Here is a 141,380-nt window from a genome sequence, read left to right as displayed (position 1 = left end):
AACTTTGAAATTGAGCGGTTATTTTCAGTTATTATCAGATATCTGGTTTAGAGTGATTCGACGGTCAGGATTGAGTTAAAATCATTAAACAACAATCTTAGTGGTTAAAGCGTTGGCGCCTCTTCAGAAACTTTTCGAAAAGAGAATCGTGTTGGTGTATAAACTAAACGGTGTATAGTGAAATGACAGATGTACCCCCATAGAGGAATATTCCACGCACGTACCTGAATTTTACTGGTTTACTGCTTTAGTTGGAGAGCTCATTGAAAACCATTAGCTCCTACTCAAGTCAAAGTGTTTAAAGTGGTGTTTGTTTTGTTATGGAAATCCAATTTGAAATCTTACTCGAGCCCTAAAATGACTAGATGATATTTTGGATCTATTGAAGTTTAAAGGTGGGAGAAAAGTCTAGGAGTCTGTTATCAGACATGTACAAACAAGTTGGATGAGGCCTGTGGATGCGCAAACCCAAATAAGTAACACTTGCCTTGCCGAACCATTAAATTTTAGTGGGTGGGCTCGAGTGTTAGAGGTGAAACGGCCCAGGCATAACCTTAGTGCAGCCCAAGACCCTATGATTGAAATATGATTTCCGGGTTTCAAAAAAAAAGATTCCTATGTCCACCTAATTATCACCGCCTACTTGTTCATATTAGGATTTTAACTATTTGAGTCAAAATAATATTCTAAATTGGTCAAACTAATTATAAAGACTAAATTAATCCTTTGGTAACTAATTCTTTTACTTTCTACTAAAATTTTAAATGGATATATTATTGTCACTAGAATCCAATTTCAATAAAACTTATGTAAAAGAATTTTTCATGATGTTTTCTAACAAGATCTACTATTGATACATTTCACTAAAATCAAGATATACAACAAAAGAAAAAAAAAGATCAAGTACTTTTTACTGCTTAACAATTATAGTTATTACAGATAGAAAAAAAAAGGGGGTCGAAATTGAGAGCTTCCTCTTCTAAAACTGAAGAGATATGAGGAAGCTACACAATTAAAGTGCCATTAAGAAGCTCAACTAATAAATGGAAGGATCAAATACAACAGAGATACCCAAAACTATTCATTCACATAACTCAAACTCTATAACGTTACCTTATCGAAATCAAATCTGCCATTGTCTGATACTGTTTTCTCACTTTGCGGAATGGACATGATGATTTGTTGGCGAAGGATTGTTCTTTGGAGGCACTTTCCCGAGCACATTCAGAACTTTCATTCGATGCAACTCTTTTCCTGTGTGACAAAAGACAAGAAAAGGTGACTACTAAAAGAAACGGCAATTCCGATAACATTAGTTTATTGAGTGAGGTTGTGATTTGAATGTGTTTACATGAAGAGGTAAGGCTTTAATGATAAGTAATTACGGTAAATGTGTTCAAAAAGGAATTTGTGCCCTTTTGCAAGTTTCCAGAGCATGGAGTCTATGCGAATAAGTTATAGGACGAGGGGTATGGAGAAGAAGAATACAATTAGCCCTAAAAATCAGGTATCGGCACCCGATGACATGAGTGACGACTACAGAATTATACAGCATCAAGGAGTCAGAGAAAAATAGGAAACACAGTTCTTGTATCTGACATAACCCTCAGATAGTTCGAAGTTTATCAGGTAATGAAGGCTATAAGGATTCAAAATAAAGAACTAAATCACCTGTTTTGTTGACCATGATTTAAACAAAAACATTTACTGTAAGAACAGTTCGGTAGGGACTAAACATAGCCAGGAGAAAGGAGAAAAGACAGGTCGTGGCTCAATTACTGCGGAGTAGCCACCGGTAAAATATGGAACAGTTCTGTTCATGGTCTAATGGGTTTGTGTGTCATATCCAGGCTCAAAAAATACAAGAAACAACAAGCATTATACGATTTTACACCCATAAACCAAGGAATGTGTACATACTTGTACTCTGATCCACTGATAACTTATAAGTTAAATCCAGATTAAATGAAATAGCATAAGATATAATCTAATTTTCCAAAATCATCTGAATTTTTGAAGACATGAATAATCAAATCAAAAAGGTAGAAAGTGCAAAATGGCTAACCTTCGTCCAACAAAAGCTGGATTGCTCTTTTTTCCAATTCAACAGCATGTCTGCTACGACCAGCAGATGATAAAGATTTAAGCACTAGAGAAAAAACAGATACATCAAGATGAGGGTCAGTTCTATTGGAGATGAAGAAACCCAGGCTTGAAACGAGCATATTAAAAATAAGGTTTAGTAAAAAAAAAATTAGAAAACAATTACTCTGGATGTATTCTTCCTGATTTGAGTGATCACAGTTCCTCAAGAAAGTCTGCAAGTGCGGGAAACGTTCTTTCCAATTTCGATTGTTCATCAGTCCCTGAGGATTAACCAGAAGTGCCTCAGAAGTAGCAGTAGGATGATTATTTACTGTTGTTGGCAATACATTAACAAGTTTTCCATGAGAATGAGGAACCGAAGGTCCTACAGAAGAGAGGGTCAACAATGGATTAGCCGCCATAGGTGCAAGTGCTGGGAAAGAAGAAATTTTAGGTCCCTGAACTTGGGAATTTTGTCGGGTCGTCTCCTGTTCCACTTGAATCATTTGCCTATATTGTTGATCATTGACATTTCTATCTGTATTATCACTGCCATTGGTCTTCACTAGTTCATGGTCAGATTTTCTACGAATATACACAAATGTTCCATTACTGCCTGGAGACTGGCGGCACTGAGGACTAGTAGGCCCCTCGGGTGCTGGCCTCTTGGTGCCAGAAACCTTTGTGACTTCTGATGTTGGTACTTTATCCTTTAGAAAAGGAGGGCTTCCAATGGGCTTGGGTACCACGATTTCATTTTGCAGATCTCTCAATGCTGTTTTCTTTGCTGCAATTGAGTGTTGCTTATCACTATTGGGAAAGCCAGTTCCGGTGCTTTCCAACCCATGCTCATTGCACTTGGACTCAATCATTTGTTGCACCGTCAAGAATACTCAACTTCTAGCACAGAAATTGTAAAAGCTTGCCTGGAGATTGACAGATGCAGAAGATAGCTGAGACTGAGAGGCTTTATAAAGGCAGAAAAGTATATCGCTACCTAACATTGTTATGAAATAGACCCAATGTAGGAAGATCCAATTAATTCATATACTGAAAGATCATATTCATTAATCACTAGATATCTCAAGTTCTGAACCACTAACAAGTGGAGAGACACGGAGCCTGAGATGGAAATTATTCGAAGAATATCCATACATTGGCAAGTCAAGTTCATACATATGCCCCTACATTTATACACAAATAAGCCTGATTTAGTTCTCTTCCCGAGTCTTATAGATGAGCCTCTAAGAGTAGTGTAACATTTGTAGCGTCAAACAGCAAAGAGACACCTTTTTGGCCTTCAGGTATATTCTCACTAATATCGCAGTAATTCCACAACAGTACAAGTAAATTCTTTCAGGAAAAAACAAACTTATGCAATATTACTTAACTATATAATTATCGAAAGGGAAAAAGTACATTTCAAAAACATTGATCCAGAAAATGAAATGAATTATTGTTCAAAACAATTACAACTAATAGAAATGATCAAACACGTGATGGACTGAAAGAAGTCCTCAAAAACACCATAAACTAAATATTTAGAACAGAAATTAGGATTGACTGAGAAAGAAACGGCAGAGAGTTCTGATCAATTTACTTAGAAATAGAAAAGGAAAACAAATCCTAGCACTAATCAAATTCTGCAGCTTCTTTTCTTTTTCATATTCTTTTTTGGAAAGCAAGATCCTATCAAATAGGCTACCAAGCAAAGAATGAGGGAAATATCAAGTATCAACAATACAAAGTCATTGTAACGCCCAGAAAAGAAGAACGAACGAGATTCTCACAAGAAGAATTCCAATTTGACAAATGGCATATAGGTCTGAAAATTGAATCCTGCTAGTTCTTTATACATAGACGCTCATATGCAAATAGTATAATAGCCAACGGTCTAACTTTAAAGCCTGCTAGTAATTCAATAACTTTTCTACTCTCACCTTTCCATACCTTAGATCTTTACACTACATCATCAAAATAAACCAAGAAACCCGCTGTAGATCCACAAGCAGACTATAAACCCAGATGTGATCTCCAAGTCTGAGCGCCCAAAGATCATAACGTACAAGACTTTCCAAGCTTGTAGGGTTTTGAAAATTGGAATATTCAATTTTTCGTATTGTTCTTAGTTTAGTATAGTATCTTCTCATTTCCAACTACTTTTGGAAGTTACTGATTTGATAATAATTTCCTACAAGTGTCAACCCCTTCGGCCATATGGCAGTAAGAAGCCCCAATTGGGAGAAGAGTTTCTATTCAACCCCTTTGATGGCTTGATCACCATTGACTTGCTCGCCTAAACGAACCTAGTTGACACCTTTGACAGCATAGAACATGACAAAACTCGTCTCAAGCGTCATTTTTTACAACTAACAAGATAAGAGGTTCTCTTTAAGGCTATCATATGCTAATTGATTTCGAGAATAAACACAAGGTATGAAGATAGTTTCATATGGATAGGTTGACAGCCGCATGATAATTATACATGACAACACCTCATAAGAGGGTAATTTTTCGTGTTTTCATCCCCATCTACATAAAACATTTTCGATTGAACAACGAAATCTGCTCGTACGACCTAATCAACAATAACATAGAGAACCCTAATAATTCCCTAATAATAATGCCATTTTGCCCCATAAAAGTTGTGCGATAAAAAAGTAGGCAAATTTGAATGAAAATTATTGTGTTTCCCGTAACGTTATAATTGATCTCTATATGATGCAAACTAGAACCCTGATTAACTAGTTTCCCAAAAATCAGAAAAAAAACCCTACCAAGATTGAATTGAGGTTTCTCCCACTTAAATTACAATTATTCCGATCAAAGCTTTTAAATACGAACATATGTTCCATCTGAAACTACTTAAGCAAACCCTACTTTCACAGAAGAAAAAAAAAAGTAGAAATCTTCCCTATATATATTCTATTGATTACGCTAACATGAAAATTCATAATTCCAGTGAATTCGCACAATGATTCGAACTCTTCTTATAAGAAAGCCAAGATGAACAACAAGGGAAAGAAACCACGATGAAAGAAAGAAGAACAATCGTTGGTTCAAAATCAAAAATTTCAAATCATAATCAACAGACATGAGATTATATGCATAAGATGAAAGAAAGAGGGATCTTGAATCCAATTAAATTTACCTGGTCGAGCATCGACCTATTGAACTGGTTCTTCAGGTTCTAGAGAGAGAGAGAGAAAGAAAGAAACAATTTTTAGAGAGAGAAGAGGGAAAGTGAAAAATGTTTTGGGATTTGGCTCCAAACGACGAAATTCTTTAATAAATAGTGTACTAAATTTTTGCAGTTTCGTTAATTTGATTCGTTGTTACCGAGCTTATTATTATATACGTGAATTTACTCCTCGATTTCACACTAGCCGTTGACGATGTCTTTGATCGTTGATAATTACGCCCCGTATCTCAAATCCAACGGATCATAACAATTGGATGAATCTGACGATCAGATGGATTCGTTAATACCCACGTGGCGTATTATGGAGATTCAGTAATTTCGATTTCGCGTATTTACCAATTTTACCTGAAGGAATAATGGCGGGAAGGGGAATTTTTAGGTCTTCACCAAATTATTACAAGTCCAGCTCCCGCCACTTCAGCAAGTTTGTGCCTGGTGGCTGGGCTTAGTAACAGTGCCTTTAGAACTTTCTACCTAGAGATCTTGTGTATGATTTTTGATCGGTCCTCGAGATACGAGTAAACAAGCTCAAATATAAAGTGACAGTGAAGATCCTTGGAGCACAACCAACTCAGAGAGATTGGTGAATTCTTAAAAGCTCAATCCATTGGTTTCAACTATCTGTTTTACATAAATTTCAAATGAAACCAATAACCACTTGAAGAATCAAACTGACAAACACATCAAATTATCAACTAAATTTCGGAAACAGTCGAGACAGAAGAACTTCAAAGTTGTATGTACAAAAGATTATAATCTTCTCTAAAACACATGAGAGAGAGAGAGAGAGAGGGCGGGAGAGAGAGAGAGAGACTACAACAAGGTCTCAGCTGTTAAACTATTAAAAACTTATTCATGACCAATATGAAGCTTCTCCTTTTCCTCTCCTTTTTTTTTCCTTAATTCGTTTGCCCTCAGCCTGAACCGCAACCCACTAATTTTATAGATCCATATTGGCGAAAGACGTCACCTTGAAGTCTAGTAAAATAATCTACTGACCGGGGGTTCCTCCTCCCAAAAGCCTTTCTACGGCGGCATGAACATTTCCTGCAGTAGCTCTCAATACACGGATGTTCTCTTGTGTGTCGAAGAACCCCATTTCTTGAAGCTGTGTTAACTGAGTTGCATATAATTCTTCCGGAGGCACTACCAACAAAATAGCAGATAAAAGTAAGTCTATTGATTTGGACAGAGTTTAGATGATATAAATCATACAGATGATCCCACGATATGAGAAAATATTGAGTTTTGTTTTAAGAAAATAACAGATCAACATTTAATAATTACTGAAAAGATAAAGATGGTAAAGAAACCATTAGATGTGTTAGGAGCAGCTAGGCCACCAGCCCCGAGTCCGCTGAACATGTTCATTAACATATCCACTCCCATATTGTTCGGCATTCCTGTTTTTGTGAAAATGTTCAGTGATCTTATATATATACTGTATATATATATATATATATATATATATATATATATATATATATATATATAGAGAGAGAGAGAGAGAGAGAGAGAGAGAGAGGAAAAATAATGGAAACTCTATCAAGTGTGAAACAGAGGGTGTATGTAGTGACTAGTGAGTGTACATTATATAACTAATGGCTCGCAAATTGAACTTGTGAATGTTGACCTCATATTACATACCTGTGGCGCCACCAGTCTGACCTGATTCCCTGTAAGAGACGTACCATCATTATAAGTAAAATTACATCAATGGAATATATCATTATTATGGGTAAGTTTGAAAAAAGAAAATTGTTCTTGCTGTCATTTTTGTCATAGATGGCAGAGAATTGATCAAACAAGTATGTCATTTTCAATCTGGTGCCCTTTGCCCGAGTAACATCTACTATTTGCATCAAGAATTTATTCAAAAGGTAAGTAGCAATGGGTCAGCCAAGTCTATTTGTTGGAGAGAGAAAGAAAGATGCCCCGACTTACTGTGCTGATTGCTGTCCGCCAAGTGACCTAAGTGATTGATTTAAAGCCAACACTTGCTGCAGAAATAAAAGGGCAAAGAATATTCAGTAAAGATACAGGATAAGCATTTTACAGTTCCCTACTTTCATAGTAACATTAGATCGAAAACAAGACAGGATACACTAATCGGTTCAAACGCCGCACAGGGACAAACAAAGTAAGCTGAACCATGTGAAGAGACCATAACCTATAAACCTCAATAGGATAATGTTCTTAAACAAGACTCTAGCACCATTGACAACAAAAACTGTCAACCTAGAATTCCTAAGATGTACACTAGCTACCATCTCCACTACACTTACATCTATTGAAATTTTTTACCTGCATCGTCTCAGGGGAAGTCAACTGGCGCAGCAAATCTGGGTTCTGCATCATTTCTCTAATTTGAGGATTGGAATCCATCATGCTGCGAAGTTGAGGGTTGAGACCAAGAATCTGACAAGTGACAACCAACATTAGAAGCTCCGTTGCTGAAGGTCATGGCTAGATACTGATTAAAAGTAATCATACTTGGTTCATGTATTGAGGGTTCGAGAGTAGGCTCTGCATTATCTGTGAAATAGCAGGATTTTGCATAAACTGGTTCAACTGAGAAGGATCCTGCATGCCACCAAACATCTGTTCCATCCCCGGCAGACCAAGGCCACCTAAGCCAGCAACACCAGGTGCCCTGGCTTCCCCAGTTGGAGATGATCTAGTTGTGGTGTTTGTCTGCCCTCCTACTGCAGTTGGTTTCAGTGTTGGTAAAAATAATTAAGAAGTTTCAAAAGCAAATTAGTGGTCTTGCTACATATGAAAGACCAGGCAGGTTTACATTATTATTAGGGTTCCTTGTACCCATTGTTAGACTAAATATTGGACGAGAGCAGTAGACACCCTCTAGTTAAGCCGCCAATAAACAATAGTTACTATACATGAACTCTCTTTAAATATCTCTGTTCCCTCTATTTTCTAGTCATAGCTCTTCTAATTTAGGTACCTACGCTAGCATTTCTTACATAGTTTGATCAAAAAGAAGAAAATGGAGGAAAAAGCACGGTTAGAAACATAGGCTTGTGAAGCCACAATGTTATCCTGGTAAGCATGAAAGAATAAGACCTTACCACCAGCACCACCCCATGGGTTAGGGAGAGGGTTAGTATTTGGTGCAGGAGATCCAGTTGTCCCTTCGGAAGCAGCAGTTGGAAGGCTAGACGAGCGATTCTCCTGGTTTCCACCTTGATTACCCAAGAGTGCAGCAAATGGGTTAGAACCCAAATTATTTCCAGCATTTGTTGTTGCATTCATAAATGGTTCTTGAACAGTTTCATACATTCGCCTGAGCATGTTAAAACCTTCAGGAGACGATTCAATGTTACTCATAGCCCTGTCAGTATTCCTCATCATCTCTCGCATGAGTTCAGGGTTCCTTGCAGCTTCCAACGTCTGGCGAAGTGTGCTAGGGTCGTTGAGTATATGAGCAAGGTCAGGGTTTCGGTCAATGAGTTCTCGCATTTGAGGATTGCTCATGATCATTTGGCGCATTATTTCAGGATTATTCATTAGATTCTGGACGATAGGCATGTTCATCATCTCCCTCATCATGTTAGGATTCTGAGTCAGCTGCTGTTGGACTTGCTCAATGTCAGAAATGCCAGTTCCTAATAAGCCAGGTAACCCACTGCCACTTAGGCCATTTACTCCAAGTCCAGGAAATACTGATGCCGGACCTTCATTGGAACCAACAACCCTTGCAGAACCTTGAGTGGTGTTTGAACCACCGAGATTGGTCATGCCAGTTGTGTTGTTTGATGAGGCTGGTAAACCACGAACCATGTGAACAGTGTGATCTGCTTCCAAACCTATCAACATTACAAGAATATAATGTCAATATGCTTTTACTGAAATGAGAGAGTTTACTGAACAAACCCAAATGCCCAAGTAGATCATAAGCCCATTAACAAACAAAGAGACACAAGTAGGAAAGCAGAATAATACCAAGTTCAACCATATTTTCTTCCTTCTCACCCAACAGCCGATGTTGTCCACGGGTGGTTTAGCAATCATTAAGAGTGTCAAAATTAAATTTTCGGAACCAAGTAAGAAACTTTCTAAAGTTCAAATCCTTGCCCTACGAAGTCCATTAACGACGAGGTACACCCACATAGAAGTCATACGCTGTGGGGAATATCTATTTCCGTAGAGCCAACAGAAATCAAATTTAGAGGAACTAATTGACACCGCTAACACAACTTGCACAAACACAACCAAGATATAATCTAAGTAAAACTCTAACGAAGATGTTTTTGTAAGCCAAGCATCTTTCTACTGAAAAAGGTACATTTTATATTAGAGCCAACACATCCACCGAAGTGATAGACTCCCTAACGTTGTAGAAGTAGAGTACGATTTCCCACCTATATTTTGTGATGAAATATATAAATGGAAATGCATAAATGGAAAATGTTATACATTAAGTGACAAAAGACTAGCATAACATATTTTACAGAAAAAAAAATATTAGGTTCATTCCCAAACAAAGGTTCCTTTACAGCCCTACTTTGTATTATCAGTTTATGAACTACCAAAATTGGGTTGAGGTCCAGCCACTTAGACTATTGCACAAATTACCTATAACACCATGGATAAACTTACACTACATAAAAGATTGGGATGGTCCAAGCGCCTCGTGCTGAATATATTAACCCCATATAATTTAATCCAAGAAACTATATTCAAGGCAATTGCCTACCACCAGTTCCAACCACTGTATAGTATCCTACAGTTACTACTTTTGTGCTTCCTCGTCATCCATCTTAATTTGCTTTTGTGAACAGCACTTGTTTAAATGCTCCACCACGAAAAAAAAGATTTGGCTTTTGTAATGCATACCCAAATTTAGAAGTTGTTTCCTCAGTCAGTTTCTCCATGTGTTACAACACGTACTGACTTACAGCTTTATAATAATTCAAGTTTGCCTCTGTTTGTCCACGTAGCTCTTATAAATTATTCTCACGTTTCTAAATTTCTGATGAGACGCAAAAACCTAAAGCACGAGCCACGTTGGCAAACCACTAACCTTAATTCTACTCACATTCTTACTGTAATTACTCATTCATTAGGGTTGACTTTCCATTTGCACCCACAAGGACAAACAATCTTCGTAAGTTTAACTAGAATCCTAAAAACTAATTGACATTCTTATGTGCCTAATACAATAGGTTCATTTCTCTTTTTGAACTTTTTAATGTTCTTCCTCAAGAGTTCATTGAATCATTGAGAAAATAAGAAACATTCAATTAACATACGACAAAGTCATGCATTTATTTATCGACACCTCAAGCTCATTAAGATCCCATAAACTCCAGACAACGAACCAAGATTACCTTAAATTCTCATATGTCCGTTAAAAGCCTCTGAATCAACAAATGATCACTGGCAAGCAAAAGAGAATACAATGTTTCTTGCATGAAACGTTTACTATCTATTATCGTTTCACCCATTGAGTGTCACCTTTTTTAGTCTCGTAGAGATTGCATGTCACACTATTGGGATCAATTTCTAATCAGAAATTCTCATTCAATTTAACCATATTTTTTTTTTTCAATCTAACCATATTAAAATATCGCCTTACTGAATAATAGGCGAAACAACTTCAGTGCTTTTGTTCGAGGGCTATAAGTAATAGTAGCAAGAACATTAGTACATGATTACCATTTTGACTAAAGAAGGTGATTTTCAGTCTTAACTTTATCAGATTATTATTATTATTATATTCTAAAATTGATTTTCTGCCATTCATTCCTCCATTTAGTCATCCATTTTTCAACAACATTAGTCTCTTATCTTTCAATAGATTAAGATAATTGATTCAGAATAAGATATCTAAAACCCAAAATGTGTGACCCAAGATCAGAGATAACGTTTCTTCTGTCAATCAATCAATCAGAAGGGGACTTAGAGTTAATTAACAAAACCAAGTCTTTAAAATCGAACTGCAACAAGACTGAGATAGAACAACAAGAAAACAATCATGAAAAATTCATCATTAGAATACTCAAAAGAAAAAGTTTTCACAAGTAGAACTGTATAATTAGAAGAATGGTAGTTGAGATCAGAGTAAAGAAAGTACCATAGCTATCAAGGGTTTGGTCATCTTTCAAGATCCGACCTTTGTAAATCAGTCTTTGTTGTTCAGCAGGAACATCAGAATTCTGTGACACAATAAGTTTGAACTCTGAAACAGTAGATCCAAGGTCAATCTGAACAGAGAATTTTGAACCATTCGAGCACCGGACATGAACGGTAACCTCTGAACCACCGATGGCTGAATCAGTTGTTGTATCTTTGGAATCGCCTTCTCCACCACCACCCATATTTGTTCGTCTCACAGAGATGGGAGGTTTAATTACCAGGTGAATAAGAAGAAATAAACCCTAATTGAACCAAAATCCTCTAATCTGAGATGATGTTCGTTGCGACTGAAGATAGAAAGGGAGTCGACGAGAGAAAAATGGTGAGAGAGAGAGACGTTTTAGGGAGGAAAGGAATAAGAAAAGTATGTAAACACGGTAAGTGTGCTTTTTCTCTTCGGTGATATCATTGAGTTTGAGTGACTACTATAGGAGTTTCAATTCGTAGACGGCTAGGGGTGGGAAAACGGTCCGGGAGGCTGTGACCCCCGAAGGTGACTGCTCAGACCGCCTGGACTACCAAAGGCTCGTGGACAAAATGAGCCCAAGCCGGTCTTACCTGGCTCATCAAGACGGGCTCTAGCAGTCGGGACACGGGTAGAGCCCTTTACCCGAGTCACGACCCGAAAAACAACAATTAGTGACCATAGTCTAAGAACCCCGTCTGACATCTTCATTACCCTTCAACATTATTTACACCAAATAACTTATTTAGGGGTGTGCAAAAATAGACCGAACCAATCAAACCAAACCAATCCAAACCGGTCCAGTCGGTTTTCAAACCAAACCAAACAACGAGTGGTTTGGTACGGTTGTAGATTTCCAAAAACCAACTGGTTTGGTTCGGTAAGTGGATGCACTTTTTAGGAACCATTAAAACCAAACCGAACAAGTCAAGTTCAATTAATATATATAATTATATATTTACATAATTTTTTCTAAAATACATCTATCATATCTCTATAATTTCATACAAATACATATCTTTCATCAAGTTGCTATAAATAAGAATAACTACTACCCATACAAAACAACAACACTACTACAATATAATGTTACTAGCTAGTATTAGATTAAAACAATTCATGTATCATCAATGTTACTAGCTACTATATAATATTTCGGAGGGGGACCTGCACATGTCTTTCATGTTTCAAATGTTTTTCGATGCATTATGTTAGTTTGATTGTTTCTCCAGGTTTTTCAGGAGTGTTGTCTTAATTTTATTCGTCAATGTATGAAGAAAGTAACTCGATTCGCCGATTTTCATGGAGAACAAATTGCGTTTTATGAATGGTTTGGTATCCAGTAGTATCCAAACCGCTTCTGATGGTTTGGTTAGTAACCGAACCAAACTCTGACCGGTTTGGTAACGGTTCGAAAAATCACTAACCAAACCATGAGTGGTTTGGTAACAGATGACACCAAAATACCGGATACCGAACCAACGAAATAACCACAATTTTATAAATTGGGTTGAGCCAATATCTTCAAAAACACTCTGATTTATTTGGGTTAGAGAGAGAGAGAGAGTATTTTAGAGAGAGGAAAAAAATAAGACCAAATAACCACAATTTTTTTTTTTTTTTTGGAAGTCGACTACGATCTACGTATGTCGTTACATTTGGCACTTAATACATCATAGATGTGATAAGCTCGATAACCGCCCACTCAAACACTAACATAACCGGGCCTATAGCCCAACAAGACATGGCCTAAAGCCCAACAACATTATTTACACCCTAATAATCCCAATTCAAATAACCAAAGATTCCACCTTCTCTGGGATTCGAACCTGGGACCTCCAGGGCTTTCTGGAGTTTATGTCAACACCTTGGAACCACTTGGGCTACCAACTGTTGACAACCACAATTTTATTGAGAGATGCAGTTCGCTAATCTCTTACGGGTGTATATGGACGAAAATAAGAAGCAGTAAAGAAAAATCAAAACTAATTCCTTATCTTTTGCTTTCTCTCATTCATTTAGTTTCACCTCTTTTTATTTGGGTTATTTCTCAAATAGCCCCCAACTTTATGACCGGTTTCCTGCCTAGCCCCCTACTTTATCAAAAATACCCAGATGACCCCCTTTTTCAGTTATCGATATGACACCGTTAACTAGTCATCACTCCTCTCTCCTCCATCTCATCACCTCTCTCTGCCACCTTATCTTCTCGCCACCTCATCGTTATGATCCGTCTAATTTGCGGTCAGTAATATCTGCTTCAGCATTTAGTGCCCATGGAAATTCATTGCAAATGGAGCGAGGATTTTATCTGAAATTTCCTACAGCAGAAGAGACGAATATGCCTCTTCCATTGCTACAAAGGGTGCTATGGCAATGAGATCCTAATAAAAATGAATAAGATTGAGTCTTAGTGAAATCAAGATTATATCGCCACCGTCAGCAATTCCTTGATCGATAGCAGCAAGAGCATCTGAAGCATAAAGACCCTTCCAAACTACAGTACCATTTACATATCCAAATTAGTTTGATGCATTTTGGACAGTCTCTGGCAGAATTCATGGTGATTAATTGATCAACCTAAAGGCTCTACCCAAACAATAAAAAGATCCAATCTCGATTTTGAAAAAAAGAAGGGTTGCCCACATTTGTCGTCTTAACTTTCGGTCTGTCGTCTAAAGGGAATAAAAAAAGACTAATGAATTTGAGTAAACCAGCAAAAACACACGGCATTCAGTTGGTTTTGGTTGCGGGGATGGAACTTTAAGAAGTTCCCGTTTTTTATTAATTAGGAAATGGTCTATTCTCACTGAATGTATTTGCACCAATTTTTAGAAGATGTGGCTGCCAATTTATGGTAAAAAGCAATAAGCCTCTAGAAATGAAGTTATGTTTTCATGGGATGTTATTGAGATGTAATGGTCTATTCTCATTGAAGAAGTTAGGTCAAATTTTTCATACTACTGAAAATCAAACCATTGGTGAACACTCTACAAACAACAAATTATGAACAACAAAGAGAGATCTTACATGAATTCTCAAAATGATGACAGGTGATTGAAGGTCCTTTCAAGAATAGAATACCCATAAAAAATGTAATCATCAGAATTTCTTCCAAAAGAGACTTATTTTGGCACTCAAAACGACTCATAAAATGAGAAGCAAGAATCAATTATTCGAAAATTTCAAAACACTGGTTTCAACAAGGAGATGAGCCAAAACCAGTACTTGGGTAGGTAAAACAAGAAAAATAAATACAGCTCCGAGATAAAAGCTCGTCAGGAGTCTCGTAGGCAGATCGAAGAGAGACCAAATAGGAAAAGAGAACTAGGTCGGGAAGTTCAATCCAGAGAAGCAATGACAGCATCGACTACCTCTTGAGTTGTACTGGTTCCTCCAAGATCTTTGGTCCGGTACTTGCCCTCTGAGATTACATGCATAACTGCAGTTTCCAACCTGTCAGCGAAAGAGGGAAACTGGAGATGCCTTAGCATCATGGCAGATGATAGAAGCAAGGCTACTGGGTTTGCTTTCTTTTGCTCAACCAACTTATCGTTTCCAACGTTTCCAGCTGAAGCACCTTGCTCAAAAACAGCATGATCGGCTCCGACATTTCCTGCATATACCATGGGTCAGTGTCTCTTTCTGAGTCGATGGAGTTCGTGTGCGGTAACTGTAAGGAAAACTTATGCGCTCTTGATTGTTAAACATATGAGCACCATTAAGTTTCTTCAGTATTTTATTTGAAAAATACAAGTGGAACTAATATAAATGAAGCCACCTTAAATCGGTCTAACTTGAAATCCCACCGATTCCCACCAAGGCACCAAGTGCCAAATAAAGGTTGTTTAACCACAAGAACCAAAATTCGTTGAATTCCCTTCACCAACAACATAGCAACAGATAGCTAAGACATGATTAAACCTAAGTTTGTGCACGCTTCCAACGCAACGCAATTGGTTGAGTGGGATGTTTAATGGCCCTTAAACTTAGGTTCTAGACTAACTCTGGGCCTGGACTACTCTCAACATGAAATACAGTCCTATGCAATTGGAACTGCTAATGAACTACCAATTGAGCCACAAATGAGCCCAAAAGAAACTGATGAATTTCATGTGCCTTACCTCCTGGCATCACACCAGTGCCTCCAGCGATACCTGCTGCTGTATTTGCCACTAAATTTCCATATAGATTTGGTGTCACCTGCAAAGCATAACCAAGACTTCATAAGCCACAGTAAAATTATCAATTTGCTAGGTGAAATCTGGTCCTACAAGTTCATGAGCTGATTATTGTAAAGGTGCCTTCATTCTGAAATTAGGTAAAAAAAAATTAGGGTACCGTTGTCAGCTAATCAGTTACGTTGACACAGTTCAAAGTGCACAAGAATTGCCATTCGTTAGGCTGTCCGGTCATTTTATTTTCTTTTTTGCTTGCCTACGGAATTTGATTATGCAATTTTACCAAAGATATAACCTGCTTACTCCATTGCTGGTGGGATAGGAAAAATTTTCTTCCATCTATTTTTCCCATTGGCCTTTGTTTATGCAATTTTACCAAAAATATGTTTGTTTCAATTGTTTTTTTGTTTGTTTAATTAAAGTATTTTGCAAGTATGTTACTCAATATTATTCAACCCATATATGCCTACAGAAGTTAAAAAAATTTCATCTTGTCGTAATGTTTAGACAAAAAGTGGTTCGTCCACACGGTATATTTCTACCATAACAGAACTGGACAAATTCGTTCATCCAATTTTCAGACCAATGCAATCAGTAAACAAGTAAAAGCACAAGCAAAAACATGATGAAAATGATAACATACCATGACATCAAACTGTTCAGGCTTTGACACAAGTTGCATGCAGCAATTGTCCACAATAATCTCGTTATATGTTATTCCCGGATATTTTGTGGCAACCTCACGACAAGATTCTAAAAACAGCCCATCTGCAAGCTTCATAATATTAGCCTTGTGCACGGCTGTCACTTTCTTTCGGTTATTAAGATAAGCGTATTCAAAAGCGTACTTCGCAATTCGTTCTGAACAGAACTTTGTAATCACCTAGCAAAATGACTGATTAGAAGCTTATAAACAATTGAAACTAATAATCTGAAAGAAACATCAAACACCTATTAAGAATTTGAGAACGAAAACATGAATTAAGAACAACATCCACCAATAGCATGCTACTTATTTTTCTTCTAATAGATATGAGATATACCACTTAATTCACAATGTTCATTTGATTGTTCATTTCAATTCCAATATCAAAATGTAATTCACTCCATGTTAAGTTTGTGGACAATACATCCAACCCAAAAACCAATTTGGCAATGAGTTGAGAGGACCTAGATAGCATATTCTTGGTTGTAAGAGTACCCTTTGTCCATGTGAGACTATTCTCACACGCCCCCTCACGTGTGACATTCTTCTTCAATCTAAAAAGCGTTCCTTTGGCCTTTGGGACGTGGAGTTGTGGAGCACTTGTGACAGTTAGTTAGGCCTATGATTTATAAGCCTAAGCTATGGTACCATTTTAAGTTTGTAAATGGCTGAAGATTCAACTGATAACAAATTAGCAATGAGAAGAAATTACCTAGATATTATATTCTTGGTTATAGAAGTACCTATGTCCATGTTCGGCTATTCTAACACGGCCCTGAAAGGTGGCATTCCTCTAACCATAGGCCGTGTCTTTTTATGATGTGGATCAGGTGAGGCTGTTGGGTGTATCATGTGTGACCTAGCTATGATACAATGTTAAAGTTTTTTGATATCCAACTACAAACCAATTGGTACTACCGACTACCGAGGGTATATGACCTAGATATTGTATTCAGGGTTACAAGAGTACCCCATTTGTCCATTTTGGACTATTCTCACACTCTATTGATTTAAACCCAAAAAAAGAAAAAACATGCTCTGGATCACAAACAATAGAAAACTCGAAACCCTAGTTCTTGAATTGTACAAACCGAAACCCTAGAAACTCCAATATTTTGTTCTCATATCTCAATTGGATCACATAAAAAAGCAAGAAAAAATAAATAAACAGAAGAGAATGAAAAGGAAGAAGAATACCTTAAGACTTTCAACAACACCAGGAACAACCTCATGTTCAAGACCTGCATATTCACCTTCAGTATTCTCACGAATCACAACAATATCAACATTATCATGTCTCGTAGGCAAACCAGGAAGATTAAAGCAATTAACAAGAGAAGCATAAAGATCAAGTTCTTTCCTCAATTGAACATTCAAAGAACTAACACCACCACCAACTGGTGTCGCTAATCCACCTTTTATACAAACCTTATTCTTCTTAATCGATTCAATTACTTCTTCAGGAACTTTCGTCATATCACCATGAACATCAAACTTTTCAAAATACACAGGTGCGTGCATCGCTTCCATAACTTGTTCAACTGCTCCAGTAACAAGAGGACCGATTCCATCTCCAGGTATTAGGGTTACAGGTCTTGGAGCACCATCACCAGGTCTTGGCATATACGTTACAGATCTTTTAGGTTCATATCGTGAACCTATTCCAAGTATAGGACGATGAATATCGGATGAAAATGAAGTTTCTGATGATCTTCCAAGGATTTGTTTGAGAATCGGAAGGGTTTTTCTAGCCATTGATGAAGATTCCTAGGGTTTACTTTTTTTTTGTTTGAAGAAACGATCGAGGATTTCTAGTTCGAGAAACAGAGAAAAGGTACGAGAGGTGGAAGGAAAAAAGAGAATTTTTCCATTTATGTAAATGATAAGGGAATTTAATGTTTAGCCCTTCACTCTCATGTGAGAATTTGAGGTTGCCCTTTCTTTTGTATCTAATTATCTTTACCTCCCTCAACTAACAGAATCCATGAGCTGGCATTCACGTGTGGTTCGCAAATAGACTAAAATGCCCTGGATGTGCCTCTCTGTGATCCTCAATTACAGTTATTGGATGCCTGAAAAATGGACCATAATCCAGTCGAAATTTGAGTAGACAGATATCGACCCACTTTTCGGACATCTTATTTTGTTTTGTTCTCATGTCTGTCTAGAACCACTGTGAGGATTACAAGCCTCTATCGAGTTTATCAAGTTTATTTTATTTGGTTATCGAATACGGAGTATGAAACTTACCATAGGTTTTCAAGTTAGTCGTAGCTCTCTGAGTAAGATTATAAAAAAAAAAAGGTTAATGCCGTTTTGACCTCCCAATTTGTGACCAACTCACCGTGTTAGTCTTATAAGTGCTAGCAGTTCGATTTGACCCCCAAGGGCAAAAAAAAAATCGACTTTTTCGGAAAAAACCTATGGGGGTCAAAAGAAATTGATTCTCAAAAAATTTAAAACATTAAAGCACCTCATCTCTTCATATTTCCCCTGTTTCATCACCTCTCTCATCCACTTTATCTCTCTCACCGCCTCATTAATCTTCTTCGACGAAAGTCGTCGACCGTCCAAATTTTCCGGCGACCTTCAAACTTAAAACACTTATATATATATATATATATATATTTGTTTTATTTCTCTCTTTTCTTCTTTCTTTTTTCTTTTTTCCCTTTTTTTTCTCTTTCTAAACTCTCCAACGAAAGGGGTTCCCCTTCGCTGCATATGGCAAACCAGATCTAACTAGACCTTTAAAGGTTTAGTTCCTCGCCAAGGATCTTCGAAGGTGTAGTTCGTAGATCTGAACCAAACCTTCGAAGATCTGGTTTTTTTAATCTATTTCACCAGACCTTCGTCAAAGAGTTTTGAGATAGAAAATGGAAAGAAGAAGATGAAGAAAGAAAGAAAGAAAGAAATAAAGAAGAAGAAGAATAAGAAGAAGAAAGAGCAAGAATAAATAAAAAAAAATAGTTTAAAGGTCGCCGAAATAATTGGTCGGTCGGCTACCTTCGTTGGAGAAGATGATGAGGTGACGAAGGGAGATATGAAGTGGAGAAGTGAGGGAGAGATGAGGTGGCTTTAAAGTTTTTGAGAATTATTGGCCTTCAAGGGTACTCCCGGAAAAAGTGAATTTTTTTTTGGAGACTGATCGAACTGTTAGACACTTAAGGGAGCTAAAATAACGAATTAGTCACAAATTATGGACTAAAATGGAATTAACCCAAACAATACAAGCGTTTGTTTTCTTAGTTTTATAGATAGATGAAATTTATATAGTTTTTAATAAAAAAATTATTAGAGAAATATAGCGATGTCATTTCTATCATACAATTTATATTTACATAATTGTTACATAACTGCAGTTTGCTTGAGCAGCGGTTGGCATTTTAAAGTTGTAGATCAAGAATATCGTAGTTAATCGTTTATTGTCAGTATGTCGAACTTGAAAACTCAACCTTATTTAGAATATTATTTAGATGGAGTCATAATTGATTGCTTCTTGTTTGTTTATTGTCGATATTGATGATGATGTAGGTTAAACTTGAATACCAGACATTATTGTGAGGGGAAAACATTATTGAGAGTGGAGTTTGATTTTTGGGAGGAAATTTTCACTTGCCCAATAAAAATGAAAAGCCAATAGTCAACAAAAAGTTTTCATTTCTTTGCTTATGCTGAAGTTTTTTTGTTGAAAGTGCTTATACTCAAGCTAGTATATAATTCTCAACCACACCAAACAATATTAGAAATGAATTAAAAATTACTATGGTTCTTGATACTCTTATGGGTTATTTTCTTATTACCCCCCTAAAGTATGATTAGTTCCCCACGTGGCCTCATAAGTTTGCATAAATGTCGAGATGGCGTCATTTTGTGTGTTTTCTATGCATTGACTCATCAGTCAAACTTGCACACTCCAAAATTGCCCTTCTTTGATTTTTTTTGAATTAATTCCTATATGGCCCCCTACTTTGTGACCAACTTCAAATATGGCCCCCAAAATTCTGTAAATTCAAATATGGCCCCCTTTTTTGATGTAATTGTCCTAACTACTCTTCCTTTAAATCCTTTTTCAAAATTAAAAATAAAAATAAAATCTTAAGTCCACCTCATTTCCCTCTCCACCATACATCTCTCTCCATGTCAACTCTATCTCTCCACATCACCTCTCTTTCCAACTCACCTCTCTCTCTCCAACTCACCTCTCTCTCTCCAACTCACCTTCATCTTCTCCGATTGAAATCGCCAGTCGGAAAATTTTCCGGCCGGCAACCTCAAAAAAAAGAAAAAAAAATTTTCTTTCATCTCTCTCTCTAAAAACTCCGACGAAGGGGGTTTCCCTTCGCCGGACCAAAACTTTTTTTTTTTGAGGTCGCCGGCCGGAAAATTTTCCGGTCGGCGACTTCAATTGGAAAAGATGAAGGTGAGTTGGAGAGAGAGAGGGGTGAGTTGGAGAGAGAGAGGTGAGTTGGAAAGAGAGGTGATGTGGAGAGAGAGAGTTGATATGGAGAGAGATGTGTGGTGGAGAGGGAAATGAGGTGGAACTATGATTTTATTTTTATTTTTAATTTTGAAAAAAGATTTAAAGGAAGGGCAGTTAGGACATTAACTTAAAAATAGGGGGGCATATTTGAATTTACAAAATTTTGGGGGCCATATTTGAAGCTGGTCACAAAGTAGGGGGCCATATAGGAATTAACTCATTTTTTTTTTGTTTTTATTCTTTATGTTGCTCTATCTTTACTTTTAGTCTTGTCTCTTCATATTCATCATCAATTCTCTTCATTATTTTTGTTTTTTTTTCTGCATATTTCACATCTCAATAAAGATATTTTTTTCTTCGTCTCATACTCTCTCTCTCTCTCCTTGAGGATCTCTATTAAAGGAGATCATCTTAACTTAAATAAATATTTTGGAATAACCATGGACCAGATGTTATCTTCTTCATGAAGAAAAAAACCTCGCACAGATCTGGTCCGCTGCGTTTAAAAAAATTAGGATTTTTGCATTTAATTGAGATATTAGAGAGAGAGAGAGAAAGACGAAAAAACATAGAAAAATGAAGAAAGAGACAGAGAAGATAGACCACAAATATAAAGATCGATAATGGAGGTTCTTAAAGAGAAGAAAGGAGATGAAGAATGAAGATGATGAAGGGCTGAGAATAAAAAGACAAGAAATATAAGGGACAAAAATAGAAATTGAGGAAGAAAAAGGCAAAAGGGTTGTATTGGAAAGTTTTTGTTTGACTTTATAGTCAAAGCATGAAAATTAAAAAGAGGGGGTCATCTAAGCATTTAGGTAAACTTAAGGGGTCACGCAAGAAACCGGTCATACTTTAGGGCCCAATCCGGACATTAACCCTAATTTCATTCCCACTACGCCAGATGCTACATCTATGAAACAGCAACTTTGCTGTCTTGAATCTCAAACCGTCTGTCTTACCCGATATTGTTCCCATCTGCGACGTGTCAAAATCCGGTCTTTCTGGGCCGGATATTCCGAGCGTACAGCCAACCTATATAATGAGCTATTCGACCCAGTGAAATCTCCCACAATTTTTCTCGCTCACTATATACTAGTAAGTCGAACTGAAACATTTTTGAGCTAGGGTTTTAGAGAGAGAAAGTGAGGGTTAGAGAAAAAAGAAGAAGCCATGAGTAGGAGTCTTGGAATACCAGTGAAGTTACTACATGAAGCAGCAGGTCATATCGTGACAGTGGAGTTGAAGAGCGGAGAGCTTTACAGAGGAAGCATGATCGAATGTGAAGATAATTGGAATTGTCAACTTGAGAATATTACCTTCACTGCCAAGGTACTCTCTCTTTCTCTCTAACTATTGATGTTGATTCATTTTGGGTTTTTGGCATTTGTTTAACCCTTGGCAAACCCTAAATTATCTTGAACCCTAGTATACTAAAATAACGAATACTTAACATAGGAGAGCTTACAATTAGGGTTATTAAATCCTTTAATTCCTGAAAATCGGTCTTGAACTTGGTTTGAAACTTGGGTAGAACCTAAAAATTATTGGTGGGTCTTCATTTATGACATTTCGAATTTCTGTGAGTTGAGATCATAGTTTAGTCAAAAGGGGGAAAGATATCTTGAAATACTAAGAAACCCTAGTTTTCACGATTTCACATTCATTGTGATTTGAGCAAGAAGATGAAGTAATATTGTTTCTTCTTTTTCCGGTCAGTGATGATTTAAAGAGGATTCCTATACTGTTTTGGGCCTTTGGCTAGTAGTTTGACACTCGTAAGGACGTTCGTCCACCCAACTTCTAAGCAAGACTATTGTTGTACTTGTAGTTACATCTTATTCTTGTCTGTAGGATGGGAAGATCTCGCAACTTGAGCATGTGTTCATCCGAGGGAGCAAAGTGAGGTAACTGCTGCATTTTTCTTCTTCGTGTTTCTATATATGTATATTGTGGAATATATCCTCCAATTGTGCGCTTACGTAAATGATAAATGACAGGTTCATGGTCATACCAGATATGCTTAAGAACGCTCCGATGTTCAAACGTCTCGATGCTAAAGTTAAGGTAAGCCCAAACACATATAAGGTTTATTATATAGTTTATTTTATATATATATATATATATATATATATTAGTTTGAGTTTCTTATATATTTTTGCGCTTTATTGACCTATAGGGTAAGGGTTCATCTCTTGGAGTTGGACGTGGTCGTGCTGTTGCAATGAGAGCCAGAGTAAGTTCTCTTTGCCATTTTCAATTATCACCTCCTTCCCTAACATACATATTAGAGAACCCATAATGAGAAATGAAAATGAACTTCACAATAAACTGAAGCTAGGAATTCGCTTTTACACCATTATTGTCCGGTTTCATACCTATGATCTCTGAATATACTCCGAAGTCCGAATATACTCATACCTATGATCTCTGAATATACTCATCTCCATGTTGCATAGTGTGTGAACAAATGATCAATTCTAAAGCGTATCCTACTCTTCTGTTGGAAAAAAATGAAGCATTCGTAGTTGTTCTGGAAAAAGTTGAAATAAGTAAGCCTGTTTTTCTGCAGGCTCAAGCTACCGGTCGTGGAGGTGCTCCGCCAGGGAGGGGTGCCGCGCCACCTGCCCGTAGGTAGTTATACTTTGAAGAAGCTTCTTTTACAGCTTACTATGACAAATTTTCTAATGGAGTGCATGGGTGCAACCTCCTGTTTTGAGGATCTTTACCTGTGATTTTATGAAGTTGAGGAAGTTAATGCAAGTATATGGTTTTCATTTTGATTGTCTCCTGCTTTTATTAAAACATATACCATCTTTGATGGATTGAAGTTAAGTTGTTGTCTTTCCCAAATCCTTAGACCTTGTATGTTTACATAGTTGGAGCTAATCTATCTTTTGCTTGCGCTACCAAATTTTGGTCTAGGATGTGGTCTTGGCCCTTCGGCTCAACTTTCTTGCAGCAGTACTGATGTGGTTGCATTGTCATAGATGCACCCTTTGGCTCATTTTACAAGTGCTTAAAAGAAGGTTTAATTCCTTTCTGATCCTCTGAGGCATCCTTGGCTCATTTTACAAGTGCTTAGAAGTAGGTTACAGGTATTCAATTGAGTGCAACTTCCTACTGTTTTATTATGTTATATGCCCTTCTTTTGCTTTATCTCTCTAGAGGTTTTAAGTTTTTAACATGGAAAGCAACCCAGAGTAGCTCTAATTCTTTTGTGATTTGTGGTCTAGGGCTCCTAGCCTGATCCCACAAACTAGGTCTCTCTACCTCTCTCTCTTCTCTCTCTCTCTCTCTCTCTCTCTCTCTCTCTCTATATATATATATATATATATATATATATATATATACTCACTTTCTCTCCATCTCATCAAATCCCAACTAATGGGATGGTGGACTCTCCTCCTAGGTGGAGAAATTTTTATTTTCTCACGGAATTGTTCATCTTTTGAAAGAACGAGCCAGTAACTTTGGGTACAAAAAGAAGATGAAACTAGGAATTGGACGGAGCTCTTAAAATAGGGGGGTCAAATTTGAATTTATAAAATACTGAAGGTGAAAGCTGTCTGCCAACTAGGGGCAAAAAACATTAATCTTTAGAAGGGTCACCCAAAATGCACCATTTCAGCCAAGGGCAATGAGCTACTGCCGAAGCTCATTTTTGTCAGAGGATCTTCAACACTTTCATCCTTCCTTAGTAGTAAGTAGTGGTTAATGTCCACTAGTGCAAAATTGAAAAGATCACAAGAGACAGTTATAACGGTTTCGAAATGACAGTCACTGACTGTCTTCTTTATATTAACAACCAAAAAAGCGATTTCCGCACCTTAAGCTAAACATGTTTACACGAAAGCCTTGTAACTTTTAATACTAGAAAGAAGTTGATACAACAAGATAGTTCTTCAGAGTTGCCACAAAAAGTGGAAAGTAAAAGAACAGACACAATTATTCAGCTCAACCTAAACAGTTTAACTTATCACAGATTCATCAAGTAAGCGAAGAGATCTTCAAACCCATTGTCACTAATTGTTCTTGCAACTTATTCAACAACCGACTATTGGGATGAGAGACCAGAGATGATAGAGCCACCATCACACCATGTTTATCGATCAGGCAGGTACCTTATTTAATTCACATGTGAAAATATCCATAAAGTTCTAAGAAACAGATGCAGAGATTCCATGGGTTTGAATCATTTGTCGTTGGCCCAATCAGAATAACTCGGAAAAATCTGAAAGGAAGCAGTGCAGTAGGCCCATATACGGGCCATGACGAGTATTGTCCAGGTTTACACATCGTTTGATCATTCTCATGAACTCTTAAGTTGGTCCAGTTTTTTCCATCCAAAGAACCCTGAAAACATAGGCAAGAAATTTTTCTTATCTGTTCATAGTTATCTTTTCTTTTAGGTTAAATAAAGAAAGGTACTTGCTTTAGCATTACCTGAAGAGCCCAAGATCTTGGGAATGCAGTTGAACCGTCTTGCCTCAATGTGTAATAATTACACATCAGCTGCAATGAAAAAAATGTTTTTCAGCATTCAAGTAGAGTTATGTTCACCAAGTCTGGCCGTCTGGGGCAGTCGTTGAGCTCTCACCGTCCCTAGACCACCCTAACAGACCCTTTTTCCTAGTTTATCTCTTCATTTAACTTTTGTATTGTATATGGAACTTTCGAAACTTAGGTAGTGTTTTCTTTTGTAAGTCATATTTCGAGGTTTGAACCGACTCAAGTCATATTTCATAGCGTTTGGTTTTGTCCTACTCTTGAGTCTGTTTGACTAGTCGGAATGACTGATTCAGGATGATTTTGAGTCCCTTTGAAAAAAAAAAAAACACCACTTCAATTATTAAATTAAGCCCAAGTTATAGAATATGATGCCATAGCGAACATGTGGTTATGTTTTCTTATCAAATATCAAATGTAAACTTATATCTGAACGCTGAAAGTCTAGAGATTAAACCTGATGATCTTGACCAATGTCAACCATCCACCATGAACAATTCTTCCCGTCCTCAACTCTAGGCCCAGCAAAAGAGGTTGCCTAAATATACCAAAATTAGATTCACTAATCACCCATAGAAGATCAACACTCATTTAAAAGGCAGCCTAAGTTCGGTTGTGAGTTTAAATTGCCCAACTCTAAAGTTCCCACCATTACCAAGTGTTGGTGTTCGACGTAATTTCGGTCGGGATGTCTTACCTGGTATGTTCTTGACACGAGAGCCTTCGGATCAGTGTATCTCGAACATGGGCTACTAGCAGTCACAGTAATTTTCTGCAACAAAAGAACTCTCACTGTAAAAAGATGAATCAAGAACCAAAGTCAGTAGGATGCAAACAATTAGGTTGAAAGCTGTACCTTTGACAGAACGGGATTAACCCACTGATGTTGTCCGTATGATGTTCCAGCAAAGTAGAGAACTCCATTGTTGTCCCCGTCACATATGTATTGAAGCTCCTTGAAAGTAGACTGACGATGCTGAAATCTTACACTACAAGAAAGGAAACCGTAAAAATGATAATTGTACCTTTTTATCTTCATTCTTGAAGCAGTACCATATGTACGAGTCAAGAAGTGAGGACGTAAGTGAATTCTTACTTGTGATGATTCTCTGGTTGGGTTATACTAGAGATGGAATATTTAACTGCTTCCTTCACCTGTTACATGACCATGACATCGATCACTTGGACATTCCAATTATAATGTATTTGAACGGAAAGGAGGGAGAAGGGTCAATAATATGTTAAATTCGAAGAGTTTTACTCACAAGATGTTCAAAACCAGACATCAGGCAGAGGTCGCTCTTTTCTAACTGCAAAATTGTCAATATATACAGCATGGTGTTAGTAACTTTCGCTCTTGAAATGCAAAGACACTCTAGTACCCCGTATATTTTAAATACCTTCTCAAGTAAGTTTGAAGGCATTAATCCAAAACGAACTAAAGGCAACAAAATCTCGACTGCTTGAAGCCTCTCTCTGAAAAGGAGGGCGGCCGTTGACTTCTTCAACATTGCATCTATCGCTTCCCAACCATACATCTCGGTGGATTGCATGCCCCATAGTAGTATTGCATCAAGAATTCTTTCCTCAGATGTTACAGTCAAATCTGGATGCTGCAGAAGATCAAAATTGTCATAAATAGTTCTCTCATTATATGGGTGTTGAAGTGCAGAAGCTCAATTCTTGATTTGAATATTTAAGTATTAAGAAACGATTGTGGCCGCATCAATTCAAAAAAACGATTGTGGCCGCATAGTCAAAGTCACTTGGTTAAACTGAGATATCAGGTTTTCAGATAACTCCAACATATTCCTTTCTCCTATGCTAGTCAAAGTCACTTGCCTCTTCTCCTAGGAGTCCTCATGTGGACCGGTCAGCCTATCTTATGTCTCTCAAGTCTGTGTCTCATTTGTAGGGGCCAGTCATCCCTTTAAGAAACACCGACAAGCCCTTACACTATTCTAAACGTCGAATATTTGAATAGAAAGAAATCTACCAGAAGAATATCGTTGAATGATGCCTCATTCAACAATACAAAGTCGGTGCTGAAAGTTGTGCAGTAATCGAAGTGCTTCGAGAATTTCCTTATGCATGTTTCTTCAAGAACTTTACACGAAGGAATTGATGAAGCAACTTGGAGAACTGGGCATACAGAATCCTGCAATAAATATGAAATAGTTAGTTATCTTAACGAGCCAATTACGCCAAATCATCGTCCTTGTCCATAAAACTTTTGCAATAATAGAAATAACTCGTTGACCTTCATCCATACGAACTCCGTTCCTGCATACGTATGTAGATGAGAGTATTAATATTTTCTACGTGTTTAGAATCAAATGATCTCTTCTTTTGTTCGTAGTTGAAGAGAACGAGTCCTCAAGCTCAGCTTCCCGCTTTCAATTGATATACTAACTATCTCGAAATTACGTATTAAATCGACATGGACAGATACAAGTATACGGAAATACCTCAGAGAGACATTCCAGAATAGCATGGCAGCACTCTTGAAGCAGAGGAGCAACTCCAAATTGATCTGCCAACAGAAGAATTTGGAGTAACAAGCTACCCATGTCTGATCTATCTTGAATATCAAGTTCTCCACAGTATAAGAAGTGGAGCATAGCCATAAAAGCTTCTAACGGAGTATCTCTTAAACAGATCTTTGAGGAATTACTCTCGTACATTCCATTTGTGAACATCTACAAAACGAACATCATTTCTCAGCGACCAAACACCCTTAAATGCAGAAATAAGACAGACCTAAACAAAATTTAAGGCTTATAATTCAGCAAGAACTTATGATTCAGGAAGAACCGGTCACTGTCTGAAACTCTCATGAGGCATATCACAAGTTGGTCCAAATCCATAGTCATAACGTTGCCCGGATTGTCCCATTCAATCAATATGTTTGCACTTCGCGATAAAGTACCTCGTTCATACCCAATAAGTGCTGGTTTAATTAAGACGACAAAATCATAAAAGTGAAGTGAGTTAACATAAAAATCTCACCTTTGTAAAAGCAGCACTCCATAAGCTTAAGATCAGTTTATGTGAATGGGCAGCAAGACCATGACCATCGATGTGAATCTCCAAATCGCTAAATTCACCAGTCGAAAGCCAGTCTTTTAGCCTTTGTACATTGACAGGGACTTCAAAGGGGAACGTCATAGAGCGATTCGGCCTGGAACATGGGTGTAAGATTTCCACTTTCGTACCCGAGTCGAACAATTTTTTGTTCGTTTTGAATCGTTCCATGATTTCTTCACATTGCTTAACCAAGGCTATGACTTCGAATTCTAAGCTTAGATCCCTCAAAGAAACAAGTTGAAGCTCCGAAATCTACATCGTGTTAGATAACAATGTCGATAACCAAAATCAATTGATGCATAAAAACGTCGTTGAAGGATTTTAAGAACTTACGAGCACAAGAAACACGAAACTTACTTGTGTCTGGCCCATATAAATGTATTCAAGAAGCGCATGGAGAGTCGGATAGGTTATCTGAGGAAGCCGAATAACGTCTTGATTGGATGAACTAACACAAAAATTGCCCGATGCACCCAAGATAACTTTGTGTGCCGGCACAGCCTTCTCCTCCGCACCAACAATGAATAAGACGTCGGAAAGATCCCAAGATTCAAGAAAATTCTTCAAACCCCATAAATCTTCATCACATTCATATTCACTTTCCGAGTCATCTTCAGTGTCATTGCTTTGTTCATGTTCGCTATAACCGACATGCTTCCACAATGAAATATGATTCTGTGTTGAAGGGAACACATTTACATTTCTATACCCTACATGTTTATCCCAACTGCTTAGCCCGATATATTGAAAGCTGCAATTTGGGTTTGAATCAAGCCATTGAAACACAAGATTCTGAAACGGGTATCTGCCTTTCCCGATACTAATTAACCCATCATAGATACTAATCCAGTAACTCTGAAATGCCAAAGAACAAGAAAGACCAACGCCTAATTCATCAACCACAGTCTTTCCATCTACCTCAATTTTCAACCTTCGATTTCTATGACTACCTAAAATTACAGTATAATTCGGACTATTATCCGTTTTGTAGTGGTAGTGCTGACTACCGACGCGCTCTCTGAAAACCAAAGTGACATCATTGTGAGCGGAAGCTTCGAAAGCAACACAACCTCGTCCAGCCTCCTTGAATCGCAATTCATTTCGCCAAGCACACTTAAAAGGGGCAACAGTTAGAAACTTCTTCTGTTTCTTCGTATCCATTTTCTCTTGCCTAAGTATCAACTGATCGATCACCTGTAATCAATAAACATATCATTTCCACGAAAAACAGCACTAATGTCCAAAATCAAAGAATCAACTAATAATAAATGAAAGGAAAATGAATTCTAAACTACCCTTAATCATCTGATTCTTCATATATATATATATATTATCCCAAATTTGATCACGAAATCGATCATTTCCACGGAAAACAGCACTGGCGGCCCAAATAATTGAATTAACATGGAAATTAATACTAAACTACCCTTAATCATCTGATTCTTCATATAAATATATGACCCAAATTTGATCAAACAGTGCAAAAAAAAAGGGAAGTGGTTCATTTTTCTTTCCGAAAATAACAAGAACACTAATCTCAATCAAGAACAACAATAACATTGAAGCTCTTTAATTATCTGATTTCTTACCTTATCTATATTCAAAGACCCAAATGAGTAATAATTTCAAATCCAGCATAACAGAGATGAAACCTCACCAATTTAGCTAGAACCCTTACTTTCTCTATCTCAAAGTTATTAAAAATAAACAAAGAAATCTATCTTTAAGCCTCAATTCAATCAGAAATCAATATGATTAGATACCACTTACCCAAAAGAAACAAACAAAAATCCAACAAACCAGTGATATAGATTAGGTTGATTAGTAGACTCCACCTTGTATCCTTATCCAACACATCATTTATTTCCAAAATTACACCATCACTTTCATTTCAATTTTCAACAGAGAGAGAGAGAATAATAATATCTACAAAAAAGACAAGAAACCCAAACTTCAACATACAATTAATATAAAGCCCTTCAACTTGTTTTACAGAGAGAGAATATGATGATGATGAAAAAGAAGAATCTGGTTATGGGTGGTGGTACAAACAAGTGTAAGAACAAAATATCAGATTTGGAAGAAAACCCATGGTTGAAATTTGATGTGTAAAAAAGACTAACAAAAGTAAGTAAAAGTGGGTAGATATAAGTTACCTGATTGAGATGGTTATTGTTCGGCCATCTTTGTCAAAGTAAATCTGAATCAAAGAAAAGGACAATGTTGTCAACAAACAGAAATGGATATTTTGAGGAAGGGCCCTGCCACAAATAATTAACGATTATAATAAGGTCCATATGTCTTGCACAGTTGCACATATCACTCTGACTAGTTGCTGTCTGAGTAGGTTTCCTTAAAAAAAAAAAAAAAAAAAAAAAATTACGACTACAACAGTCATTACAACACATTGCTACATTCTGCAGAAATTATTCGAAAAATAAATTAAGATTCTTGAATTGAATAAATGTTATGATAGTCTGATTTTAAGACATCTTGAGCTTTTATAGACCATATATATCAGTCTCTAAAGGTCGACATGAAAGACTAAGAATCTATCTAATCTACCTTCATTTTGTTCATACTTAGAGCATCTCTAATGCAAGTCCACGAGTTTTAGACCCAAAATAAAATTCAAAAATGGATCACGGTCCAATCTTCTCAGAAAATAGGATTTTAGTCATTTTATCTTGTAGAAGAAGCCTTGTTGATACATAGCCACAAATAAAAAAATGAAATAAAGTATGAAACTTTAACAATAAATAACACGTTATTTATGAAACAAAACATAAACAGAAAAATAATGTAACTTGTACATCTAGACATACTTTAACTATAATAAATGTGTTTTGCTGTAGAAATATACGTAATTGATTCTAAATAACGTGTATATTGCGAAAGAGATAGTAAATGTGAAATCAATCGAAAAAAATCCGAGGAAAAAAAGAAAGAGAAGTTTGGGGATTGGTTTTCAAAAATAGGTTTTCTTTCTTATATAAAAGATTATAATGGGTATTATGATTAAATATAAATAATAGAGATCTGTTTTTTCTATAGAGATGAGTCAATTTGGATTAAATATCCATTATAATTATTATTTTGGCTTAAAATCCTATATTAATATTAAGGTGGACTAAATGTGTGTTTAGGTGTAGATTTTATACTAGGAACTCAAAAATTAATCTTAAAACTTTCAGTGCCACATAGGATTTTTAAAGTTTTTATTTGAAAATTTTCTCCAAAACAATGAAAATTTTCTCCAAAACAACACTTTATTTGGATCAAAGATGATGTGTCGAGTGTGGAATAGAGATATATCAAGATGACACTCTATTTTTAGAGTGTCCTTTTGAGATATCTCTAATTGTCTAACTCATCAATATTTGAATTTCAACCAATAGAAACCGAGTCTTCTATATTTTCTAAATAACTAATTATTTCTTTACAAAAATAACTGCGACACGAAATAATATAAGTTTAGAATTCTACATTGGAGACACAAAAGAGTTGTAGATATCTATTTCCGCCACATAGGAGTGAGAATCTTAATTGGAACTTGACACATAGGACTAATAAAGATTTTTTGAGTTTTGCACTGAAAATGAGAGCATCTCCAATGCAAAACTAAAAAAAAAAAACTCCATTTAGCTTATGTGTTGAGTCTCAATTGAGATTCTCTTTTCTATGTGGCTAACTTGAGTATCTCCAGTTCAAGTCCTTCTCCAATGCAACACTCTAAAAAACTCTAATAGATACACATGTCACACATACACTTAATAGGAAAAAGTGGTTGAGAAAGAAAGGCTTTCTATTGGTCCAAAAATTAAATTTGATGACTAGGACACTTAAGACTCTCAAAACAAATCTCAAAAATAGAGTTTCTAGTTAAGACATCTTAAAACTTAATGCTTCCACATCATCTTAAGATCTCAATTGAGTTTTGCATTGGAGAGGTTTTTTATCAAAAAAACTCTAAAGTCCTAGGTGACACTTAAGATTTTAAGATTGAGTCTTGCATTGGAGATGCTCTAAGTTCAATAAATCTTAGAGCATCTCCAATACAAGACTAAAAAAAAACTCTAAAATTTTTTTGTGATGTAGATTGTTGCGGAAGCGTAAAAGTAACGGAATCCACCATTGTTATAAACTAAACTACTGAAATAAAGATGATAAAATAACGATTAAACGATGAATAAACGAAGAACAACTGAAATAATTAAAGAAGAAGATGCAATCAAGGAGATTTTGTATTTGATAATTCAATTCGATACCTAACAAGACAGACCAGACTTCTCTTTTATAGAGATTAGACTTTCGTAGATAGACACAAATAAGGACATAAGATAACTATTAAAGATACTTTCCTTGATTGCTAGGACTCTAAACATGGAAACCCTAAATACTAAATTCTGGAAACTATCTTAGATTTCCACTTTCATGAGAATAAACTTGGGATATCTGGATTGCATAATGGATGTCTACCTACTACACTAAGATTCGTTAAAGCGGAAAATAAAATATACTATTGCGATTCAAAAATATAAGTATTATGTTATAATTTAAGAATTTATTTTTGTATGCCAAAGTATCACACAAATGGTTGTATTTATTGGATGTTACTAAAATGAGGAGGTTCCCAAACCCTAAAGTGACAAAAGATAAGGCTGCCTTTGCATATGTGAGGTGTCCCCACAAATACTCACATCTATTACACCTCAACTCTCCTTAACAAAAAAATAAATAAAAAATATTACACCTCAACTCTTATCATGACTTCATTTGCAAGGAAGTATAATAAAGACAAACTTCATGCTCGGTGAAAAACCACATCCTTGTGCTGCTACAGGTAGTTCTTGAGGAGTTTTTGTATAACAAATCCAACATATACTTTCTAGGTATATATTTAGACTCCTTCCCAAACCCTAAAGTACCAACACATAAAACATTTGTATGTATGGTTGGAATGCCCACAAACACCCACATCTTTCCTCTATTATATACCTCATGCTTTATCCTGATTTTGTTCACACATAATTACTATAAAGGCACCACCTCATGCTTTTTTTTTTGATGAGAAACACCACCTCATGTTCAACAAAAAAAACAACACCTCATGCTTAGTATAAAACCCTCACTAGGGGAACTATATAAATATTTCAACAAAAAAAAAGGGGAACTATATAAACAGTCCCATCACCATTTACAAATTACAACATATTATAATATGTAACAAGTAATAATTATGTGTTTATTCTGTAATCTGCCATGTCCATGCTATAAGACAAAAAAGATTTGTCAAAAAAGGGGATCACGTGTCATGTCCAGCTTTTTCGTTGTTCGGTTATTCGATCTATAGTCTTTATTTTGCTTTGTTGGTCTTTATTAGCTTTAACTTAATCTCTTCCCTCTTTACTTGGTCCTAGACTTAGCTCTTACCCTTTAGCTGGTGCCTTTATAGTCTTAGTGTTGATTTGGAATTAGTCCTGCTAGAGATTTTCTTGGTTTGATCTTTGGGGAGGCTGCCTATAAGGATTAGTTTGCAGGCTCCTGACTTGGACTAATTTTTAGCTCTTACCCTTTGGTTGGTGCCTTTAGAGTCTTAGTGTTGAATTGGACTTTGTCCCGCTTGAGATTTTACTGGTTTGATCTTTGGGGGGGGGGGGGGGGGGGTGGTGGTGGTGATGGGCCTAAAAAGTTACCTAAATAGGTTTCCACCCGCAAGTATACGGGCGTCAAGTAATAGTTCCGGTAAGACCGGTTCGTTCCTCAGAGACTAAGTTAAATTAATTCTAACCTTAAAACTATTGAGATTTAAAATTGGTTTTGATGGTGATAAAATAAAATTATAATATAAAACTCAAGAAAAATAAATAAATAAATAAATATTTCGATATTCAGAAAAAGGGAACCTAGGGTTTTCGAATCCGTTTTCCTAACAATTCTAAGGACAAATTAATTTTGGTCTAATTTGATAGTTCTTTGTATAACTCAGGTTTTCAGTCCATGAACGGTCTAAAAAAACCCGGAAGATATTATCGTTAAAATAATAAAAACTGTAATAAATTTATCATTAGAATAATTATTTAAACTTCATCTAAAACCCTAGATATAAAGGACTTAGCTACTCATGCTAGAAACGATAAATATTTGAAGTAATAGAAGAAAAAGAAGAAAGAAACTTACTTTTCTGCGCTTCTCCCACCAAACAGACCCTTAAGGAATTGATTTCCTTCTGTTTTTCCCGGAAATCTGCCAAACGCACCTTCTGGGAAAACGATTTTCTCGTCTTCCCGGAAATATTTTCCTCTCTGGAAAATAATTTTCTCACCTTCCTTAACTCTCTTTCTCTCTCTAAACTTCTTGTTTTCTCTCTCTTTTCTTAATCTCTCTGTTAATCCTTTCTCTCTATCTCTCTCACAAAGACAGAACTAATAAGAAGACAAAGATATAAAATTAAAATCAATGAATAAAAACTCCATGGAAGCTCTCGGGTCTCTCTCTCTCTCTACAATCTCCTTCTCTGTAAACTCTCTATCTCTCTGTAATCTTTCTATCTCTCACAAATAAAAAACCACAACCAAAGAAATAAAAAGAAAACAAAGAAAACAAATTGAATCAAAAGCTCTCTGTTTCCCTCTCTCTCTCTCTCTCTCTCTCTCTACTTTCTTCCTTTTCTGTTCTGTTCTCTGAAAACCCGATCCTCCTCTTCTCTCAACCGTGGTTCCGTCTTATAACAAACCCCCAGAAGAGTCTCCTCTAGGACCGACCCATAGATTCTTCGTTATCCCCAGATTTCAAACGGAAATCCGAACGAACTTCGACGCCGGAGAAGAGAAAATCTCGGTGTTCTGTTGCTGGAAATCTGTATAGGATTCGGTGCTTCGCGACTGGACGAAAATGGTACGGCCTCAGCTCTCTGATGTTGCCACGTATCTCAGCTAAATCGGGTCCGTCAAATAATCCCGTGTTTTTCTAATAGCTGGGTGTACTTCTGACTATGACAGAATGTAGCCCGCGACTTCTTTGGTCCCTCCGATGACTTCCTGGATGCGCGCCACGTGTCCCTCTTGACCCTTGGTCAACTGAATTTGACCCGAACTTTGACTCGCTCTATTTTACTCATTCGAACTCCGATTTGACTTCCGTTTTCGCCTACGGGTTCGTCTTGGACTCTACTTTCCATCCGAGCACTAACCTTGACCATGAAATCAGAATCAGCAAATGACCAAAATACCCCTAATCTGCATTCTTTCCAACTTTATCCGTTTTGCACGCGTAACTCTGTAAAAGGGTACCTGCACATAAAAGAGAGTAATTTGTGAGAGTAACTGCTCTAGAGAGACTAACTCGTCTAAATTAAGAGACTCAGATGGGACATTTACATGTCTCATCAGGGGGGGGGGGGCTTTATAGTCTTAGTGTTGACTTGGCCTCGGAAGTTGTATTCGCCTTGGGTGCCCTGATTTTTTTTAGTCTCTGCCTTTATTTGGTTATGGATATCTCTATGCTGGCCTGGAATGTTCGTGGTTGCAACAACTTTGCTAATCGCAAACATCTCCTTAGCCTTATCAAAGATCATAACCCAGACATTATTTTTTGTCTGAAACCAAATGCATGAATGTTAACATAGATAGGATGTTGAACCTCACTAACATTTACAACAAATATGCTATTGAACCAGTTAATAAAGCAGGGGGCCTTGCCCTCTTTTGGGCTCCAACTTATGACATTGACATCATCCACGCTGACAATAATATGATTCATGTCAAGTGTACTCAGTCTGACTCTGGTAATCAGTTCTATATCACGGGTTTCTATGGTTGCCCGTACAAAAGCAATAAATTGAAACCTTGGGAAACCCTGGCTAAACTAGTTCCTAACAACAGTACCCCTTCGTTAGTTATAGGTGACCTCAATTGCATTCTTGATCAATCTGAAAAATTGGGAGGTCAACCGGCTAATCTTCCGACTATTCAGCAGAACAAGAAGATTATTAATAATTTGGGGTTACATGATTTAGGTTTTATTGGATATCCATATACTTGGACTAACAGACAATTTGCAGGAAATCTTATTGAAGAGAGGCTTGACAGAGCGGTGGCTAATTATAATTGGCTCACCAGTTACCCGCACTCTAAAATCACTCATCTTGCCACTCTTGGTTCTGATCATAATCCTATTCTTCTTTCTACCAAGATTTCGTCGCCCCTGGGACGTAAACCTTTCAAATTCATTCGTACTTGGATGTCTCACCCCAAATGTGCCAACTTCATTAAAGCTAACTGGCTTACTATCCCCTACCCGATCCAATCCAAACGTAATTCCCTGGCCATCAAACTCTCTAAATGGAACAAGGAGGTTTTCGGTAATCTGGAGAATAATATCCAGCAGCTCACTCAGAAAGATTAAAAACGCAGAGGCATTCAAAAACACGTATTCCCAAATCGAAACTCTCCTTCTCCAGCAAGAGAGTCTATGGAAAGAAAAATCGAGAATAGCCAACATTAACTTGGGTGACAAAAATACCCAATATTTTCAAGCCAAGGCTACTACTAGACATCGTAAAAATAAAATTATTTCCATTAAGAGGGAAGATAATACTTGGGCCAGTGATGAAGTGGAGATATCTAACATATTTTCTACTCATATTCAGAAGATTTCCACTACAACGGGCTCAACGATGTCCTCGAATATTAAAGAGTGCTTCTACCCTCAGATCTCTTCCGCTCAGAATGAGTCTCTCACAGCGATTCCTCAGTATGAAGAGATACGGATTGCCACTTTCTCTCTCAAGTCAGGAGCAGCTCCTGGCCCTGATGGCTTTCCGCCCTATTTCTACCAGTCTAATTGGGATACCGTGAAGGAAGACATCCAGCTTATGACTTCCTCCTTTTTTCAGAACTTTACCTTACCGGCGATGTCTAATCACACTCACATCTGCCTGCTCCCCAAAACCAAAACTCCTCAATCGCCGGCAGATTATCGTCCGATAAGCTTGCTGAATACCACGTATAAAATCATTACCAAAATTCTAGCCAATAGACTGAAACCTATCCTGGCCGATATTATTTCTCCGTTTCAAGGAGCCTATGTTCCGGGTAGACAAATCACTGATAACATTATTATCAGCCAAAAACTCATTCATTCTTTCAAAAAAGTTAAGGGTTCCAAGAGCTACTTTGGTCTCAAGCTGGACATGTCTAAAGCTTTCGATAGAATTGAAGTTCCCCAACAAAAGTATGAGCTAATGGTGCGGGCTGGCACACCCAAAAACAAACGGGAATCGCTGTTTGAGTAGCTCCTTAATCCCTTCTTACTCATTACAGTCAATGGAGTTACCTAGAGAATGTTATGAGATTGATGGGTTTTTCGAGTACTTGGATCAACCTCATCAACACATGCATCTCTACTAGTTCAATGGCGGTTCTCATCAATGGGCGTGCAGGCAGTACTTTTAATGTCAGTCGGGGTATTAGGCAAGGCGATCCGCTTTCTCCGTTCCTTTTTGCCATGGCCATGGAAGGTCTTAGTCGCCTGCTTGAGAAGAATTTCAATGATTCCTCTTTTATAGGTTTTCCTATTCCTCATTCGAACATCTCTATCAAACATCTCCTTTTCGCTGATGACTGTATCATTTTCGGGCAAAACTCTCTTGAGAATATTTTCAACCTCAAGCAAATTCTTAAGGAATTCAGTGAGGCTTCTGGACAAATGATCAACTATGCGAAATCGAACATTTTCTTCTCTAAGAACTCGCACCCTAAATTCAAACGCATGATTATTAGAGAACTTAAGGTCCATCAATCGTCTTCTGGTGATAAGTATCTGGGCACCAACCTCTTCATTGATCGTAATAAGAAACAGGCCTTCAACTCTCCACTTACTCAGATCAAAAGTAAACTTGCCAAATGGCAAACCAATCTCCTCTCGCAAGCTGGCCGCTCGGTAGTTCTCTCCACTATCGCAGCGGCTGTTCCCCGATACCAAATGCAGTGCTTTGCCCTACCCAAAGGCATTAGTGACAGCATTGAGTCTATTCAAAGGACTTTCTGGTGGGGAAAATCCAAAACATTCCATACCATTAACTGGCAATCTATATGCAAACCACGCAAATTTGGTGGGCTCGGTCTTCGTCTGCCTCATCTGGATAACCAAGCTTTTCTTCACAAACTCAACTGGCGCCTCGTCACTAACCCGAATGCGATTTGGGTTCAAGTGCTTAAAGGGAAATATTTTCATAATTCCCATAAACCCAAACCCCCCAAAAACTATCAATCTTGGACGTGGAAATCTATCTCCAAATATTACCCTCAGATTGAGAATCTTATCTTTTGGAATATAAACAAAGGCGAAAATATCAATATATGGATTGATTACTGGATACCGAATCATCCACCCCCCATTACGAACCATACCGGCTGTACGTTGGAAAAGGTATCTCAACTTATTACGGATGGTATGTGGAATTTAAATGTCATTGATACTTGTTTTAATAATGATATTTGCAGGGCCATTCTCAGCATCAACATTAATCCTGACCAAGAGGATAAAGCCATCTGGATACTGACTAAAGCTGGTAATTTCTCACTCAAATCTATGTACAACCATTTAAGAACTAATATAGAGCACACGATACAAGAACAGATGGACTGGTTCTTTATATGGAATATGAATACACTACCTCGCATTAAATTATTTCTCTGGAAATGTTGCACTAACAGCTTACCGGTGAAAGCAAAAATTGGTAGATTTATTGATAATAATTACTCATGTGTTAATTGTAATGAGGATGAGACTCTTGACCATGTGATGCTGCATTGTACTTTCGCAAAAGCAATTTGGTTTCATTATCAAGTTAGAATGGATCATATCACTACTACTATACAATGGATTCAACAATGGAATCTCTAGAGGAAGAAACTATAAATCTATATGCTAAAATTTTATGGTTTATTTGGAAAGCACGAGGTGAGAATTGCTTTACGACGAATAAATAAAATCCATTACAAATGATCGAAAGAATTAACAATACTACGACTACACCACTCAAGAATGAGTCCAATACTACAACTAAATGCAGAGAAAAAATGAAGATTCAAACATGGAGACCTCCATCGACACCATTCATAAAGATCAACGTCGACGCCTCATTTATTAGTCTCAATGAACCGGCTGGGATTGGATGCATTATCCGAGATGCAGAAGCAAACTTTATAATAGCGGCAGCGGATACCATACGCGGACAACACGCAGAAGAATGTGAAAGCTTGGCTATATTACATGGTCTTTTATGGGCGATTCAACTAAAAATCTCTCACGTGCAATTAGAAAGCGATAATCAAGCATTAATTCAATATCTCAATAGCAATGGAGGAGGGATTCACTGGCAGTCGCAAAGAATCATCGAACAGATTAAAGACATCAACGACAAATTCACAGGAATAATCTTTTCTCATGTGTCAAGAACTTGCAATACTCATGCAGATGCTTAGCTAAATGGGGTCGTACACATTGTCAAAAGAAAATTTGGAATGATGTTCCCTCTTTTATTTCGGATGTTTAGTTGGTATGTAATTGACGTTAGTTTTTTTAATGGTATTTCTCTTCATCAAAAAAAAAAAAACATGTCATGTCCAGCCTTGTAGTGGGACCATAGCATTTTCATAACTAATAAATTTCACGATCAAACAAAGAGTAGATGGAGTTTTTAAAATGTGAAACAACATTTCTCAACGTATAGTCTACAAATTGAAAATTATTTTCCATGAAATAAACTGTGTAGTCTACAAAATAAAAAATCAATCAAATGACCGATTCTTTCTACTTTCACATAGTTAATCATTTTACTTCTAGACTTGCAACTTATTGTTAGGGAGTGATAGTAATTAAAAGAGGGTTTTTGTACTCTTTATGCATTGCTTTAACTGTAATTGACATGAACATGTAGTTATTGTATCTGACTTCTGAATTTAGACTTAACTTCATTCTGGCCGCCTAATTTTCATAAACTCAAAACATTATTTTTTACAAAATTAAAGTCAAACTTTAACAATTGATGTCTTTTCTTTACTACTATTCATTTAGGAAATAGTTCCCTGCTCTCTTGATCGTTTAACAATTAACAGCCGGCGTTACTTCGGCCAACTGCCGACCACATTCATGACAAAATAATTTTCTTCTTCTTGTTCTTTTACTTCTATTTTGGTATCTAATGGTTATATAGGAAAGGTTTAACAAAAATGGTTATATAGGAATTGTAAATTGTTGATTTCACCAATCCGTTGTAGTCTAGTTGGTCAGGATACTCGGCTCTCACCCGAGAGACCCGGGTTCAAGTCCCGGCAACGGAAATCTTTCATTTTTATTGTAATTGATGTTCAACTTCGGACAGAATCTCACAATATTGACTGCTATTTTACTCCTAGTCGTCTCCCTACTCCTAACTCCCAACCCATTTCCTCTTCCACATTCTTCTTCTATCACATCTCATTTCAAAATGCTATGTCGTCCAGAAAAGTGGGCTGACTACAGGCCATCGGTCCAAGTATGTTGGAGAGCGAAGCACCTGGCCCCATCTTGACAGATCACATCAGTCCTCGTCCTGTGGTCGGCCCACCATTTTAGGCTGTTTATAATTTTTTATCTTCTTTTCCACCAACCTGTATCTATACACATCCTAAGGTATGTTGAAGGTGGTGAACATTTACATGCTTTATAGGACAGATACACGCATAACTTCGCGTGACGTGCTAGACAGAACTATTTGTGCCTTGGTTAACATAGAGGGAGGGGAACCGAACAAATGATCTCATTCACATAACCAATATTCTTTATAACAAAAGTTTCGAACAATAGCACACAAGAAATGAAAAATCACACAAAGACACACACACACCATTATAATCATCAAGCTCTATGCTCGAATAGAACATAAGAACTACATGGTTAAAGGCAGTTTTGGCAACAAAAGAAGAAAAACCTACAAAGACTGTAGATCAATTGGAGCTCTTTTAACTTCCATTAAGCAACTTCAGTTGCACAAGTTCACCACCTCAAAATACCCAAGTTAGTCGTTGTTTATAGTCGTAACGGTTAAAAGTCACTTATTTCGACCAAGTCGTTTTCTTGTTAAATTTCTGTGTCGAGAAGAAACTGAGCTGGATCAGATTTAGCTGCACAACCAAACTTGAACATACAATATTTCCTATATACTCCTGTTAGTTTCCCTGTTCCTGCCTTCTTATGGAAAGAAACCATTAATCTCGAACAATCCCTATATAACAAAAACTTAATCAATAAACATGTATTTAGTCTGCAGTTTTAAGAACGTAAAGAACAAAAAAGGCTACTCACATTAACTGATTCTCAGAGTACGTCGAATGCCATTCAATTGTTTTACTCCAATGTTTAGTCCGGTAAAGAGTACTCCGAGCAGTGTATATGGCTGATGCGGCTAATAGAGATGGTGGGTATTTAAGCATTTCATATTGGACGAGAGAAAGCTCGATCATGAAGAATGAGAGAAAATCGAGCTGTAAATGTCACCGAGAATAAGCATTTCGGTCAGACTAATTAACCCTTAAAAAGTTCAATTATTGAGCTTTATGTTGATTGATTAGTTAAGAAGAAGACTAAACCTTAGTATCAGATTGAGCTGCCTTGAGGAACCTCCTCATGAACACATATGGAGTTGGAACAGACATGTTAAATTCTAATGTATTAAGCATCAATTTCTCCTGCAAATACGAGAAATGATTATAATGTGTTTGTCAAAACTTGAAAGCATTCCGAATTCGATTGTTGTAGAACTTAAAAGGTTAAAAGAATTGATATGTACCATATCGAGAACCTCCTTCCTTGTATAAGCTTTGTCGGAAATTAGAATCAAATCTTCAACAACGGGAACCGAAACTTCTTCATACTTGCATGCTAAGAGCATGGCTGTTATACCTACTAATTGAAGTTGCTTTCTCTCAACTGTTCGACTAGCTAAGAATCTATCAATAATATTCACCATAAGGAACAAAGTTTCATCCATGAGTTCAAACTTATAGTGTACCTGTTCGAAATAAAACGAGTCGACTTAGATGGTTTACTTTTAACAGCTAAAATAGGTTTAATTGTCAGGAAAATTAGTTCAACATTTCATATACCTCAATTAGCCAATCAATGAGGATAGCTCTCATCTTCTCGTTAATATCGGATTGCTGAACCATGTAATTTGGTGACACACAACTAGAGCTCTGCAAGTTTGACCCAATATTAAATGGCATGAACAAATTTGTAAAGATTGCTCTAAAGTCTAAATGAAGTTTGGGCTATTAGATCACTTAATCAAGTCAAAAATGTGAAAACAACTAGGAGCTATCAGGAAGAATTAAACCGGGAAAATTCCCATCAGGAAAACAACTTTGGGAAAATCTAATACCAAATTGGGAGTAAAGAAAATGAAGATCAAACCTCAGTATTTTTGTAATAAGTGTAGATATCTTCGATGTAATCAACAACGGCAAGAGGGTTTTTCGAATCACATGTATCGATATCCATTACAGACTCTAGAACTGTATCTTCCATTTCAACTTCATCCTATAATGGTGGTAAAATTTCAAATATCAGTACAACTAAAACCACCATCAACTAAAAATCAATAACAAATAGAAGTTTATCATTATACCATCAAATCGATTTCATCAAGAATCGACTCTGTATGCTTTACGAACATTGGGTCAGAGAAACTTGTATCTTCCCTGTATTCATCTACATCAATGATATTACATTCTTCCAACGATTCCTTCGAACTCGAAATTGATTTATTTTCTTTTGGTTCTTTAAGTTCCTACAAAAGTTGAGTAATCGAATAAGATCAATAAACAAACAACAGAAAAAAAACAACCCATTGTGCTAAATCTAAGACAAGAAAACATGTATGATTTGTTATGTGTTTCAAGCCAAACTATATACCTTTGGATAATGGTGTTTCTTCTCCAACCTTGTAATTGGCCTATGAACTGGAAGGGATTGATATTTATCAGAAATTGCATGTTTTCTGAAGAAAAATAAACATCAATGTTAACCCCATAGCAAGAAATAATCAAAATCATCAAATGCACAAGAAAAATCTTAGATTCAGGTTTCAGAAATTTTACTCTACGATTGCTCTCTTGTTGATTGCACAAGGTATAGGTGCTGCTCCAACTATATTATTAATATGACTTAAAGCTCTTCGATTTTGACCAATTTCAGCTGTAAATTTTCCACCTCCAATTCTAATATCTCCTATAAATATTAACAGAATTGAAGAAAAACCCAGATAAGAATTAAGATTTCAGAATCTGGGTTCAAATCAGATTAAGAAAAGTTAGCATCAAAATTTGAAATTACCCTGAAAAAGTGTAGGTCTAGTATAACATGGCTTGTTCTCATCTGATCCATTACCCATTCTGAAAATTTCTTAAGTATTAAATGGGAACAAGAGATTATAATAATCCGGATATTTGGATTCCAAAATCTCAAGAAAAACTCAGATAAGAAGTGTGGAGCAAATAATGAATCAACTTATACAAAACTGAAACAAATCACCAAATCCCCAAATCAAGCAGGTCGAAATTCCAGTTCTAAAATGTAACTGAAATTTCGATCTGAAAGACTAATCTGAGAAAACCCCAGGTATAGAAATCAATTTATTCAACTTTATTATCTCTCTCTCTCTAGCTCTTTCTCTCTCTCTCTCTCTCTCTCTAACTCACAGGGTCTGCTTCTTTAAGCTCTAATTATATCAAGAAGAAATAACAAGGGAGATGAAGAACCAAAAAATCGGGTTCCTGTCTGATTCAACAATTCTTGTGGGACCACTTCACTCCGATTTAATTCACCTTAATCGGACGGCTGATATGTTTGACACGTGCTTATTAATTTTTTGAAAAAGAACGGCTAGTGTATAATGACCGTAGGATATTAAGGGTAAAACGACACGTAAATAGGTTAACGGCTTCTTTGGCATGAGTTTCTTTTTGAATTTTTTGATTTGGGCGCTCACTCTTAAGTCTTATCCGTCTATCCCACGGTTGCTTTGTTTAGGGAAAATCATATTTTAGTGGAGGTTGCGCTCTTCACCACTTTTTTTCATTCTTTATGAGCTCCTGTGCCACGTGGCAAATATGCATTTTTCTTCTTAATTTCGTTATTAATTAAAATATTTTACAAAGAAATTAGTTAAGGACTCTTAAGTAAGTAATTACTTTATTGGATGAGCAAAATTGCAGCAGAAAAATGATACAAAAGACAACCCTTAACTAGATTACAACTCATTGAACTCAAGTTATAATTAGGGCAAATGTAAACCTACTTGCAATATTTTGGGATCTCTTAGGCAATGATTAGACGAAATTAATTTTTGATACAAGCACGATATCAATGTCTTTAGTTGATTCTTGAACTGAATGATAGAGCCAAAATAAATGAAGATGTGCAACATGAATACCATTTGTTTATAAAAAGAAGCTCTCGCAAGCTCCATATAATTATGATGGTCTCCCGATTTTTTAACTATATGTCATTGATTTCAACTTAATTTTGAAAAAAGGTTAATTTGGTTGTACCTTACTAATTTGTAAGGTCTAAAAAGTGAGTTCATAAACCTAGCAACTTATAATACTTTATATGTGTTTGGAATGTCACTTTCAAATTACATATCTATATACAAAATTATTTATGCAATTGAACCTTGAAATGGGAAATGCGTTACCAATCAATAAGGTGGGTACGAAACGATTGACCGTCTCAAGATCGATCTTTATTCCCTTTTCATATAATGTTATTGATCTAGCAACTTGAACTCTTTCAATTTTTTTACTTTTATGACGACTCTGCCTTCTCTCTCATTTTACGATATGTCGTAGGAACTGAGAGATTAGTCACCCCCATATTATAGTACACCAACATTCTACTTCTCTTGCTCCTCCTCCTTACATCATCACATGGATGTAAAATCCTGAAATTTTTTTACCCGAGTTGAATGAAGAAGAAGTAATTGAAAAATATAATCCTCAAACTTCAAAAGGTGGAGAAGAATAAAACTATCCAAAATTAAAATATTTTAGGTTAAAGGCTGACAACTGCAGGAGTAGGGCATGATAGTAGCACGCAATTCCCAGAAGAAGCCGTTAGGGGCATTTATCCCGCTCTCCTCTCCTCTCCTAACTATTCAAAAGTGGAGTAATAAACAAACAAGTCTAACATACAACAAGACAGTCAAAACCCTAATTTGGCATTTGTTTATTTCAATTGTTTGAACCATAACTTTATTTATTAGGTTATAGTTTGAGCTCTCATTAATACCCAAAATTTCACAAGACACCTATGGTAAAATTTGGATCAACTAGCACTCCAATTTAGCTATTATTATTAAGGAAGGCTGAGATACCTTTATGAGGAGTTGTTGTTCATAACTTTCGTGATGGCCCTTATATCTTTTCTTAGTATTTCTTTTATCAAATTATCGATAGTGCATATACTCTTCCTCCCAATGACTGACCACGATTTAGGAAACAGAACGATTGAATTTCTCTGTCTAGATCATGGTCGTTTTCTTCGACTGTCGGACAAGGTATGTTTTCTTATAGAAAATGAGGCCCCGCCCAGCCACCATCCCAGCTGAATCTCGCCCAAGGTATTTTTGATGGAAAAGGGGTTCTTGTTCTCTGCACAGCAGATCCTGGAATGTTTGTAGATTAAGTGGAGAAAAAGGTCGGTTTTCAAAATTATTTTAAAGATCCATCACTCTTTTACAAGTACTTCATTCTTCACCCTTACTTTCTTCTCTAAAACTCGTTCACGTCATAGAAAAAACCATGGTTGTTTGCAGATTAAGTCTCTACTTCATGCTCTTCTTGCTTACAAACACGGTCTTTTACTTCTGTAATAGTTAGCCCTACTGAAACTCCTCTAATCATCTACGCAAAGTCCATTCTTAGTCCGGAAGTGATACTAAGATTCCACGAGACAGTTTTGGAAAGGAGACCTGCACCAATTGTTGCTTTACAGTGCAAGAGGACCTTCGTGGAGCTACCCTGAAGTTCTGAAGCCTGATTTAATGGCCCCAGGAACAAGAATTTTGTGATCATGGATACAAGAGGATGTTTCAGAGGTTGGTTCTAGGGTTTTTAACATGATATCTGGAACCTCTATGGCATGTCCTCATGTGTCAGGTAGTGCTGCTCTAGTGAAAGGTGTACACCCAGATTGGAGTCCCACTACTATTCGCTCCGCTCTAATGACAACAGCAAACCCATTAGACAACACAGGAAACCCAATCCAAGTTAACGGTGAGAAAAATGAGTTATGCAACGCCTCTAACAATGGGTTCAGATCATATTAATCCACAGAAAGCCGTTGATCCTGGGCTCATTTACGACGTAAATGCTGATGATTATGTAAACTCTGTTCCTTCAATTACACTTCAACACAAATTCAGACCATCACAAGAGCTACTGCTGGTTATAATTTTGCAAACCAATCTAAAGATATAAATTATCCACCATTCATTACATTAATTAATGCAAGTGATTCATCTTTTGGTGCTAAAGTCGCTCACGAATTTCATAGGGCGGTAACCTCAGACCTAAGTCACGGATGGAGGGTCAACTTATACAGCTAAGTTGATACCCATGAAAGGATTTAAGGTAACTGTTACACCACATACATTAGTTTTCAAAGAGAAGTCCGAAAGCAAAAGTTCACATTACTATCGAGAGCCAAAAATTGACGTGACAAGTTGCCGTCCATGGTTCAGTTAGTTGGATTGAAACTGGTGGTAAATATGTGGTGAGGACTCCGATGGTAGCAAAGAGACTAAGCTCGGTTCCTCAGACTGACTTATTTGTTTTCTACTTCTTGGTTTATGAATAGTTCTTATTCTTAACCCATGGTCCATATATCGCTGTACAATGCACGACAAGATAAGGATATCAATACGACTGACGAGTTCATCTTTTCTAAGGTATAATACAAGATTAGTGACGATTGATTTCAATTTGTTTTTTCGATTCATGTACAACAAACATGCATATGCTATATTGTGGTTCATGTACATAAAATTACATACGGACATAGTTTGGGAGAGAGAGTGAGGTGACCCAAGTCCTCTTTTGAGTTGAGTTGGATATAAACTACGTGTTCCCTCAGCCATCGCCCCTGACAATAGATTTAAGAAACAAAATGTTAATTAAACCAGGAATAAGTAACAGAACGAATGACGAAAGTTACTATCAATCTATCATAAAGCTTCCATCTATAACACTAGTAAAAACACTTCGTTCTAGGATATTTGATGCACCATCTTGGGACATGTAACAAGATCAGCATGCCAAAATTAGATGCATCACGTATATACAGAAATACGTTTTAGAGAAGCCGATTGAGTATCAACCTGAATTGGGTATTCAATTATTTGAATGTGTGCAATTTGGTTCTCTCTTTTATATGCTTTGCATTTCATGGTTATGGAATCAGCAACTGCTTCATGTATCTCAGAGCAGATCGCAGCATTGCTCTAGCTTTCTTATCAGGGGTGACTCCAGATAATATCATTTCTTCATATACAGCTGGGACCTGGTTATTCAAAACAACAACGTTAACTTGTTGACAAGAAACACTAGCGAAGAATATTAACATCATTTATTTTCGTTTTTTAATATTTTATATTGAACATTAAAATGATACTTAGACGAAGCATACATACTTTATTTTCTCCATATAAGATTTTTTTTATATTTAATAAGAAAAATCATTTGGCTAGCTCGGGCTCCGACCTGGTCTAGCCAGGCCTTAGCCTAGACCTAGACTCTAGAGACCAACTACTTCAGTCAGGACACTGAAATTATCTTACCCAGCAATACACACACACAACACACGGATATATTGCTTTTGAAAAGGTAAAATTATATTAACCGCACTAAAGGCAAAGAATGGAGTTTTCAGTAAATTTGTGTGACCCAAAAATCAAATACGTTATCGGGTTATTCCCCCCTCCTCGGCTCTGTTTAGAGTGGGATAGAGATACCCGATTTAAGCTAAGAAAGAAAAGGAAATGTATACCTTTTCAAACTTCTCAACACGGACTAGAGCTTTCATAAGGGTAGTATATGTCACAACGTCGGGCTTCAAGTCCTGCGTTAGAAGAAACAACATAAAAGTTAATATTAATAACTCACATTGTTCTGTAAAATCAACAAAAGAAGAAAAACCTTGCATTGAAACTTAGCAGCTACGAACTCACATGTTCCTTCATAAACTGCAACACGGCAAAGGCTTCAGCTTCCCGTCTATCCTCACCGAAGCCATTTATTAATGAATTTAGAACTTGAACATTAGGTTTTAAACCATCAGCTCTCATGATTCTAAATGCATTTACTGCTTGTTCGGATAAACCCTGTCAAGATTGGGCACTCCATCAGTCAATGACTCTAAGCACCAAAAACAGTGCAAAAAATACTTGTCAAAGGAACAGGTGACAGGCTTCCAGTACTTAATCACCAAGTATGGTTGCTAAATAGTCGTAAGACTTGTTCATTTCCATTTTTCTCTACAGTTTTCGTGTTACATGACCTATATTTCCTGATTAAATATTTCAATGTTGAACCTAATACGGTTATGAGCACTTCAAACAATACAGGGTTGAGCCTGGTAATAAGGGCCTATGTTTGCACATTAAGCCAAGAAAAGACCTCGACAAGGCCTTCGGCTTAGGATAGGGGAACTCATATCATACTAGTGAATCTTTCTATATTATTCAACACTAGGAATTAACTAAGACGGCTAAAATAAACTATACGAGTAAGTCACTTCGTGCATAAATAGACACTCGAAGTGCTAAGAGATCACTAAAGCTAGGGGGAAAATTACCAATTCGGTTTCACAGAAGACAAATAAAATATAAATAAGTAGAAAATACCCTTTGTGCATATCCATTGATTAAAGCATGGTACATAGTTGGAGATGGCTTTAAACCAGCAGACTTCATGATATCTAAGCACTCAACCGCATCATTGAACCTACCCGATCGACCATAAATATCAATTAGAGTGGTGTAAGTGATAACATTTGGAATCAATCCTTGACCTTGCATCTTCCCCAATAAGTTCTTAACCTCATCCCACTTCTCCTGCTCCCCTAAAGAATTGATCATAATATTATATGTGGTGGTGCAAGGTGAACACCCACTCTGTTGCATTGTCTCAAAAAGTTCTTCAGCCATTCCGTGGCGCCCCGATTTTCTATGACAATCAATCAATGTATTCCATGTAACATTATCAGGTTGAATTCCATCAGATTGCATTCTTTCAAAAGTAGCCATGGCATGTTCTAGACAATTGTGTTTCCCAAATGTATCAATCATCACATTATAAAAATGTCTATCGGGACGAACACCACAACTTTTCATCTCTCTAAGAACAGAAAATGATTTCTGCCAATCCCCTCGATCACGATAACTAGCTAAAATCCTACTAAACACATAGGAATTTGGTTTAACATCACTAGCTTCCATCTCTTTTAACACAATTCTCGCACTTTCCCATCTACCCGCATTAGCATATGCATCAATAAGAAGACTATATGTATGTTCATCAGGACAAACTCCACAATTTTCCATTTCAGAAACAATTGATTCAGCATCTTTTAAAGAACCAGTTTTTACATACCCTTTAAGGAGTGCATTGTAAGCCCTAGTTCTTGGCTTCAATCCACCTTCTTTCAACTCCTCGAAAAGTGCTTCAGCTTCCATTGTTCTGCCAGAGCTCCCTAATACTGATATAATAGCCAAAAGGGTAGAAGTTTTTGGACTCAATCCTTGACCTTGAATCATAGCCAAGAAAAACAAAGCCCTATCTGGATCACCAGCTTTTGAAAATGCAACAACTAAATCATTCATTAATTGACAATCCAATTCAATTTTATCAGATTCCATTTCCTGATACAACTTTTGTAAAACAGAAGAATCAACCTTGTTAGAACGAGTAAGAGACTGAATAATAATACTATAATTTGCATAATCAGATTGATAACCATCTCTTCTCATTCTACCCATCAAATTGAGAGCTTTCTCAAGATCACCATTACGAGCACAAGCTCCAATTAAAGCATTATAAGTTAAAGGGGTTAGGGTTTGTTGTTGAGAGAGTAAGAAAGCTTCATAAAGTTTATCAGAACGACCAAGTGCATGAATTAAAATAGAGTAAAGAAGTTCATAAGAGAAACAAAGATTATGTTTTTGAAGCCATGAAACTAGGGCATAAGCTGTATCAAGAGTTGATGTTGAAGAACAAAGAGATTTAAGGAGAGAATGCCAGAGTTGAGCTGACACAGCTCTGTATGACTCTGCTAAATGAAGTTCAGTGGGGTCTAGAGAAATGGGTGAGTCAGAATCGGTGGTGGTGGTGGGAATGGTTTTGGTGTTGGCGGTGGTGGAAGAGAGGTAATTAATGAGTGGAGTGAAATCGTACCGGCGGTTATGAAGAGAAGTTAAGTCGTCGGTAGGAGAGTAGGAGAGAGAAGTGGTGGCGAAAAGGGAAGTGGTGGTAGAGGTGGATAAAGAGGTGGTGGTGGTGATGGGCGGAGTGAAGATGTGATGGTGGCGGATGATTAAAGAGAAGACAGTTGTTGAGGTGAAGCGAGTGGGAGGTGGTGGAGGAAGAAGAAGCATATCTTCTTTTTTTTTCAAGAGAGAGAAAGAGAGAATGTAGAAGAAGGAGGAAGACAGAATTTGTGGTGTCTTCTGTAATAGAAAAAGAAAATGAAAAGATATTGTCCTGTGTTTAAGGGCACCTTACTAGTAGCTTTTCAGGTGGGTGATTATTGTACGAAAAATGATACTCCATAATCCACATCTAAAAATAGGAAGTGCCCTACCCTTTGGTGTAACGGTTGGACACCCCCTCTTAAGTTCATGAGATCGAGTCTCGGTGGAAGCAGAGTCCCCATCAAGATCTATCCTATGTAATTTAGGCTATAAATAATATAATAATTTGTCGGGCTTTAGATTTCTTTGTTGTCGGGCTTTAGACCTCTTTCATTCTCGATTTAAATTATCGTGCTTATTACATCTCTATGATGCATCAATGCCTTGTAACGACTGACGTAGATCGTAGTCGAATTCTCAAAAAAAATAGGACTCTCGAAAGTGAAAGTGTTTATAGAGAGGGATGAAGTGATTACGAAGAGGGATGAAGGGAATTGACTTAAAAATTGAGATGGATGATTTATTGTATGGAATATTGGGTCAAAAGACTCGACCAAATTTTCAACATATGATTTAAAAATTGAGACCACTGAAATAACTTTTTAATTTTGTTGTCAAAATCTCTCCCTACTTGCTTGTTTATGCTTAGTGTTCTTCCTAATATCAACTCTGGTTAATTTAATTTGATCCCTCCAACCTACTTTAAGGTGATTTCTGTTTAAGGTTTATGGGAGTGGTTTATTCTCCGAGTAAAGTTTTTTACTAGCTCGATCGTCCAACAAATTTATGATCTATGATTTTAATTTAAGGTTTTATGGATTTTGAGTGTTATGGGTGTTGGTTCTTGATTAAGATTTTCTGATTCACAAAACTAGAGAAGGTTTGGATGTGTATTATAATTTTTTTTTGTTTGATATTGAATATCTATACAAATTTAAAGTTATGATTTAGGTTTTTTTTTTGTTAAATCATTTGAGATTTTTATTCTATCTGAATCTAACTACGGCAGTCCGAGTCATTGTTGCGAAAGTGTTTCATCCTTTTTACCATCTCATTTGTTCACCATAATAACTCAAAACATATTACAAACACATATGAAATACTACCATACTAGAACCTCATAATTTCCATGACTGGGTTACAATTTTCTTCGAATTCAAATATGTTTGTGGTTACATTACAATTTGAGCTCTACTTCAAGTTGTTTGACAAAATTCTTAAAGAAACATAGTTTCTTAAATACAATCATATCTTGTTATGTAAAAGCAAACTCAAAGTAGAGGGGTTCGACTCCTATTTTTGGAATCTGAGAAATTTTGGGAACCCTTAAACTTTTCGATTCTAATTTATGCTCCTAAATGTGTGGGATTTTGATTTCAATTTTCAACTATGAAATTTGCTATAAATTAAACTTTCAAATTTTACCAAAACAATGAAGAGAAAAAGACGGAGAGTATGATGGAAGTGTTCAGACACAACTAGCGTTTCGTGGGGAGCTATTGTCGAAGAAATGTTTGTTCGTTTTGACCGAGTAAGAAGCAGAGAAATTCATAAATAATTACAAACAAATCTTATAGAACACTTGTAGATAACCAAAACTCGCAAAGGATAGCAAATATTTTATGTTTAATTTGTTCATTTTTCCGTATTTTAGTTATATGTGAGTTAAAAATGTATTTGGATTTTCTATTAAAAATTTATTTTGGGAAGTACTAAAATATCTAATAATAATTATAGATTTTTTTAAAAATAATTTTTATAATAAAATAAAAAATAGAATGGGATGGATCCTCCTTTTATAGGGGATCCACTCATCCACCCCAATTATAGCCGCTTGGCCCCCAAAACTCCAAAAGGCTCCAACAACTATAATATTTGAGTGAGGAGCCCCTCCTGCAGTCTCCCCTCCCCTTTTGTAATTCAAGTTTTCATCACCTATAAAAATAAATTTGGCAATAATTCTTTCTCTTTCCACTCATACTCTTAGTCTCTTTAAAACCTAAATACAAAATTTGCATGATCTGCAAACCAAGTTTTTTGCAATTCGAGTTTCTAAGATTTGCAAATACAGTTTTTATATAAGATTTGCAAACCCAATTTAAATTTTGCCAAATCCAGTTTACAAGATTTGGAGCAGTTGTGTTCGTTATTTGTAAACACAAGTTATAATAAAACAATTCTTTTTTTTAGAAAAAAATAAGTATTCAGAATGTATCTTGTTAGAAAGTTAACAATTTATTTTTTTGATAAATATACTAATTTTCTCAAAATTCGGCATATATATATACTAGGTATAGCCCGTGCCCTACGGGCACGGGTACGTGCTTTTATCACATCATAGGGTATTAAAACCAAAATCAATCTAACACCTAAAATCACCATTCTAAAATTTTTCGTGAATGCGCAATTCATCTCTTACACTTGAATCGTATAACGACGAACCATTAAAGTGACTCATTGAGTAGGCTAGATATTGTAATATATATGGAAATACTACATGCATCAACTATTTTTTATGGCCACGGATTGCAACATTATTATACTATTTCGCAGCAGAAGCAGCATCAACTATAGTTGCTTCCTCATCAATCTTGTCTCTGTTGTTGTTCGCATTGATTGGATTTTGATCTAATTTTTTAGTCTGAAATGATATAGTTGAAGTCGGAATGTCTTTACAACATCAAGTTTCAGTCTTATGTGTCGTTGAATCTAATCAACGGCCTACTACAACTACATTTGTAGCTCGTGGCTATTAAAGTGGACAAACCGATATAAGTTTTCACAGCTATACCATTTTTACCATGAAATTTCTTAATAATCCTGAAAATTGATGACTTGAGGTGGAGCAAGTAGTTTTTTTTTTATGAGATATATGGTGGAGCAAGTAGTTAGTTACCTTTTTAATGTGCAGTCTTGCCATTTCTTCTTTGTCGAAAGAAAACTGAAAAATTGGACGTAAATTCTTCATAAGTTCTTATTTTCTTCACTTAACGTAGTTACTCCCATTGATTGATATTATCTTCTACTTTATATCTCTGTAATGGGAAGTTATAAGTAATAACTTTGTCAAATTAACCAATTCAGAATCTCAATTTGTTGCTTAATTGAATTTGTTGATGTTCTGCTTCAAACCTAAAGATTCGATCCCACAAGATGCAAAAGCAAATCTTCTAACTCTATGAAATCACCTTCTAGAATAGTTGAACACTTTAGTAGATTATCCATCATAAGCCCATCAAATAATATATAACCTGCACATCATCATAACCATATAATGTAACAAACGAAATATTCGATCTGGTTTGTGTAATTTAACTGAAAATTAGGAGAAAGTTACCACTTGATCGAGATATTTCTCCCTTCGCCCAAGCTATCATAACCTAGTCGAATCCACACTAACACTATGTATATAAGCTAAAGTTCTAGCAGATAGCCTTTCTCTTGTCGGGGCATACTCCCTAATTAACCACAGTACATAAGTTAGACTAAGGGTATACATCAAACTTTAATGTAAACCATTGCCAATGGCACAAAAGAACCAAAATAGAATGACATCTGTAGGCAGACAACCACGACCTAGCATCCAAATAGTTAGTTGTAAAACAAATTAAACATTACGCATAAAAAATTCTTTTGAATCATAACAAATAGCAAAATTATGCGAGTACCTGGAAAATACAAAAATCTAGATTGATTGAGGATTTTCATCGAACAAATGGAGCTAACAATACATGATGTTTCTGAAAATGCATAATAAAATGGCTAACATCAACTCAAACTATAATAAACCTCTCATGTCAAAAATTATAAATAGATTCCCAATTTCCTATTATAGCATGAATTCTAAATTTAAAAGTCAAACATCAAGTATTGATAAGACAGAAAAATTGTAACTAACTCATAGGATGTGCTCACTAATTTTATTTTTAAATTCGAAAACCAACTTCATAGAAATCCCTTAAATCCAACTCAAAATAACTTATAACTTATGATCTACCGTCTACGTACGCACTTCAACAGTGCAGGCAAAATTTCATAGAAAAAATACAGAATAAGAATAAAACAAAAGGAGAATATAAATCTATGATATTTGGACACAAAAATGATAAACAAAGACATATAGATCGAATAATCCTCTACATTAGAGAAAATCTCAAACAATTAAGGAATGAAAATGAATACCACACTAAATCTAAGTTTAAGTGTCGTAACTTGTTTTGATTCGGAATAGAGCAATAGAATTGAAGTACCTGAAATATACAACGTCTGCATTGCTTAAAGATTTTCAACGAACAATTAGGGTTCACACTACCTGATGTTTCTGAAATGCACAAAAAAATCGCGAAATTAAAATCAAGTTGGTTAAAACTTAACAACAAATAAAGAGATCAGATAAGTATAGCATGAAAGAGTGTGATATTTGCTCATCCAGAAAGACCTGTGATAGTCGCTTCCCCGTGAGAATTTTGTAGACAGTGAGATTGGAACTCCATGATTAACCAGTGAGCACCTGAAAGACCTATAATTGAGATTGGAACTCCATGATTAACCAGTGAGCACCTGAAAGACCTATAATATTTGCTCACCTAGAACATAACACGTGATACCTCTTGTTAGCAAAGTTTAAAGAACAATAGACTGTAAGTTTTCTCTTCCAAAATGGAATATCTCAAATTATTACTGTTTGGAGAACGTTGGGTTAATTTCAAAAATGAATTCATCTGTAGTGCAAGGAAGCTCATAATGCTCTATACCTTTTAAGACTTTACTTACAATGTCATCTACTATGAAATTTGACTAAGTACACAGTAAAGAAAGCATATAAACACAAAAGTTTTAATCATCTGTAGTCACCTCTTCTCCCTTATATATGATTTTGTGTTGACAAAAATTTCATATTTATCTACTGCTTTAGCAAAGACAAAAATTAACAACGAATCTTTATAACAAACAACGTTCATATGCATTGATACAATAGACGACAGAGAAAAGAATCTGGCACATGAACTTCTGTAACTTATGCAAATCGAATACAGAAACAACACTTCCCAACTAAGAAACTAAGAATTTTAGGAAACCCCTACTCATGGAAACCATAGCAGTAAAATAAAACAAAATGAACAAATTGGAGAAGGAAAGAGTGATGAATACCTCAAAACAAGTTGAAGTTAACCTGTAAAACACAAATGATTTATAGAGAGGGAGACGAAAATTACCTTGAGAAGATTTCTGTCATGAAGATTTCTTCGATGATTTAGGGGAAAGAGCTTCTCACCGAAAGGATGACCTTGGTCTTTTAGGGCATGGAGATTTCGGACCTGAATATTTGGGCATGAGTTTCTACTATGACGATTTTGTAACAGCAAAAAACCTAAAGACATAATGAAGATTCTTCTGTTTGAATATTGAAGGAAGAGATAATGGGTTTGTAACGCTTGAAGAGAGGAAAACTGTAACGCGCCAAAGGTGAGATGGAGAGACTGTAACGCGGGTAGGTTATCATCTAACGAAGCATACGATGAATGTGGAAAAACAATAAAAAACCATTACAAAACCATTTCAATTTCATAAACACCTGAAAATGAATAGAAAAAACAATCAAAAACCATTTCAATTTCAAAACCCTAAACAATTTCAATCAAAAACCATTTCTTCATCAGTTGTTGATCAATTTCATCACCCATAAACACCTGAAATTGAAAAGAAGAAACAACAAAAAACCATTACGAAATTGAAAAGAACATAAACCATTTCAATCAAAAACCATTTCTTCATTAATTGGTCATAAATTTCATCACCCATAAGCACCTGAAATTGAAAAGAACAAACAATAAAAACCATTACGAAATTGAAAAGAAAAAACAATTAAAAACCATTTCAATTTCAAAACCCTAAACCATTTCTTCAACAGTTTTGGTCTTCGTCTGTGTTGGTCATCAATTTCATCACCCATAAACACCTGAAACTGAAAAGAACAAACAATAAAAAACCATTACAAAACCCTAAATACCTGAACCTGAAAAGAAATTGGTGGTTGTAAGGCTGAAATCGATTTGGAGTTTTGGAAAACCATTATAAAACCCTAAATACCACAACCTGAAAATAAATTGGTGGTTGTAAGGCTGAAACCGATTTGGAGTTATGGTCTTCATCAGTTTTTGTCATTAATTTCATCAGTTTTGGTCATCAATTTCATCAATTTCTTCATCAGTTTCCTTCGTCAATGTTGGAACGTGGTGTGTAACGCGGGAAGGGAAGGCAGAAAAAAGGCGCTAGGAGAGATAACCCACCAGATTAAAGGGGTTTAGTCACCTCTTTTAGTGGGTCAGTAAACCAAGGTGGGTAATAGATCTGAAGGTAAAAAATGTATCAAAATTCTAACGGATGGCTAGATTTGTCTCCGAGTTTGTCCCAGTCAGCAAAAAACTTTGCGTTTTATATAATAGATATGGGTAATAGATCTGAAGGTAAAAAATGTATCAAAATTCTAACGGATGGCTAGATTTGTCTCCGAGTTTGTCCCAGTCAGCAAAAAACTTTGCGTTTTATATAATAGATATGGGTGAGTTCCATGTATGATTCTATATTCTTAATAATAACAAAGGAAAGAAATGAAGAAACAAAACCAGTAATTATCTTCAAGAAGAAATTCAGACTTCCATGTATGACTCAAGTGATTGATTAAATCTCAGCTGATTATGAAAATGGGGTATTGTCTTTAACAGTTCCAAGGTCATTTCCACGGTGACATTTCGTGTAGATCCGACCGACTTACCCGAAGATCATCACCATGGAATTCTTGCGGTTGCTGCTTACATTGTATTACTACTATAGAATATAGATTAGTTTTTTGACAATTTCTTAACTTTGTTTTTGGTTTTGTAGTTCTATGTTTCTGAATCAAAATATGAATGATTAAATGGTTGAATTTGATTAAATTTAATGGATTGAAATGAGTAGAATGATGTTCTGTTTGAACTTTGAAGTTCATTGATGTCCTGGGTATAGGGAAGAAGTGGTGGGATAAATGGATAAAAAATGTGTACAGATAATATTGTTTGTCTCTAACAAGGGCAAGAGACCTAGAATATCAACCCCCAATTGCATCTTTCCTCATATATTAACGGGAGGGCACTTTTATACAGGGATTGGAATAAAGAATGAAATTTTGGTAGACAAGGAAAGAAAAAAATTTCTATCATTTTGTGTTGGTTATCGCGTATACGAGATTCCAAAAGTTAGAGAAATGTGTTGGACGATTTGTCGAACAAAAGAACCTTTAAATCACAAAATATCGAAAAGCCAAGGCGACGTACTGTTGACTGAAGACGAATTTTCAATGCTATCAATCTTTAGGTATACTGTAAATGTCATTACAACACACATTTATTTATCATAACTATAACAAAGACAAGAATGCATGAGTATTTGAACTTCAAATCTTAGATTGACAAAGAATATCAATATCTGTTATGTGACCTCCAAACTTTACCAGTTAATGATATTGTCTCTTGGCATCCTACGCTCAAATCCATAGATACAAGGTTTTAACGAAGGGTCCACGATCACACCAAAAAGTCTCACCACTTCTTAAGTTTGAGTGTGCATCTATAGCATAGGCTCCAGACATTCTTGGGAGCATTGTAGGACTATCACAACCCCCCACCTTCGGCGAACAATCATCTTCGACTCTGATACCACTTATAATGTCTCAAGCCTTAGCAGTGAAGGTTATTGTCACCACTTTTGGCACCCTAGGCCCAAGCCCATGTGAACATGGTTTGTTCTCCGACAAGGGCTCCCCGAGCCATCCAGAAAGTCTATTCACTTACTAAATTTTAGCATACACCTATAGTCCATATACCGGACGCTCTCGCGAGTGAATGTTGGACTATCACACGTTCTCCCTGAACTAAGATGATCTACGCCACGTGAACTTATCATTGTAAATAGGTTGGCTTCTCTATGCTTTACTTAAGAATGATACAAGCACAAATTGAATTATTATTATTCCCTCATTCATCTTACCCGCCATGAATGCATTGATAAGCCTAACCTGACCTTGTCCCAACATACTGAGATCAAATTCAGTTTATATAGAAGGGTTAGGGTAGTTCTAGACTTCTTCATTTCACCTTTCTTATAGATCGTCATCGACTTTAAGAATGTCTAAATCGTTTAACAAACTTTATATTCTTATTCAACATGTAAAGAAAATTGTTATTTTGAAAAATTAAAAAAAATCCGAAACATAGAATATTTGAGGATAAATAATATACGAATATCATTCAATTTTTTTCTAATATTGACTGATGATTAGTTAGAATAAACTGTTATTTTGGAATAAAATAACTGCAAGTGCACAATTCTATATAGTGTAGACCAAGACAAGTACGGGTTGATTCCACGAAGATAAGATTGAAAAGTTATTAAAATCTAAAACTATTAACAAAAGAATTTCGAATATGAATTGAATGAGAAATAAAATAATAAACAAACAAAAAGCAAAACCGAACGAAATCAAGATGAGAAAATTCGAGAGTTTTAAGATCTACCACGTAAAATCACTTTTAAACAAAGTAATTAACTAATTAAATCTCTAATTTTTATAACCCAGAATCCATCACAAGCTATCTAAATTAAGATAATTATTAATAATAAACTTTAGTTTTCAATCACTAGATAGTATTTTTCTTTGTTATTAACTATGTTTTGGACACCGAGACTGTTTTTCCCCGTAAATATAAATCTTGAAAAGAAAGAAGTACAATCTACCAAACATGAAAGTGTAGTGAGAGTTTAAGATGTTCATTAAAACATTAACCAAATAAAAAATTTATTTAAAAAGTAAATATTCAATAAAATAAATTTGATAACATAATTTTAATATTTCATACTCTTTCCTATACAAAATACTTAATTACTAAACTCGATTTTATAATTTTATTAATAAATATTTTATAAATATTGTTAATATAATGTTTTATTATAAGCAGACTTCAAAACTAAAAAAAGTATTTACAAAATATTTATTAAAACCTAAAAACACTTAATAGTTGTATTAAAAATAACCTACAAGAAATGAAATAAAAGTTACTTTTACCTTATTTATCTAAATAAATATTAAAAAGCACGAAAGAATATATATATACATACTTTGGAATCAGGCAATAATTTCATTAGAGTCTAAAAACGTTACTAAAATTTAAACGGTAGATATAAGGTTAAGTTTTAATAGTTATTACTCTTTTTTTTAAAGATATTTAATTAATAAGCTCGAATTTAACATTTCATTAATAAATATTTTATAAACACTTATAAAACATAATAGTGTAACTGGATGATAAAACTAAATACAATACAGTATTTATCAAATCGTAACAAGATGTACCTAAAATATGAATGGGATGAAATAACTATATACTAAGAAGTTACCTATAATAAGACTTACATCAGAAGGCGAAACTTTTAGAGCATCTCTCTTTATATCAACATTTAGATCCATATCATTATCTTTATAACCTTCAAAACTGTAATCATAAATATGAATGAGAGTGCTAAGGAAGCCCCTTCCTAATTAAATCTCTAATTTTTGTAAGTGACAATCTATAATAAACTATTTGAGTTCAAGATAATAGTTTTATTAGTAGTTAACTTTGGTTTTCAATCACTAGATAATATTTCTTTGTTTTTAAATGTTTTTTTTGACACTGAGACTGTTTATCTTATAAATTATTTCAAATTAAATATTTAATAAAATAAATTGTATTAATAATTTATTCATAAATATTTTATGAATACTGTTAATAAAAATATTTAATTACTAAACTCGATTTTATCACTTTATTAATAAATATTTTATAAATACTATTAATAAAATATTTTATTATAAGTAGTCTACAAAAACTAAAAAAACATTTACAAAATGTTTATTAAAACCTAAAAACAGAAAATAGTTGTATTAAAAATAACCTACAAGAAATGAAATAATTGTTTTTTTAACTTATTTATCTATATAAATATTAATAAGCACGAAAGAATATATATACATACTTTGGAATCACGCAATACTTTCATTAGAGTATAAAAACATTATTAAAATTTAAACGGTATAAATTAGGTCCCAAGTAAAATTTATTATGAACAGAAGCAACTTTATTTTCCTCTTGAGAGATGCGGGCATTTCTTTAAGAACTTGGTAAATCGTATGGAAATGCTTACTTACTTTAAGTCAGTGTTATTACGGGTTGTTTCATTTTCGTCTTTATTATGTCAAAAACTTTTATTCTCAAAATTCGTATATTGTAACAGATACATACACACCCACAACCGGAATGGTCAGTTTTGAGAGAAGCAAGCGTTGGTCATGGTGAGCTCAATATTGTGAATTCAACTCATGCATTTTGGACATGACATGGAAATGAAGATGATGAGCCAGTAAGGTCAGATCAGGTGTGGATCACCTCATTGGCTAGTTCTGGATGTCTAGCCGACAAGAGCCACGAACTAAGGAAGATTTTGTTGGCAACTTAAAGTCTAGAGTGATTGCAAGTTAATGTTGATTTGCACTAAGATTATCGAGCGTCTAACAATATAGGTTGGGTCTTTGACCATGTAATATAGCTCTTGTGTGAACATGTAATTTCTCTCGTTGATTAGAACTCACCCATATGTATATATATATATATATATATATATATATATATATGAAATTCACAATAAAATGTTACTAAATTTACTATTATATTTTATTGAGAGGGAGAGAGATTTTTATTAGTTATTATTTTTTTTGTTTATTTTCTCTTAAATTAGTTATTATTTTATTAAGAGAGAGAGAGAGATTCTAATTTCTTTTTTTAACCCTTGAAATTTATTTTGTTTCTTTTTTTCTTGAAAAAGATTTCTATTTCTAAGAAGGAAAGGATTATTGTTTTTTAAATAAGTAACTCTATTTCTACGAAGGACTTTATTTCAAATTTTGGAAAGGGCTTCTAGACAATATCCTTTATTAAAAAAGGATGTTTGTCCCAGTCATCGTTTTCCCTTCTGTTTTATTATATAGATTCAGGAATTTTGAAGTTTTGGTAAAAAAAGTCTTTAACTAATAACAGACCCTCATGCATCGACGACCCCTCGCTTGTTCTTGTTTGCAAGAGAAATTTTAAATGCACTCACCATTTTTGTTATATATAATCACATGTAACCGTAATTTTTGTTGAAGTCAAGGGAGATGTGAGTGTGGCAGATAGAAATAAATTTACCTATTTAAAAAACAATAATCCTTTCCTTCTTAGAAATAAAATAACTAATTTAAGAAAAAAAATTCAAGGGTTAAAAAAAGAAATTAAAATCTCTCTCTCAATAAGATAATAACTAATTTAAGAGAAAAGAAACAAAAAAGTAATAAAAAAAATAATAACTAATAAAAATCTCTCTCTCTCTTAATAAATTATAGTAATAAATTTCGTAACATTTGATTGATACAAGTGTACGTGCCCTAAGGCACGGGATATACCCTAGTATATATATATATATATATATATATATATATATATATATATATATATATATATATTGAAGTTAAGATATAATACTAATTTTCTCAAAATTCGACATTTCTAATAAGAAATTTATATATCTATATATATTAAAGTTAAATATAAAATATAAAATATAAAATAAAGTATTTGTTAAACAAACCAGTATTTTGGTCTTTTACTCCAGAAAATCCCAAGCCCATTATGATTCACCAGAAGTGAAGCGAGACTTGACCTCTCTATGGAGTTTGAATTCTGGGTGTGCCTTTAAATTATACTATAAGTTTATGTATGTTTGGGTTGGTGATACACATATCCCAATCCTTCATTTTGTTGACCAAATCAGGTTGCCAATTAGTAGTATGTTAATCGGACAGTTGGTAGGAGTCATGTTTTAAATTTGTTTCAAATACCACAAGGAAGGTGATACACACGTTGTAAGGTCGTACTCCCAACTCCCTAACTAACAATATTTTACCAAATTAATCTTGGTTAACTAAAATGCAACCAACCACTACTTCGGTAGGTCCTACTCCTAGCTAAACTCATAACCTTCCAAGATCTTTCTTTGGTTTTTTTTTTTTTTTATGAAAGATCTTTCGTTGGTTGAGTGTATACATCATGGATGGTAAAATGATTTCAATTTCTGTTGGGTTTTCTACTTTGTAAACTCTAACTCGATACTAATTGGTAACCAAATTTATCCCTGCATAATTTATAATTAAATTTATAATCTTGACTAACTGCATTTTTTAAACGTACTAACATGATATTTAACGTGCGTGAAAAAATATAGATGTGAAGAATTACGATATGATAATGTGATTTTAGTAAGTGTGATACTCTTTGTTCATTTGAATTTGGTCAAGAATATAGTTAGTAGAGAATTATTTTGTCCATGGATTATTATTTTTTTTTTTTCATGAAGATGTCCATAGATTTATTGATGTGGCTCTAATTTCTTTACAGCTAAACACAACTCTTGTATTTTGATAAAAATAATAAGTGTTTTAAGTTCAACCCAACTATCAATTGTTGAGGAAGGAAACTCAATTACCAATTAACGTTGAGAGAGTAAAGTAAAATAAAACATATATATTTGTTAAGCAAAAACTCATGTGAATCTGAATCTTTTACCCAAATACCATTTTCAATCTATCCTTGTAGAAATTGTATACGCACATAATGACACTATCTAATTTTTACTTCTCATAAATTAATGAATTTTTATCTACAACTATCTTTAGAAAATACATATTTAAAATGAAGATATATATATATATATATATTTTTGGAATCAAACTTCATTTAAAGGCAAAAAGACTAATGAGTATCACAGCATGAAGCTGAAAAACAAAACACAACCAAAACAGACATTCAAATCAAGTTATGCCCACTTGGGGTGCCTCTAGAGCTGCCTGGTTCCCACCCATCCACATCGTGTTCGCATATGTGGGTAGTTTTATAACCGCTGATTCTTCAACCTCCTTATCTTCTCGCCTTCGGCCGTCGGCATGGTGTTCTCTGGTACGCACCTCTTTTCTTTGGACGAAATCTGGGTTGCATACGAGCCCCTACTTTCCTGATTAACCTGGATTGTAATTGCTTCTACCACGTGGTTAGTTTGAGTGGGTGAACGGTTTCCTCTTTCCGACCGCGCCGCCTCCTCCGACGGATTGCCGTCTTCCATCATCATACCCGATTGCGGTTTTCGATTTTGCCCTATTATCCATCTCCCAAAATAGTACAACTTTGAACCTCATTTGGATATTTAGAAAGAAGCTTGACTATGACGGTCTCCATTTGTGTTTCGTTAAGCTTTTGCTCTAGGAGTTCCCTCATTTTAAGCCTCAAAGGACAGAACTCTAGGTGTTCCATCATTTTCAGCCTTAGTTGAACATGATGAGTTTGAACTTGCACTTGAACAAAGAACTTGTAACTTAGGATTTTGACCTCACAATTGTTTCTAAAGTTTATGGAATGAACTACTTGGACTGAACTTTGGGCTGTGTTTGGTTCTAGTTCATCGGTTGAGAGAGTTGTGAGTTGTTGAAGAAACTCCTAATGGTTATCCATGACCAAACACTCGATTATAAAGAAACACGAAAACAACGAAAAAGATCATATAGATCAACAAAAACAGACCTTAAAAACCAACAAAGAGAAGACCTTTATTTTAAAACAAAGACCGGCGAAGGGTTCCCTTCGCCGGATAAGCAAAGAAGATCACGAACGGTTTCTCAGCCGGAGAGAGATTCTATGGAATGGGATACATTTGTTCAGGAGGAGTAGAACTATAGAGAGATTAAAATGAAGATATTTCAAATTATCAAAACTTTACTAGTTTAATTTGTGTGCCTATATAAATTAACATAAGATTATGTTTATACTGGAGTAGTAATTTGATTTTTTTTTTTTTTTTTTCATATCCGGATGGGGATATACATGTATCTAATGAAATTAACTACTACTAGTCTTTACCTCCCACAAGATTCCAAATTCTTTTTTTTTTTTATCTCTCCTCCTCCCACCCACAATACTCCAAAATCACATCGTAATCATCATCATCATATTAGATTAGAGAGACGGCCGTCCTAAACTCTCGTTACTTGCTGATTTTATTTATTACTGTTTTTACTTACCAGAGAGAGAGAGAGAGAGTGTATTAAAGTCGTTTAGAGAGAGAAACTTAATTCCTTTGTAGAGAGAGAAAGAGTGTTTTGCAGTCCGTTTAAGGCAGTTTTATTCTGCGTTCAAAAACGACACTTTAACAGTTGTCGTCTTCTTCCGGCAACAGCAGCAGCAGCGGAAAGAGTGGAGTTTCAGGAGTGTTATGTTAAGGTGGCGGTGCTGGTAGTTGTTGGCTTCTCTCTCTCTATTCCATTACATAGTACCCAAGGAAATTGAAAAAACAGAGATTTTTAGAGAGAGAGAGAGAAAGTCGTGTTTGCTTTTGAAGTTTTAAAAACAGAGAAGATATGGCGTTGCAGAGACGGCGCCACCAACCAAGCTACCTCTTCCTATTCTTGATTCACGCAATAACCACCATTTCAGCTACCATCCTTCTTCTTCTCCTCCTCTTTCTTTCTGTCCGTTCTCCTCCGTCAGGACCATCATCACCTCTCCACACCCACCTACAAAAACTTCATTATCGACTTCAATCTTCAACCATGGTACAACTAACTTATTCAATAAAACTTGATTTGCTTTCTACCCCATCCATTAAAATCTCTATTAGTAAATTATTCATTTTATTATTTTGGGAATTTCTGTTTGATTCGAATATACTGTATTATTATTCAGTTAAAGAATAACATCAAGGTTGCTCGTCTAGCTGAGATCAAAGCTCAGAAACAAGTATTATTTCGAGTTCCAGTAAGGGTTTCTTCTTTTGATTTCTTACTTATTGATTTTGTGATTTCTTCAATTTTATTGTTCATATAATGGTTGGTTGGTTGGTTTGTTTAATCTTGGTATTAGGTTGAAGGAAGCTTAATCCATGAAATGTGGGATTCCAAGTTGTCTAAATTCTACTATGGGTGTAGCAATTCCAACAATGAATTTACGAGTGGGTACTTATATACTGGAGAAAATTTTATTTTGAATTGTTTTTTTTTCTATGGTATAGTTTGTTTTTTCTGAGTCAGGTCTGAAATCTGACTAGAGGTCTGGATTGACTCGAGTCAACTTTCAGAATGTTTGTTTCTGTCTGTTTGTGATGTCCTCGGAATGACTGATTTGGATTGATTGTAGGTTTATTTGAGTCAGATGACTAAGATGAGTCAGACCACTCAGATGGGTCGGATTCTAGAACTAGAAAGGAACACCACCCAAGTCTAATCGATTCGAAAATTTATTTAATATGATCTTACCTAGTTTTGGGATGAAATGAAAGATTTAGGAGCACTGAAAATTGATAGAACCCTTTTTATTGTTAGGTACATGGTGGTTTAACCTAATTCATTCTTACTTTTTTTTATAGTGTTGAATTTGATTGTGTTTGATTATGTAGAATATTTAAGAGTTCTTTTTTTGTAATCTTTAAGATAATTTCCTTATTCATTGTCTGATTTTTGGTGGTTTTAGAGGCTGAAGTTAATACACAACCTAATAGATATTTGATGATTGCAACCAGTGGAGGCTTAAATCAGCAAAGAACAGGGGTAAGATTATGCTTACTTTATTTTTTTCGACATGACACCACGTGAGAATAGTCCCACGTGGGAGAAAGGTGACCTAGTAACCAAAATATAATGTTCACTAGATGGCAACCTGCAAATTCAACAAACCAAGCTTAGTGGTTTCATGTTGATGAATGAACATGGCACCTGCAGTGTGGGAATGAGCTTTTAGCCTAGCATAAACTAAGCTTCTGTTCATTTCACTCTGAATACAAATGAACTTTATTTTTTTCGTTGATCTTTCTATCTAAAACTTTTATCCGAACTTCTGTAGATTACAGATGCAGTGGTTGCAGCCCGCATCTTGAACGCCACTCTTGTTGTGCCAAAGCTAGACACGAAGTCCTTTTGGAAGGATTCGAGGTTGTTATTAACAATCTATACATCTATCTACTACAGAGTGTTCACTTTAATGGTTCTAATCCCTTAATAAAATATTAGCTGAAATATTCCGCCGTGTTGTCTGCAGCAACTTTACTGAGATATTTGATGTTGATTGGTTTATAAGATCCCTCTCGGAAGATGTTAAGATCATAAAACAGCTTCCTAAAAACGAAGGGGAGATTATGAATCCATATACAATGCGAGTTCCAAGGAAATGCGATACAAAATGCTATCAAACTCGTGTATTACCTGTTCTTCTGAAAAGGCATGTAAGTGTTCTTTCCTGTAAACTTGCCCGTCTCAGTTTCTGTATAAAGTTCCAATCTGTGAAGGTTAATGGGTTTGTTTTAAGTGTTCCAAGTTGAAGGAATTTAAGGATGTTCGACTTTTTTTTGTCTTTCAAGTTGTTCCTCATAAGTTTCCAATACATTTCATCTTCATATTAGCTGATGTCTCGTTATTACAGTTGGTGCAATGAATTGGAGGTCTTAGGTCAAACTTGTGCGACACCAATAATTTTTGTTCATCGTCCACAGGTTGTGCAGCTAACCAAGTTCGATTACAGGCTTGCGAATAAGTTGGATACAGATTTACAAAAACTGAGGTGTAGAGTTAACTACCATGCTTTGAGATTCACTAATTCTGTTCAAGAAATGGGAAACAAGTTGGTTCAGAGGATGAGGATGAAAAGTAGGCATTTCATTGCCCTGCACCTGAGGTAATAGTCATCTCTGATTCACCATCATAAGTTTAATTCAGCAGGCATTTAGCCACTGCAAGAGTGTAAAGGATTAGATTGACACTATCTATTCTTCACCCTGAGCACCGATATTTTCTGCAACTTAATCACTTAAGTTCTTATCCTAAAAGTCCTTGGTGCCTGTTTCGGGTTTCAGGCACCCAAGAGGTGTCTCAGACTTGGTAGGATAGGCCGTCTATCAGGCCACTAGATCATTCTTCCACCCCAAGTTAGAATCAAGCGACCACTCTAAATGCTTGCCTCACTTAGAGGTAATATACACAAAATCAAGTTGAATAAGAGGAATTTCTTCATGCAAAATGCTTGTTTTTCACAGGTTTGAACCAGACATGCTTGCATTTTCTGGATGCTATTATGGAGGAGGAGACAAGGAAAGGAAAGAGCTTGGCGCTATACGAAAGAGGTGGAAAAGTTTACACGTAAGTCTGGGTATATGTCAAAGATTTTATAGTACTTGTTATTGAAGTTCATAACTAAGAATTTGTTGTAAATGGAACATAGACTAGCAACCCGGAAAAGGAACGTCGAAATGGAAAATGTCCACTTACTCCAGAGGAAGTAGGGATAATGCTAAGAGCACTAGGATTTGGGAGTGATGTTCTTATATATGTTGCATCTGGTGAAGTATATGGAGGTGAAGAAACATTAGCACCCCTTAAAGCTCTCTTTCCGAATTACCATTCTAAAGAAACCATAGCTAGCAACGAGGAATTATCTCCTTTCTCTTCGTTTTCATCTCGAATGGCTGCCCTTGACTTTGTCGTATGTGATGCAAGTGATGTATTTGTTACCAACAATAACGGAAACATGGCTAGAATCTTAGCAGGCCGAAGGTACGACTCTCTCTTCCTCTATCTCTCTCTTTCTAAAGAGCAATCTCCTAAATGATTGGACACCCATTTGTCATTTCAGGAGATACTTTGGACACAAACGTACAATTCGTCCAAATTCTAAGAAACTCAATTCTTTGTTCTCTACCCGAGCGAACAAGACATGGGAAGTATTTGCTTCCGACGTTCGTTTACATCAGAGAGGCTTTATGGGAGAACCAAAAGAAATAAGACCAGGAAAAGGTGAATTTCATGAGAATCCTGCAACATGCATATGTGAAGAAGAATCTGAAATCAAGGAAGAAACAGATTCAGTTTCTAACAGTCAAACTAAGTTTGTTTATAAACATAGAGAGGGGGATAAAGTGGACAAAGAGAATGGTGAATCAGGTGGTGAGTCAGACTGGTATGATATGAACAATGACATTCAGAATTGGAATTTGAATCAAGAGAAAGAACGGAGTTCAGATTACAGTATCTTGCTCAACTCCGAGGAGCAGCAACCAGAGCTCCAAACAATAATGTCAGACTAGAAGAAGGTTGTCCTGTTCCTTCGGCGAGAGCTCTGCTCTTCCTTCACCATTCTTTTTGTCATATTTTTTCAGTTTGGGAGCTTCAGCAGTTCACAATGAACTGATCAGAAAAGTGTACATAAGGAACTGATCAGAAAAGTGTAAATCTTTTTCCTCTTTTCTTTACGATACCAAGAGTTATTATAGAAAAGAATCATAACGATATTAATTGGTAATATATTTTACAAAAATGTTTAAAGCACATCCTGTTACACCCTTGTGCACTGCCACTCCTATGTGGCCTACCCTTTGATAATTTTGATTAGTTGATAGGGTGTGAAAGAAAATAAATTGCCCCTTGTCTTGTTCAAGATTGTGGGAATGTACACAAAAAGGTAATTTATAGGGGGTTATTTAGGTTGTTGGTCCGGGGAACAAGAAAAATTTTCGAGCGACTAAATTGTGGATGGAAATTCTTTTTATATCTCCGGAGCCCCCTACAACCATTTCTTCTTTACATCGTCAAACTACCATTGTTGGCGACCCTTGATATTTTATCCCCTCTCATTCACTGCTGATTCTCTCTATCTCTCTGCTAAATCTTATTCACTCTGCCAAATCTCTTTCTCAATTAAATTTCCATCTTTCAGGTCCAAGTCTCTCTTCTTCTCCATCCTCACTGTTTCGGTGTAAGAAGAAGAACTCATTTTCTCCCCCACCACCACATTTGACCACCACCACCAGTTCAGAAGGGAGGGCCCCTTATGTAGTAGTCAATCTAGTTTGGGGAAACCCCTCGAAACTAGAAATGGATCTGGTTTGGCCCTCAAACCATAAGCCGGCTTGGTTATAAAGAAATCTCCTAAGCAAAAACTATTATTCTGTCCAAGGGGGCTCTCCCCTTCCCCCAAAAACAGATAAAGAGAGTGGGGGAGGTGAGAGAGAGAAATGAGGAGAGGAAGAAGAAATGTAAAAGGAAAATGTGAAGGGTCGCTCGCTGGCTATGAAAGTCTGTCTACGAGCCTTGCCAGTATGAAAGTAGTGGTGGTGGTGGGGTTCAAGGAAAAAAAATCCACCAAAATCTTTATACTCAGTCATTGGTTTTGGGTTTGTTTCCTAAGTAGTGGTCGTTTTCTTTCACCCTTAATCCTCACTTTCACCAGTCTCCTACCACTGCTACTATTTTTTGTTCTCTTTTGGCCTCTACCTCAACCTTGACGAAGGGAATGATTCCCTTCGCCAGGACCCTTTCTCAGACTAAGGGATTGGTCTGATCTTCATGAGTTTGTCCATGAAGAACAATTCTCAGACTAAGGGATTGGTCTGATCTTCATGAGTTTGTCAATGAAGAACAAACGATCTGTTTGTGAAGAATAGAATAAACGCTATTTTAGTTAACAAAATAGGTTTGTTCTTCATTGACAGACAGATCCCCCATGTCTGAGGAGGACAAAGGGATTTCAGCAAACAAACCCTTACTTTTAGAGAAATAGAAAGAGATACGGCAGTGGACAGCCGGTTGTGGTTGTCGTGGCCAATGATGACAATAGGAACCCGTGGTCAGATATGGTAGAGAGATGAAGATAAGTTGTAAAAAAACATATTGATTTTTGACTCAAAATTAAGTCGCCAACTTAGTCAATAAGGGTCAAATCTAATGACCAAAGTAGGTATGCCCCCAATCAGAACTTTATTTCCCAAAGCCCCCTCCTTGGGTCAAAAGAACAGAACATTTTCATATCCATCCCTTTTTCTAGGAAAATTTTCAATACAAAACTATCCACAAAGCTCCTCAAACCTGGCAAAATCTGCACATGATTTCGCTCTTTTAAAAGTTAACGAGGCGCTTGTTTTGAGGAGAATGTTTAATACGATGAAGCAAATAATGCGCACATGGTTGATAGTAAGTACACTCTATCACGGTGAAGCCTGCATGAAAAAAATGAGTTCAACAAAAACATCAGTAACATGGTAAAGAAAATCAACAATTTGGTCAGTTCTTTCTCTCATGAGAATGCTAACCTCTACTTTTTGGGGAGGTACGGCTTTACTGATTCAACAACCACCTGCACCATGTTTAAAGATGAAAAACAAAAGATTAGATTTTCAAGGAGTTAAAAGTGCTTCATTCAGATTATAAACGTAGATTTTTTATTAACTAGTTAGGATAATGTGATATAAATCATTGCAATGTTTGAGAGAATTCGGATCCTTCAATCAAACGAGAAAATAAAATATACTATGGGGAATACAGGAAACAAGATGAACTTCATTGTGAATGAGAATAACTAAAACATATCGGTTCTTACAAGTACTAAAAGAAGATGATGATACAAGATTTCATGCTACCCAAGAGAGACATGTGTTCGACCTCCTTTAGGACAATTCATTGTAAAAAACGGAGTTCTCAAGGAACTTTAACATGTATATTCCTTTTTGGTATTCTTTGAGTGGCGAATACAAACACTCGTATCTGATACTCTAATACTTAAAGGTCGGGATTTGTATGCAACTTTTGTGTTATTGTACAAAATGGTGTTAGGTTCATAAAATTTCGCTCTAGCTTAACAAATTGTAAGCAGAAACCTAATACCTAAAACAAGAAATACACACACACGCACAAAGTAGTATGCACCCGTGTACCCTTTTTAGAATTTTCTTAAGTTGCGCATTCGACACTAGCACCAGTATCCATGTAATTACATATTGGATTTACCTAAGGAACATTTATATGCGTCCAGTTTCATCTCTCCCTTATAGCTTTATTATGAGTTACTTTATATAGTCTCTCTACTATTTTAAGTTCAATGAGTGAAGTGTTCTCACCCTCCCATCATATGACAGTGAAGCGAAAATCCATGGTTGGCGAGTGCTCCATGTAAGGCCTGAGAATTAGGTTAACATTAGACCAACCTTCGAATATGAGAACCATAGAAAAACTAGAATTTAGAAATAAAGAAACAACAGAATTACCATAAACACTATCTTCGTAGTCACTGTAAGAGTTAAGCAAAGGATCCATCCTACGAGTCGGTGACTCCAATAGACTGCAACAACACAGAAATGTAAGAGTGGTGCAGATAGAGAAAGGAATTTTTGAATAAGTTCACGCACACACTCACAGACACACATATATGTATATATGTTTGGAAGTTAACTAACTTTTCATTTGTTGAATCACCATTGCTAGGCACAGAAGCCAACCATAAGTTAACAGCTGAGTCTGTTCCAGCACTCTGCAAAAACCTTAGATATTGTCAGCCAAAAGGATGGCTTAGAAAAGGGAACTCTAAATCCTAACACAGAAAAGAAGGGTTACTTGTCTCAGGATTCAATATTGCCTCTTCTGCGTCAAAGCCATTGACTAGTGCAAAAGTGGGATTCTACAAAGAAAAATGATAGAAGAGACTACAAAAGTAGACCTACTCCAGACCTAAGCAGGAATCAACTGTCCATCAAGAGAGTGAAAAGGCCATCAAGATATAGAAAGATTTGACCATGACATGAGGATTGTTGACTTAGTTTAAGTCTGGGGTAGGCTTTGACTTGTAGCCTTTTCTAGCATTTTTCTTCTACAAAAGCCTAACGGGTCTATCTCTCGACCAAACAAAAAAATGTGAATGGACTATAATGATCGTGTTCTGATTTGGTCCGCATAATGATCTAGATAGCTGCTTCAACAGATACTTTTGTCTTGATCAAAGTATTCATTGTGACTGTTGACTTAGCACATAAGAAAAAAAAAAAAAAAAGAGTAATAGACATACCAAAATCAGGTCATCATATTCGGGATTCGTTCGAACAGCCCATGTCCTGCAAACATGAACACATAAGTTTTGAGCAAAAAAAGGAATACGTACATGAATAATATAAAAATGGGCCCAATACAGACTGAAGCCCATAAAGAGGATTTAGCCGATAATGCAACAGGAAATGAGGTAACAGTACCAGTGTGCATGCCCAGGGAGTTCTCTGACCGGCACCATCAGCATTCTAGTATCCCAGACACATATTCCACTTTCATCTTCAGCACTGACCTGCGAAGATGATAACAGCCTAGTTGTATAAATAGATGGAAACACCAGATTCCATTGTTTTTAAGTCTCATAACCAGACTTTACAACTAACACAAGACCAATTTGATTCGTTGCATCAGAAAAGAACAATATAATATTACGTCTGAAAGCTAGAGTGCTGTAAGACTCCAGATCCCAACTTCAGACCATGTTAGTACCAACTTAGACCATAACGACCAAAGGTCCACAAAACAGTAGTATTTTTAAACATGAGAAAAAACCCACGATAAAATCAAAGTGAATATTTTAACCTTATCAACTGGATTTACACAGAATCTGAAAAATGGCATCCGATCTAGCAGCCTTAGACGATGAGACTTTATAAGCACTTTGCTTATACAACAGGATAATTCGTTGTTGAATATGTTTACATGGTGGAGGTGTTATCTACAGGTAAAACCTTTAAATGAAGGACAAGAAATATAATACGTTATACACACGATAATCGATGACCACTTTATGGATGCTTACAAAACTAATCTGCAACAATTGATCGGTTTAATATCTGTAGTAAGAAATGCTCCTATTAATCACTCGGCAATCACATGGAAGTCGGATTATACATGTGAAGAGAACAAGCGTCGTGTATGGTCAAAACATATATATGTAGAAAGAAGAAGCTAGACAATTACTTTGCAAGCATAAGCTTGTTCCAAGTAAAGGAAGCCTAAAAATCATAAATGATATACTTACTAATATGTTTGGCTTCTTAGTGCTGTAATCTACATCACGAACATGGGCATGCTCAATTCCACTCGTCTTCCTGGAAATAAACACGAACAGAGTTTATCAACTACTGGAGAAAACTTGAACCTGATAGTTAGCTATTCAACTTAATGATATTGACCGTGTCAAACTATCAGCTGAAAGAATTGGATAAACGTAGCAAGTTAAATATTAAATCAATCTAACTGCCAGACTGCCAGCAGATGAGCAGATTGAAGGTCAAAACAAAAGCAAGCAAACTAAGCTTTAACAATTGATGGTATATCTTTACGAATAGAAATACATTATTGGTATTACAAACAAACATTAATACATGAGAAAATCTTGGAACCATGACCAGATCCTAAAATCTTAAATATCAGTTTGTAATGTATTGCATAGCATGATCCAGATTCATGATATAATAAAATGTTCAAAACTTTCACGTATTGATGACCGACGAGAATATCAAAATGCTTAAACCTAGAAATATGCTAATACAGGATTATGGAAACATATATGCTACAGTAAGGAAAGAAAGCAGACTTCATTGTCCGGAGATCCCAAAACTGGATTGATGAGTCACATGTTGCAGCAATCACATTCTTGTCATGTGGATCCCATGCTCCACCAGAAAAATTTTGCAGCACACCAACAGATTCCCGTGATTGTACCTATTTAACAAAGAAAATCTGAATAAGGATCATCACATATCACTGATAGATGGAACATTAAAAACTCAATACAATAACATCTTTTGCATGCTTATACGTTATAGGTTATAAGTAGGTATGTATCTCGAGCTCATCGTCAAATCTGAGGGAAATTAGATGATTTAATTAATAAAGATTTATAAATCAATTGACACAACTCCTACTAAGCAACATTATCCTATCTCTTAGTCTATATCAGATTCAGAGGACATGTTCTCCTCACCAAAACCAGACAATGTATATGCTTCCCCAAAAGCAAGCATCTGAACTGTAAAAGATCTTTTCTTGTTTCCCCTGTCGAGTTTCCTTTCAGAGCATGACTTATGACAACAGTCTTACATTATGCAGATGTTTTTGGAAAGGGAGTCCTACTGATCTTCTCCATTAAGAGCATTTGCCCAGTTTATACTTTACGTATCCGACACCAGCAAAAGTTAATAGGTTAATTTGACCCTTCAACGACAACAGGTAACTAGTGCTCAAGCTGCTTGTGAAGTAAAGCCATTGTACAAGACCCTAAGCCTTTAAGCAGTTAGTCGGGTTAAAGAGTGAAAACGAATAGGTCTTCAATATTCTAACAAGTTAGAAAAGAGAAACAAGAAACCTTAAACTCAGCAGGTTCCTCGTGACATAATCACAGATAATTGACATTGATCACTTCAAGAATTCCCTTCCGGATCAAACCTGTGCAGTCTTAGTTGAAGAATCTAAGCTCCATAATAGAAGATTTGCGTCATCGATGCTTATCACTTTGTCATGCCTTCCAGATGGCCACCAAAGAATGCTGTTGATCACAAAATTACAAGGAACAAGTTTACCTTTTCTTGCACTGAAAAAGAAAATGATGCTAATGAAGGAAACAAAAGGTTCAAACTATAACTGGGTGCAACAAAGAGAAGTTACACTAACGAGAATGCATGAGTGTATACTGAGCTTCCTTTTCCTAGTTGGGGATCAAAACCCAGGATAAGCTTTGAGGATTAGAAAAGTGACAGGATGAGAATGTTAGTTTTGCCCACCAGTTATCAGATTAAGCCAAAACAATAAGCACCATAAAAAATAAGACATTCTTTTTACGGATCATGCAATTTCATAAGAAGAAAGAGCGCAAAAAGTGACTGGCTTCCTACCGAGGGAGAAGTTTTTCCAATCACCCAATACTATAATAGTGGCATATACCATCATAAACGAAGTTGCAATAGCAAAGAAACACAAGACGACACCCTTCTACGCGCTATTAAATACATCCATTTGCGATGCACCTGTTGGTTAATACTTAATTAACTTAGCCTCTAAATACTTTCTAAAGTTGAAGTCGTTAAACCCCTACATAAACTTTTAAGCACACCAGCCGAAACTCAAAATACACCAAACAATCTCTGGAAATTCCAAATTGTTGTAATTAGAACCACTATTAGCACAAAGGAGCGAAAACTCATTGACAGTCTCAAGGTAACCAGTACAGAGACCGGCTAAAAATACACATTTTTACAATTCACTTTTCTATGGCTGACAGAAAGATCTAGTAAATTTGAAGCAGTTGGTATAGTATATGTTCATAGTAAGAACCCTAACCGTTTGATCTTGCTAGTATGCTCATCAAGAGAGGCAAGTTGTTCCAACTGAGGAGAATTTGATTGTCCATATAACTCAGGTATCTTCCAAATTGCCGCTCCATATGATTCACCTTTTAACAAAAATAACATCAAAACAATCTCAATTACTTGTTCGAGTAATATACAAGCGATCTGCCTAATTCCGAGCAAAAACTCCATGAAAACTGTGATGAAAGAGATATAGTTACCAGACGAGAAAACTGTTGAAAAAATGCGAGGATCGAAAGGACAAGAAGCAAGATCCCAAATCTCGTTCGGATGTGAAAACAAACCCTCACAAATGAGTTCCGTTTCAGATGATGATAAACGAATCAAATGGACCTGAAATTTCAAAAAAAATTGAGATCTAGATCTATATATAGAGAGAGAGAGATAGTTAGAAGAGATTAAAGAGAACCTCGTTTTCTTCTTTGAGACTTAGAGTACCAGCAATGAAACTAGTAGAATCAGTATCAGCTTTGACGTCGGCGATGCATCTTGCCTGAATATTAATGGTAGGAAAGAAATGGTGTGATCAGAATTAGATGGTGATCATTTTGTAGATTTGAAAGAAGAAGATGAAAACCTAAATGTGGTTAGAAAGAAAAAAAGACCTGATATTTGAGACCATAACCGATTCCAGTTGTTACTCCTTGCATAATTACCTAATTCAAATGCAATTTGATGATCCAAATCAAGTCCGCTCTAGTATATTGTTGCTGACAAAAGAGAGAAGGAAGTAGGAGGAGAAGAATTACAAATTCTAAAGACGCCCAACATTATTGCAATTGGCACCTAAATTACCCATGAAATATCTCTCAGTTTTATAGGGCGCAAAAAAAGAAATTTTGGGGCCAATCTCTATACAAGGAAGCAACCAGAATTACAAAAAAAAAAAAACTTTCCGTTGCCGGGACTTGAACCCGGGTCTCTCGGGTGAGAGCCGAGTATCCTGACCAACTAGACTACAACGGATGGTTGTGATTGATCGCATCAAATAACTAACCTATGTTTTGAAACATACAAAAAAAAATCCTGTAATTTCTTGCAAAAATTAAATAAATTCCGTTTACCCAAAATAGAACTATAAGACCATGTTTGTCGTTTGGAAATGGTGTAAGAATAGACTGTGATTTGTAAAAATCATAATCTTGATTATTGTTTGGCTGGTGCGAGTGGAGGGAGAATCATACACCTCTTAGAATGAGATTCTAATGCAAACCACAATTTGGGTCTTAAGATATCTTAGGTGAATTAATAAAATTAAGATATCTAAACATTCAGTGTATTAATTCAATGAATTTATTTGGGAGTCTCTTAACCGAGTCCCTGGTGAAACTTGTCCCTTCTTACTTTGATTTGATTCGTAAATTGATTCAATACAGTTTCATTCTAAATTAATGGATAAAGACAGAGAATGATAATATTTCAATGTATTTCGTATTTTTAACCAGTAGTGTTTGTTATCCAGAACAAAAGATTCGTAGTTGAATCTCACTATTGATTTTAAGATTAGAGAGATGAATTGTATTTCTTGTATTTTTCCAAATTTATTATTTCAAAATTAATACATTTATTCAATAAAAAATCAAACTGTCTTTAATTTGAAACTCAAATAAAAGAAAAAGAAAAGCGGAGGATTAGAACTTTTATTGAACTTGAAAGTCGACTACCCTCTGTGTTGACTCTAATGGACTTTGACGATACTATTATCCATGACAACCTTTACTATACAAAATCGTCACAAGTAAGTATTCTTTATAATGTTCAACAAAAAAAAAAGTATTCTTTATAAGGTTTCTAATCTCTACGATCAAATCATTCTCTCTAAAGGAGTATCTCAATTGAACGTGACACCCCTCTCCACTTACAAACATCTTTGAAATAACCATCATTACCATCGTTTGAGTAAGAAATTGAACAGGATCATAAATACATTCGAGGTCTAACTTTATACTCATAGAATCTCATAAAAAAAAACTTTATACTCATAGAGAGAGCAAGTAAAAACATCAAAATAGTGTGTTGCAAATTTGTATTACAAGTTTCATGAGTATAGTACCTGTTTTTTTTTCTTTTTTTTTTTGAAAGGAAATATATTAACATTAAGAGTCTATTACAATATCCCAAGTACAAAAACAAAATTACAATACATAAAGTAGTAAAACAAAATATCAGAGCTGAAGAAGTGCAGAAAAGAACTTCGCTTTGTATAGCAGTCTTCATTCAGTGAGTTGCAAGGCCATCATCTCTTCTTAAGCATGAAATAAACTTTGACCTTGAGAGTCCGTCTTGTTGTATTAAAGATAAAACCCTTACCTAACTTATTAGTTCATTTTTGTATCATATGGCGATAGTTACTTTTGGAGAAGCTATCACAAACAACTTAATCACACAAAGTATGAACACTTCACATAGAGATGTTGACCAACCACCATGTTCACTACCACAGGTTAATTCTCATAACCAGATTCGTTGTACAACCACCATGTCCACTACCACAGGTTCATTCTCTCATAACCAGATTCGTCTCTCTTAATATGACAGCAACCTCATTTCAAAAAAACTACAAATACAATGAGATATTTGATATCCACCCATCCTATCTATCTATTATGTTTTTCTTGGCAATTAGTAATCGGTATGCCGTTTAGAAAACATAAGTTTTTCTAGTATTCAAACTATAATCTACTACTTCTGTGAAGAGATAAATCGCCTCTTGATAATAGAAGAGATGGTGAGACCGAGATGGAGAGAGAGAGAGAGATGAACAAGTGCAAAGAGAATGTAAAGACAAAATAGTTAACGAGGTTCAGTCGGATATTCACGACCTACATTCTCGAAGAAAGCCAGAACGGCTACATACTTTATTATCAACAATTGTGGTGATTCGTTACAATGATTGATTAGTAATCGAATGCTTAAATTCCTAGAACCCATCTCTTATTTATAGGGTTTAGGTTTCCTAGTTTCTCCTAATTAAACTAGGAAGCAATATAATCTCTACTTAATATTACTATTAAGTAGTTAAAAGAGATATCCTAAACATAGGAAAATATATCTTCGATATCTTTTATATCTTTCAATATCTTGGACTCATTTTGATCGTCGGATCTCTTTATGTCGATCCGTCTCATCTTCATATATCTTGGATGGTTGATATTTGATATCTTCGGATCTCGATTCATTTCCATCCTTACACTCTAACAACTTCACTAATTTGTAGTTTTGTTCGAGTATTTTCAGCTTATCCAAGTGCTAACTAGAAATTGAGTTTACCATTGGGGTAAATGATAATTAGGTTTACTTTGACTAAGATTTTGTGTTTGTATTATATTAGGAGTCATTTATTGTGAGAAAGATACCTATGTTCGACCATCTCTTCTCCCCCACTTCTTTTAGTACCTAATTCAAAAATATCTAAACACAATGCTTATACTGCTTCATGTTACTCAGGGCGGAAATACAATTACCAAGTATTGAAGAGGTAAAGTCAACTACAACTAGTTTCAAGGGAGTAAATTCAATTTTACCTTCTAAGTTGATCCGTCATAAGCAAAGTTAGGTTAGGATTCGATACCATCAATCCTATACACCATCAACTCTTGAAGAATCATTCTTGTTGGTTTAAAATTGTCGACCGATGATCAGACAGTTGTTTGTTCATGTTGGATAAATGGCTCCCAAAGCCGTTAAGTTCGATAGTCTCACTTGAGGAGAATAATTGGTCTGACCAAGTCGGCTTAGGTCGGGTTTGGGAGTTCTGGAGTTTGGGGGAATTTAGAATAAAATAAATACTTTTTTGTATTTATTATTTTTAAAACTCTATTATTTGTTTCCTTATGGAACAAGTAACGGATAACCTCAAATCCTACAACTTCATCATTCTTCTCCACGTTTCCTAGGAAACCCTAATAGGGTTTACTTGGTCTATAAATACGACCTAAACCAGAATAGAGAAACACACGACTACTAATAAGGATTCATCTTCAACTAAATAAAATAAATACTTTTTGGTATTTATTATTTCTAAAACTCCATTATTTGTTTCCTTATGGAACAAGTAACGGATAACCTCAAATCCCACAACTTCCTTATTATTCTCCACGTTTCCTGAGAAACCCTAATATGTTTTACTTGGTCTATAAATAAGACCTAAAACAGAATAGAGAAACACACAACTACTAATAAGGATTCATCTTCAACTAAATATCGAAGTCGATTTTCATACAATTTGCACCGAGGTTGTACCGAAATCACTTTCAAGGCAGTGGCCTCCATACCATGACACATCAAACTCTGTTCTTGGTTTTTCTGAGTGATAAGATTTTCATTGATCCAACCCTATATTTCCAACAGTTCATATTGACGAAAAAAATAGAAGAACGGTAATGGGTAAAGAATTTTTAAAAAAGAATGATCAAATTGCTGGTGTATTTTGTCTATTAAAATGGACACTATTTATAGTGTAACATAAAATCTTTACGAAAATACCTGATAATTGGGATAATATATTGTTCTAATTATCTATATATTGATGAAAATTAATTTTTGCATATTATTAACCATTTGAGATTACAAGAGATTCTTTTCCTGAAATTAAGGCACTTCCAATTATACCCATCTCAGTTGTTATACAAATTATGAGCAAAAACAACTACCATTGGACACTTTTTGGTGCACACAAGCGTTCAATGGGTACCCGTTTACCCGAGAACCGAACTAACCTCGAGTCTTAATGGGTAGGTTCTGAGTATAGGTTTTAGATCCATCAAGAAAATCGAGTCTTAAATGGGTATACCAGATAGGACCCGATTAGGAGGCGGGTCCTTATCGGGTATATTCGTCGGGTACTCGACGGGTAATGGGTACCCGAGATAATGCAAAAAATCTTAAATAATTATAAAGTTACCTTGTGTTTATTCCCGTAACTTCTCTAACGCATACTTCTTCAGATTTGAATCTCTAATTCTAATTTCTAGCTAAACTACTCATTAGATGAGTTGTCAATCACTTAAATTTGTTGGCATGGACCTAGGTACTCGTGTATTCAATCATGGACATGTACTTTGTTGACTTGGACCCGTAAAGAGGGGTGTCCATAAAGTCTCTCTCTGTCACTGTTCTTTGACCTCTTGGCTTTGGATTTGGACTTTGGCTTTCATTTAAATCCAAGGGGGTGCCTTCATTTTTTTATCTACAAATCTAATTTCAAGAAACAACCTCGGCTTCTATCTTCCATAACTTCCCCGTCCGAACTCTGAATTGACTTCCGTTTTCACCGCCGGACTCGTCATTGACTCCACTTGTCGTTTGATCCCTTTAGTAGTTTTTTCTCTCGTTTAGACTGCATGAGATGAAAGTGATAATTGCTTCGTTTTATTTCGAATCAAACGCCTAACTCCACATTACATACCTAACACGAAAAAACACATAAAATATTATAAATAACAGGGGCGGCCCAAGTAGTTGGGTGGCCTAAAGCGAAGAAAATTTTGGGGCCCTATAAGAAATTGGGGAAGTTTTACAGACAATGCCCAAAATTGTTATATGCAATTTCGCTAAAGGCAATCCCTAGTTTAATTGAAGACAATGTGGGTTGAGGAGGCAATGCCTATTGGCAATCTAACAAAAAAAATGTTTAGTTAAAATCTAATATAACAATTAAAGAAAGTCGAAAGAGAAGAGGATATAATTTAGTAATTATTGTTTGTTAAGACTTAATTTTAAAAATAACAAAATCAACACTTATCTTCAACAATATGATGGGAATTATTGATGTATCAATGCCAAATGTAACGACATACGTAGATCGTAGTCGTCTTCAAAAAAAAAACAATATGATGGGAATTTGTCTTTTTAAAAGGAGATAACATCATAACAGAATGAGTCTCACGAAAAAAAATATATATCAAATATAATGAACTAAAAATGTAGGAAAGAAAAAAAGAAAATGAACAATCATAAAAATAAAGAAGAAAAAGAGGGACCATTACCTCTAGGTAGTTTAGAGAAAGAAAAATAGACAATTGGATTGGTAGAAGCCACTAGAGAGGAGAGAGAACAAAAATATTACAGAGGGAAAAAAGATTCACAGACAATTAGGTTAGACTAGGGGTGGGAATTGGGCGGGTATGGACTCCCATGGGCACTTGAAGCATCGGGCTGGGCGGGTCGGGCACAAAAGTTCAATGGCTATTAGGGTAAGCGGGTTAATCGGGCGGGCAATTTTGAAATTTGCCTTGTCCATTACCCGCCCAAGCTCATTAAGAAGCTCGGGTAATTCGGGTATGGGCGGGCGGGTAGCGGGTAATCTCATGACTTGAAAAAATTCACTTTTTCCTCTCCTTTTATATAATCTCCAAACACCTTTCCTGATTCTAAAGAGACAATGTGTGATTAAAACTAGACATTATTTGTATTGTTCCTTTTAGGAATTTAATCTCACATTGAAAACTAATGAAGAATTCTCATGAGATATAATAAAACTTATCCCACTCTTTGTTCCCTCAAAGCCAAAGACTACTTCAGTATTCAACTAGGAATTCTCTTGGGCCACTGGAAATGCATTGAGTTCGTGTGATTGCCCTTAAACATGTTGTTTACCATCTCAACTAAGCCTAGCAACATGGACGGTTGGGCTTCATCAACCCATAAAGTTGATGTAATTTGGTTGGTTATCATTGGGTGAGCTTAAGTGGGTGCGGGCATGGGCGGGTGCGCGGGTAGAGGTTTTAACCCATGCCCGCCCACCAAAATTTGGCGGGCTGGGCGGGTTGTGCCCGAGACGGGCGCGGGCGTCCAGGGTCCTCGTTGGGCTCGGGTGCCCGTGGGCGGGTTCGGGCTTATGGGCAAAATTCCCACCCCTAGGTTAGAGTATGTTTATATTTCTTTATGGTGGGCCCCACGATTTTCATCACTAATCATACTTACTTCCAAAGTACTGAGGGAAGGGATTTTAGGGCCGTCATGCTTAAGAGTTTAAGAAGTCTTAATGGGTATTCGTTTTTTTTTCAAGGCACCCTCTTTTAATTAGTCTGAACTTGGGGCCCTTCCACAAGGTGAGGCCCAAAGCAGCCGCTTTGGCTGCTTTGGTCCTGGGCCGTCCCTGATAAATAATACCTGAAACAAACTAACTAGTCTAAGTTAGGCGCTTAAAATGTGACATTTTCATGTCACATCACTCCCCACTGTACATATGATGGGAAAAAACAATGATTGGACGTTCTTTGCCACAATACGACTTTGGTGCAATGATTGGACATCATAGTGGTTGGACTCTCACTCAATTCGGGGCGTGTTCGATTTTCAAAGAGATAAAAATCCATGATTTATTGAAATTGTGTTATCATAAGTATAATGACATGTAATGTAGCATGTAGTCTTTACGGTGTATGAATTATGAGCGTATTTAATCCTTGTTATGTGTCAAAACTCAAAACCAATAGTGCATGATGTATGATTGGTACTGTATTCATGTAATCCTGTTATTTCAGAAAACATCATTGTACACTGCTATTTCGCTTTATACAAATCTATTTTATTTTTACAATTTAAACATTTCAATTTGTCAGTTATTATGTTTGTTTCTGTTAATTTTTTTACATTGTCAAACCAAGATTACCCATTAAAGTTTGGTAAGTGGACTAAGTGCACTTCTAAATGCTCTGCCATGGTACTCAAACTGGTAATTGAAGTCTGAAAAGGACCGATAGATGCAAACTTATTTGATGTGGTTGGATACCCAACCCCTTGGAAAATGTTTTGTACTTTTTTTTTCTTTTTTGTTGAAAGAAAAATGTTTTGTACTTGGGAAGCTTTGTTTATTTAACCATTTTATTTTACTAGAAATACTACAAAGTGAAAATCCGCAGATATGTACCCCGTTGTTACGCTGTTCAAGTAGGCATGTTTCACAAGAGTCCATCTCGTCTTACTAAATAAAGGGAGAGCAAGATATGAGTCCTATTTGTCGAGAAATCACACTTAATTTGGGGCAAGTGTGTCCTTTTACGAGCACTTTGGAAAAGTATATTGTCTTGAAAGTTCTATCTAGTTTGAATCGATTCATTGGTGAACTTGAGTTCAATTGGAACATTCTAATCCCACAAAATAACATGGATGGGAGGGTTTTAGAGACTAATTTTTCTTACGCGGCATGCCCATTGTCCAATTCAAACATGTCACACCATCTTCCGATCATATTTCGGGCACAAAAGTTAGACCAAGGTCCAAGTAGGGAGATGTTAGTCTTATTTGTCCACAAATTACACTTTATTTGTGGACCGAGCACTTAAGACAAGTTTTCAACAAAAAAAAAAAAAAAAGAGCACTTAAGACAAGTATACCGTGTTGAAGGTTTTAGAGACTAATTCTTTTGAGGTGGCACGCTCATAGTTCAAACCAGGCATGTCACATCATCTTGGGACCATATCTCAAGTCAAAAGAAATAGACCAAATAGCAAGTTTCAATTAGTATTTTGACCAATCAATACACCACCTTGACTAGAGAAAAGACCATCATTACAGTATTTAATTGGGTTATTTTCCTAATGGCCCCCAACTTTGTGACCAGCTTCCCGCCTGGCCCCTACTTTACGAGAAATACCCATATGGCCCCCTTCCGTTATAACAACGTCACTCTCTCTCCTCCATCATGTTTTCTCTCTCTGCCAACTCACGCCACATCATCTATTACGCCACCTCATCACCTTCCCCGGCAGAGGTCGTCGGCCGGCCAAATTTCCGGCCGGCGACCTTCAAACAAAAAAAAAAATTTTTTTTTCTCTCATCCTCTCTCTCTCTCTCTAAAATTACTCCGGCGAACCCTTCGCCGGAGTGGTCTGTTCTTCACTGAACAGACCGAGATCTGTTCTTCAAGAACATACCACTCCGGCGAAGGTCTCCCTTCGCCGGAGTAATTTTAGAGAGAGAGAGAGGAAGAGAGAAAAAAAATTTAGTTTGAAGGTCGCCGGCCGGAAATTTGACCGACCGGCGACCTCTGTCGGAGAAGGTGATGAGGTGGCGTAACAGATGAGGTGGCGTAACAGATGATGTGGCGTGAGTTGGCAGAGAGAGAAAACATGATGGAGGAGAGAGAGTGACGGTGGTATAACGGGAGGGGACCATATGAGTATTTCTCGTAAAGTAGGGGGCCCGGCGAGAAGCTGGTCACAAAGTTGGGAGCCATTAGGAAAATAACCCGTATTTAATTTGGGTTGTAGTAGCAGCATATAACAATACAATGTCTTCTTTTTCTTTTTGTAATTTACTTTTTTGTTTAACGGTATTAATTATTCAAACAACTTATATTGGAAAGATTAACTAGCATGGAAGACAATGGGGAACAAAAAATTGAGACCCTTCAAATATATGGTGAAAAATGAAAATAAAACACTAATGGGTTACCGAGGATTTAAACCTTTAACCTTAACACACAAAATCAAACTCATACTTATTTTTATTTAGAAAACACATATTTTTTAAATTACTATCTACCAAATTTTTATTTAAAAAATACTTATTTCTTTTAAACCATCTCCGATCCAAAATTCAATCTTAGAAATTCGGATTGCCACATAGGATTTTTTAAGTTTTTCTAAAAAATCATCTCTAATGCAAAACTCAACTAAGATCTTAAAGATGATGTGTCGAGAGTGGAATAGAGATATCTCAAGAGGACACCATATTTCTCGAATCTCAGAGCATCTCCAATGCAAAACTCAAAAAAATACGTATTCGTCCTATTTGTCCAATTCTAATTGAGATTCTCACTTCCAGGTGGCGAAAATGGAGATCTTTAATTCTTGTATGTCTCCAATTCAAAACTCTAAATTTTTTTATTTTACTTATGTGGCATGGTTATTTTTGTAAAAAATAATTAGTTATTTTGGAAATATACGAAGACTTGATTTCTATTGGTTGAAATTTAAATATTGATGAGTTGGACAATTGGAGATATCTCAAGAGGACACTCTATTTCTGGAGTGTCCTCTTGAGATATCTCTATTCCACCCTCGACACATCATCTTTGAGTTCTTAGTTGAGTTTTGCATTGGAGATGGATTTTTAAGAAAACTCAGAAAATCCTATGTGGCACTCCAAATTTTAAGATTGAGTTTTGCATAGAGAGCATCTCCAATGCAAAACTCAAAAAAATCTCTATTCATCCTATTGTCAAGTTGTAGTTGAGATTCTCACTCTTAGTTGGCGAAAATAGAGATCCTCCATTTTTTGTGTCTCCAATGTAAAACTCTAAACTTATATTATTTACTTATGTGACGTAGTTATTTTTGTAAATAAATAATTAGTTATTTAGAAAATATAGAAAACTTGATTACTATTGGTTGAAATCAAATATTAATGAGTTATACAACTAGAGATATCTCAATAGGAAACCCTATTTCTTGATTGTCCTTGAGCTATCTCTATTCCACCCAGGGGCGAGCCCACATAGGGGCATGTGGGGGCACGTACCCCCACGACCCTAATGTAATCCGTATATGTTAAATGACACTTGCCACTATATTATATATCTATATTTTCGATTTTTCAAAAGAGTTCTTCTTTAGATTAAGTGGTGAAACGCTTGGATTACATTGAGGTGGTCTTGGGATCGACCCCCACATACAACACTTTTTTTTTCTAGAATTTCCACTACTTACATTTTTTTCTAGAATGTCTACTATTTATCTTAGTTGAAGGTTTCATGCCTGCTTATTGAAAAAACTTTACAAATTGCATGCTTGGCTTAAAATTGGTTTTTATTAATTGAAATATTCAATTTTGACCTCCTCAAAGTGACCAACTTAATAAAACGTCTTCGTAGAGATAATGAATTTTCTAAATAACTCCCTTGATTTTTATTCTGCCTGGTTTTTTAGTGACTTGTATTTTGGACTTCAAGATTGTTTTTTTACATGTTTGTGTATAGTAAACATGTTATTAGAAAGAAAAGTTTGTCTTCATTTTTTCTTCTATTACGATCACTTTCTCGTCATAATCTCCACCATCGTTTTCTTAAATCTTCACCACTATCTCTTCATCCCTTTTTTTATTTTAATATATTTTGGGAATCCAGTCGAGGGAAAGATGACCAAACCATATTGATGAGAAAATTAGATATTACTTGTCGTACGTCATAATTATCATGGAATATTTAAACTCTGTTGAAGATTTGTTTTTTTATTCTAGCATGATCGTATACATTGGAAGTCTTTCACTAACTATAACAAAAAAGTGCCTCCACTGATAAAATTTTCTGACCTCGCCATTGATTCCACCCTCGACACGTCATCTTAGAGATCCAAATAAAGTGTTGCATTGGAGTGAGTTTTTAAGAAAAAACTCTAAACATCATATGTGGCACTCAGAGTTTCTAAGATTGAGTGTTGCATTGGAGATGCTCTGAGAGTTTTTTCTTAAAAACTCTCTCCAATGCAACACTCTATTTGGATCTCTAAGATGACGTGTCGAGAGTGGAATAGAGATATCTCAAAAAGACACTTTAGAGGAAACTTTCTCCAATGCAACACTCTATTTGGATCTCTAAGATGCCGTGTCGAGGGTGGAATAAAGATATCTCAAAAGGACACTCTATTTCTAGAGTGTCCTCTTGAGATCTCTCCAATTACCCAACTCATAAGAGCATCTCCAATGCAAACCTCAAAAAATCTTTATTCGTCCTATTTGTCGAGTTCCAGTTGAGATTCTCACTCCTTGGTGCCAAAAATGGAGATCCTCAATTCTTGTACGTCTCCAATGAAAAACTCTAAATTTTTTTATTTTACTTATGTGGCATGGTTATTTTTGTAAAAAAATAATTAGTTATTTTGGAAATATACAAAGACTTGATTTCTATTGGTTGAAATTTAAATATTGATGAGTTGGATGATGGGTCATGAAAATGTCCCATCCGAGTCGTTTAATTTAGTCGAGTTAGTCGATTTCGAGTCTTTATTATAATAAAATGGTTGGTTTTCTTGATTAAGTGTGTTTTGTGGAGTTAGGTGTGAAAACGGTTAAAAACGAGGAAAAGGTGCATGAAGGGTATTTTGATCATTTGGAGTGAAGGACATTCTGGTAATTTGGCTAAGGTCAATGGGTGGTTGGAAAGTAGAGGTCGAGACGAGTCCGTAGGAGAAAACGGAAGTCAAATCGGAGTCCGGACGAAGGAATAATCCAAGGTCAAAGTTCAGTCAAAAGATGTTGACTAGTGGGACACCTCCGGGCATAGTTCTGGTACGCGGGATTCGGTGGGACACGTGGCGCGCTTTAAGGACCGGTGTATCCAATTCCCGTGTTTCCGCTTAGCAACGAAATGGACCCAATGAGCATGATTTGGTGGAACGCGCGGCAACTTAACTTCGTGGTCCCGTTCAAACGTTTTAATCTTGACCGTTGGGTTCCGCGTTTTCAAGATCTACGGCTGCTGACAGTCCCGTGCTTATTAATTATCCCGTGTTGCCCGAAGTAGTTAGCTTCCATGCTCCCGGTTCCATATTTTAATCCTCACCGCTAGCTTCCGCGTTTTGAAGATCCGATGGCTGCTGTGAGTCCCGACCCTTATTCTTATCCCGTGTTACCCGAAGCTTCCTAACTAAAGTGCTCCCTTACGCGTGGTCCCTTCTCAACCGTCCAGATCTCGCGTGCTAATGATCCAAGGGATGCTGATTGATGCCGCACCTAACTTCATTACCCGAGAAGCACATAAACATCCGAATTTGAATCCAGCCAAACCCAGCCGCCACCACACTTTGTGCTTTAGGGTTTTCTTTTGATTTAAGCCCCTAGAATTCCCAAAGTAACCCTGCCTTTACCTTTTTCTACCATTTAACCCAACCAAAACCAAAACCAAAACCAAAACCCTCCTATAAATAAATCATTTTCTCCTCCATTAAAACCTATACTTCAACAACCCTCTCAAATGGCTTCCTTATCTAATTTCTAAGCCACTTCTCTTTCTATCTTCTAACCCTAATCCCCCTTTCTTTTCTTCTACTTTCTCTACCACCTTCATCTATTCTCTACATTTTCTTTCTACTTCTAACCTTCTAATTTCTCCATACTCCTTTTTCTCTAATACCTCTTCTTACCTATTTCTTTCTTCAACCTAATCCATTTTTCCCATTCTTTTTCTATCTTCTCTACTAATACTACTACTTTCTTCTCTACCATTAATAGTCATCTTCTTCTTTCTTCCATCATCTTTATCCCCTTTCATCTCTTCTTTCTAACTCCTTTCTAGATCTAATTTCTTCCTTCTCTCCTTCTTTTTCTTATTTGGGTGGCAATAAAATAGCTATTACTTGGATTTCTTGGAGTAACATTCTTGAGCATAAATGGAGCAAATCTTGGACAAATTTGAGATACATGGGGATATGGAATTTGAGTATTCTTGGTGATTTCTTTCCATTAATTTCTTAGTATTTTCATTTATTTTACAATGTCAATGAATGTTATTCTAGATTCCATGTATAGTTAATTTAGCAATCTAAGGTTGTGAATGAAACCCATTTTGGATCTTTATAATACTTGTTCTTGATTAATTAAATCCTTTGATGTGCTTCATTGCCTATTGATTGTCACTTCATGTTGATTCTATAACCTTATTATCATTCATGTATTATAATTAGATATTTCATGCTTTTATTGATTTATTAGATGAGATATGCCTTTTAGATCTTGAATGATAGTGTAGGAAATTAGTTTTATATGGTAGTCAATCATACATTCTTAATTATAAAATTGTTTTATCTAGAATATCATCCGGAATCCAAATAGTTCATTATATTGGATCCCGAGTAAATACAAAAGAGATTTAAGTAATTAAGTGCTTGTTTTATAAAGTGAAATTGTGCGGTGGATTTCATAATCTTAGATATCTTCTCACCTCTCTTAGATAGTTTAGTTAGTTTTATTTGTTTTCTTACTTCTTCCAAATCAATCATCAATTTTATGTGGGGTGTGTGTGTAGTCTAAGTTAGCTATTGACATTTGGATTATTGGGCTAAACTCGCCGTCAATATCCGAAGTTACCTACTTATCCCTTGGGACGATACTCGATCTTATTTTCAATACTATAACTTGACCCCGTATACTTGCGGGAATAGACCTATTTTTAGGCCCATCATTGGACAATTAGAGATATCTCAAGATGACACTCTATTTCTGAAGTGTCCTCTTGGATATCTCTATTCCACCATCGACACATCATCTTTGAGTTCTTAGTTGAGTTTTGCATTGGAGATGATTTTTTAAGGAAAACTTAGAAAATCCTATGTGGCACTCCAAATTTCTAAGATTGAGTTTTGCATTGCAGATGTTCTAAATATTTGATCTTCGACCAATAAAAATCGGGTCTTCTACAGTATATTTTATAAATAACTAATTATTTACTTACAAAAATAACCACGTCACGTAAGTATAGATATATTTTATAAATAACTAATTATTTACTTACAAAAATAACCACGTCACGTAAGTAAATAAGATAAGTATAGAATTTTACATTGTTGCCACAAAAAATTGAGGATCTCTCTATCTTCACTACTAGGAGTGAGAATCTCAATTGTAACTTGACACTTACGATGAATAGGGTTTTTTTTTTAAGTTTTGCATTGGAGATGCTCTCAATTAGAACTCACAAATAGGATGAAGAGAGACTTTTTTTTTTTTTTTTTTTTGCAGTGGAGATGCTCTTACATAGTCAATGAGAGGAATGTAAGGTTAGTGCCGGTCCTATTTAATATAGGTATGACAATGTATCTTTATATCATAGAAACAAAAATCTCTGTCAATTCTTCCATAAATTGCCATAAAGGCTTCCAAAAAGATGTCCTATATAACTTTCAAATATACCTTTTCACTCATAAATTTCTCAACCTAAATTTCTTCCCTTATATTAATTGTCTATTACAGTAGTGTTGTTTGGGGCGATTGGGCCATAGCGACTGAAAAGCGACCGAATGATAGGTCGACATGTGGCAGAGAAAACTTCAAAACACGTGCTTCTCCCCGCTTCTAAAATCTTATATTTCGATCCTTCATTTGTCCACTTTTAACTTCAGGTCCCTCCGCTAAAATTTGATCTGGACCGTTGGTATTTTAATGGTCCAGATCATACCCAATAAGTAGAGAGAATCCACACCCCAAACAGATCTCAGATCTCACCCTCCTTGGCTCGATTTTTTGTCAGGGTTAGGAGAAAAAACCCCTTTGTCTCTGTCTCTCTAAAAAATACTAATTAGGATTTGAAAAAGAGATTGGAAGATTACTTCTGAAAGAGAGAGAAAGAGGTGTAGGAAAAAATCAAGAGATAGAAGGTTCACAAGATATTCTTATTTCTTTCAGTGGTGAAGAGCCAACCTGCAACTACTTTTGACTCCATTATTATCCCTCATCAATTTCTCTCTCAAGATAGAACACAAAATTCATATAGGATGCACATCATTTCAAACATCTACTTTTACTTATAAATTTTGTGTGCTGTTTTCTAGGTTTATAGTGACCTTTAGACAATTGCCTTAAATCTTGGACACCAACGGGTTGATTCTTGTATTTGAGATTTTTGAGAGAGAGAGAGAAGAGAGAGCGATATGTTTTGTGGGTTGTGTTGACTGCTGAGAGAGAAGGGCGGGATCTGTTTGGGGATGGATTCTCTCTACTTTTGTAATATGATCTGAACCGTTGAAAACATCAACGGTCCAGATCATTTTTTAGCAGAGGGATTTGAAGCTAAAAGCGGATAAATAAGAGATCGAAATATAAGATTTTAAAAGCAGAGAGAAGCACGTGTTTTGAAGTTTTCTCTGCCACGTGTCGACCTATCATTTGGTCGCTTTTCAGTCGCTACGGCCTACGACCCATTCACTCCAAACAGCATTACTGATACCAAATCAAATTTCTAATTAACTGCAAATTCATTATTTTTTTGGGTTTTTTTGGCCTAACCCCCCCCCCCCCCCCCCCCCAAAACTAATCAGTAATTGAGCTTACCCCCTTCAGTAATTAGTAATTGAGTTTACCCCCTTGAATTTAGTATTTTTAGCAAAACTACTAAGGACATGTTTGGCATGGGATGATCAAATCACAAATTACAACCACAATCAATCTTTACTAATTTTATTACCGACCAAATCAAACAATAAAAGTAAGGTGCAATAACTACGGGAAATCATATTGAAGGATAATTGTTCTTGGTAGTCACATTTATTTCACGTACGTCAAACACAACCTTTGTGTTTTTGTCAAAAATTGTAAATCCAAGGAGGTAAACTCAATTACTCATTATCGAAGGGGGTAAACTCAATTACCAATTAGTGATGAGGGGATAAGCTCAAAAAACCCTTATTTTTTTAAAGTTTCGAAAATTGGATTAAAAGGTATTTAAACATCCACTATATCATGATCTTCACGCAAAGTTTGTTCTTTATTTTCCCACCAAACAAACGCAAACGAAACAAGTGTTAGAGAGAAAAACAAATAAGTTTTTAGAGAGAGAAACTAAGAAGAACGTTCTGATTGTCTGGTTCATCCGATTTATGGGAGAAACCCTAACCAACTAGAAAGGAAAAATATCAAGGCTAACTATTGCACTTTAAATTTTAGGGCTTTACAAGTAATCACGAAATTTGATGTTGAAGAATAAACGGTATAAGTTATATAGAATAATTTATATGTTAATATTATTATCGTTTTCTAGTATAAATATATACACTAGGTTATAGTCCGTGCCTCTAGACGAAATTTTTATAGAACTCTTGTGCTTACATATTTTTCGTTTAAACTTCTTCTTTTATCTCTTCTAAATTTTTTTTTCTTAAATCAGTTATTTTGTTGAGAGTGATGGATTTTAATTTCTTTTTTTCTAACCCCTTATAATTTATTTTGTTTCACTTTTTTTTACTTAAATTAGTTATTTTATTTCTAAGAATGCTATGGTTATTTTTTTAAATAGGTAATTTTATTCTAGGAAGGAATATATTTGAAATTTGGGAAGGGCTTCCAGACAATATCTTTTATCAAAAAAGGATGTTTGTCACAGTAAGTGTTTTCCCTTCCGTTTTATTATATAGATAATATAAATGTAACTTAATGAAAATTGGCTTTTGTCTATTATTAACCATTTGAATTCCCTTTTTTCGGAAATTAAGAGACCAACAACGCCAGGTGGTATTTCGGACTCACCCCATTGTTTATATGGGTTTGATTTAATACCAGTTTTCACCAAGTTGTGCGCAACACCATTAGCGTTTCTCGATACACGTCATAGGAAAATTGAATCTAGCTCAGCTTTGTCGAGTCCTTGAGAATATCAGGTATTATATTGTTGATCATATGTCACATTTGTTATACATATGTGACGAACATTTCATCATATCTCACATTTGTTATACATATGATGGGAAAAGGCAATGATTGGACATTCGTTGGCACAGTACGACTTTGGTGCAATGGTTGGACAATCACTCTCTCAATTCGGGACATGATCGATTTTCAAAAGACGTTGAAATCCATGATTTATTGAAATTGTGTTATCAAAGATACAATGACATGTAATGTAGTTTGTATGGTCTTTACTGTGAATGTGATTAAATCAGTACTGTGCCAGTTATGAACCTATTTAATCCTTTGTTATGTGTCAAAATTCAAAAACAATAGTGTATGATTGTCTACTAATTCATGTAATCCCGTTATTTTAAAAAACACCTTTTGTACACCGCTATTTCGCTTTATACAAATCAATTTTATTTTTACAGTTTAAACATTTCCATTTGTCATTTATTATGTTTGTGTGGGAACAGTTTCTGTTAATTTTTTTAACATTGTCAAACCAAGATTACCCATTAAATTTTGTAAGTGCACTTCTAAATGCTCGGCCATGGTACTCAAACTGGTAACTGAAGTCTGAAGAAGACATATGGATGTAAACTTATTTGATGTGGTTGGAATGTGTGATACCCAACCCCTTTTTTTTTTGATGAGAGTGATACCCAACCCCTTGGAATATGTTTTCTACTCGAGAAGCTTTGTTTATTTAACCATTTTATTTTACTAGAAGTACTACAAAGTGAAATTCCGCAGATATGCACTTCGTTGTAACGCCGTTCAAGTAGGCATGTTTCACAATAGCCCATCTCGTCTTACTAAATAAAGGGAGAGCAAGATATAAGTCCTATTTGTGGAGAAATCTCACTTAATTTGGGGTGTGTGTCCTTTTTACGGACACTCTGAAAAAGTATATTATCTTGAAAGTTCTGTCCAGTTTGAATCGGTTCATAGGTGAATTTGAGTTCAATTGGAACGTTGTAACCCCACAAAATAGCATGGATGGAAGGGTCTTAGAGACTAACTTTTTCTTACGCGGCGTGTCCATAGTCCATTTCAAACATGTGACGCCATCTTCAAGTGGGATCATAGTCCGGGCACAAAAGTTAGACCAAGTATCAAGATGTTAGTCTTATTTGTCCACAAATTACACTTTATTTGTGGACCGAACACTTAAGACAAGTATACCGTGTTGAAGGTTTTAGAGAGTAATTCTTTTGTCACATCATCTTCCCATATCTCAAATCAAAAGAAATAGACCAAATAGCATTTTCAATTAAAATTTTGACCAATCAACACACCACCTAAACTAGAAAAAGACCACCATTATAGTATTTAATCGGGGTTGTAGTAGCAGCATATAACAAATTAACAATACAAAGTCTTTTCTTCTTTTTGTAATTTTTTTTTGTGTGACAGTTATAATTTATCAAACAACTTATATTGGAAAAATTAACGAGTATGGAAGAAAATGTGGAACCCTTTAAATATATGGTGAAAAACGAAAATAAAACACTTAACACACAAAATCAAACTCATACTTATTTTTATTTAGAAAATACTTATTTTTTAACTTAATTACTATCTACCAAATTTTTATTTAAAAGATACTTATTTTTTTTAAAGGATCTCCAATGCAAAATTCAGTCAACAGTTGGTAGCCCAAGTGGTTCCAAGGTGTTGACATAAACTCCGGAAAATCCTGGAAGTCCCAGGTTCAAACCACCAAAGAAGGCGGAATATTTGGTTATTTGAATTGGGATTATTAGGGTATAAATAATGTAGTCTTTAGGCCATTGTCTAGTTGAGCTATAGGCTCGGTCTTGTTTGAGTTTGAGTGGGCGATTATCGAGCTTATCACATCTATAATGTATCAATGCCAAATGTAACGACTAACGTAGATCGTAATCGACTCTCCAAAAAAAAAAAGTACTAATATCTCAAAAATGATGTGTCGAGGGTGGAGCAGAGATATTTCAAGAGGACAATATATTTCTAGAATCTCAATTAGAACTCACAAATAGAATGAATTGGAGATGCTCTTACATAGTCAATGAGAGGAATGTAAGGTTAGTGCCGGTCCTATTTAATATGGCTTTTGGTATAGGAAGAGCACTATTTAGTAAAGGCAGTGCGTTAGAAAGATCAATTTACGTATTTGCTCTTCCTTTACCAAATTAGGTTAAGGAGGGCGTTATAAGGATCTCTTAATAAATTGTGCTAAAATAAAAGGGTTTAGATAAAAATTAATAATAAATCTAGTATTTTCTTCACATGTAGTTTCTCTCACATAAACAACCAAAACCCTAATATCGTCACTACTATCACCATCACCATTAGTATTAAAAAACTTGCAATGTTTACCATCACTATAGTCTTAGTTTCGAGCTTTTAATGATGCTTCAAGATCTCATGGATGAGGAACCACCGTTAATGAAGAAGGAGGCAACCTATCAAGAAAGGAAAATCCTTTGACTTAAACGTAGACATCGACTTAAACGAGGACATCGACTTAAACGAGGACATCGACTTAAACGAGGACATCGACTTAAACGAAGACATCGACTTCAACAAAGACATTTATAATGAAGAACAACTTCTCTCTCTCTCTCTCTCTCTCATCAAGGGTTTTGGTTGGGGGAGCTGGAAATTGTTGTTGGGGAGCTGTAGTGCAAAACCAGTTTTTTGTATTACAGCTCCCCATACCAATTTAGTATTAGGAGCTATTTTTCCGGATTTGAAATTAAATAATGAATTAGAGAGGGATTAAAAAAAATAGTTACAACTAAAAAATTGTAATAGTAATTTTTCTTTTCTTTCCTATTTTTTCTTAAACCCTAAATATTTCAACAACAATACCTCTCTTTTCTTCTCCACAATCAAGATTACAAAACAACCATTACCAATATTGCAAGATATTTATGATGTTGCTTCTTTAATGGAGGAAAAATATATTTTTCAATCGAACCACCAACCACCAACCCAATCAAACAGTGTTAGTATAGATGAAGATCTCTCTCAAGATGTAAGGAATTCGCAAGACAAATATTTTTGGTTAAATTTTATTTCTCTTTTTTCCTTCAACTTTAAAAATTTGCCCAAAAAGAGGCAAACTATTTCTGTTCGTTCAACAATTTCCCTAGGGAAATTTTTGTAAAATTTCCCCCCAGGTCAGGGAAAAAAATCAAATAGTTTATCTATTTGTGAAATTTCTCTATTTATAAAAAAGTAAAATAGTTTATCGATTTTGGTTGAAGTCTTCTTTATTGGGGAAAATACTTGGGTAGAAGTCGCCATAAATTTGTAGTTGACGAAGGAAAAAGATTGCAAGAAGGATATTTAGGAGATTCGAATTCAGAAGAGAGAACGAGTGAAAGAGGAAGAAAGCGTTTTTCTTTTTGTTATTTCTGAGATATTTGACTATATTACACTTGAGTCCTTCAAATTATGAGTTTCACATTTAAAATCCGTAACATTAAAGGTCTTTAAAATAATAATCTAAAAGTCTTATCTCCCCTTACTATCTTTATAGCTCCCTACCCATAATAGCTCCCCAACAACAACTTCCAGCTCCCTTTACCAATCGCCTTTTGGTTGAACAACTTCTCTTTCTCTCCTCTCTCTTTTGGTCGAAAACTAGATTGAGGGGGAGGGACCAAACACTAAATAGGGATATTTTAGAAAAAGTGGTTATCCCTCCCTATTCTAAAAAGAGTGCTCTCCCTTTCTAATGCACTACCTTTGCTAAAAACTGCTCTTCCTATACCAAAGGTATGACAATGTATCTCTATATCATAGAAACAAAAATCTCTGTCAATTCTTCCATAAATTGCCATAAAGGCTTCCAAAAAGATGTTCTACATAACTTTCAAATATATCTTTGCACTCATAAATTTCCCTAACCTAAATTTATTACCTTAAATTAATTGTCTATTACCCCATTCAAAATTAATTTGCTAAATTGAGTTTCGCTCATCGTGTGCTGTTTATCAAATGGCAAGGGATAATATGTAAACAGAAAAAATCTTAACCCTTGATTGAGAGTCTTGTGAAAATAACGTATCAAAACATTATAACAATCCAGATTTACCAAATCAAATTTCTAATTAACTGCAAATTCATTATTTTTTTACCCGTTTCGAAAATTGGATTAAAAGGTATTTAAACATCCACTATTTCATGATCTTCACGCAAAGTTTGTTCTTTATTTTCCCACCAAACAAACGCAAACGAAACAAGTGTTAGAGAGAGAGAGAAACAAATAAGTTTTTAGAGAGAGAAACTAAGAAGAACGTTCTGATTGTGTGGTTCATCCGATTTATGGGAGAAACCCTATCCAACTAGAACAACAAGGAGAAGATAATTTTAACGATGTTGTTAAAATTTAAGGAATTCAACAATAAAGCAATGTATTTTACAAGATCATCAGTGAAAAACCTAGATTGGCGTCTTCTTGTTTTGATTCTTCCTTCAATTTCATTTCTCGTTTTTCTCTCTCTTTCTTCCATTGCTACAACCTTCACGACGAACAATTCTTTTTCTAGTTTTGCTCCTTTCAGAAACTTCCTTTCTTCACATCGAATCCCTAAATCTTTATCATCATCAAACAACAATACTAATCTTCTGATCAATTCATCGTTGATAAATCAACCACCACCTCCTGCTTCTGCTAAAGTTCCAGATGAATCGGAATTGAATCGGTGGAGGAAACAGAAGAAGAAAGATGAGTTGATTCGTTCAAGAATCGCTGTTTGTCTTGTTGGTGGAGCGAGGAGATTCGAATTAACAGGACCGTCAATTGTGGAGAATGTTCTAAAAGTTTACCCTAATTCAGATCTTTTTTTACATAGTCCTTTAGATCGAGATTCATTCAAATTCTCACTCTTGAAAATCGCACCAAGAATCGCTTCGGTTCGTATTTTTAAACCTAAAAAGATGAATGAAACTGAGTCACAGCTTCGTGTCCTTACTTCTCGCAACTCGCCCAATGGGATCCAGGTTTTTTTTTCTCTTTCTCTCTCTAAAACTCTTTCTCTCTCTAGAAAATATGCATGAAGGAGGAATGATTATTGTCAGTTAGAAAAACGGCTACCAGTGCATGCTTAGTGTTGTTATTACGATCAGAGCGTACGTTAGAATTCTGTTACGTTCACACAATCACATTTACTGCTTACTGTTTCATTTAGAACATGCTTGAATTAGAATGGGTGTCTAAAGACGCCCGTCCTTTAGCTGTTAGTCCACCTCTCTCTTCAAACTCTCCTGAGTCGCGGACTGGGCTAATCCGTGTTGTTCAAGCCTGGCATGGCTTACGCCAAGTTTGATTACCTTTAGACTGCCTCAATCCGTGAGGTGCTAAGAGAGTCTGTGGCCCAATTTCATCTATAAATTACGGAGATTAAACAAACATTCTGATAGACTATACAATTTAATTGTCTAAAAGTTCCGCTAATTTAAAAATCGACTCGTAGTGAGTAAGACTACGAAAATGATAAGTTTTGTTGCCCACTTTACCTCGTTATCATTAAATAAATGATGGAAAAGACTAGGAAAATAAATATACTCCATAACTAAATAAAATAGTATAGTTTATTTTTTCTCATTATATAAAACTGAATCATCTATATATTTGACTAGTCTTGGTAATAGAAAAGTATCCTTGGAAACTATTTTCAGGTTTCCTCAAACAATGTCTTTTCATGTGTAACTTGGACTTAAATCAGTTGGATATTAAAAATAGTTAGACAAAAATAAATATTTTGAAATTCTTAAAATCGTAATCAGTTGTCACATTAAATACTAGTAGAACATTCAGATACAACTAAATACAAAGTTTGTGATAATTGTAATAGAAAATTATAACAAACTTTCCGAATTCCACCTAAAATCGTAATCAGTTATCTCAATAAATATTAGTATTGTTAGTTAATACTGTAGTATTATTTTTCATGTTAATCAGTTAGTTCATCTAATTTTTCTGAATTCCACCTAAGAAACACAAGTAACTTGATGGCATGTTTAAGAATTAAGAAAAGCTTATAAATTTTATAATGAAATCTCTTAATCCTGTTCAACATAAGTGGTGACTTGCACATTTTTCTAGTGAGAGAAACGTGAAGATTGTGTGGTCCCGTGGAAGCGGTTGAATAGAGAGATGAATTGAAGCATATATTGACACTAATGAAAAATACTAGATGGCCTCAAAAATGAGGTCAACCACACAAAGCTGATGTGGACGGTCCTCATTGGTCGTGATGTTTAAAAAGAAATGGCCCAGCCAATAGGTGCCGGACATCTGCTTCTAGTTGGGGTGGGATTCCTTTTCCTTTTGGGAAAAACGGGGCCAATCAGTATTGCTTGTGTTTTATACTTTTAAGATATTTAAAAAGTCACTTACCAACCAATAATTCTAACTTCAAAGAGAAAAAAGAGATCTAAAAGTATAGGTAGGTAGTAGCTGAAAATCCCAACTTCTTATGATTTGTTTACCCTTTTAATTGAAGTTAACTAGCTTGCACTTTACTTGTTAGTTAGTTATCTTAGCTTTAAAGTCATTCTTTTACCCCCACAAGTTTTTCTTTTCAAGAAATAAATAGCCGTACAAGGAACTCTTCCTTCTTTATTTTGATCATGCATAAAACTATGGGAAATTATGAAAAGCCCGGCCAACATCCCTGCCGAATCTCGGCCAGGGTACTTAGACGCACCAGATCTAGTGAGTGAATGTACTCTGGCAGGCCGGATACTTGGCCGGGCATAACATCACCTCTGGAAAAACTATTAGCAGAAATGGTACTAAAAATAATAACGACCATTATTTCTTGGTAGATTGATTATATTTATTAGTCTAGCTAGGTCGAAGTGCAAAGTTGTAGTGTGATCCCCAAGCGAGAATAGGAGCAGTTCTAAATGGTCCAAAGAAGGGGGTCCTTCACAGTCTGAAGTTGATGTGCCGTGTGCCAAACACATAAACTTCACGTTGTGGTTGAACTCCCTTTTTCCCGAGCTATTTAGCATTTTTAATTTGTTGAGAATAGTCTCAAACTTTCAAAAGATACTCTTGTAAGGAAACATTCTAGCTCATTCTATATTCATTGTCAATTGTATTAGTTTGAACATGGACAAATTAAATACGGCCAAACTATCAATCTTTAGAACTAAGATGAAAATTTTAATTTGTTACGAAGGTTTATCTTAAATTGTTGTTGAACGAGTGTTTGGTAACTAGGTTTTCTTTGAATAACTACTTCAGACTTGTTTGAATTGTCATTACAATTTACAAATAGTGAATATTTTAACAGATGTTGAACTTGTTAAAATGTTGGTAAACACAAGAAGATTTTTCTATTCTTCATATCAAAGACGTGATAGATCTACAAAGAAAATATTTTACTAATGTCAATGGTTGTCCATTGGAGTATTGGACAGACTTTCAAGATCTCGAAAGAATTCGTTCGATTGAAATTTCCCATAAGAAAATATTCTCTAAGCACTAGAATACCATATTATCTATTTTAAATTTTAAATTGAGTTGAAGGAGTAACAATGGGTCTTGTGATATTCTTTTTGCAGGGTTTACTTCAATACTTCAACCTTGTAGAAGGTTGTCTAACAATGATAAAAGCTTACCAAACTCAAAACAACTTCACCTACAACTGGATAGTCCGAACCCGAGTGGATGGATACTGGACAGCACCACTAGACCCGGATAATTTCATACCAGATCAGTACCTTGTCCCACCTGGTTCGAGTTATGGTGGACTAAATGATCGACTTGGAATCGGTAATCTCAACACTTCAGAAATCGCTCTTTCCCGACTCTCACTCATACCTCAACTTGACTTGGCTAATTTTCGTCAACTCAACTCGGAGACATCATTCAGAGCTCAACTCACAACCCAAGGTGTTGAATACTCAACAAATCGGCTCCCATTCTGCATTGTTAGTGATAGGAACTACGAGTTTCCCCCAACTCGGTTTGGTGTCCCGGTTGCAGCAATGTCGAGTCCTGGTCCACTCAGTGGGGCCAAATGCAGACCATGCAAACCTGTCTGCATAGGGCCTTGTGTGGCTGATATTATGGGGATACTTGAGAAAGGTTGGAGTTGGACTAATTGGGGAAATGGAACGCTTCAACTCTGTGACGCTCATACTGATTGGGAACCTGGGTGGGAGAAGGATTTCGACCAAGTCGCAGGGAAGAAAGGTGCTGAGATTAGAAAACGAATCAAATCGTTGAAGTTGGGTAAGTGCATGAAGGATTTTGAGGAGATGAAAAGACGGACAGTTAATTGGGATAGTCCGCCTGCTAATGAAATGTGTCGACTCGGTTTAGGACAGAAATAAAGATCTTTAGTAGTGTATACAGAATATACTAGTTGCTAGACGAAAAGGGGATCTTGAAAAGCAATTCATTTTCATTCATAGGAATGTTTGGAAAAATTGAAAGGAGGAAAATGTATACATGGGGCAATTTTTTGCTGTCCCCAAGATCATGTAGTTAAATTTACCTTCTTGACTTGGTCTATGCAAGTGGACTCTAAAACCTAGACACCTAAACACCTAAACACTCAAATTAGTAATTATGTAGAGTAAGACTTGTACTCTAATTATTTTACTAGAGCGTTTAGAAAAAGAGAATGGAGAGTAACATAAATTTTCAAAGAAGGATCGATACTATGAATTCTTGCTCAATTGAGTTGTTTGAACGTTTATACAATCTTGTCAAAATAAAGTTAAAAGGAAATTTTTTCTTTAGAGCATCTCAAATGGGACACTCTAACACTTAGAGTGCCACATATGACTTTTTTGAGTTTTTGCTAAAAAACTATCTCCAACGAGACACTTTGTTAGACACTCTATTATGAGGTGGCACATTTATTATGGAGTGTCTAGAAAAAGAAACTCTAAAACTAGAGTGTCTCTTTGAGACTCTTGTCACTTTAAAATTTAAATCAATAGAAACCTTTTCTTTTCAATTACTTTTTCCATATTCAATTTAAGAGTGACATGTGTATTAAGTAGAGAGATTTTAGAGATCTCCATTAGAGACCAAATAAATTTTGAGTGTCTCTATATTAACACATAGGAAAAAAAATCTCCACTGACACTTGACAACTAAATTTTTAGAGTGTTTGTTAGAGTGCCCCATTCGAGATGCTCTTAGAATTAGACTTCTATGAGTCTAGGTTGTGCTGAGCATTACTTATCTAGGTTGTTGTTGGAGCATAAGTAATAAGTGTAAAAGTAATTTTTCAATTTTGGTATATCTAGTGAGTTTCAGTACGTGTTTCTTTTTTTTCCTTTTTGAAAATGTGTCTCATCTTTCTCTTTCTAAATCCTGTATCCATACGATTTGGTTGTTTTGTTTTTAAACTTTCATTATTTTTAAAGTTATTCAAATCAACTCTTTATTTCAGTAATAATAGAGCAAGAAAAACTCCAGGCATGTTTGAAAGAAAATTTTTAATCAACAGCTAAAATTTCCCCTTAGTTAAAGACACAAATCAAGAAGAAGTTGACAAATCCACCCTAACAGTTGATTTAAGATTCCTTCTCACATGTCTAGGGATTTTCCTTGCTATATCATTTTTTGTAATTATTATGGTAAAGCCATGTCGAATTATTTTTAGACTTTCTGCCCTCAACCCAATTTTAACAATAAAAACTTATAACCTTAAATTCACATGTGATTACAAACATCAAAAGTGATACATGCATAAGACTAATACAAACATCATATAATCACTTTGAAAAAAAGCTAATGAAATGGATTTCAGATAATGTTTTCGAAAATAGTAAAAATTGCTAATATAAACGTTGCTAAGCAGTTGATTGAAGCACTCAGACTATTCTATTTGAAGAAACCGAAAACTTCAAAAGCTAAGGTAAATTCGATTTCTTTTGTCTCTAAAACACAAAAATCAGAGATTAGAGAAAAATAGATTGATACTGTTGGTTACAGCTTTTATGAGTAAGTAAAGAGAGATGGATACAAAATTAAGGAATGAATCGATGAATGACCAAGAAGAGATGAAATTGTGTAGTTGGAGGTGCTTCTTAAAAGGGGTTCGGGTTCTTATAAACCAAAACCCAAATATTGAAGCGTGTTTTTAGGGGCTCTTTTAGTCTTTTAAAGAAAACGCCCCCCTATAAAACTTGCCATTGAAGTATAGGAAGTGGGCCGTTTGAAGCCCCTTCCTTGGGCACTCGGAACAAGAGAAAAAAGTTGCACAAACTATAAATTGTAGTATAGGTAATGGTGTGGTGAATGAAGATTATATTACAGGAAAAATGGCATAGTTATTTAAAATTTCTTACATAAAATATGATACACTGACAGACCGACTCATCCAGATAAAAGAACAGTTGAGTAGTTCGTAGTAAAATTTTCGAAAAAACAGTCTATCAGTCAAAGCGAATCAGCATATAGTTCTCTAAATAATGGTAGGATGTCTTACCAAAATCTACTTATGATAATGTTTTAAATCGAAGATACTGAACTCCAAATTCTATTATAAGTCAATTAGAGACATACTGTTCCTAACATGACGTTCGAGTAGTTAATAAAGTGAGTTTCATAAATAAATAAAAAAAAAAACAAAAAAAAAAAACAAATATAATAGCCAAAGATGCACCATTTTTTTACCAACATTGATTGACATATACAAAAGTTGTTCTAAAACTGATCTAAGCAAACGTAGACTAACAACAACCCAGGTAGGGTTAGGTACTATACTACTGGATATAAGATTGACCAGTAATGTCAATATCTCTATCACCAGATGAAGGAGGAGGCTTATGCTTAGGCTCAACTGTTTTCTCAACCGGACCATCGGCGCTTTGGGTATCACTTGCTGGTGCTCCTTTATTCACCTTTCTTTCCCGGACCCCTTTGCCTTCTGTTCCATACAACCCACCACCGTATGCACCTTCTGTTACCGGTTTCATGGCCGTCATGTGTGGTGGTTGCGCCTGCTGCTCGGCCTCTCCTTTCTCTTCTGACTTTTGGCTTTTCATTTTCCTACTCTTTTTTTTGTGTGGTTTAATTTGGTGGTCTGAACTTCTCTTTTGTAAGAGGTTTATTTATTACACGTGTTTGGTTTTGCTGACGTGGACAGTTCTTTGCGTGCCATGTTTCAGGTTGACATGCATGTTAAGAAGATGGAGTGGACCTTGTTGAGCCAGGGAATTTGATTTACTCAGACTTTGGGTTTCCAATTGAAATTTCTTTTCCCATTACTTTTTAGTGTAGTGGGTTATCAATTTTACAATAGGGGAACATTCAGGTCATATTCTATGTAAGTGCAAATCCAATATTTTTTCTTTTTTATTATTTTTTGAAAATCAACCACGATCTACGTTAGTTGCTACAAGGCATTGACTCATCGAGACGATGTGATAAGTAATAGTCATAATGTTAATGGAGTGTAAGAGGAGTGTAATGAGAGTGTTAACTTTAGACTTTCTTAGTGTTGTGATGTATTGTAATATAGTGTGGCCTGTCACACTATAGCCTAAGCTACTAACAACCTAACTATCTCTTAACAAACTCTCAACAGACTCTAACTAACTCCTAACTAATTCCTATATATACTTGTAAACTCCCAATTCTTAATACAAGGTTTTCATTTCATCTATTATGGTATCAGAGCAATTTTCCGCTTTCTCTCTCTAGATTCACCATCATCATCAACTTCGTCTTCATCTTCTAATCTTCTTTCTTTCTTTTCTTCTGTTGTTAGTGTTAAACCACAAAGTGTTCGACGAAATTACTCAGCAGGAAAGATGTTTCAATCTTCATCTTCTTCCTATTCGACTTGTTAAACCACAAAGTGTTCGACGAAATTACTCAGCAGGAAAGCTATTTCAATCTTCATCTTTCTTCCTATTCAACTGTAATTTTCTCTCTCTAAATTTTCTTTTCTCTCTACTTAATTTCAATCGTTTTAATGGAGTATCCAAAGATCACAACTGTTTCAGTAAGTTCAATGGCAAATGCTATTCCTATAAAACTCCAAGGTGACAATTATATCACCTGGAAATCTCTACTTCTACCTATATTCAAGAAATATAAAGTTCTTGACATAATTGAAGGTACAAGACCTTGTCCTTCCAAATTTCTGAACAATGATGATGAATCATCCAATACTATAAGTCAATCCTATATTGATTGGCAAGAAGAAGATCAATCATTACTAATTTGGCTTAACTCCACTCTATCTGAATCTGTTATTCCATATGTAATTGGAGTAAATTCTGCAAGAGATCTGTGGTTAACTCTTGAAGAAAATTTTTCTTCTTCTTCAACTGCTCATGTTCTTCAATTACAGAACAAGCTTCGAGAAATCTCAAAAGGAAACCTATCAATTAGTGAATATCTTGGATCAATTAAGAAAATCACAGATAATCTTGCTGCAGCTGGTTCTCCTGCTTCTAAAAATGAAATAATCATTACTATGCTTAGAGGTCTTCCTTCCGATTATGATGCATTTGCTGCTGCAATCAGAGTTCGAATTCCACCAGTAAGTATTCATGAATTACATAATCTCTTAGTTACTGAAGAGATTACTTTGACAGATAAAATAAAACAATCCTCAGATCAGCTAAATCAGGCTTTTCTTACTTCTTTTTCTTCTTCTAATGTGAATACTTCATATGGTCATCATTCACAAAGAGGTAAACAATTTTATGATAATAAGAAATCTCAAGGAAGAGGAGGAGGTCGTTTTAATCAAAACCATTACACCAAATCATCTCAACCTAATCAACATGGTGGTAATTCAACTAATTCATCCAGTTCTTTCTCTGATAAGCCTCCTCCTAGATGTCAAATTTGCAATAAACTTGGTCATGTTGCATATGAGTGCTATCACAGAATGAATTTTGCTATTCAAGGAAGGAATCCTCCTCGAAATCTCTCTGCTATGCTTGCATCTGCTAACATCAATGGTGTCAATCCCTGGTTTGCTGACACAGGAGCTTCTAATCATATTACTCCTGATTTATCCAATATAGCTTCAACTTCAACCTATAATGGAAATGCCACTGTGAACACAGCAAGTGGTCAAGGTATGTGTATCTCTCATATAGGTAGTTCTAATGTTCAAGTTAATAAGCATAATTTCACATTAAAAGGGATTTTACATGTTCCTAAAGCCTCTCATAACCTTCTTTCAATTCACAAATTTACAAAGGATAATCAATGTTCAGTTACATTTGATCCTGATAAATTTGTTGTGAAGGAGCTTGCATCTCAGAGGATGCTTTTCCAAGGACCAGCTGAGAATGGGTTATATCCAATGCCTCTTCATATTTCATCTTCATCTGCTACAGCATTACTTACTACTGCTACTACACCCATCATGTGGCACAAGAGGCTTGGTCATCCTTCCTTCCAATCTCTACAAAGACTCAAACAAATTTTACCTTTTTCTGTCTCTTGTAATAAACCCATCTTCTGTGAAGAATGCCAATTAGGAAGAAGCAAGAAGCTTCCTTTTTCTATCTCTCAAACTCAGACTTCCAGACCTTTTGAGCTTCTTCATTTGGATGTTTGGGGTCCAACCAATGAACCTGCTATATCTGGCTCAAAGTATTATGTCAACATTATAGATGATTGGAGCAAGTACTGTTGGGTGTTTTTGCTTTCTAATAAATCAGACTTTAGACATGTGTTTTCTCAATTTGTTGCTAGAATTGAAAATCACTTTCAATGTCATATTGATACTATTAGAACTGATAATGGAGGAGAATTTCTTCATAAAGAGCTATTATCTTTTTTGTCTTCTCATGGTATTAGACATCAAACCACTTGTCCTCACACACCTGAACAGAATGGTGTTGCTGAGTCCAAGCATAAACATCTCATTGATATCACTAGAACACTTCTAATTCAAGCTTCACTTCCCTTTTCCTTTTGGAATGAGGCTCTTCTTACTGCTAACTTCTTGATTAATAGACTCCCAACTAAGTCTATAGATTTTCTAAGTCCTCTTGAAAAGCTTTATAATGTTCCACCTGATTATAACATGCTAAGAGCTTTTGGTTGTGCTTGTTACCCATGGTTAAAGCCATATACTTCTCATAAACTTGAACCTAGAAGCATTAAGTGTGTCTTTATAGGCTACTGTCCTCAACAAAAAGGGTATAAGTGCTTAGATCCAAAGACAAATAGAATTTACACCTCTAGACATGTAATTTTTGATGAGTCTACCTATCCACTTATCTCTGTTGCTTCTTCTAATTCTCCAAGTACACATACTGTTCAAACTAAGTCTTCTGCACCCATTGATATACCTATAGAACATGTTACTTTACCTGTACCTGAAGCACCTATTGAACAACTAGCACATGAAATTCCTACTGAAGTTCATATTGAACATAATGATATACCCACATCTGCAGTACCTACTGAAGTCCCTATTGAACATAGTGACATACTCACTTCTGAAGTACCTAATGAAGTTCAAATTGAGAATAGTGTTACAACTACACCTGAATTGCCTATTGATGCTGTTTCTCAAATTGACTCCAATGTTATTTTACCTACAAACACTCATCCTATGATTACAAGATCTAAAGTGGGTACTTTCAAACCTAGAATACTTCAGGCTACAAAATACCCAATATCTCAAGCTCTATTAGCATCATCTATCCCAGACACTCCATCTTGTTTTACTCAAGCAAATAAGGTTCCTCATTGGAGAAATGCTATGCAAGAGGAGTTTGATGCTCTCCAAAGAGCAGGTACTTGGACTCTAGTGCCTCCTCATCCTTCTCAGAATTTGGTTGGATGTAAATGGGTATTTAAGATCAAACAACATGCAGATGGCTCTATAGAGAGATATAAAGCTAGACTTGTAGCTAAGGGTTTTCACCAAAAGGAAGGTGTTGACTTCTCTGAGACTTTTAGTCCAGTAGCTAAGCCAACTACAATTAGAGTGGTACTCTCTCTTGCTGTTCAGTTTAACTGGTCTATCAGACAGCTAGATGTAAGTAATGCTTTCCTTCATGGACAGCTCAAAGAAGAAGTGTATATGGTTCAACCATCTGGATTTCATGACTCTCTAAATCCTAATTATGTGTGTAAGCTGCACAAGTCTCTTTATGGCCTCAAACAGGCTCCAAGAGCATGGTATGAAGCTCTAATGGATGCTCTGTTGGGTCTTGGGTTTACTTCCTCTATGTCAGACTCTTCTCTTTTCATAAGCTATGTTCATGGAGTTATTACCATTGTTCTTATATATGTTGATGATATCCTTGTCACTGGAAGTTCTCCTACTGCTTGTAAATCACTCATTGATCAGCTAAGTAAGTCTTTTTCCATGAAAGACTTAGGAGATTTACACTACTTTCTTGGTTTAGAAGTTAAGAGAAACACAACTTCACTTAGTCTTACACAGACAAAATACACACTTGACTTACTGAAGAAGTGTGATATGCTGGGAGCCAAGCCTTGCTCCTCTCCTGCAATGGTTGGTTCTAGATTATTGCCTAATGATAGTCCTCTTCTATCTGATCCCTCAAGTTATAGGTCTATAGTTGGAGCACTACAATACCTAACTTGGACCAGACCTGATATATGTTTTGCTGTTAGCCAAGTATGTCAGCATATGCAATCACCAACTGAGAATCATCTTGTGGCTGCTAAAAGGATATTAAGGTATTTAAAGGGTACTCTTCATCATGGTTTGGTTTTTAGACAAGGTGATGTGTTTCTCACTGGTTATTCTGATGCTGAGTGGGCTGGTGATCTCTCCACAAGCAAATCTACTGGTGGTTATATAATTTTTCTTGGTGCAAATCCTATTGCTTGGTCAGCAAAGAAGCAAACAAGTGTTGCAAGGTCTTCAACAGAAGCAGAATACAGAAGTCTTGCCCAATGTGCTGCTGAATCTGTTTGGATTTGTACATTACTGAAAGAACTTCATATATTTCTTCCTTCTGCTCCCTCCTTGTGGTGTGATAACATCTCAGCTTTGTCATTAGCCTCTAATCCAGTTTTTCATTCCAAAATGAAGCATTTGGCTATTGACTTTCACTTCATCAGAGAGTTGGTTTCTACAAGTCGTATAAAAGTGTCTTATATCAAAACAAGTGCTCAGCCTGCTGATGTATTCACTAAGGCTCTGCCTTCTCCAAGATTTCGTGAACTCAAGTCCAAGCTGAAAGTCCTAGAGAGTCCCTTTCAGCTTGAAGGGGGGTAATAGTCATAATGTTAATGGAGTGTAAGAGGAGTGTAATGAGAGTGTTAACTTTAGACTTTCTTAGTGTTGTGATGTATTGTAATATAGTGTGGCCTGTCACACTATAGCCTAAGCTACTAACAACCTAACTATCTCTTAACAAACTCTCAACAGACTCTAACTAACTCCTAACTAATTCCTATATATACTTGTAAACTCCCAATTCTTAATACAAGGTTTTCATTTCATCTATTAATAAGTATGATACTGTCGAAATACTACTGAGCCTAAAACCCGACAAATTAAATAGCCTATAGCTTGACGAATTAAATGACCTAAAGCCTACATAAACTGCTTTATTTTATACCCAAGTTCAATATTGTTGAATTTTGCACTTCCATGTTTGAGAAAGCAAAATGAGTAAGAAAGTCGATTTCGCGAAGTTGAATTTATCTGTTTGGTAAAGCTAAATGAGTAAGAAAGTCGATTTCTCGTTAGAAAAAATGTTCGCAAAAAGCTTGAAAAATTTTCTCACCAAAAACATAGGAAAATCGATTTCTCACAGCATCACAAAACACACTCTCTCTCTTCGTGCTTGTCTCTCTCGTCGTGCTTATCTTTCTCGGAGTTTTTCAACCTCTGGTAAGAGCCGTGTCTGAGGTGGGCGGGCAGGGCGTACGCCCTGGGCCCCCACCTCAGAAAGACCCACTTTTTATGAAGATTAGGCTCAAGTTATATATAACTTGCATTGTATAATTTAACGTTATTAGTTAGCTAGCTCTGCAAGTAGAGTTTGTGTGTTTCCAAAGTATAGACCCAGGTTCTATCGTTTTTTTTTTTTGCCTTATTTGTTACAGTTTTGTGAGGACTGAGGATGTGAGGATTATTGTTAAATCAAATCCTTATTATGCTCTACTACACAGTCTATTTTAACTATTTTGTTGTTTAGGCGCATTTCTTCATTTGATCTCGTGATCATGTTTTGATAAGTTGCAAATTGATTATTTAATATAATTTCAGGAACCAAACATTCCGTGAAAATTTAAACAGATCTTCTTATTCACAAGTGATTTTTGTTTCTTAATTTCTATTTCCTACATTTAGAATCATCTAATGTATATACTGATAAATCATTTTGCATTTAGTCCAATTTTTTGCTCGTAATATTTTGGTGTAAACATATTTCGTCCAGGACCCTCAAATTCTCAGCCAGGGCTCTGCCTCTCGTCTCTCAATCTCTAGTCCTCAAACTTCCATTACTGTAAACATAAATCTTAATTTCAATCTCTGGTATCTAACACAAAACTGATTTCCAACTTCATTTCTCTCTCTAACTTCCAGGGATGTAAAGCTCTAGGTTTGAAGAAAAGAAAATGTTGTGCATCATTTTCTCCCTAATACTGAATCAATTACTCAATTAGCAGCTCATCAACGAATTGTTTCTGAAAATCATGGTGGATTTGGTATTCAATCTGGTGGTCGCAGTGGAAGAATTTAGGTTTAAAAATAACAGGATTAGGAATGGTTGAAACAGGTGGTGTTGGATTTGTTGGTAGTCATCTCGTTGATCGGTTAATTGATCGTGGTGATAGTGTTATTGTTGTTGATAATTTCTTTACTGGAAGAAAAGAAAATGTCGATTCAGATGTCCCGATTTTGATATGATGAAGCTGTGATTTGGGGAAGAGAAGGAAGAAAAAGACCTCGAAACGAAATTCTGAAGGCACCCCCTTCAAAGCCCAACTTGTATATTAGTTTATAAAGCCATCCTTTAAAACAAAGACCAATTTTCAATTAAAGGCACTCTGAATTTCCAACAACTTTATCAAACAGCTAAAAGCATCATTTCATATGAGAAAAGTTGGCTTTTTTTCCCATTAGAAAAAGTTTAATTTGCTTACTCGGACATTCCCGCATAACAAACATACCCTAAGGAATAAAAACTTCGTCAACCATGATTGACTTAGGGACACAGTGAGGTCCATAATCAGCCCAAATTAGATCCTGGCCACTTCTACTAAAAATTTGTGTTGCTCCACTTACATGCCTATCAGCTAATTGCCGATCTTTCTCTTTCAATACTTCATGGGCCATTCTGAATTATTTACCACTACAGACAAAGTAGTCGAACCCACCCAAACCAATGCAATCCGTCAATAAATTTTTGCCCAATCGACAAAACATCATAACATCACGGGCTTGATGTCGTAGAGATTACCCACGACCAGCAATGGTCGTGGTCCAAGTGGAAGCTTGAATTTCAACCGTTGATAGATTTTGTATAGAAGATTAATCAAGATAATGGTGGACAAAAATATGAAAATAACCATCTTGAGGAAGGAGAAGGTATGAGAGATAAAATACAGAAAATGTAGAAGATTGTGCACTAGGTAAGACTATATTCTATACTTTTTTAAACAAGAAATTTTGGAGTCATTGCAATCTTATTAAAAATAGAAAGAACTTATGACTTGCTAAGATACACGATAGAAAGAACAATGGTGATATGGTATTGCGTTTATTTTGTTACCACGTAAATTCTCGTGTATTTGCTTCCACGTGGCCTAGTCTGGACCATCTGGTAATGTTTAAATTTTGATATTGGAAGTTGGCGTCGGAGACGATAATGGTGTGAAGTAGGTTTGGCTTCCAAGGCCAGACTAGATCGTGATGCGCGAATCTCTTGATGCTATAAGGAGACAGTGGAAGTTAGAGGGAGCAAACCCCTATCCAATAAAGTATCAAATGAGTTCTTGACCGGTTTCGTTCAAATCTCAAAACAGAGAAAGAAAAGGCCCTAGAAGGAAAAGAGAAGTACAACAGATAAAACCACACAAAAAGGAGGAAAAATAAATTAGATATCGGCAGCGACACGCTTGTATAGTTGAGAAGGCAACCTTGGGGTAGGAATAGATTGCAAGGGAGTTGTCATATAGGTGACAAGTCCTGGGTTCTCAGATAAGTCAATCTCCTCTGGCTTGACACCTGTAGCCGGGGTCCAATAGAAATGGTGCAATAGATGTCCCAACATCGAAGCAACCAAGTTTATACCTAGTTGGGCACCAGGGCAAACTCGACGTCCAGCACCAAATGGCAGTAGTCGATAGTCATGGCCTTTCATATCAACATCCTCCTCCATGAAACGTTCTGGTCGGAATTCAAATGGTTCTTTCCATACAGCAGGGTCACGGGCCACGGCCCATACGTTCACATGGACATTGGACCCCTTGGGGATATCGTATCCGCCGATCTTGACGTCTGCATTAGCTTTGTGGGGTAACATAAGCGGAGTTGGTGGGTGCATCCTTAATGCCTCTTTTGTGACACACATCAGGTACGGTAGGCTCGAGAAATCTGTCTCGGTCATGACACGGTCGGTTCCGACTACTCGATCTAGTTCTTCCTGGACCTTTTCTTGAACTCTGGGGTTCTTGGTTATCTCTGCCATTGCCCACTCGATAGTGATTGCTACAGTATCCATACCTGCAGTTATCATGTCCTGCACACATAGAAACAAACACAGAGTTAAGGAAACATTAGAAGTTTTCAAGAAGAAAGAAAAACATCTCTGTCAGAATGAACACATCAAGCCCACAATAAGCAAAGAACAAGAGCAGTAAGAAGTTAACGAGTGAAATTGACAAACCCAGAGAAGGCCAATCATGGTATCCTCACTAAGATCATATTTTTCTTGTAGAGTAAGCAATGCATCAACGAAATGTTGCTTTTCGCCACCGCTGGTTTGACGAGCCTTGGTGTGCTCATCCATGATTATTCTGGTGAGACGATCCCTGCGAGCTCCATGCTTAGCAAAGGCTTCTTCCTCAAGGGGGAACATCCATCTAAGCCATGGTATATGTTCAGCCATTGCTAGTGATGCACCAAGCTTCAATCCATTTGCAAGAATATCTTTAAACTCAACTCCTTGTTCATCCATCACACCTTCTGAATTAACAAACCCTTTTCCAAATACTAGCCTAGTTATGTTGTTGAATGCTACACCACTCAAATAGGTCTTCACCATCAAGCTCTTCCCATTATTATCTGCACACACACGTAAAATATTTGAAGTAATATGTTTCATGGGTTTCGTAGCGCAATACTTGTTTGTGCCCTCTTAGACGCAAGATGTCTTGAGATTAAATATCGGAAGCTTTAATTTACCTCTAGACTTCTCATCTGATATGTTATCCAAGTCGTTACTAGTAGCTAGCTGCTAGCCTTAATCGATATACACACTATTGTGTGCCTTTATCATAGCCATCAAGGTGGCTCATATATCATAGTGGCAGCATCAACTTAATTTATAGCTAATAACCTCTTTAACCGCAACTGTAAATCTATTTTAGAAATATCAATTACACCATCAACTATAGCCATTTCTCTAAAGAGAAATTCGATTCTAAGTCTTACTAAACAAATTGGCGGACACATTCTAAACATTCAATTTTAAATGATTGAGATTTAAAAAAGTATAATTGTATATTCAGGAATATGTCACATCAACTTTCCCGTCAAACTCGTAGAATAAAGTGCTAATAAAATATCCTTGGGAAAAAATATTCTAAGAAAAGGGAGGGAAAATACATACCGAGAGTGCTAAAATGACAAAATTCTTGACAATATCCTTGACTGATGAGTCATTTTCACTAAAAAACAAAAGTTTTTCAAAGTTTGACTTTGATCTGTACCGTTCTTTTACTCGTGGGAGTTGTGACTCATCGTGTCAAGAATCTTGTCAAAGATTCTTTATACACTTAGGGGGTGGTAGTGGATCGGGACATTGGGCGACACTCAGAGACAAAATGTTCTGTAGACATTTTAAGACATTTCGGGACATTTGTTCGTAGACAAAATGTCTTTATGCACATTTCAAGACATTTGATTCATAGACAAACTGTCTTGGAGACATTTCAAGACTTTTGGTTCACGGACATTTTTTTGTCTTGGGGACATTTCAACATATTAAATCCAAAGACAAAATGTGTAGTTGATATTATTATTAGGGTTAATTCCATTTTGGCCCCCTAAAGATGACCAACTCGCCAAAATGGCCCCCAAAAGATGACCAGCTTTCAATTTGGCCCCCTTTTGAGTTATTCCGCCAGTCAACTTTAACTGTTGACTTAACTTTTCCTTTTCTACCCCTCTCTTTCCCATCCCATCCTTTGTCATTTCCTTTACCAGCTATCATCATTTTAAAAAAAAATCTTTAATGTAATTCTTCTCTCTTTTTACTTAAACACCCTAACTTCCTCCCTCTTTTCTTCTCTTCATCTCCCCTCTTTCTACTTTCTCTCTCTAGAAAATGTCTTCACCTCTCTTTTAAACAAAAGGAATAATCAATTCTTGCATTCACGAACCGCCATTGCAAGTTTCTACTATACAAAAGCCTAGACATATGTCATATGTGCATCAATAACATCTACCACCTACTCCTCAAGGTATGTCACTGAAGAAGAATGGGAAGCCACTACTACTACTGCTTCTGAAGTTAATACAACAACCATAGCTGCAGCTAGTGTTGCTGCTCCTCCATCTGTTATTACTAGTATTTCAAAAGATACTACAAGTGAAATGACATTAGTTGTCTCAAGAAATACTAAAGATCTTGAGGAGATTATTAAAGAACTTGATGAGTATTTCCTCAAGGATGCTGATACTGGTGGTCATCTTTCATCAATCTTAGGAGTATCAAGTTCTGTTTTCACTAATCCAAGATCAACAGGTTATTTATCAAACAATTTGTTTTGTGGGTTTTGATTTTCTTTCACATTTAGATTTGTTTCTCTATCTTGTTTGAAGAACTAATGTGGGTTAGTTTTTGTTTTTCAGGTAAGGTTTATAGCTATGGGAGGAATTTCAGTCCATTATTATGGACATGGGGATCAAATTCAAAATCAAGTAGTTTTGGGAGGATGAATGAAGAGATTATTGGAGGTAATATTGGTAATGGAGGTACTAATGGACTTAGCCATTCTTCAACTGTTGAAAGACTTTATGCTTGGGAGAAAAAACTATTCCAGAAAGTCAAGGTAATCATAGTCTAGATTTGATCTATTATTTCACTAAACAATAAACAACCCATATCTACAGAAGTAACAGAACAAGAACTACAACTCTGGTTATGTTCTTACTTGATTTTTATTGCTTATTTTTTGAATATGGGGTTTTGTTATTTTGATAGTCTGGTTCATCTTGAGATTGTTATTTGTGCCATAGGAAGTTCAGAGTATTAAGATTGAGCATGATAAGATGGTGAATCAACTCAGGAAGCTAGAAATGAAGGGAGGTGATTATATTAAAATTGAGAAGAGTTAGAAAGAGATTGAGAAATTGGAATCAAGGATGATGGTGGCTTCTCAGGCAATGGAGACAACTTCTTCAGAGATCATTGGATTGAGGGAGTTTGAGCTATACCCTCAGCTACTTGAACTAGTCAAAGGGTAAGTCATCTTATTTCAAATCCTGTCCTTTTTTTGCTCATACATTTGATTTCAACTTTGATTGATTATAAGTTCATACATATAATACTCATAATCTCTCATTGTGGATCTTGATTTGACTAGTTCACAGAAGAACGAGTTGGAGTTTGATGTCGATTTGAAGTTGTTGTTTCATCTTTGGGGTTTGAAGAACGAGTATTTGAAACCGTTGATGAAATGGCAGCCACCATTATCATAGAGAGCTTTTGATCTCTTCTTCTTCTCTCTCTGTTTTACTTTCTCTCCCTAAAATATAACATTGCCCCTCCTTCACATTTCCCCTCTCTCTACTTTCTCTCTAGAAATGTCTTCCTTTCTCTTCATCGATTATAGCAATACACTAGCTAATAATCTGCAAATGAAATCAGATCTCAAGACATTTCTAGAGAGAGAAAGTAGAGAGAGGGGAGATGAAGAGAAGAAAAGAGGGAGGAAGTTAGGGTGTTCAAGTAAAAAGAGAGAAGAATTACATTAAAGATTTTTTTAAAATGATGATATGTTGTAAAGGAAATGACAAAGGATAGGATGGGAAAGAGTTTGAAGAGAGGGGTAGAAAAGGAAAAATTAAGTCAACAGTTAAAGTTGACTGACGGAATAACTCAAAAGGGGGCCAAATTGGAAGCTGGTCATCTTTAGGGGGCCATTTTGGCGAGTTGGTCATCTTTAGGGGGCCAAAATGGACAATTGGTAGACATTTATAATTTTAATATTATCATTATTGTCTAATCATATGAAATAATATATTTGTACTCATATTTCAAGAATATATTTTTGGGTTAATTCCGTTTTGACCCCCAATTTGTGACCAACTCACTGTTTTGACCCCCATAAGTGTCCGACAGTTCGTTTTGGCCCCACTCTCTTTTATTTTTTCTTTAACTTTTGTTTCTCTCTCTCTTCAATTTGTTTATCCCTCTTCTGATGCAGGCGCATCTGGGTCGGGCCCCCGAACCCGCACGTCCATGGCCTAGTCGGCCAAGCTAGTAATTTAGAAAGAGTCCTAGTTTAGTATGATTCATAATGAATCCAGGTTTAGGAAGTTGCCTTGTTCTAGTATTTCTATTATTTAGGAAAGTCCAGTTTGAGTCTATCTAGGACAGTTTAGTAGTCTATAAAAGGAGGTCTAGTCTTTGTTTATCATTCATATTAAAGAGAAAAAACCCCTTGAAGTTTAATAAAGTTTAGTTTATTTCCTGTTATTTGCTGTTCTTCGTTTATTTATATTGTTATTCTTTTAATTCAGCTGCGACTACATCATGTGGTATTCAGAGCCACCAAAATTTTGGGGTAGTGATTCTGGAAATTTTTTCCAGACCGGCTAAATCCGTATCAATCGTATTCTATTCGTCAAGATGATTATATTCAATCGGATTATACTCATCAAGGATAACGAATCGATGTTTATGTGCATCATGTTTGTATGAGAATAAGAATTCGTACGATTATCATTGGAATCCGGCGGAAACCGTACAAGAAAACTCATCACAACCTCCACCCTCTTATTATCCGACCAAAACCGAACCACCACCATCACCACCACCTCTGTACTCTTATACACCACCTTCGTACTCGTATACACCACCACCGTACTCGCCATCGTGTTCACCACCTCTAATATCAACTTCGCTACCACCACCACCACCACCACAACAGTCTTCTTTTTTAGAAACACGTCAATCGAACTATTATACACCACAACCGTCTCCTTGTCATTACCAATCGTCACCACCACCAATATCTTATACACCAACACCTCCATCTTATTACTATTCCACGCCATATTCACCATCACCTCCATCTCTTTCTCGTCACACACCATATTCACCGCCACCTCCATCTTCTTATTATTCTACATCTCAGCAAGAAGCAGAATGGGATAACCATGAAAGAGGCCTCTTCCCCGTGCCACAGTTGGAGCAATCAATCAACAACAACACAGTTCAACAACTTCCAGATCTCAACAACAACTTTAATGGTATGCTCCCTAATCTTGGTCCTACAATTCCCGCCGTCAACACCACTTCTACTTCACTTGTCACCACATCAAAAACAATACTATCAACACCATCATCACAACTTTCAAACCAAGTTAGCATCATCTCCCCTCCACAAACTATGACCTGCTCTTTACCATTACCAATACCACCACAAATCACCATCACTAGTATTGGATCTAGGGTTTCTACATTTATCAAACATGAAATTTCTACAGAAGATGATGATTTGAAGAAGCCGATGATGAATGCGATGAGCCTAGTTCAAAAGGAAGAAGACGAATCTTGTAAGGGTATTGATAAGAAAGTGGGTTTGGTAAAAGCAGAACTTAAAGAGTATGATTTACATATAAATCAACCCCAACCATTGATTGTAGCAAAAATCGAGGAATCAAGTGAATATCTTGATAAGAAAGTTGCAGTCCAGAGAGACAAAAAGGATTTTGTGTTGAATAAGTGTCCAGCTTTGCTACTAGTGATAAAACCTAATGATGGTATGATTTCTGATTACGGGTCATTAGTTTATGTCGATTTATCGAATACGTTTTGATCTCTGGTTTTGCCTTCTCTTCCGTTGCCTTTTGATCGCCCATTCCCTCTAACTTCGCCTTATGATCGTCCAAACAAACCCAAAGATTTGAACCCACGACCAACAGTAGAAGAAGTGATAGATGATGGAGAGTTTCCTGAAAACCCCGATTGGTAGTTGGTGGGAAGAAGTGCAATTTTGGGTATTTCTACATGTCAAAGGCAGAAACTAGGGTTTAATGAGATTGTCTATTTCACCTTTCCACAAACCTGTGCCAAGTTGGGCTTGTTTGGTTTTCAACTAAACGACCAGGAGAGATTGGAAGGCTAGCACTCGAGTGGAGTAAATCTGTTATTCCACTTGTTAACTTGTCGAAGGTACAAGTTTTTGATCAATGTGTGGTGTCCATTGTCGATTTGAAGAAAGTTGCGAATACGGATATTGGAGAATATGAGGTTATCTTAGTTGCAGATTTCCCTATTTCAATCAAAGAATTTGTGAGGATCCTTAGGAACCTTGCCCGTCACACCGTTAATGGTGTATTGCACAACTTATTCTCTCAGGAAGATGCACGGCTGGCTCGTTCAGTGGTTGAGGTACTAGAACAATGCGGTCAGGTCGTGCCCGGAACCCTTAAAAGTATGGTCGTTCGTCTTCGAGAAATTTTACGATGGTTGGCAATCTTTATTGGCTTTCCTCGTGAGGATCCCGCTGCCGACGTCGTCTTTGATATTATAGAAACCTTACTTAAGTACTTTACAATATTACAAGAGGATACTCGCACCAATACTCAGATTGTTGCGGTTTTTGAAAATTTTCATACTTTTATTTGGGAACGTGGTGATTCGTTTATCTTTATTCATACTTTACACTTTCACTCTTCGTATGATGATCCAAACATCGTTACGAGTATTCCACTTATGGTTGAAAGAAGAGAGGCAATAATCGTGCTGGATTGGAAGATGAATTCCAAGGTTCGAGTTTTCTTAGCGGACAATATAGTACTTGCAATCTTCTTCATCAAACTACAAGATGATGGAAGACGTCAAAATTTATTGAACATTAACTCACTACTATCGATTTTGCACAAACCTTCCCATCCTGGGGTTCAGTTTATTGTTGGTGACTTGGTCCCTTTCTCTATCGTTTGGATTTCTTACACCTTCCATGCAAAGTGGAAACTACGGATCGCCATGACGGAGTTCTTCGTCTGCGGGTGCATCAACTTGTTTTCTTCATCGAAACGGTTCGGGTGCATCAAATTGTTGCCTTGTTCTACTATTTCTATAATTTAGGAAAGTCCAGTTTGAGTCTATCTTGGACAGTTTAGTAGTCTATAAAAGGAGGTCTAGTCTTTGTTTATCATTCATATTGAAGAGAAAAAATCCCTTGAAGTTTAATAAAGTTTAGTTTATTTACAGTTATTTACCGTTCTTCGTTTATTTATATTGTTCTTTTTTTAATTCCGCTGCGACTACATCATCTTCTCTCCACCAACACAACCTGTGGATATCTGAAGACATTGATAGACAATTGCTAGACATTTATTATTTTAATATTATCATTGTTGTCTAATTATATGAAGAGTTAATTCCTATTTGGCCCCCTACTTTGTGACCAGCTTCCTTTATGGCCCTCTATTTTCTGTAAATTTAAATATGACCCCTTATTTTGAAGTAAATGTCCTAACTGTCCTTTCTAAATTTATTTTTTCAAAATAAAATAAAAAAGAAAACTTCAATATAATTAACTCTTATATGAAACAATATATTTGTACTCCTATTGCGAAAATATATTTTTCGACTTTCGTAGATATCTGTGAATATCTGTGGACATTGATAGCCATTTAGTTGATGTTTATTATTTTAATACTATTACTGTCTTATCACATGAAATAAAAAAACTTAATTAATATTTCAAATATATTTTAATAATATAATAATAATAATATAATAATAATAATACAATAATATATTAATAAGATAATATTATAATAATAATAATATAATATAATACAATAATTTATACAAAAATACTATAATATAATAATAAGATAACATTATAATAATATAATAATATAAAATAATGATATAATAATAAGACAATATTATAATAATAATAAATATAATAAAAATAATAATCTAATAATAATATTATTATTACTATAATAAATATTTTATTGTTATAGATCATTAATATATTATTAATCTAATTTGATAGTAATAGTTATTTTTATTATCTTCTTTATTGAAATGTCCCCAAGTGTCCTCAAATGTCTTTCATATTTTGCGAAACACTTTCTTTCCAAAAGTTATCAAAATTTACACTAAAATGTCTCCAAAACCAATTGGTCTTGAAATGTCTCTAATTTCGTGTCAAAAATGATAGCACAGACATCTGAAATGTCCTAAACGAATAACACAGACATTTGAAGTGGTCCCCCCCCCCCCCAAATGGAAGGGTTGTTATTGTTACCTGGTTTGGTACAATCAGTGAAAATGGATTCAACCATGGAAGTAACTTCTTCTTCTCTAATAGGTCGAAGAGCTTCAAGTCTTTTAGGGGTAAAAAGTTCAAGAGTACAAACTTTTCTAACCTTAACATAATGAGGACCATAATCAGCCCAAATAAGATCTTGACCATCTCTACTAAATTTAGCAGCTGATCTACTTCTATGTCTATCAGCTAATTGTTGATCATTCTCTTTCAATACTTCTTTAGCCAATTGTGAATTACATACCACAACATTCAAAGTTGAACCGAACCAAACCGATATAAGCGGTCCATAAATCTTTGCCCAATCGGCGAAACATCTAAACCTCACTGGTTTGATGTTGTAGAGATTACCCACGATTGGCCATGGTCTTGGGCCTGGTGGGAGCTTGAATTTCAATCTTTGGTAAATCTTGTATAGAAGAAGAATCAAGATTATGGCAAAGAAAGATATGAAAAGAACCATTTTGATTGGGAAGAAAAAGAGATGACAGATAAAAGGTGTTCTTTTTCTTTTTGAGGAATGAGAAAGAGCAAGTTTGTTTTTGGAATGAAAAAGAAGAGGATTGGATGGACTCTATGGTAGTGCGGTTGGTGAATCATCCAATTTAATTTTGGCATGACCCACTTTCATTTCTCCTCACTAAGTCTGTGATGATGGAAGAAGCTGGATCTTGATCACTAGCAATCGAAGCTGGTAATCGAAGATAAGGGACTCCTGACCCAATTGCAGGAAATAATATTTTGATCTTACGATAACATACTTCATCTTCTCTACAATCTTTAAACTCCTTATTTTAACAACCTACTCTTAACATTTCACAAGAATTTCCATTACTTTCTTAGTCTGATTCAGATTTACCTGATACGTTTTAACGTTAATCACCTTTTCCCTCTTTCAGGTGGGTGCTAGTTTTTCCGGCTGTGGAAGAAGATGATGAATCACAGTAACAAGTGTCAACCCTTTCCACATGATTTTAGGCGACAAGTGGCAATTTTGCTGACATCAGATTTGATTATCCTTTGGGCGTTGGGAATCCACCATAATCTCATCCCTCATCCCCATACCCTCGAAACTAAGCTGAATGGAGACCAAATACCAGCGGTTTCCCAAAGCAGATTTCTTGAAACCACAAACCGAATGCCTACATTCTCTACTGGCTGCAGCTCTCTTCCCAACAGAGAACACGTAGAGGAGCTTCTATGGTTTGCATGCAAATTTGATATAACTTCTCAACCACACTTAATTAACCCACACCCTAACTCCCGCACATCCTCTAACCTTTCATCTTCTTCCATTAACAATTTCACTGCTCTAATGGTTAACCCTAACACAAATCAAAATCAAATCTCAACAGACAATACTCAGCTTACCTCAATTAACTAAACCCATAACCCACTTCACTTAAAATATCATGCAATTAAGAACCAAGTTGTTAGTTTCTTAGACTAACCGAAGTACGATTAATTATGAAACATTAAGGCACATTAAAAGAGATAATAAAATAAATATGATATTAGGGTTCAAATACTCATGTTAGGGTTTCATCCTCTATCCTAGTGGAAGAGTTAGAAACCCATGGATATTAAATACATGGTTCAATTAATGATAAACAAGTAAAGGAAAAGAGTGAAGAAGATAAAACCGAATTGATATTGATGAAGCCCGTTTCTCTCGTCTTTCTCCAAAACTTGTCTTCGATATAACCCTTGAATCTCCCGAATTCTTGCACCCAAAGAAGCTAATTTATCTCTAATGTTGCTCCTCTAAACTTGCTCTTTTCACTAGTGTGTGGGGGTGTGTCTTATTGTATGAGTTAGACCTCTTTTTATAATATCTCAATAGCCAAAGTTTTTGGAAACAATTAAAAATTAGGAAAGAAGTGGGTTTAGGAAACACATCTTATTTAGAAATCTCAAAATCTAAAACCCATCAAATTCCCGAAACAGCACCGCCTAAGTATTTCACCCATTACGTCATGCTGACGTCATCACCACTTTAAATTTAGTTAGGCAGCAACAGTAACTCTTTAGTAGTTTGATTCCAACCCTACAGCCTTTCACTATTTAGCATTTAGCCCCTAACAAATGTCTTCTTGCAGACACACCCCTCTCTTAACCAGCTTCATCTCTAATAGTTACCAAGTCATATATCTACCTCAATATCTTTAGGAACTTCTTGTATTAATAACTTCTTTATCTTTTTGGGAGTTTCCTACAAAACCATGTAATTTAATTAACTCCATCAAAATTAACATGTAAAGACTATAAAATAAAGCCTAAAAATGGAGTACTTTACGTACTCATCAAACATCCCCAAACTTATATTTTGCTAGTCCTCGAGAAAAAACAGAAAAATACTATAAAAACAGAATCCTAATTCACTTTCGCAGGCAATCGCGATTGCACTTAGCACGTGCAACAAGCCGTTAAACCCCTAGGTTTCCCCTAGTGGACGAGTTGTGTCTCGTGAGGGTTTCCAGTGAATATACCCACAAAATTCATATTTCAAAATACAATAGGGTTCAAACTATTTAGAGTTTAAGAGGAGTCAAAATAGAACTAGTTCATCCAACTTCAGACTTTAGCAAACCAATAGATAAAGATCAAAGTTTGAAACACTATTCAAGTACTAAAGTATTCTCACTACTAATCCAGACTCAAAGTATCCGTTGCTAGGCCATATGAGCACCATTTCAGTTCTGAGAAAGTAAAACTTCAATCCCTATCCTAATACATTTCGCCTCGACTTCAGCCTCACGGACATACACTCGGAAATAAAAATCACTCGGAATGGTTTACTCGCATGTGTGAGTATGAATATGGAAAAAGGACTCAACACATGATTTTAAGAAGGACTAAAGTTTCAGAGAGTCGATCTCATGGAAGGAATTCAACCACTTTACTAAGGATGGGGAAGCTCACTCATCTTCTCACCTGATCAACTATCTAACAGTACCGCCCTAGAGGTAACAAACATGATGGTAATATGGAATTGTAGGTTTTCTAAGGATATAGACTCTTTAATATCTTCGGAAGTTTACTCCTTTGGAAATTTCTTCTTTTTCATCTTTCTTTGGTTTTAACCCTTCTTTACTTTTTTTCTTTCTTTCTCTTCTATTTTTTTCTCTTTTTTTTTCTTCTTTTTTCTTTTTTCTTTTTTCTTTTCTTTTTTCTTTTTTTTTTCTTTTTTTTTTTCAACAACCTTTTCATCGAAGATCTTCACTGCTTCTTCCTTTCCTTTATTGATTGTCTTCCTCTCAGAACTCTTTTGGAATAAGTGGTATGGTGATATGATTTGTTATCCTCTACTATGGTATTGTTAATCTAGTTTCTCAGACTACAAGAATGAGGTTTATTCGCATTCCTGATGACACCCTCAGTGGTTGAAGAATTTAAACTCACGAGATCAAATGAGTTTTTCTAAAAATTGCGAGGTTGAGTAGCTTTTCATTCTACTCGGAGTTTATGCAGAAGAGATCACTCGAAGGACATTAAAAGGCTCAGAAACCCTTACTGGGTTAAGTCTCCACTAATGATTAGTCTAGTTCTCTTAGTAGTGCTAACTCATCACTTATATAGTACTCATATGGCTAGGTAACAAATAACGTTAAGACTCGACATTCATGACAAAATCTTTGGACAAGAATAGTATAACAACTAAGATCTAAAGCTATTAACAAGCTAAAAATCCTCAACTAGCCTCACATAATTCTATCGACTCAAAAATTTTGAATTTTGAACCCTCTTGCATTTTGAAATAAGGGACAAATTTTTGTACCCCCCATCCCCAAACTTAAACCGAACATTGTCCTCAATGTTCAAAAATTGGACAAAGAGAAATGTAAAAATAAATAAAAGGGTGAAAGGAAGGATATTATACCAGATATTGGTGCCCCAAAACCTAACAAGTGGATGGGTTGCCTCCCAACTAGCGTTAAGTTTAGTGTCTTCAGCCAGACCATGGTGACTCAAAGAAAAGAAAAATTACTATAGACCTACTGGATTCTGGTTTAGTGACTCCCCATAAAATAGTAACCGAAAAATCTGAGGATCAACCCAGAATGTGAAATATCCAATGAGGTCTAGTCTCACGTCTATGTAATGATATAACAGTTTAAGTGAGACTCTCAGAGTGAATGAGCAATCCCCAAACTTAGATGATGCTAAGATCACTAAGTTTGGCAATACACTAAAGAGGACAGACATTGGATAAAATGGATCTTCATAAACTTGACAAATGGGTAGAGAGATCGTGTTGAAGTTGACAAGTCTTTCCGTGGGAGGAACATGAGTTTCCGAAAGACATGGTGCAAAATGATCTAAGAGATTCTCATATTCACCTAGACCCGAACTCAAACTCGAAGGTTTTAAAATAAACTCATCAAGATGTTGCATTGAAATTTCCTCCAAGTTAGGTCCAAGATCCTCAGACTCAGACTTAGGTAAAGATATAGCCAGACCTTCTAAAATTTCTTTCATTATGATGTCATTAGTGTCCTTAAAGAAATCTAGAGATTCACATAAGTCTAGTGACACATCACTCTCGTTTAAGATTTTAGCAAGCAATAATTCATCATCTTCATCCTCTGCTAGATTTCCATTGTGACTCAAGGGGATATCACCATGAATAAGATGAGAAGAACTTTCAATGTCAGTATCCTCCGTCTGTGAGACTTCGGTTCCAACTGTGGTGGTATTAAGAGAAATGGATTCCTCGTACATCGACTCTTCATCATAAAGAATAATTGGGTATGTCACATGATATGTATTTATAGTGTCTCTTGTCAAATCTTCTTCCTCTTTTGGAATGGGTGAAGACTCTTTTATTCGGTAAAGAGTGTGACTTGAAGCACTATAATTATAATCATTATCACATGATGTGACATACTTTATATTCTCATAATACTCCTCTCGGGGTTCCTCCATGTGTTGATCAAACTTTATTGTGCTTGGAGAAAGAACTCTATGACTTTGTCCTAATAAAGTATGAGATGAAGGTTTATTGACCAGTAGTTCACTTTCAAAATGTGGTGCAGGACTTGACTCACTTGGGTCCCAACCTGCTAAGAGTTTTTTTGCGTTCTGAGTAAATTCTTCTGTACTCTTAGCTAACTCTATTGTAGTCCTAGCTAAATCCTTAAGACTTTGTTGTAATGAAAGTGAAATATGGGATGAATTACCATTGGTTAGCTCAAAATCCCGATGAAGTGACTGACACATATGCGGATCCCTAAACTCTTGACTGTAATGCATGTGTGAATAATCATTGAGATATTCGAATTGTGGTCCACAACCTTCTTGAGGTTGGTAATGATCCCAATAATTGTTTACACCATAGCCATTAGCCATCGGATTTTTTAAATAATTTTGATTGTTAAAACGTTGATAATTATTGACATCTCTTAACTGAGGGACACAACCTTGTTGAGGTTGATGAAAATTCTAACGATTATCAACGTTATGACTTTCATAACAGGATCGATCAAAACTATTTTGACTTGTGATATTTTCTCCATATGACGATTCTAACTGTGAGAGTCTTTCCCGCAACTCTACTAATGTCAATCTCTCTTCCAATTCTCTTAAGCAGTCTGGATAAAATCCTTCCATTGATGATTTTTTTTTTCTTTTTTTTTCCGAAAACCAAGGATTCACTACGAAGATCCTAAGGAAACAAGCACAATCAAGCTGACTCCACCAAGCAACCTAAACAGAATCTAGCAACAAGTTATTAGACGTAGATTTAGTGAATGGCTTGTCAGATTTACCTAGTAATCTAGACAGCTCCTACTTCGCCACAACACGTGAACAATGACTGTTATAAGGGTTACTCTATCAAAGTAGACAGTAAACAATTCTCCAGGAAGACAGCCAGCTATGAAAGCTGAAAATAACCGTCTTCCTTCGGCAACGTTTCTTCTTCTCGAGGCGGCCTTTTTGACAAGAATTGCCTAACACGTTTTCCTCTGAGAATGCCCAGATAAAAATCGAGTTCTAGAGTTGTTTATGAAGGTCCTATGAGCTCGATACCCTAGGGTCACTGTCTAAATCAGATTTTAATTTTAAACGAGGCTTAGGATCGAGTTTGTTGTTTCCTAATTGGGCAAGAGTTCGGTGATGAAATCCGACTCCTATTTTGTAATTGGATTTGTGCCCTTACTAGAATGCTTACACTAAACAGTTCGGCGAAACAATTAGGCACACGAATTCACATAATTACCCACTGACAGGAGATTCGTCGGTGATCAGAAAAGTTACCTCCCGTTCCAGACGGGTGACGACCTTTGCAGACGACCCGGACCCTCTTTCCTCGAGTGTTTGAATCCGAGGCTTCTTTTTTTTTCACCTCTTGCTAAATCTGAAACAATCACAAATAACTAGAATTTTGAAAGCTCCTAAAAAAAAACTAGACACAAAATAATTTTTGTTTTTTAAAGCAAATAAATTCCTAAACTACTAGTTTAAAAATCATTTCCAAATTTAGAAACAATTCCTAAAAACACATCCCCGGCAGCGGCGCCAAAAACTTGATGTGAAATCTAGTGAACCTAAATACTAGGCTAATTAGATTAAATTAAAACTTGCAAGTGCAAGAACCGTATGTGAATATGGCAAGTATTACGAGATCAATCCCACGGAGATTTGTTTGGAATTAAACCTAAACGTAAAATTAACTAACAAACTAGGAAAGTGGACAATTGATTTTGAGAATAATTTGAAAAACTAAAAATTGAAACTTAGAAAACAAAATAAAGTTGTGATGAAAAATTATAAGTTGGTAAATCTAAGATATTGGAATTTACCACTAACGATCATATTCGAATGTAATATCTAATTGAAATTATTATCCCTCTTTTGATAACTAAAAAATTGTTAGAAATCAATCTTCAATTTTCGGAAAATAAGACAATTAAAAGACCCTTCTCAATTAACTAAACCCATAACCCACTTCACTTAAAATGTCATGCAATTAAGAACCAAGTTGTTAGTTTCTTAGACTAACCGAAGTACGATTAATTATGAAACATTAAGGCACATTAAAAGAGATAATAAAATAAACATTATATTAGGGTTCAAATACTCATGTTAGGGTTTCATCCTCTATCCTAGTGGAAGAGTTAGAAACCTATGGATATTAAATACATGGTTGAATTAATGATAAACAAGTAAAGGAAAAGAGTGAAGAAGATAAAACCGAATTTATATTGATGAAGCCCGTTCCTCTCGTCCTTCTCCAAAACTTGTCTTCGATATAGCCCTTGAATCTCCCAAATTCTTACACCCAAAGAAGCTAATTTATCTCTAATGTTGTTCCTCTAAACTTGCTCTTTTCACTAGTGTGTGGGGGTGTGTCTTATTGTATGAGTTAGACCTCTTTTTATAATATCTCAATAGCCAAAGATTTTGGAAACAATTAAAAATTAGGAAAAAAGTGGGTTTAGGAAACACATCTTATTTAGAAATCTCAAAATCTATAACCCATCAAATTCCCGAAACAGCACCGCCTAAGTATTTCACCCATTAAGTCATGCTGATGTCATCACCACTTTAAATTTAGTTAGGCAACATCAGTAACTCTTTAGTAGTTTGACTTCACTATTTAGCATTTAGCCCCTAACAAATGTCTTCTTGCAGACACACCCCTCTCTTAACCAGTTTCATCTCTAATAGTTACCAAGTCATATATCTACCTCAATATCTTTAGGAACTTCATGTATTAATAACTTCTTTATCTTTTTGGGAGTTTCCTACAAAACCATGTAATTTAATAAACTCCATCAAAATTAACATGTAAAGACTATAAAACAAAGCCCAAAAATGGAGTACTTTACGTACTCATCACACATCCTCATCTCAACAAACCCTAGCAAGTAGTGCCTCTCTTATGCCCACCACTTTGGAATCCCTTCTCTACTCAAACCCTTCACTCAAAACAACCATCACACCCACCACAAAACCAGATATAGGCGCCTCTAAAACCCTCACCACAGTAGAAGAGGATTCCCCACAAACTTCTTTAGGCACCACTATCATCACCCCTCCTATCATCCACACCACAAGATACCTTGCTCCTCAGACTAAAACCGATTCTCCCATCTGGACGAAAGCTTTTCTAAAAGATACTTCTTCTCACGCTGACAAGCATAGCAGTGGTAAAGGTATACAAATTCAAGAGCCAAACCCCCAATCAAACCAGAGCCCTCTTAAAAATCATACCTACTCTGGCAAAGGCAAAGAACCTATGCAAGCCTTAGATTTCGGTAGACTTGATAGTAGGGAAAAGAGAAAAATCCTTAGTGATGAAAGTCTGGTTAAAGAAACTATCTATGATGATACTGAATCTTTTCTAGTGGGTCTTGAACAATTATGGAAGAAGCACAAAGACAATTCATCTTTTAATCATCTGAACTCCCCTTGGACGTCAGATTTCAGTACTTGTCCCTTCACTACTATTGGTATTGATAAACCTTTCTCTTGTGTTCCTTTCTCCTCAACAGACATTCCCTATATCCTCAGCAGCTCTATCTCAGTCAGATACCATCATCCAGTCTCAGAACAATCAAGACAACTGCAACAATAACTCTCAAGATCAAGGCATTACTGTGATTCAAAATCAGGCTCCCACAAATGGTCAAGCTAGCAATCCACCAAATACAACAACTCAGATATCCACTCGAAATCAACCTTTTGCTCTTAAAGCTTTATTTTTCATTACTACTTTCCCCTGTTTGTTTATTAGATTGTACCCCTACCCCTTAGTTATGCATATTTCCTACCCTCTATCCATTTTGAGCTGGAATTGCCAAGGACTGGGAGGGAAAGTAACTAGATTCCATCTTCAAAATCTAGTTAGGCTTCATGTTCCTGATTTCATTTTCCTCTCAGAAACTAAGCAAAATGATCTTTTTGTTTCTAACATTTTATCCCAATGGTCTTATGGAAATCACATTATTCAATCTCTAAATGGTCTTAGTGGAGGTTTGGTTATAGCATTCAATAATACCTTTCACTTCCAAATTCTACATCAGACCAAACACTGGATACATATTACTACCAATACTCCACATGATGATTTCCTAATTTCTCTCATATCCATTTATGGAGAGCCAAATATCACAAACAAGTTAGAGTTTTGGAATAGTATGGGAGAATATCTAAATCAAGCGGAAATAAAGAATCTCCCACAATTCATTATAGGATATTTCAACATTATATTTTATCCTCATGAGAAGATGGGTGGTACAAAGCCTTCTAGACAGCAAATAGATCAATACACTTATCCAGTCCTCGAACATGGTTTTCTTGAGATTCCTTATCTAGGCTCTCCTTACACTTGGACAAATAATCAATCACATAGTACCACAGTCCAATAGTTATTAGATAGAGCTCTGGCAAACCAAAATTGGCTTGAACTTTTCCCCTACACTAAGATAACTCATCTCAAAAGATTAGGTTCTGATCATCATCCTATTCTTCTCAATACCACCCAAGAGTCAAACCAAAGAATTAAGCCTTTTAGATATAACCCTATCTAGTTTTCAGATTCAGAATGTTCTCTCTTATACAATCTCATTGGAATGAATACAACACTTCACACCCAACTATAAAAGTTCACAACAAATTGATGGAAGTTCAGCCAGTTCTCAAACATTGGGATAAACACCACTACAATGCTCTTCTAACACAAATTAAGGAAACTTCAGCTCAATTAGAAGTGTGTAAAGATAAAAGTTACTATTCTACTCTACTTAAGAGTCTCAATCATCTTCTAGATACTCAAGAAAAGTTCTGGAAGATTAAATTCAAAGATAACATTATCACTCTAGGGGATAAGAACACCAAGTTTTTTCATGCTATGGCATCCTCAAGAGCTAGAAATAACAGAATAAAAGGACTCAAGAATAATTCAGGAGAATGGGTGGTTAAAAATCAAGAGATAGACTCAATTTTACTTACTCATTTTGCTGCAGTCCTAACCACCCAAACCACATCCTCCTCAAATCTATTAGATAACCTGTTTCACCCAATAATTCCAGAGGATAACAATTCTATGCTCACTTCTATACCATCAGCAGAAGAAATAGAGCTAATAGCCCATAATCTCAAAGCAGACAAATCTCCTGGGCCAGATGGTTACTCCCCTTCTTTCTTTCATCAAAACTGGGATGTTGTCTCTTCATATGTTATTCTCATGGTGCAGCACTTCTTCCAATCTGGAAAACTTGCCCCTAAGATAAACGAAACCCATATAGCTCTTATTCCTAAAACCCCTAACCCTGTTCTTCCTTCTGATTTTAGACCCATTAGCCTTTGCAATACAACCTATAAAATCATCTCTAAAATCTTAGTTAATAGGCTGAAACCACTTCTAGAGTCCTTTATCAGTCCTTCTCAATCTGCTTTTGTTCCTGGAAGGCATGGGTCAGACAACATTCTTCTTGCTACTGAGATAGCCCACTCCATGAAGTATCAAAAGGGCAAGCAAAAATACCTTGGTTTGAAACTAGACATGAGCAAAGCCTTCGATAGAATAGAATGGAGTTCCTTATAGACATTCTCTCAAAATTAGGTTTCTCAAATACTTTCTGTAACCTAATTCAACAATGTATCTCCACTTCCAAAACATATATTCTTCTCAATGGAATTCCTGAACCTTCTTTCATTCCTACTAGAGGTCTAAGACAAGGTGATCCCCTCTCCCCTTATCTCTTCATTATCTGCATGGAAGCTTTGAGCAGAATGCTCCCCTTGGACATATTCAGGGATTCAAGCACTCTAGAACTTCCCCTATCATCTCTCACCTTTTATTTGCTGATGACTGTCTATTGTTTCTCAAGATGGATATCCCATCAGTCCATTGTCTCCTAGATCTTCTTCATCAATTTGGAGCAGCCTCAGGCCAAATGATAAACTTTCACAAAAGTGGTCTCTTTTTCAGTTCTAATGCTCATAATAAGCATTGCAAAATTGTTTCCAGAATCCTTAAGGTAAAAAGAATCAATCATCAAGATCCTTATCTTGGTACAAATATCTTCATTTCTAAATCCAAAACTACACCCTTTCTTTCACTCCTTGAAAAATTACACAAAAAGCTTAGCATATGGAAGAAAACCCTTCTTTCCCAGGCAGGTAAAGGAGAACTGATTAAGTCTTCCTTATCTGCTGCCCCTAGATACCAGATGGCTATTTTTAATCTACCCTGCAAGATTAAAACTGCCATAACATCTCTGCAGAGAGATTTCTGGTGGGGATCAAAGACCAATACTAGATCACTTTACTTGAAAAACTGGAGTTCCATCTGTAAACCAAAATCTATAGGTGGACTGGGTTTTAGAAACATCAATTTAGATAATCAATCTCTCAGAAGCAAGCTGAATTGGGATATTAGGATCAACTCTGAATTAACTGGGTTAAGTTCATGGCAGACAAGTACCATTTTGATCCTAAATTAGCTCTTCATTGTCCAACAAATGCTTCTTGGGGTATGGAAAAACATATCAAAGAATCAACATACTGTGGATCAACAAATCACTTGGGAAGTTGGAGATGGCAAACTTATCAATATTTGGGATAGTTCCTGGATTCCTGGAACACCACCATTAGGTCATCCTGCTTTTAACAGAGGTTACACCAGGGTCTCCCAACTCATTACTCCCTCTTCTACATGGAATCTTCCTCTCCTTCAACTTCTTTTTCAACCTGAAATCATTACTAAAATCCTCTCCATTCCCATATCCTCTAACCAGGATACTAAAAAATGGAACCTATCCCAGGATGAAATTTTCTCGGTTTCTTCAATGTATAAATTTTTGATCCATAATAACACAGACTCTATACCTTCTAACACATCTCAGTGGAAACAACTATGGAGTCTCAGGAACCATCCCAGATTCTCTTGTTTTTATGGAAATTAGCTCATAATATCCTTCCTGTTAACTCAGTTCTTAACAGATTCATTGATAGCATTTCAACTATTTGTCCCCTTTGCAAAGAATCTGTTGAATCAATTATACATCTTATCCATGAATGTAAGATTACAAAAGAATTAGTGAATCTGTTTATGCCTCCCCATAACACCCATCATCTCCTAACATCTTTTGAGGAATGGTTTAAAGCTCATTATGTTATAGATCCTAATGCAAATTATAACAATTCTCTTAATCCTTTAGAAACATTATCCACCATCATCTGGCACTTATGAAAGAATAGATGTGATATGATTTTCAGGGATAAACAGCTAGACCTAGCATCTCTTCATTCGTCTATCCAAAGTTATTTGGCCATTCAAACAATGAACCTTAAGACTTTTATGCCAAATCAACCTCCCATGATTACTAAATGGTCTCCTCCTCCGCAAGGATACCTCAAAATCAACTATGCTATCTCGTGGGATAAAACCTCTCCACTAACTTATATTGGTAGTGTTATATCTGACTCTACAGGACAACAACTCGCCAAAGGATCCATCAAACTCCTTAGCAGGTCAGTAGATGAAGGAGAGAGTAAAGCATGTTTTTTTGGTATCAAATGGGAAAATCATCACAGCATCAAACGAGTTATTCTGGAAGGGGACTCCATGAATGTCACCAACTTTTTGAATGATCGTAAAAGCTCGGTTCACTGGACAGCTACCCATGTTTTGAAAGAAGCTAAGAGCATAGCTTCATCTTTTGAACATGTTAGTTTATTGTTTGTTAATAGGAACTTTAACAGCTTAGCTCATAACATAGCTGTAAACTCAAGGAAGACTAATACTTGTATTTTGGCTTGTCTTCCTTCTTGCTCATCTTCTCATTGTAATGTCTATAACTATGGTTTGAATCAATAGATGTTATCTTGACTCAAAAAAAAACTTTCATTTAAGATTTTATTCTCTGTGTATTGGTCGAGAAATATTATGAATGAACAAATTTCCTTCTCCAACAAAATACATTTTTGTTACTACAATTATTGGATTTGTTTTAAGTACTCTCTCTCTTAAATTTTTCATCAAAAAAAAAAGTACTCTCTCTTAAATTGCATGTACCAATTGTATCTAGTAAATTGCATGTAAGCTCATTCCAATAGTTCAATTTACTTCCACTACTAAAGCCTCTCCCACAAGCTTTTGGAAATGCAAGTCTAAGTCCTCATTCCTTTTATCCTTCCATTTCTCATTGCAAATCTTAAATTTCATCAATGTGCGAAACTCTGGGACACATCATCTCTTGAGAAAGTAACTGAACTTTCGGGTTACTCTTTAGAATTTGTTTACATAACTCTCGTATCATCCATAGCTCTCAGCATAACTACCACAAATTCTTTCAAGTACCTTGCATCTAGCTGCCCAAGCTACATCATACGAAATATTCGTCTGAATATTATTTACCCAAATAGCTTCTTTCACATCAGCTGGCTTATATGAATTTTCATGTGTTCTTATTTCCGTATCCAAAACATCTACTACCCAATTACAATTTGCAAGATGATTAGAAGAATTATAGTAAGCCTGACATTTGTGTTGGTTTGTAAGCTTTTTAATTACCCAAGTAGGTTGTCCCTTAATCGCTCTAGCATATATCATTCATGGACAACTTTGGTGTTTGCATCGTACTCTAAATCTATTACCTTCATTTTTTTCTTCCTTCCAAGCAAACTTGTGAACAATCACAAAGGTCCTTGAGATGGAAATTATTTTCCCAATTGAAATCCTCTCTATCAGTACTGCCATTATCGCTATGATACTCTTCATTGGCTTCGACAAGTATATCAGTCCAATTCATAGAATAAAGTTGATTAATAGAATAAAGAAGAAGAAGGCACTGAGATGGAAATTAAAATGTAAATAAGGACATTTTTGTCCCGATTCACATGTGTGATTCCCACAACTGACATTTACCTAGAAGTTAACGTTTTTCGTCTATGTGGGGGAACAAATCTAAAGTTTTAAGAAACGGGGTTGTAGTCCTAATATCGATATAAAAGTGGGGGCCAATGTTAAAATCATTCATAAAGGCATTTTTGTCCTGATTCACATGTGTGATTCGCACAACTGACATTTAACTAGAAGCTAACGTTTTGTATGGACAAATATTCGCCCAACGAGGTGCTTGTAGAATAAAGGAACAACCGCTTCGTAAGAGTAAAATCCGCGAGGCTCGATAACAAAGTCCGATAACGGCCCAAGCCGCTACTCTGATCGCCGAATCCATACCCGCTTGACATTAAGCATATCTGACACGTGTCACGCGATAGCTACCTGCCAGTACTACGCTATCTTACGGTCAGAGGATTATTGCGCAATCCGTAACCACTTGGATGTTGAATATCTTGTATCTTTCACTTAAAGACAGACGTTACAGGCCAGTAGCTTATCGCACACGCGGTAACATCCTGACCGTCCCTCAGGAAATTCAAATACTCATCTGACGGTCGATACGTCAGATACTCTACCCTTTAACGTACCTCCCATGAGTAACGTCCCGGAATGAATACGCAATTAACTTGCTGGTCGTCATCAAGGTAACCCCTCTCCACCACTATAAATACGAGAGGCGACACTCAGACAAAGCCATCCAATATCCGACAACGGTACTTGAGTAACCTAATCCATTCCCTCCACTCACTTACTCTCTCATAAGCATCTCAAAGATCTTCCGATTCTCTCAAAGTCTCTGACTCATCGTCTTAGAAGTTGGGAGATAAGAGTCTGGTAGTCATAAATTAAACGACAACTAGCTAACCGTATCAACATTATACGACCACCACCTTATTGCATAACAGAGCTTTCTGGTCTAATATATCAGCATCTAACATTAACTAGCTAACCGTAACACTCAGCCAGCGGTAACGAGCTGACCGTAACACCCACCCAGCAGTAACTAGCTGGTCGTAACACCATCCTTATACGACCATCCTCTTACCGCATCATCCTCACCGTTCGATCTACTTACCACCAAAGCCTTATTGCAAGACTCGTTTACGACCAACACATTATCGTTACAATATTTCTACCATCACCCTCTTCATTGCAGTAAATATACCACTACCGTGGGGATTTGTTCCGACAACTCCACGAGCCGTGACACCTAAGCACTCCGACGCCGGTTACCTTCCTATCGCCCACTTTGACTTTCTTATTTCTACTTGATCGAGTATTTGACTTGACCGTCGGAGCCTCCTTAGGCCGGCACCATTCTGGTGTCGCCGAGGCTTCACGATCTCTTTTCTCTTTTTGTGTTCAGGTTCTTTCGACACGTAGCCGGTCCCCTAAGCATCCGACCCGACCCGACAAATCTTCTGACCGTCAACTCGTTGACTGTTGGACTTCCGACCCGTAGACATTTTACCATCTACACGTTTTCCGTCCACATAAGGGCGTAAATCAAAAGTAAAAAAAAACAAGGGTGTATTCTTAATATCGATAAAAAAGTGGGGATCAATGTCAAAATCTCCCAAAACTCTAACATATATATCTTAATGGAGTAGAAGTGTTTGGAACTCCAAATAAGGTTGTTTCATCTAGAAACCTGTGGAGGGTTAAATACAAGGTTTAATTTTCCAATCCAGTTGGAAATTTTTATCTTTTCTTTGTCCTAGTCAACTTGCCCTAGTCACAACCAACTTATTTTGTTATATAGATGTCTCTAATTGTATGTTTAGCTTTCTAGCTTAGATTAATGTAAATATTCGTTAATTGATTTAATAAAGTTTATAAGCAAGGAGATAACTTTTCAAATTGTTTAGGTATAAAAAGGCCAACAATGAGCAGGTATACTGGATTGCAAGAATGCATGAAAAGTCCAAAATCTGGACCCTAATAGGAAAAAAATCCACCCAGAAATTTAATTTAAAAAGAAACCCTTTTTTTTAATACTTTTTAGACTGTTGACAACATATATAATTATGTTGTTAACAAGACACTCTTATTTTTTCATAATCTCTTTTTTTCCCCCAAATGTTGACAACATATATAAATATGTTGTTATAAACTGTTGACAACATATATAATTGTGTTGTTGTTAATTGTTGACAACATATACAATAATGTCATGACTTGTTATAAAATGTTGACGTCATATATAATTTCTCTATCTTGTTATAAAATGTTTACGACATATATAATTATGTTCCTAACAACATATATAATGCATTAGCCAAAATTTTATTTTTCGTTAATGGGTTTGTCAAATACAAAGGATAATACGCATAACATTTTAGTTTTTGCAAAAGACAAATTAAAAAATGAATTAGTTTAAATGTTTATGTCGAAATCATAACAAAAAATGCGGAAACCATTTCTTTCTTCACAAGACAAATAAAAAAAAATTAGTCAAAATGTCATGGGCCTCCCTTTCGGGTCCGGTTATTTTATCTTTGTCCGGCCTTTTCTAAACCTGTTTGGACCTGTTCAGTTGGATCTAATCCATCTTTTTTCCAAATTCCCTTTACCCAATTCTCTCCGTTCAAGCCACTACTTTATGGTATAACTCGTTGTAGGATCCGATCTATATTAGTCGTTGTTTACCGAAGTGATCTAACGATCGTTAGCGGCTTCTAGCTAAGCATTACGATCCCTAATTCGACCGGACTAGATGATCTTTCGTATAAGGTCATCATTATCTTATTCACCATAATGCACGCATTGCCATCTTGCAGAAGGACATTCCTTCAGACCGAAATGACATATCCTTCAAAAATTTCATTTCGGGGTAAAATTGTACTTTTACGAAATGAGTTTTTTTAACAATATTATTCAGGTTTGGGCTTAATTTTCTATTATCCTCCATATTTTGGGCTTTATAATTATCCTCAAAATGTATGAAAAGCCAAAATCTGTGCCAAATAGGTAAAAAAAACTTACTCAAGAAAATTAATGTAAAAAAAACTCATTTTTTAACACTTTTTAGATTGTTGACAACATATATAATTATGCTGACAACATATATCATTATGTTGTCAACAAGACAATCATATTTTTTCACAAATTTTAGGTTTATAATTATCCTCCCATGTTGGATTAAAAAACTGGAAAGGTCACTAGCCCGAGCCTCTAAGATAGTTTTTGTGCTAACTTATTTATATACCCTAGTAGGACAATCTATCGATTTAGATGGCGTTTATTGGTTTTTCGGAGTTCAGGTTTGAAGCATGACTTGAGATATGGGTTGAACTCACGTAGCATCCTTGAGTGTTTTAGGAGAGTGCCATAGTAAGGCAACACTCCCAGGTCCCACCGTAAGTCAGTGTTTTCCGTAAGGCTATTGTTTTTCAAATATAAACCCACACTTCATGGAAATCCTAGCACCAACCGTTCTCATCCTCTCTTTTTCCAGCCGTTTTCTAGAAAGAGAAAGGGTGAGGGAGTTCAAAAAAAGTGAAAGCTAAGAAGGGGAAAAAGGAGGAATCAAGGTGTTGGTAATTTTTTTTATTCGTTGGTTCTTCGTGTGGGAGTTCTCTTCATTGGTAGCTTCGGATTGATGTAGGGTTCTACTTCCCCATGGCTTTAATAGCCTTTTTCATAGGAAAATCAAGTGATTAGATGGTATTCATGAACCCAAAATTTCGCATAATCATTAGAGTTAGGGTTTATGACATAGATTTTCGATAGGTCAAATTTGATTAGATATGTTATAAAATCAGCGAGTATTACAACTTTGAACTATAATTAGATGTCTATTTAGGGTGAAAATTAGTCTTGATGATTAATATGTCGAATTTTTTTTTTTTTTTTTTTTTTTTTTTTTTTTTTTTTTGTTGAGAGGAAAGACAGAAAATTACAACAACAAATCATAAAACATGCTCTCCTTCGAGTTCCACTTCCGATTGACCGCCTGTTTTCTTCCCCACTTAGCAAGCGAGTCGGCTAACGTATTGTTTTTCCTCGGACTGAAGTTGAAAAGGATTTGATCAAAGAAGCTGCATAGAGCGTTGAGATCCTGTATATGCCGCTTTGATTGCCAGCTGATGGTTACGGAGCTGTCTTGGATGTGCTGGATCAGAGTGAGATTGTCGCTTTCCACAATAATGCGGGTTATCATCAATTCCTTCGCCCATTGTACTGCCCTCAATAATGCAATAGTCTCACATTCTTCTGCCGTTTGACCCCTGATGGTTTCAGCTAAGGCACTTATGAAGTCTCCTTTCGAGTCCTGAATAATGCATCCTATTCCTGCCGAATCAGTATAAGTTGTGAAGGACGCATCAACGTTGATTTTGAGGAAATCCGTTGGAGGTGGTTGCCAGAGCTGCGGAGCAGCGCAGAGTTTAGGCTTCTGACTCTCTTGGATGCTGGTAACATAGCTTTGAATCTTTCTAATTACTACAGTGGGGGTGCTATCCGTTTTACCGAAGCACTTGTCACATCTAGCTTTCCAGAGAAACCACATGATTTTACCGAAAAGGGCTATGGAGTTATCATCGAGGGAAGACCAACATTTAATCCAGTCCAGAACCGAGGAAAAACCATCGGTTCTGACGTTGTAGTGGAACCAGACAGCTCTAGCCAAGCTGCAGTGCAGCAGAGCATGGACCATAGTTTCTCGTTCTTCACAAAAAGCACATTGGTATTGGTTGCCAATATATCTTCCGATTTTGTCTTTGACAGGCAGACTATTGGTGCAGCACTTCCAAAGGAAGAGTTTTATTCTAGGGATTGTTTGTATGTGCCAAATAAACGACCATTCTATTGTTTCTGCCTCCCTGTTCTCATTGATAAGGTAATTATACATAGACTTAGTAGTGAATTTACCTGAGTTGGTCAATGGCCAAATCCTGGTGTCCTCTGAAGACGGATGGAGATTAATGCTGAGAATAGCTTTGCCTGTAGCCTCATTGAAATTCTGCTGAATCACATTATAGTTCCAGGCATTGTCCGTAATCAGTTGATTTACCGTAGTCAATGGGCTGTTGTTTGTATTTGGAATGGGTGGTTTATGGTTTGGTATCCAGTAGTCATTCCATATGTTTACCTTGGTGCCATTGTGAATATCCCAGAATGTAAGAGTGACAACTTTGGTGAGGGGGTTTGCCAATGATTTCCAGAACCACGAGTGAGTTTGTTTAGGAGGAGCTGGTTTGAGTGTTTTCGGAAAATATTTAGCCTTGAGCAGCTGAACCCAGGGAGCATCAGGAGTGTTGAGTAGCCGCCACCCAAGTTTGCAGAGGAGAGTTTCATTATCAAGGAGCATCAGGTGTATATATGGTTGTTATACATATATACACCTTGAGCTATATTTACATGGTATATAACTTTTTTTCAGCAACTATATACATTGATAATAGTGACATAAATCACTTTCTTATTTCGTCTAATGGGTACGACCTTCATAACTAGACATCTCTCACTTGTTAACATGAGTAGGGTATAAATACATATAATTTAGTGATTAAAATTCAGCAATAACATGAAGATTATGCGTTGATATTGTGATTTCAATATGGATGAGTTATTTGTCAATTCTTGTTAAATTTAATGAACTCATTATATGTTATTGTTGAAGATGAAAGTAGTGTGTATAATATGATTATTGATTTGCGTTTGTGATGTTGTGGTAATCTACGAGTTGACTTGATAGATCTTGAGATTGTCTATTAAGGGTCTACGAGTTGGAAATCTACTTGCCGGGTTCTGATCCAGCCTATTATTTTTCAGGTCAAGGAAATCGGGAAGTGCCACCTGCTTGAGTCGTAGTTATCCCTTGAAGGAGCTTTCATAGCGGTTTTATTTCTTTCTTTAGGCAGTTATTTTCGAGTTGCATCTCCTAAATAGAAATTTCTTTTATTCTTTTATTTCCGACCCACGTATCGATGGTTTAGAGACTTCTATCTAGTTTTGTGAACTTAATAAAGTATTTATTGTTTCTTATGAGCTTCATATGTGATGTTATTTGTCTCTTTTGATGAATATATCGAATATGTTCACTATTTTGCGAAGAAATGCTTTAAGTTCAGATTTTCATGGCGGTCGACGTGGAAATCTGG

At 35.9% G+C, this 141,380-nt stretch overlaps 13 protein-coding genes, 2 non-coding genes and 1 pseudogene across 39 annotated transcripts in view; 4 read left to right on the top strand and 12 right to left on the bottom strand.

Annotated features, from left to right (window-relative positions):
* The window catches only part of LOC147566001 (zinc finger protein ZAT2 pseudogene), a 2,372-nt pseudogene extending 1,553 nt beyond the window's left edge, over nt 1-819 (bottom strand). Inside the window, exon 1 of the transcript XR_015230346.1 lies at nt 1-819. This exon is cut by the window's left edge and continues 1,553 nt beyond it. The product of XR_015230346.1 is annotated as a zinc finger protein ZAT2 pseudogene (transcript).
* Nucleotides 820-887: 68 nt separating this feature from the next.
* On the bottom strand, nt 888-5,406 carry LOC147566000 (uncharacterized). Of its 5 annotated transcripts, none has more exons than XM_086652456.1 (5): nt 5,237-5,406; nt 2,475-3,011; nt 2,270-2,366; nt 2,066-2,149; nt 888-1,254 (listed from the first exon to the last, which is right to left on the bottom strand). In XM_086652456.1, exons 2-5 carry the CDS (start codon nt 2,955-2,957, stop codon nt 1,154-1,156), a joined length of 765 nt encoding a protein of 254 aa, XP_086508582.1. In that variant the 5' UTR covers nt 2,958-3,011; nt 5,237-5,406; the 3' UTR covers nt 888-1,153. The 5 variants fall into 5 exon arrangements, with proteins under 5 accessions (XP_086508582.1, XP_086508583.1, XP_086508580.1 ...); XM_086652457.1 differs by having other exon boundaries at nt 2,475-3,269; nt 5,237-5,349; XM_086652454.1 differs by having other exon boundaries at nt 2,270-3,269; nt 5,237-5,349.
* Nucleotides 5,407-5,875: 469 nt separating this feature from the next.
* Nucleotides 5,876-12,023, bottom strand: LOC147565999 (ubiquitin domain-containing protein DSK2a-like). The gene is made up of 8 exons (XM_086652452.1): nt 11,382-12,023; nt 8,374-9,111; nt 7,781-7,992; nt 7,592-7,705; nt 7,232-7,287; nt 6,935-6,963; nt 6,601-6,690; nt 5,876-6,433 (listed from the first exon to the last, which is right to left on the bottom strand). Exons 1-8 carry the CDS (start codon nt 11,623-11,625, stop codon nt 6,279-6,281), a joined length of 1,638 nt encoding a protein of 545 aa, XP_086508578.1. The 5' UTR covers nt 11,626-12,023; the 3' UTR covers nt 5,876-6,278.
* A 2,392-nt stretch (nt 12,024-14,415) lies between these two features.
* On the bottom strand, nt 14,416-18,208 carry LOC147565998 (isocitrate dehydrogenase [NAD] regulatory subunit 1, mitochondrial). Of its 2 annotated transcripts, none has more exons than XM_086652449.1 (4): nt 17,493-18,208; nt 16,233-16,472; nt 15,533-15,611; nt 14,416-15,024 (listed from the first exon to the last, which is right to left on the bottom strand). In XM_086652449.1, the coding sequence occupies exons 1-4, from the start codon at nt 18,048-18,050 to the stop codon at nt 14,750-14,752; spliced, it is 1,152 nt and encodes a 383-aa protein (XP_086508575.1). In that variant the 5' UTR covers nt 18,051-18,208; the 3' UTR covers nt 14,416-14,749. The 2 variants fall into 2 exon arrangements, with proteins under 2 accessions (XP_086508575.1, XP_086508576.1); XM_086652450.1 differs by having other exon boundaries at nt 16,233-16,460; nt 17,493-18,142.
* A 3,614-nt stretch (nt 18,209-21,822) lies between these two features.
* LOC147565997 (small nuclear ribonucleoprotein SmD3b-like) lies at nt 21,823-23,692 on the top strand. The gene is made up of 5 exons (XM_086652461.1): nt 21,823-22,110; nt 22,633-22,685; nt 22,779-22,845; nt 22,958-23,014; nt 23,351-23,692. Exons 1-5 carry the CDS (start codon nt 21,952-21,954, stop codon nt 23,414-23,416), a joined length of 402 nt encoding a protein of 133 aa, XP_086508587.1. The 5' UTR covers nt 21,823-21,951; the 3' UTR covers nt 23,417-23,692.
* An 852-nt stretch (nt 23,693-24,544) lies between these two features.
* On the bottom strand, nt 24,545-30,947 carry LOC147565996 (BTB/POZ domain-containing protein). Of its 3 annotated transcripts, XM_086652459.1 has the most exons (14): nt 30,531-30,947; nt 30,145-30,300; nt 28,732-29,568; nt 28,297-28,626; nt 27,756-27,986; nt 27,284-27,445; nt 26,688-26,900; nt 26,553-26,597; nt 26,384-26,442; nt 26,144-26,276; nt 25,985-26,059; nt 25,745-25,825; nt 25,225-25,293; nt 24,545-25,134 (listed from the first exon to the last, which is right to left on the bottom strand). In XM_086652459.1, the coding sequence occupies exons 3-14, from the start codon at nt 29,533-29,535 to the stop codon at nt 24,913-24,915; spliced, it is 2,424 nt and encodes an 807-aa protein (XP_086508585.1). In that variant the 5' UTR covers nt 29,536-29,568; nt 30,145-30,300; nt 30,531-30,947; the 3' UTR covers nt 24,545-24,912. The 3 variants fall into 3 exon arrangements, with proteins under 3 accessions (XP_086508585.1, XP_086508586.1, XP_086508584.1); XM_086652460.1 differs by lacking the exon at nt 30,145-30,300 and having other exon boundaries at nt 30,337-30,619; XM_086652458.1 differs by lacking the exon at nt 30,531-30,947 and having other exon boundaries at nt 29,964-30,484.
* Nucleotides 30,948-40,648: 9,701 nt separating this feature from the next.
* Nucleotides 40,649-40,721, top strand: TRNAE-CUC (transfer RNA glutamic acid (anticodon CUC)). Its single transcript has one exon. It is a non-coding gene; the product is annotated as a tRNA-Glu (tRNA).
* A 440-nt stretch (nt 40,722-41,161) lies between these two features.
* On the bottom strand, nt 41,162-44,186 carry LOC147565994 (G2/mitotic-specific cyclin-2-like). The gene is made up of 10 exons (XM_086652448.1): nt 43,753-44,186; nt 43,518-43,647; nt 43,333-43,417; nt 43,046-43,207; nt 42,832-42,957; nt 42,525-42,614; nt 42,209-42,430; nt 42,009-42,107; nt 41,725-41,903; nt 41,162-41,644 (listed from the first exon to the last, which is right to left on the bottom strand). Exons 1-10 carry the CDS (start codon nt 43,808-43,810, stop codon nt 41,500-41,502), a joined length of 1,296 nt encoding a protein of 431 aa, XP_086508574.1. The 5' UTR covers nt 43,811-44,186; the 3' UTR covers nt 41,162-41,499.
* Nucleotides 44,187-47,359: 3,173 nt separating this feature from the next.
* On the bottom strand, nt 47,360-51,278 carry LOC147565993 (Pentatricopeptide repeat (PPR-like) superfamily protein). Its single transcript, XM_086652447.1, has 5 exons — nt 49,322-51,278; nt 48,647-48,799; nt 48,466-48,537; nt 47,798-47,979; nt 47,360-47,562 (listed from the first exon to the last, which is right to left on the bottom strand). The coding sequence occupies exons 1-4, from the start codon at nt 51,068-51,070 to the stop codon at nt 47,869-47,871; spliced, it is 2,085 nt and encodes a 694-aa protein (XP_086508573.1). The 5' UTR covers nt 51,071-51,278; the 3' UTR covers nt 47,360-47,562; nt 47,798-47,868.
* Nucleotides 51,279-53,722: 2,444 nt separating this feature from the next.
* Nucleotides 53,723-57,533, bottom strand: LOC147565992 (uncharacterized). Of its 16 annotated transcripts, none has more exons than XR_015230332.1 (8): nt 57,203-57,533; nt 56,323-57,065; nt 55,545-55,692; nt 55,357-55,427; nt 54,775-54,846; nt 54,444-54,564; nt 54,239-54,357; nt 53,723-54,141 (listed from the first exon to the last, which is right to left on the bottom strand). XR_015230332.1 is itself a non-coding variant. In XM_086652446.1 (6 exons), exons 2-5 carry the CDS (start codon nt 56,485-56,487, stop codon nt 54,811-54,813), a joined length of 420 nt encoding a protein of 139 aa, XP_086508572.1. In that variant the 5' UTR covers nt 56,488-57,065; nt 57,203-57,533; the 3' UTR covers nt 53,723-54,353; nt 54,773-54,810. The 16 variants fall into 16 exon arrangements, 1 of the variants encoding a protein (XP_086508572.1); XR_015230334.1 differs by having other exon boundaries at nt 54,295-54,357; XR_015230345.1 differs by having other exon boundaries at nt 53,723-54,357; nt 56,323-56,914; nt 57,004-57,065; nt 57,200-57,532.
* A 7,501-nt stretch (nt 57,534-65,034) lies between these two features.
* Nucleotides 65,035-69,572, top strand: LOC147565991 (O-fucosyltransferase 6-like). The gene is made up of 10 exons (XM_086668128.1): nt 65,035-65,816; nt 65,947-66,018; nt 66,124-66,211; nt 66,730-66,806; nt 67,099-67,187; nt 67,294-67,477; nt 67,745-67,926; nt 68,285-68,387; nt 68,470-68,801; nt 68,881-69,572. The coding sequence occupies exons 1-10, from the start codon at nt 65,622-65,624 to the stop codon at nt 69,329-69,331; spliced, it is 1,773 nt and encodes a 590-aa protein (XP_086524254.1). The 5' UTR covers nt 65,035-65,621; the 3' UTR covers nt 69,332-69,572.
* Nucleotides 69,573-70,986: 1,414 nt separating this feature from the next.
* On the bottom strand, nt 70,987-77,255 carry LOC147565990 (WD repeat-containing protein DWA2-like). 2 transcript variants are annotated; one of them, XR_015230330.1, is made up of 14 exons: nt 77,014-77,234; nt 76,818-76,901; nt 76,609-76,741; nt 76,380-76,491; nt 75,489-75,588; nt 74,638-74,765; nt 74,080-74,149; nt 73,259-73,347; nt 73,078-73,123; nt 72,473-72,546; nt 72,284-72,357; nt 72,137-72,195; nt 71,244-71,376; nt 70,987-71,057 (listed from the first exon to the last, which is right to left on the bottom strand). XR_015230330.1 is itself a non-coding variant. In XM_086652445.1 (14 exons), the coding sequence occupies exons 1-13, from the start codon at nt 77,056-77,058 to the stop codon at nt 71,335-71,337; spliced, it is 1,056 nt and encodes a 351-aa protein (XP_086508571.1). In that variant the 5' UTR covers nt 77,059-77,255; the 3' UTR covers nt 70,987-71,239; nt 71,333-71,334. The 2 variants fall into 2 exon arrangements, 1 of the variants encoding a protein (XP_086508571.1); XM_086652445.1 differs by having other exon boundaries at nt 70,987-71,239; nt 71,333-71,376; nt 77,014-77,255.
* Nucleotides 77,256-77,301: 46 nt separating this feature from the next.
* Nucleotides 77,302-77,374, bottom strand: TRNAE-CUC (transfer RNA glutamic acid (anticodon CUC)). Its single transcript has one exon. It is a non-coding gene; the product is annotated as a tRNA-Glu (tRNA).
* A 20,461-nt stretch (nt 77,375-97,835) lies between these two features.
* On the top strand, nt 97,836-102,272 carry LOC147565988 (uncharacterized). Its single transcript, XM_086652444.1, has 2 exons — nt 97,836-98,725; nt 101,300-102,272. The coding sequence occupies exons 1-2, from the start codon at nt 98,099-98,101 to the stop codon at nt 102,071-102,073; spliced, it is 1,401 nt and encodes a 466-aa protein (XP_086508570.1). The 5' UTR covers nt 97,836-98,098; the 3' UTR covers nt 102,074-102,272.
* A 2,154-nt stretch (nt 102,273-104,426) lies between these two features.
* LOC147565987 (transcription activator-like protein) lies at nt 104,427-104,746 on the bottom strand. Its single transcript, XM_086653157.1, has one exon. The coding sequence runs from the start codon at nt 104,744-104,746 to the stop codon at nt 104,465-104,467; it is 282 nt and encodes a 93-aa protein (XP_086509283.1). The 3' UTR covers nt 104,427-104,464.
* A 7,877-nt stretch (nt 104,747-112,623) lies between these two features.
* LOC147565986 (cytochrome P450 98A2-like) lies at nt 112,624-123,220 on the bottom strand. The gene is made up of 4 exons (XM_086652443.1): nt 122,948-123,220; nt 121,398-122,252; nt 113,561-113,958; nt 112,624-113,413 (listed from the first exon to the last, which is right to left on the bottom strand). Exons 2-4 carry the CDS (start codon nt 121,879-121,881, stop codon nt 112,769-112,771), a joined length of 1,527 nt encoding a protein of 508 aa, XP_086508569.1. The 5' UTR covers nt 121,882-122,252; nt 122,948-123,220; the 3' UTR covers nt 112,624-112,768.
* Nucleotides 123,221-141,380: the final 18,160 nt, after the last annotated feature.

The sequence above is a fragment of the Eschscholzia californica genome, unplaced genomic scaffold, assembly GCF_041429995.1.
Source record: "Eschscholzia californica isolate CP2 unplaced genomic scaffold, dmEscCali1.0.p SCAF_1, whole genome shotgun sequence".
In the NCBI taxonomy this organism is placed as follows: Eukaryota; Viridiplantae; Streptophyta; class Magnoliopsida; order Ranunculales; family Papaveraceae; genus Eschscholzia; species Eschscholzia californica.
Note: the sequence above shows the minus strand (reverse complement) of the source record. Positions and strands in the feature narration are given on the sequence as shown.

Bases quoted from the DNA above. Each gene is read 5' to 3' on its own strand.
- LOC147566000 (XM_086652454.1), bottom strand. From the start codon at position 2,957: ATGATTGAGTCCAAGTGCAATGAGCATGGGTTGGAAAGCACCGGAACT. The intron at 2,150-2,269 runs GTAATTGTTTTC...TTTTTTCTCTAG, and splicing joins TCAGGAAGAATACATCCAGA to TGCTTAAATCTTTATCATCT. The intron at 1,255-2,065 runs GTTAGCCATTTT...TTTGTCACACAG, and splicing joins CCAGCTTTTGTTGGACGAAG to GAAAAGAGTTGCATCGAATG.
- LOC147565999 (XM_086652452.1), bottom strand. From the start codon at position 11,625: ATGGGTGGTGGTGGAGAAGGCGATTCCAAAGATACAACAACTGATTCA. The intron at 7,706-7,780 runs GTATGATTACTT...GTCACTTGTCAG, and splicing joins ACCCTCAATACATGAACCAA to ATTCTTGGTCTCAACCCTCA. The intron at 7,288-7,591 runs GTAAAAAATTTC...TTATTTCTGCAG, and splicing joins CTTCCCCTGAGACGATGCAG to CAAGTGTTGGCTTTAAATCA.
- LOC147565998 (XM_086652449.1), bottom strand. From the start codon at position 18,050: ATGGCTAGAAAAACCCTTCCGATTCTCAAACAAATCCTTGGAAGATCA. The intron at 16,473-17,492 runs GTATTCTTCTTC...TCATTTTGCTAG, and splicing joins GTGTTGTTGAAAGTCTTAAG to GTGATTACAAAGTTCTGTTC. The intron at 15,025-15,532 runs GTAAGGCACATG...TGGTATATGCAG, and splicing joins CACTGGTGTGATGCCAGGAG to GAAATGTCGGAGCCGATCAT.
- LOC147565997 (XM_086652461.1), top strand. From the start codon at position 21,952: ATGAGTAGGAGTCTTGGAATACCAGTGAAGTTACTACATGAAGCAGCA. The intron at 22,686-22,778 runs GTAACTGCTGCA...GATAAATGACAG, and splicing joins ATCCGAGGGAGCAAAGTGAG to GTTCATGGTCATACCAGATA. The intron at 23,015-23,350 runs GTAAGTTCTCTT...GTTTTTCTGCAG, and splicing joins CTGTTGCAATGAGAGCCAGA to GCTCAAGCTACCGGTCGTGG.
- LOC147565996 (XM_086652459.1), bottom strand. From the start codon at position 29,535: ATGGATACGAAGAAACAGAAGAAGTTTCTAACTGTTGCCCCTTTTAAG. The intron at 26,598-26,687 runs GTATTTAAAATA...ACAATTTTGCAG, and splicing joins CTTCAAACTTACTTGAGAAG to TTAGAAAAGAGCGACCTCTG. The intron at 25,135-25,224 runs GTAATGCTAAAG...CTATGTTTTCAG, and splicing joins CAAGATCTTGGGCTCTTCAG to GGTTCTTTGGATGGAAAAAA.
- LOC147565994 (XM_086652448.1), bottom strand. From the start codon at position 43,810: ATGGGTAATGGATCAGATGAGAACAAGCCATGTTATACTAGACCTACA. The intron at 43,208-43,332 runs GTATATAGTTTG...CAACTTTTGTAG, and splicing joins AGAAACACCATTATCCAAAG to GAACTTAAAGAACCAAAAGA. The intron at 42,958-43,045 runs GTATAATGATAA...CCACCATTATAG, and splicing joins TTGATGAAATCGATTTGATG to GATGAAGTTGAAATGGAAGA.
- LOC147565993 (XM_086652447.1), bottom strand. From the start codon at position 51,070: ATGCTTCTTCTTCCTCCACCACCTCCCACTCGCTTCACCTCAACAACT. The intron at 48,538-48,646 runs GTGAGTTCGTAG...CTTCTAACGCAG, and splicing joins TGCAGTTTATGAAGGAACAT to GACTTGAAGCCCGACGTTGT. The intron at 47,980-48,465 runs GTATACATTTCC...TTGAATAACCAG, and splicing joins GTGTTGAGAAGTTTGAAAAG to GTCCCAGCTGTATATGAAGA.
- LOC147565992 (XM_086652446.1), bottom strand. From the start codon at position 56,487: ATGTCTTTAGGTTTTTTGCTGTTACAAAATCGTCATAGTAGAAACTCA. The intron at 55,693-56,322 runs GTAATTTTCGTC...GTTATGTTCTAG, and splicing joins ATGACAGAAATCTTCTCAAG to GTGAGCAAATATTATAGGTC. The intron at 55,428-55,544 runs GTCTTTCTGGAT...TGTGCATTTCAG, and splicing joins CGGGGAAGCGACTATCACAG to AAACATCAGGTAGTGTGAAC.
- LOC147565991 (XM_086668128.1), top strand. From the start codon at position 65,622: ATGGCGTTGCAGAGACGGCGCCACCAACCAAGCTACCTCTTCCTATTC. The intron at 67,478-67,744 runs GTAAGTGTTCTT...CATCGTCCACAG, and splicing joins CTGTTCTTCTGAAAAGGCAT to GTTGTGCAGCTAACCAAGTT. The intron at 68,802-68,880 runs GTACGACTCTCT...TTGTCATTTCAG, and splicing joins AGAATCTTAGCAGGCCGAAG to GAGATACTTTGGACACAAAC.
- LOC147565990 (XM_086652445.1), bottom strand. From the start codon at position 77,058: ATGCAAGGAGTAACAACTGGAATCGGTTATGGTCTCAAATATCAG. The intron at 75,589-76,379 runs GTTAGGGTTCTT...TGTGATCAACAG, and splicing joins CATACTAGCAAGATCAAACG to CATTCTTTGGTGGCCATCTG. The intron at 74,150-74,637 runs GTCTGCTTTCTT...GTTTATTTCCAG, and splicing joins TGGGATCTCCGGACAATGAA to GAAGACGAGTGGAATTGAGC.
- LOC147565988 (XM_086652444.1), top strand. From the start codon at position 98,099: ATGTTGTTAAAATTTAAGGAATTCAACAATAAAGCAATGTATTTTACA. The intron at 98,726-101,299 runs GTTTTTTTTTCT...TTCTTTTTGCAG, and splicing joins ACTCGCCCAATGGGATCCAG to GGTTTACTTCAATACTTCAA.
- LOC147565987 (XM_086653157.1), bottom strand. From the start codon at position 104,746: ATGAAAAGCCAAAAGTCAGAAGAGAAAGGAGAGGCCGAGCAGCAGGCG.
- LOC147565986 (XM_086652443.1), bottom strand. From the start codon at position 121,881: ATGGTTCTTTTCATATCTTTCTTTGCCATAATCTTGATTCTTCTTCTA. The intron at 113,959-121,397 runs GTAACAATAACA...GTGTGTGTGCAG, and splicing joins CACTGATTGTACCAAACCAG to ATAATAATGGGAAGAGCTTG. The intron at 113,414-113,560 runs GTTTGTCAATTT...CTATGTGTGCAG, and splicing joins CCATGATTGGCCTTCTCTGG to GACATGATAACTGCAGGTAT.